The sequence below is a fragment of the Juglans regia genome, chromosome 16, assembly GCF_001411555.2.
Source record: "Juglans regia cultivar Chandler chromosome 16, Walnut 2.0, whole genome shotgun sequence".
NCBI classification, from domain to species: domain Eukaryota; kingdom Viridiplantae; phylum Streptophyta; class Magnoliopsida; order Fagales; family Juglandaceae; genus Juglans; species Juglans regia.
The window spans coordinates 8,558,335-8,678,377 of record NC_049916.1 but is presented as its reverse complement, the minus strand read 5'-3'; the positions used below and the strand labels follow the sequence as shown (position 1 = coordinate 8,678,377).

The 120,043-nt window shown below is 35.2% G+C and overlaps 4 protein-coding genes across 7 annotated transcripts; 2 read left to right on the top strand and 2 right to left on the bottom strand.

Moving 5' to 3' along the window:
- The first annotated feature begins 1,312 nt into the window (after positions 1-1,312).
- Positions 1,313-10,721, top strand: LOC108986475. The gene is made up of 8 exons (XM_035686146.1): positions 1,313-1,436; positions 1,554-1,682; positions 5,380-5,495; positions 6,162-6,243; positions 6,458-6,517; positions 6,600-6,707; positions 9,591-9,636; positions 10,159-10,721. Exons 1-8 carry the CDS (start codon positions 1,362-1,364, stop codon positions 10,362-10,364), a joined length of 822 nt encoding a protein of 273 aa, XP_035542039.1. The 5' UTR covers positions 1,313-1,361; the 3' UTR covers positions 10,365-10,721.
- Positions 10,722-28,731: 18,010 nt separating this feature from the next.
- LOC108986473 (adagio protein 3) lies at positions 28,732-33,394 on the top strand. Of its 2 annotated transcripts, XM_035686629.1 has the most exons (3): positions 28,784-29,102; positions 31,106-32,865; positions 33,094-33,394. In XM_035686629.1, exons 1-2 carry the CDS (start codon positions 28,813-28,815, stop codon positions 32,712-32,714), a joined length of 1,899 nt encoding a protein of 632 aa, XP_035542522.1. In that variant the 5' UTR covers positions 28,784-28,812; the 3' UTR covers positions 32,715-32,865; positions 33,094-33,394. The 2 variants fall into 2 exon arrangements, with proteins under 2 accessions (XP_018814644.2, XP_035542522.1); XM_018959099.2 differs by lacking the exon at positions 33,094-33,394 and having other exon boundaries at positions 28,732-29,102; positions 31,106-33,033.
- A 14,315-nt stretch (positions 33,395-47,709) lies between these two features.
- On the bottom strand, positions 47,710-73,282 carry LOC108986464 (dynamin-related protein 1C-like). The gene is made up of 16 exons (XM_018959087.2): positions 72,962-73,282; positions 72,742-72,805; positions 72,154-72,261; positions 69,812-69,913; positions 67,801-67,851; positions 67,607-67,668; positions 58,289-58,379; positions 58,112-58,176; positions 57,685-57,879; positions 57,432-57,551; positions 57,270-57,340; positions 55,597-55,822; positions 54,511-54,561; positions 49,044-49,272; positions 48,564-48,703; positions 47,710-48,033 (listed from the first exon to the last, which is right to left on the bottom strand). Exons 1-16 carry the CDS (start codon positions 73,091-73,093, stop codon positions 47,908-47,910), a joined length of 1,833 nt encoding a protein of 610 aa, XP_018814632.1. The 5' UTR covers positions 73,094-73,282; the 3' UTR covers positions 47,710-47,907.
- A 10,094-nt stretch (positions 73,283-83,376) lies between these two features.
- LOC108986472 (microtubule-associated protein 70-1-like) lies at positions 83,377-90,692 on the bottom strand. Of its 3 annotated transcripts, XM_018959098.2 has the most exons (12): positions 90,116-90,690; positions 89,938-90,023; positions 89,259-89,324; positions 89,000-89,170; positions 88,640-88,810; positions 88,365-88,520; positions 88,099-88,245; positions 87,914-87,985; positions 87,280-87,819; positions 87,011-87,198; positions 83,855-83,924; positions 83,686-83,782 (listed from the first exon to the last, which is right to left on the bottom strand). In XM_018959098.2, the coding sequence occupies exons 1-11, from the start codon at positions 90,381-90,383 to the stop codon at positions 83,885-83,887; spliced, it is 1,905 nt and encodes a 634-aa protein (XP_018814643.1). In that variant the 5' UTR covers positions 90,384-90,690; the 3' UTR covers positions 83,686-83,782; positions 83,855-83,884. The 3 variants fall into 3 exon arrangements, with proteins under 3 accessions (XP_018814640.1, XP_018814642.1, XP_018814643.1); XM_018959095.2 differs by lacking the exon at positions 83,855-83,924 and having other exon boundaries at positions 83,377-83,782; positions 90,116-90,692; XM_018959097.2 differs by having other exon boundaries at positions 83,377-83,924.
- Between the last annotated feature and the right edge of the window lie 29,351 nt (positions 90,693-120,043).

Genomic DNA, 120,043 nt, shown 5'->3' with positions numbered 1-120,043 from the left:
TATCGAGTTTCTATTAAAACTGACAGTTCTTATTAGGGGTATAAACTCAAACCGAAAAACCGGACCGGACCGGACCGAACCGGACCGGTTTTACCGGTTTTGAACCGGTCCGGTCCGGAACCGATTTTTAAAATGTAAAAACCGGCCGGTTCTGGTTCCGAGATTTTTTGGACCGGACTGAACCGGACCGGACCGGTTGATTAAAAAAAATAAAAAATAATATTTTTATATATAAGTTTTATACAAAATATTTTATATATATTAAATATTAATATATATAAATTTTATATATAATGTATAATTATAAATTTTATGTGAAATTTTATATATAACATATATATTCATATATGAAATAATTTCTTATTATAATTTATAAATTATTACATAAAATGTTAATACTAAATCACTAAAAGTTTATAACTAATACTAATATATAACGTATAACTATATTAATAGTCTAATATTAATATTATTATATAGTCTAATATATTAATAAAAGTATAAAATAATTTTTTTAAAGTCAATTTTTTTTTTTTTTTTTATAAACAAAATTTTAATGACAAATTGTGAAATTTACATTTTAAAAAAATCGAAAAACCGGACCGGACCGGACCAAAAACCGGTAAAACCGGAAGTACCGGTTTAGGAGGGTAACATGTGCGTAATTGGTTTTAAAAAATACAAAACCGGTACATACCGATTCGGTCCTAAATTTTATTTAAAACCAGACCGGACCGAACCAGTTACACCCATTGTTTTTAATTTCGTACCGTACCGGCCGGTACGGCCGAAATTTTTCGTTTCGGCCTTCCGGCCGGTACAGGTACTAGATATATATCCGCACCCCGTATCCTGGCAGACCGGCCTATATTTCGGCCGGTACCGGCCGATATTTCGGCCTGTGTTTTTTTTTTTTTTTTCGTTTTTTCAAACTACAAGTTTATTTTTTGATCCCCAATTTAGATTAGACTATTTATAATTTATATGTATGTATGTATTTATATATAATTTATTCATATATAAACTATTATTTTAGAATATAATTGTTATATATATTTATATATATAATTTATTCATATATCGACTATCCCGAAACGGTACACGAAACGGTGCCGGTACCGAAATATTTCGTTCCAGTGTCTTGACCGGTACGCCATCCGGTACGGTATTCAAAACATTGGTTACACCCCTATTTCTTATTGCAATTCATAAACTCATTCAAATGCAACACAAAACTAGGGAATTAATATTTAATATCATTTTATTTTAATTAAATAAATCGAATTAGAATTGAGTTGTAAACTTGTAATAATCGGATACTGGGCTGAGAACACCATCAGCAAATCATTGATTCAGAAAGGATGCTGAGACCGCTCTTCACGAATCCCACTTTGAAATGCTCCGCTCTTCCTCCTCCTCTTCGATTCAACCAACAGGTTCGTATTCTGGCTTTCCCTCGATAGTGATACTCTCTTTCATAAATCCGTTTTCCTTTTCGGTAATCTCCTTGGTGGTGATTTCGTCGTTGTTTTTTCCTCTCTTCTTCCATTTAGAGAGAGCTGCATAGTAGGAACAAGAAGGCCATGGAACTCATAGCCAAAGGGTGGAGTGCTCTCAAGGAAGTTGATAGAGTCATCGATTACAGCGATCTCAAAGATCATCGTCTCATCCCTCTCCTTAGGGTAATGGATACATGGTTTATATTTTTTTAGAAATATCCACGCTCGCATTAACATCTCTTTCGTTCATTTTCCTCTCAATCCATTTGGTCACTGAGAAATAAAGGAAATGAAACAGGGTTGCGTTAATATTCAGTCATCTGCGCAATGTTTGGGAGAGAATTTGAATGAAGTGTTACTTATAATATTTTTAGTGACATGTTCTTTTAATCTTACTTTTTTTAGTCAGGAATCTTATGTTCCTGACTAAGTTAACAATTTTGAACAAGAATAGTAACTAGACTTGGACAGTATCGTTTAGAGGTCTTCATTTCTTTGTATGCCAAGCAACATAGACTTACATAAGAGCACTAGCATTGGTTTAGACAAAGTTTTAGGCAAAGTTTGGCTAATACGTCACTTTTTGGCTTTTGACTAATCACTTAAAACTTTTTTTTTTTTTTTTTTTTCTCTCTATGACTAAGAAGATATTTTATTGATATAGAAATAGGCATAGCCCAAGTACACAGAAAGTATACATGTGACTACACCTAGTTAGGAACTAGAAACGGTTACAAGGAAATCATGAAAGTTGAGACCATTAAAGTCTATAACAATGGCCCACATAAATAAAGTCTTCTAGAAAAAACTAATCTCTTCCAAGGAGCGCTTTCAATCCTCAAAATTTTGGTCATTCGTTTCATTCCAAATGCACCAAAGTAGACAAATGAGAGCCATCTTCCACACAGCTGCAATCTGTGGAGTCCCTGTGATCCCTCTCCAATTAGCTAGTAGATCAACCACCCTCCCCGGCATAACCCATGCTAATTTCACTTTGCTGAAAAATTAATTCCACGAGGCCCTTGCAAACTCATAATGTAGAAGTAAATGATACATTGTTTCACTGCTATTTATGCACATATAGCACCAGTGAATGAGGATAAGCCCACGTTTGCTTAGACTATCAATGGTCAGAATCTTCCCTAAGGATGCACTCCAAACAAAAAAAGCAGCCTCTTTACTCTGCCAGAAAAGTGATTACTAGCTTGAGTAGGGAGAACCTCATAGAAAGAGCGAGCAAGAAATTTTCCTTTACTAGAAGGCGACCAAACCAAGTTATCCACCATTGTATCAATAGGTCCAATGGCGTATAACAAGTAAGGCCTCATTTGTTTTCAGAGATGAGTTGAGATTAAAATTAAAAAGTTAAATAAAATATTGTTAGAATATATTTTTTAATATTATTTGTGTTTTGGGATTTGAAAAAGTTGAATTGTTTATTTTATTTTGTATGAGAATTTGGGAAAATTGTAATGATGAGATGAGAGGTTTTCAAAGTTTTGGGTTTTAGTCTTGAAAACAAACCAGGCCTTAAAGAACTCAACAAGGACACCCACCTCCCAATAATGTGCCTCCCTAATGAAACTGACATTCCTCAAAACTTGAACTCCACATTGGATTAGCTATCTCACTATCTACAATAATAAAATGTTATTATTATTTTTTAACTTCTTATCTATTTTTTAATGCATTTTTTTAAAATACTTTTTTAATGCATCATCTCAAAGCTTAAAGCTTTAATGAGAGCTCCTCTCCACCAACACAATATCTTCTCCCTCTCTCTTGGCCTCACAAAGCACCTGATTGATCTCTAGAAATCTCTACCCAACTGCAACTAGAATCCCACAAAAGGGAACCAGCAAAAACACAATATACAGCAAAAACACAGCCACAGCAATGGACTTTACATTGCTATCACAATATAACCAGCAAAACATAAATGGAACCACAGCAAAACATCTGTCACAATATCTATCACAAGAGTTCCAACGGCAATACAACATGACATTGACAATTCCAGCAGCAAACTATTGAAGCTTTTTCCTATGCTTTTTAACATTCATAATTCAAGCAGCATACAATAGAGTTAATAATTGGAGGTACATAAGTTCACAACAAAGAATCTTATGAATATGCCAAGAAAAAAATGATTACAAATGGTAGTGTAAGATCTGTTTTTTTTAATGTTGAAAACACACATGTTTTTCTTTTATAAATGTTGAAAACACATGTAAGTCTAATTAAATATACTATCAACCCCCATATTTGGCCCTGCTTCATGTTACTTAAAAGCACCTTTAATGTTTTAGATTGATTGACTGTCCTTGATAAACTTTTTTTTTTTTATAAGAAAGATGAAGACTTTTTTAAGACATAAACAAAAGTGTTACCCCAGTATACAAGTATATAAGAGATTCAACTAACAAGGAAAAGGGAAAAGTGCTAGGAAATCTTGAAAAGAAGAACAGAAAACTTAGAGCCTTAAATGATGTGATTCTGTTGTTGCCTTGTCTGGTTTGAAAGGAAATGTGACAATTTCATGTCATAACCATTTGATTTTCCGTATCTAGCATGGATATGCTTTGTAGAGAAATGTAATGGCATCAACTGGAATTTCGCTCAACACAAAGTTCATCCTATCGACATGCTCAGGAGCCAAAACAAACTCCATCCCGTCGACATGCTCAAGAGCCATTTTCTTGCACAAAGCAAGAACATGAATTTCAAGAACACAGTAAGAGAATCATTCATAAGAATTTCACCAAACACAAATTTTCCAGTATTCTTGTATGAATTTCACCCAACACAAATTTTGCCCAAAAACACGAAACCGAAGAGAAAAGAGAGGGAGAGGAAACAAAACCTGTGAGCAGTGCTAAGGAAAGGGAGCTGGCGACGGAGAGGAGCTGGAGAGAAAAATGAGAAGGCTTGTTGTGTGGAAAAGAAATTGGCTGGACGAAGTAGGGTTTGAGGAAATATGATATAAAATTATATGACCTTACTACAGTAGCAAGTCATATTTGTTGAGTGGGATGGTGTTACTATAGCTCATGGGTTGGTGGCTTTAAGTTGGCTAATCCAATGTAGTTCAATGCTAGTGCTCTAAGACCTCCTAATTTCGAATCTTTAGTCTGCTTTGTCAACTTAGCTGCTTTGATGTTGTTTGATTGAGGTGTATTATAACGCCCCAATGAAAGGCCCAAACCACATGGCCTATATTCTAAAAGGACTAGTCAATGGTACAATTGAAGCCTTATTGAAACCTTATAAAGGGTAAAAACTTCTCATTCCCAAGCAATGTGAGATCTCATACACAACCCCACCTACCTTTATCCTTATAATCTATCCTTATCATATGGGGTATTACAATCTCCCTCCCTTAAATTCCCGACATCATTATTGGGCCAGTCCATCGTAAGTGGCACAGCTCAAGTTCCACATTTCTGGTTGAGATAGGTTTTGATACCATTTATAACACTCCAATGAAAGGCCCAAACCACATGACCTATACTCAAAAAAGACTATTCAATGATACAATTGGAGCCTCATTGGAACCTTATAAAGAGCAAAAACTTCTCATTCCCAAGTAATGTGGGATCCTATACACCACCTATATTTATCCTTATAATCTATCCTTATCATATAGGGTATCACATGTATACAGAACTTAATCATACAAATGAGTAATACAGGTGTAAGATTATTGCCTTTTTATTATATGCAGAAGTGCTGGTTGATCCTTTTCAAACTTATGTAATTCTGATTTTAACTATACCTGTTTTTTCTTCTTTCTATTTTACTTGTGGTTGACGTAAGGGATGCTTTCTAAGCTGGTCTGGCAATTGTGCTTATTTTCTATACCTTTCGAGTTCAATTTCAGGCTGCCAAGGAGAACTTTGAGCTGGCTCTAGAGGCTGACAACTCAAATACTCATGCCAGGTATTGGCTGTCCAAATTGCATTTGAAATACCATGTCCCAGGGGCATGCAAAGCTATGTAAGTGAACTGGCAATGTTTCCTAAGTCATATTTTTCTTCGTTCTTCTTGTCTACTTCCTGATGATGGTGTTCATAGCCAACATCATTCGTGCAATAATGTGTTGTAGGGCACCTACTTCTGCATAAAAGAGAAAAGAAGTTATGGTTATCTGCTTGGTTGTTGGGTACTTGTAGACCTAACCAAACAGACCAATTTCAGTTTTTGATTAATTTGTTTTGATTGCAACTCTGAAAATTTGAATCCTAACGGTTTGGTTCAGTTCTCGGGTTTGCAAACTGACTTCACTTGAACCAAATTTTGAGTAATTTCTTAAGAATATTCATGTCTTATGTTATTGAAAGCTGAAATTATAGTTAGCCCAAAGTGATTGTATGTATATTCTTGAATGCTTTTTTTTTTTTTTAAGTTTAAAAGAGAACTGGAAACCAACACAAAGATATTCAGGCTGCGCTGTCAAGCTGAGATGAGAGATTAATTAATTAATTTTTTTTCTTTACTTTAACTAATTCATTTTCTTAAGTTTTATTATCTGGATCAACTATATTTTTTTCCTTTTGTTTCTTTATCTATGTGGTGTGGTGTGGTGTGGTGCACTTTCTTTATGTGCTTGTTACCAATTACTATTTAAATATGCATCACTGATGCCATTTGATTTCATAACAGAGGGGCTGCTTTGTTAGTTGAAGCTGCAGATATGGGTGATCCAGATGCACAGTACGAATTGGGTTGTCGTCTGAGAGTTGAGGTTAGGCTGCCTGCACTTTGTACTGGACGTAATATATGTGAAGCAATTTTAATTTAGAGATGTGAACTGCAACAAGAGGGATATAGCTGAGCCTCTTGATGTTTTAATGAAAGTGATCATAGTTGCTCCTAATAAGTTGAGATTTGATGTTTGTTTGACTTAGTTGAGTTTCAAAATTCTTTTGCTGATGTTATTTGGCCTGTTTTTTCGATAGAACAATCATGTCCAATCCGATCAACAAGCATTCTATTATTTGGAAAAGGCGGTTGACCAGGTTTGTTTTCAGAAGGAAGATTCATTTTGTTGATGTTTTCGGATTTTGCTTCAAAAATTTAATACAGCTTGCTATGTTCTAGTTGCATCCAGGTGCTCTTTACCTTCTTGGTGCTGTATATTTAACAGGGGACTGTGTGAGAAAAGACATTGCCTCAGCATTATGGTGTTTTCATCGGGCATCAGAGAAGGTAATGGACTTTGTTCCTATAGATTGGTCACTTTTCAATAGACTATCGTAGAGGATATTTAAGTGAGTGAAAACCATCTATTTGGTGAGAAAATCTGATTATGGTAGCAAGGAAGTAGTTGAAATTTGAATAAGAGACAACTTGTTCTTGGACTTTGGACCGTTGAAATTAAAATTGTACAATTCTCTTATTACTTATAAAAAAAAAAATTGTACAAAGGTTTATATAAGATTTTGAAGTAGAAATTGGTTGGCAATTTAGTCATTCGGGTTGTTTCGTCAAAACTGGCATGCTTTGTTATGGAGCTAGATGAATTAGTTAAATCAGATGCTATTCAGCTATCTGAATTTTTTGGGAAGGTAAGTTTGCATTTGTTTCGCACGAACAGCCTTTCTTTGGTCTATACAGGATTTTGTGTATGAGTGATGATACACGTACAACCCTTTATACAACCATGTTTTAAATTTAGGGTATTTCTGTAAAACGATAGTACTTTTATAAGTTATTTTACAAAAATGCCCCTCATTTAAAACAGGGTTATGTAAAGGGTTGTGAAAAGGGTTGTATGTGTAGCATTTTCCTTTGTGTTATATATGAAACTAGTAGACTGAGTGATGCAGGATAAACAGTGTGATAACAAATCCGATGTCGATATTCTGGACAGCAGGTTGTGTTAGGATTTGGCATGATAGGGCCAGGATCATGATGGGAAAAGGGATGAAAAGTATGAGAGAGTTCAGGGCTTCTGATGATCTAAGGTAAGAGTTGGAGAGTAAACTAGAAGGAAAAGTTTGGGCTTAGGGGGCTCTTCCTACACTGCTAAAAACGACCTGATAATAATGTTTAGTATTTTGGGGTTGTTTGGGAGCTACAGCTACACAATGGATGGCTAGTTTGAGGGTTTTTTAGAATTGAGTTTAGGGAACTTATAAAAATAAAAAAGGGATCTCCGGATATAATGGAGAGGGTCGCAGCACACAATTTTGAAGAAAAAGAATGGTAATTGGTCAAACTTATTGAACAAACTTCTCATTGATGTTTTGTTTCATTGAAATTGAATACAAGTCACAATCACTTCACGCTATGCTGTTTGTTTAATTTTTAGGAAAAATATACTTTACCATCCCAACTACTGCTCATTTTGCAATAACAACTTCAAAGTAAAATTTTTAGCACTTTGCACCATAAATGGATGTCTTTGCTTCACTCTGTCTCCTTCTTTAGACTCTGGTGTTAAAAAGGGCAATTACGCTTTGCTTCCATGAACTATTATCACATTCTCACCTGCATAAATTTCAACTTGATGCTTCATGAAGCCCAAATTGATGTTTCTGTTTTAGTTTCTTCTATTGAAAATCTACATCAACTCAAATATAAGTATTTGTAGAAGGAAAAAAATTAACTTTCATGCTCCATAAAACGTATAGTTTAATGTTAAGAGCATTTATGTCTAAATTACTGATGTTTTTTTATGGAGGCAAACTGGTTTACTTATAAAAAAAAAAACTTCTAAATGGGTTTCTATTGCACAAGTAAAAGTTTATAGGCATGCATCAGAATGTGTGAGATTTTATGTAAGGAAAATATAATTAACCACATAGTAAAATGAACAAAAAATACTTCATGTGCCATACACCTGCATTTTACCGACTTAAATGACCAAATTTTCGTCTGAGTGATTTCCTTTTCTGTTTGTTGATTTATATGATTAAAAAAAATTCTTCCACATGGACTTGTCTTCTGTGCAACGGTCAAATTGATTTTATTCCCCTTCTTGGGTGGATGCCACCAGGTCCAGAAGAAAAAATAGCACTCTTCGCATCCCACAGTGCCAAATCTACCATTATAACTTGTAACAATTTGAGACCTTACTTACAAGAGCATTAACATGAGGGTTGTATGCACCTTTCTTTATTGCCTGCTGACAAATCTTTTTACGTACTTGTATCCTTATTTCTCCCCCTGCGTCCATCACGTTCCAAATCCAAAAACCTTTGCACAAGCCTTGCAGTTTCTTTTCTGGCACCAAATTTTCTGCATCCAAGTATTCTTCACACTCCACTCAATCTTATAATGTTCCACAATCAGCTTAACATTTGGGACTTGGTCCCTGCATGTTGGAGAGGTAAGCATTGGCAAGTAGACAGATATAGCTTGGATTGTTTTCGCAGATGAGCTAAGATGAGTTGAAATAAAAGTTTAAAGTTGAATAAAATATTATTAGAATATATTTTCTAATATTATTTTTGTTTTGGAATTTGAAAAAGTTGAATTGTTTATTTTATTTTGTGTGGAAATTTAGGAAAGTTGTAATGATTAGATCGGATGAGATGAGATGAGAATACTTGTGAAAACAAACAAGGCCGGTTTGAAGTGTAGTGCCAGCCACAATGTGACCAAAACCGAGCTAAAGTATGGTGGCAGAAGAACCTCAATGGATCAAACTAAGGAATCCCCAACTCCATCTCGTGGGTTAACACATATTTTGCATCTGAATTTGTGTAAAATTAATGAAAGGAGCAAACTGATGCCCAGAGTTTGATTTAGGGGGTTGTTGTGCCTAAATTTGTAGTTTGGAGATGTGCTTGCTAAAGGGTGCAGTAATTGGGGATGGCAGTATAATTTGTTTAGAAATTTATTAGAAGTCATAGAAAATATACAAAATTTCCAGAAGTTGTATGTATCTTTTTTCACCCAAAGGAGACTAGTATCTGTACGAGTGGATGCATAATATCCTTTCATTGTTTTATAAGCAAATAATAGAATATGCAAAACATTAAACCATATACATGAGATCTTGTTATTATAGAACCTATATGTATGGTTTAATACTCGAACAACAATGTTGAACTAGTCACAGTTTTATACTTCACATATGTGCAGGGACATTCTGGTGCTGCCATAGCATATGGATCCCTTTTACTTAGAGGTTAGCTCTTCCCACCCATGCTTCGCACATTATGTTAATCATGGCACTCTTAGGATTTCCGAAAATTTATCTTCAATGAATTCCATTATCTACAGATTTCTTTTAAGATTGGAATTATTGTTCATAGTTGATTTTTTGTTTGCATCTACTAGTGGCTGAAGATAAATTATGAGACCCTTTTGTTGTCGACAATTATTGGATTGTGGATGACACCTCATATGCGGACTTGTTGATTATTGAATACAGTTGACAATTGCGGGTGGGGGAGTTATTGGAAGACTATTCAGATTAAAAATGATAAATTTAGTTTCTTAGAAAAGAATAAGACATTGGTTTCTGTTTGATGCCTTCACAGTGCATGCCCTACTCCCCCTGAGTGGTGGCAGTGGCTGGGGCCTTCCTTTTTTTCCCCCTTTTGAGAAATCTTTCAGGCAGTCACAATGGTGGTTCGCTACCATCCAAAATAGATAATCTTCATCTCTCTGAAAATTTTAAGTTCAATGGCATGCTAACATGGATTAGGTGTTCAAGTCCCTGAATCTCTTATGAAATTCGGTTTGAGGAGGAGTTCCTATGCCAAAGCAAGGAAGAGCGCAGAGAGCCCTGTGATGGATCCTGTAGAGATGGCCAGAGAACAATTCCAGATTGCAGCAACAGCTGGATGTGATCTTGGCCTAAAATGGTTGAATAGACTTGAGGAGGAAGAGAAACGTCTACTTGCCGGATGATATATTGAACTGGACATTGCTCGGATATTTCTCTGACGTAGCTAAACTAATAGTGAGTTAAAGATATCTGCTGAAATTGAGTACCATGTTCAGGTGAGCTTCCGCGGGGATGCGGGGGGGGGGGGGGGGCTTTCAGCATAAGCTTCATCAATTTCTTACTAGAAAAGGAAAAAAGAAAGGAAGGAAAAGACAGCTTCACTATACACCCTGTTTGATCATTTATCCCATGAGCTTTTTTTTTTTTTTTTTTTTTTTTATTACTTTGTTAAGATGAATAAGATGCTGCCATGGAAATATGATAGGAAGACATTGCTTTTAGTGTAATCTCGTCTTGAAAGAAGAAAGGCATTGCTTTTATTGTGTTCGTCCGCGGGAATACTGAAGTGTTTGGTTTGGTAGTGGCTGTGAGGCCAATGACCTTTGAGGATCGAAGGTATGTATGATTTTCCGATGATTATTGACTCCCGGAGCATTAACAAGTTGCAGATTAGGAGGCAACTTTGTTTTTTGAAAAAAAAAAATATATAGAAGTGCATTAGAAATAAGGCATATGTAAAACATAAAAAGCCCAGTTTCGTACTTCAAAGATCTTTTTTTTTTTTTTTTTAAAGCTGAGCAAACGTTATATTATAAATATCAAGAAGATCCTCCACAATTACCCAATTAAAAAAAAAAAAAAAGATTAATCAGTTTTCACCCATGCCCACATTTCTTGATACAACCAAAAGTCACAACAGTCATGTTGTGCTGCTTAGAGTATCTTCATTGGTTTGGTCAAATGAGGAGATTAGTTAAAATTTAGATAATTTACACTAAAAAGACTTTACATTGGATTGGTCATCTCTAAAATAATTTAAATTTTTGTTACAATGATTAGTTAAATATAGAGAACTACAATTGATTCACTAAATATTAAAATAATAATTTCTCACTCTAATTAAGTTTAATCTCAATTCTTTTTATTAGCATTAAATGACATTTGAAAATATAATTTTTTTAATATTAATTTAATTAGAATATAATTATTATTAATATTAAATTGATAGAATTATAAAATACGATACAAATAAATTAAATAAAAAAATTATTAATTTAATAATATTTTATTATTATATAGAGAGTAGATGGTTAATTTAATGTGGAGATTAAATTTAAATGAAATAAATAAATATAAAATAATATGATATTAGTTAAATTTTAAAAATAAATTTAATCAATCTAATGAGGATGCTCTTATATTGACGTTGGAGCTTTCAGGAGATGGATAACGCTGTATTTTATTGGTTCTGAACTTGATTGAGATGTCTATTTCCTCTCTTTCTTGACCACCTTTAATTGGAAAAAGCAACCACGACATGTAGTCTCTTTTAATTAGAAAATAAAAACTACATTTAGAGGGAACAGAAACTGTAGACAAAAGATAAAAAAAAGGAAAATACTATTAACATAAAGGAATTTCATACACTAATGTGGTACGCTATCAGTGTACCACGTCTCCCTCTGCACCGAGTATGCATCGTGAGAAAAGTTATCGATTTTTTTTATTTAATTTTTAACAAAGTGTTTTTAAATAAATTTGTAAATTTTCTCTTCTTTTTTTTTAAATGTTTAAAGTGATTTAAAAAATGCTTAAAAAATATACAAAATAAAAAAATGTATTTTGTACTTGGTAGAAACTCTCAAGACCACCACTCGGTGACCCTAATAGGCCCCTTCTTTTTTAATTTTATCTCAAAAAAGATAAAATGGACTAAATATATCAGGTAACAAGATTGATGAATTGAATTGGCAGTATTGTCCATTGAAAGTAGGGCTGTCAATTTTTGACATGATTCATAAACTTGATACGAACTCAACACAAAATAATAGAGTTAGGGTCAAACATAATTTGACTCGACTCAATTTATGTAACTCGGGGTGTCTGATTCGTTTATGTAACACATTATTTCTATAATACACAATTTTGTTCAATATAGTCCATGATACCCATAACAGATCTTTAAAAAGTCTTATTGACACATAATAAATTATTAACAACTATTTGACTCTAAATATTAATAGAATGAAAAAAACTATCTTATGTATTTATTATAATAGCTGATTAAGTTCAATAAATTCATAATTGTTGAAAAGTGTAGACCTTTAAATTGTGAATAATCCTATGACTTTTGCATTTGCAAGAAATATTAGACTGAAGATATTTTAAAATTGAATCTCTAATAAATCGTAGAACCTCCATCTTGATGTTTTGTTATTGATTACTTCAAGATGATAGTCAAAACTTACTCTAGTCCATATCACCTCCATTATAAAGTAATTCTCTTATTTCTTGTTCCTAATGTATATTAAAATCCTTGAAAATTTGAATCTTTCCGAATTTAAAATATATTCTTAATCCTATCGATGACATCGACATATTGATCTTGTAGACAAGTGATAAAGCAAATAAAGAAATGATTGTTGAAAAACACATATAATAATTATATAATAAAAAAATATTCATTAGAAAATGTTACGACAAATGTACAATGACAAAAAATGAGTGAACCGTGACTCTAATCGAACTCGGCTGACACATTTTATTATTTGGGTTGGGTTATTGTTGAGTGATTGATGATGACTCGAATCTGAATAACTTGACATAAACTCAAATGATCCGATAGAATCGACACCCCTTATTATACTATAAATAAGTCACCCTATGCATTTGCAATACACATTGAATATATGGAGTTTTCTCCCATAGTTTTCTACATGGTATTACAAATAGCACTAGTGACATGGTGCCACTAGTCACTGTTGTCCGTGTCAAAACCTTTTTGTAATAGCCTTTGATGTCCACTTATTTTTTTCTTTGCAGTCTATCACGGTTACTACGTTGATTTTATTGCACTTGATAGTTGTCTCTTCAACAAACTTTTTGTTGAGAGGTGGTTTGAATTCTATTGAAAAAGAGCATCTAAGGATTGTTCGCTTAAGTGGTGTTTCTGCCGCTCGAGCAAAGACTCACCCAGTGAGTTCGCTCAATAGTTGCTTGATAGTGAGCTCGAGCTGGACATAAATAGAGAGTTCGCTCGACATCGCTCGACACTCAGCTCGATTGGGATGGCTTCCAGAGAGTTCGCTCGACACTCAGCTCGAGCGAGATGGCAACCCTAACGTTGGCTCGAGCCTAACTTGACACTTCGCTCAAGCAAATGCTTGTGAATTAGGGCACGTACTGCTACAGTATTTTCTGACTTTTGAACCTTTTAAGGTTGTCGACTTTTGTAGTTGAAAAGATAGGTACTCTTTGTGATATTCCCAAGTGTGTTTTGACACTTTAGAAGAGGATTTTACAATCAATCTTTTGTACTCCATTTTTATTGATAGTGAATTCATTGAGACTGATCTGCCAGTGGACGTAGACTTACATTGAGCTGAACCACTTAAATCTTTGTGTGCTTGTTGTTTCTTTTGTTTGCTTCCGCTTTTATTTATTTCAACTTAGTCTTTGATAACCAGTTTATTCCCAACACTTTCCACTTTGTTTCGGCCTATATTTTCAATCAACTAAGGCTACCATACGACTCTATAGGTTGTTGACAGGGATTCTATGTCAGATGTGCTCCTTAGATTACATGTACTCCCTTTTATTGTGACAATCACATTGCTATTTTGATTGTTCATAAGTATGCCTTCCATAAGAGTGCCAAGTATATTGAGATTGATTGTCATTTCATCCGACATCATTTTCAACAAGACACCTTACTTCGCTATTGCATCCTATCAGAAGATTAGATAAAATATACTTATAATATTCTAGCATGTGTGTTGTAATATGCCTTATTCATATTTAGCTTACTGTAATTAATATAAATCGATTAGTATCGTTGATTTATTTTTTATTTATTGCATTCTCATTCTTTATATGACCTCATTCATCTATATAGGACTTTTCATTGTATATTTTGATATATGGAAATGCAAGTTGTTCTCTCATTTCAACTTGTTATTTATCATATATGTTCATCATGCAACACATGTAGTATGAGGCCTACCAACCATCCATTACTTATGTCGCTAATAGGATAGTTGTATTCTTAAATAGGATATTAATATACCGAGTAATTTTAGAGCAAATTGTAAACGAAGTGTGTGAGAATTTTAACAATATATATTTTCTATATTAATCGAAGTAAATAATATTATTTACTACAAAACAATAATGGATATTTTGATCATATTAGAGAATTTTATATCCAAATTACCCTAGCAAAGTCTTTAAATTTTTTTTATCTTTATAAACGAAAGAAACATTAGGAGATATTTAAGATCAAAAGGAGTGTAGTGGAATTGGCCATTATATTATAAGGGTTGCTAGAGACACAAAGAGATTTTAAAAAAAGAATCCCACAAACTGACATAGCACAATGCCACGTAAGCTAAGTTTTCATTTATTTTTTCATTTTTTCTAACTCAAAAACTTGGGCTCATTCCCCGGGTCCTCAGCATTCGCCGAATTCTCGTCCCTAATGTCAACTGCTAAGGTATTTTTTTTTTTTTATCATTTTTGTTATTTTTCCGGTTCCCCTACATTCCCCCTGAGTCCCCCTTGCATTCCCAAACCTAGTCCCCTACGTACATTCATATCCTTGATGTCGGCTACTAAGATATTTGTTTTTATTTTTCTAGTGCCCCTGTATTCTTGTCCCAAACGTCGTTGCCGCCAGTTCCCATCCCTCACCGGCATGTACACATCTCTCTCTCTCTCTCTCTCTCTCTCTCTCTCTCTCTCCCTCCCCTCTCTCCCTTCGTGTTTGTGAATGTTGTTTATAGAGGAAATTCTACTTCTTCCTAATTGACGTGATTAAACCAAAATTTCTTTTTCTTTTGTTTTTAATGGCCCTCTGTTTGTGTTCATGTGTTTTGTCCCATGCCGTGTGTCTTATTTTTTAGTGTTATGTGAATAAAGCTATCTATATAAAACGAGTGTCCAATATATTGTTTTTTGTGTAAAACTATTATAGAGAACTTATAAATCAATTTCTTCAATTTGTAAAAAAAAAAAAAAAATTCTTCAATTTGTAAGTTATAACACAGTGAGAATTAGCATATGTATTATTTTTTTGGTTTTTTCATAACTATATTAGCATGGACAACCTTTGTATTCCTTATGTTAGAACTTAATTTCATGTATTTATTTTATGGTGTTATTCTGGTTGGACAGATTTATTTTGTTAAGAGATGTGAAGTAGTTCTTTGTAAAAGTTTGGTTAAAGGGGATTTTTATTTACGGAATGTGAGTTCTAGAATAGTATTGATTATTTGTAAGTTCTCAGGTGAGTTGATTTATTTACTACAATATTCCTCCATCATAAGTGATGGTTATTAATAATTTTGAGCCGGGGTCACTCTTGGACATGTGACCTTCATCTCTTAAAAAAAAAACAATTCAAAATGAGATCGAGTCCATTGATATTTTTCGAGGAAGCATACGGCAATGAAGTTTTTGACATTCTACAAGGTTAGACGTTAATTATCAAATTTTTAATGGCATTGTTTCGTTATATTATTGTATGATTTCTTTAAAGATTTCAACTATATCATGAACTCTTTTACGTTTTGGTTAATGTATGCCATCTAGAGCAAGTTGTATCTCAGTATACTGACTATCAAAAGGTTGAAAAACCCAAGGCTGATATGATATTTGAGACTTAAGAAGAGGTTGTTGAGTATTAAATGAAGTATGCCAAACAATAAGACTTTGGAGTATAAAAAAAACATTGACTACTGGGGATGATGGGGAGGTAAAATGCTTCACCATTGCAAGCAGTTGCTACCACAAACCAAGAAGCAATGCATCTAAAACCAACGAGTCAAAACTGGTAGGGGGACGAATTGAAAGGCTAAACTTAATGCAAAGCAAATAGTTGATGGAAGGTATAAGTTATCCATTGTCAAAAAAATATATTGATTGCCATAAAAATTACCAATTTGGTTGGGAGAAAGAATTGAGAAGATAAAAAAAGCTAGAATTCATCCGATTAAAAGTTAAAAACCATGGTTGTTGAAGTGGGTGGATACAAGAATCTCACTTTTGGAGAGAAAGTGTGCCGAAATTATATTAGCAAAGTTTGAAATGATTTACTTGAAGAAGGAGAAGCAAAGCTATTTCACAACTATTTGGTATGCCAGTAAGAAAAAAGTGATGATTTTTCTATGTGATGGACCTAGATGACGACTCAGGTTAAGAAATGTATTTCGGGTGGATGCCTAAAGTAGGACAGCACATAATTCGTTAGGAGATGTTATAACGTTTGACACAATATATTTGATGAATAAGTATAAAATTTCTTTCACCCCTTTTATGGGAGTCAACCACCATGGCCAGTCAATATTATTTAGATGTGGCCTCATATCGATTGAAAACATAGATACATTTGTGTTGTTGTTCAAATCATAGTTGATGTACATATCAGAATGGGCTCCTAATGCAATTATAATCGATCAAGATAGGGCAATACAAGCGGCAATTGCAAGAATGTTTTGAAGGACCAAGTATAGATTATGTTTAAGGCATATTTTATACAAATCACTTGACAAGTTTGGATCTTATTTACAATATGACAACTTTAAATGTCTTTTATTTAATTGTATATATGACTATTTGAGTTGTGAAGAACTCGAACAAAGGTGAAACAACATCATTCATACCAATGGTTTAACAGATGTTACTTGGTTGAGTAAATTGTACGAAGAGTAGCATCAATGGGTACTTGCATATCTGAAAGGTATGTTTTGTTAGGGGTGAACACCGACTTAGTCTAAGTCGAAGTCGGATTCCCCTAAATCTGACTCCAACTACAACTTTGTTGGAGTTCAAATCTAAACTTTGACTTCGACTTCAACTTGTGTAGGCTTCGATCCGACTTCGACTCCGAGTCGGAGTTAGAGTCGAAGCACAGTTGGAGCGAAGTCGGAGTCGGAGTTAGAGCGAAGTCAGATTTGGGCTTTCAGTTTTAGGTTTTTTTTTTTTTTTTAGTTTCATATTTAGCCTATTTTAAAAAAGAATTTTTTTAGACCTTTCAAGTTTCAATTTTTCCAAAAACTTTAAAACTAAAACTAAATCATTTACTGCTAATTTACTTCTATACTAATATTTAACTTATTTTTATACTAAACTTATATTATAGTGTCTAATTACATATTATCATACTACAATATTACATATTATTTTTAGTGTCTAATTACATGTTATTATACATTAATATTACATGTTATTATATTTTAGTAAATTAGTATATGTGTTATTAATTTATTATACTATACTTATTTAAATACTAATATTTGATTTATTTCTATACTTGATTGTGCTTGATAGTAATACTACGAAATTTACATTTACTAAACTATCATTACTCTATTTATATTATAGTATAAATATATTATTTTATAATAATTAGCTCATATTAGTATATTATTGAATTTAACTATATAAGTTATAGTTATATAACTAAACTAGTATATATGATAAATATATAGATAAATACATATCTTTATAACATATGTACAATATCGAAGTTGGATTCAAAGTCGGAGTTGGAGTCGGAGGATAAAGTTGGACTTGGAGTCGGAGTTGGTCCAGTGACACCTCCGACTCCGACTTCGCCTCCAATTGAAAAATTAAAAAAAAAATCCAACTCCGACACTGTTTTGTCGGTGTCGGAGTGGAGCCGGATTCGGAGTTAGATTTTCGAATTTTTTCTCAGCCCTATGTTTTGGGCTAGAATATGCACAACCTAGCATACCAAGAGTATGAACGCATTTTTTATGGCTATGTAAATGCTACTACACCATTGGAGGGGTTTGCTGGGGACTATGATATTCTATTAGTAAGGGTGGTTGAGAATGAGCGTATAGCTCATTTTGGATCATTCCAACAAAAAATTCATTGTATTACCATCAATGTAATTGAACAGAAACTTCAAGAGGTACACACGAATGCCAAGTTTAGAGAGGTCCAAGTACCTTTTAGGGGGATTATGAATTGTTTGTCTCACTAAAAGAAAATTGAAGGTGTAATATCGACATATGAAATTATTGACTATTTCAGCATTTATGATGATATTGTAAAAGAGAGGAAGTATTGTGTATACTTCAATAATGATAAATGTGAGGTTATGTGCACCTGTAGACTATTCGATTTCAGGAAAATTTTATTTGGACATGCAGTCATCGTCCTAACTAAGTGGGAGAAAGTAATGCGGTTGCTATCCATATATGTTCTTGATCACCATCATAAAGAGTAGTTATGATGACATCCATGACAATATTGAAGCACAAAGGTTTAATAATTTTTGTGACGATTACCAAGAAATAGCTTTACTTGCTTCGAAAGATCATGAGACCTACATGAAGTGGAAGAATCATATGCACAAGTTTAGGGAAGAGTTGAGTCAGAACATTATAAGGGGTTAGTATGTTGTATGTCATGACGGAACTAATGAAACCAAGCAAAAAAAAAAAAAAAAAATGAAAAGTTATGTAGCCCTACTAGTAGTAAAACTATAAAAGTAATGGAAGGTCTTCATCAAAACAATGAATCTCTATGGTGGAAAAGTAGTAAAAATGTTAAGAAAGTGACAAAAGAGAAACAGACTAGAAAATGTCCTAAAATTATGCAGCTATCAAATATTTTATTACATTGTCATGGCCATGTGAATACAACTCACTATTAACTTTGTCCTTTTTTTTTTTGTATCTTTCGCCATCCATAAGTAAAGGAAATACATAATGGAGTTGAGAGTCAAGATAATATACTTACCCAACCATGATTTCAATGTTGGAACATATTTCAATGTATTTTGGGGTCGAACATATTTGAAAATAATTTTGGTGTTGGCATTGGGTATTCAATATTGGCAACTTCCATTTTTTTGAGATGTAAAATAGTTTTATTGCTATATAAGGCTGCCAATGTTTTGTAGTAGTTCAGAAAATGCTATTATTCAGAGTCAAAATGTTGCATGTAAATATTGTTTCTATGTTGTTCACAAAACCAAGAAAGTATACTTCAGCAACAAGTAATTAGTCTTGCACAACTTACATAGTATAAGATTTCGTTTTTATTTCAGCAGTAAGAATTCTTATACAACTTGCAGAGTTCCACAGTCATATGTCAATATTTTACAAAGCAACAACCTAGTTGTGCAGAAGTTACAATATGTCAACAACCTCATTACAACTCAAAGTATAATGTGTGCAACTAATACACCAATAAATACTATCCACGATAGAAAAATTGCTTTCATATATTGTGTAACTTTGAACTGGTACCTAATTGTTCCGTTTTTCATGTCAATTTTGTGTTTCATCAATTTCTGCTAAGCTAGTATATCGATATAGCTGGCTATGGAAGCTAATTGATCATTCTTTTCTTGAAGACGCTCAATCAACATTTTTGCATAATCAGGCATCTTGAGATCAACCCATTTGAAAAATTTGCAAGAATTTTCAAATTATAAAATAATGCCACATGAATTTTTCAGACCACAACAATTTTAATGAATTTAATAAATACACCTCTTACAATATTCATGATGTATACCTGCAAGTTTTTATGGCTTAAGAAGCGAAGACCATAACTTTCATCCCTTCTCGAAGTCTTCAACTGTGCTTGAATCCCATAATGACAGTAATACTCAGTCTCTAACCATGACCTTGCTATGAAGGAGTTTTTTTTACTACTTGATGCTGGCATTGTGCTGCAAATTGATGAAAGTAACTTAACAAAACAAAAAACACAAAATATAAATAGCCAGTTACCAATAAATTATGCCAACCAATAACTCTCTTACAATATTATTAAATAGGTCAAAAATATTGTAAACTTTAGTCAATGGACATATATAAAGTATAAAATCCAATTTTAATGTGTTTCCTCAGCCGCAAGTGTGACCTATCAATAAATCTCCTTATTAGCAGGTACTAGGAAACACATTTGCAATACACAACTGTTGACTTACCAACATCACTACTAGTTACCATAGTTCATCTACTACAAAGACAAGAATAAAAATACAAAATCACATAAAGCCAACATAATTCATGAAAAGCATCAGGACTACTTCTGGAGAAAATACAGAAACATAATGAGCAACTAACAACTTCACGAAGTGCATAAAGTCAAGGAAGAGGTTCACTATCAGTGGATTAAACCACAAGGTTTCAACTTGGTTCAATGCATTAATTCCAAGAATTTCAGTGGCAACATCAATTCTTACAATCTAGAGTTTCAATTTTACATTCAATTAACAAAATAGAAACACATTTGGAATTTACTCGAATTTAGAAAAATTTGAACAAATATGCTTATGTACAACCTTGAGATGCAGAGTTAGGGCGTAACAACAGTAGTGGTACCTGAGTTTATAAAGAGAGGGAGAAAGGTTTATGTACTTGGTAGTGAGATGCCTTCGACGACGATATCCAAGGCTGGCCGGACGGAAGAATTTCAGTGGTTAGGGAAAGATCGAAGGTGGGGAGAGAGAGAGATACCTGGTGGTGTGAAAGAGGTCTGGCATTGTTGAAGGAAATTGGTGGTGAAGCTAGTGCGGGCTCGGGTCTGGTGGGTTTGGGAAAGGGAGGGGTAGTCCGGGTGCGAAAAATGAAAAGCGGAAAAAATGAAAAAAAAGACTTAGTTGGCATGGCACTGTGATACGTCAATTTGTGAGATCTCTTTCTGTCTCTATTGGTTTCTTACATTATACTTAATGGATGGGATACACATGTAAGTTGAACTTGTATTTATTATTTTTATTAAATATATTTTATAGAAAAGTAATAAAATTTTATTTCATTCATTACATACAACTTAATTTGTCGTTACTGTAAAATGGAATAAATCATAAGGTTAACAATTTTTTACACGACCTACTTAACATACAATAATAGAGTTAAGGTTGGGCATAATCAGGTTTGCGTCAACTCGAATTGACTCGAAACTAAGTTGATTAATAATTAAGTGACCTAATAAGAAGAAAAATAAAAAGAAAAAGAAAAATGTCACTCTATTCAACTTGTGACTCTTATGAGTTGCCACATTATTTTTGGTTGCAAATTGAGTTTTGGATTGAAAAATAAAGCACTTATTTAAAATATTTTCTTCAAATTTTTTTTTTATAGCTTTTGCTTTGTTAATCTCAACAAGCATTTTATTTATCTTCAATATTTTCTTTAAGTGTTTGTGAATATTTTTATTTTTCTCTTTGGAACTTCAGGAGATTCAACAACAAACACTACAACAAGTTAGTTTTTTGTTCTTCCTTTAAATGTTAGATTGCAACAATCTCCATTAAATAGATGCATAATAAAAAAACTATCATGTTACCCTCTCATATGGCCTTATTTGAGCCGTCCACTTGATCTAGCGACTAACAATTGTTATCACATGTTTGCCTCAGAAGTCCAAGTATTCTAGAATGTTCATGTTATTTTTAGTTCTTACTTTGACCGAGTCCTTAATCTAGTGGGTCATGTGGGGGCCAGTTGTTAGTTGGGTTATGTAATGGTTTAGTGATGTTCAGTTATTATGTAATGGCTCAGATCATGGTTCAACATGATCATCAACATGTTATTATTTGGGTTATATTTATAGTCCAGTTATTTAATTAATGGAGCATCGCATCATTTGGTTTTCATTGCATGTTTTGGAGGAATTGGTCCATTGAAGTACCAAGATATTATTCACTTACATTAGAGATACGTAACAATGATATGTAGAGCCAGGTCGATTCCATGGCAGAGGGGACTTGACTTTCACAACTTTCTAAAGTTATTACACAGCTGAAAAATGAGAATGCAGAAATGAAGGAGGCCCAAACTCGGCAGCAGACCTTGTTGGAAGAACTTATCCAGCAAGTAGGCAATCTTGCCAACAACTACACGACCATTTCCCATACCATAACCACCACACCCTACAGAAAGTTCCACCCCCACCATTCCGACCCAAGCAGTAGCCACAATCCTGAAATACCCAATGCTCATTTTAACCCAGATTTTGAAAACCATGATCCACAACAGAACCATGAGACTTGATTTTTTCAAGTTTGATGGATCTGACCCTAATGGGTGGGTCTTTAGAGCCCAACAATTTTTTAACTACCAGAACACACTTGATATACAGAAAATTCAGCTAGCCTCATTCCATATGGTAGGTAAGCCCTTACCTGGTACCAGTGGCTATTGGCTTCTCATCCAATAACCATTTGGCCTAAGTTTGTGCAGGCATTACAAGTCCGATTCGCACCCACACCTTTTAATGATCCAGTAGCAGAATTTACAAAGCTAAAATAAACCTCCACTGGGAGGAGTACCAAACTAATTTTGAGGTACTATCTAACCGTATCCCTGGACTTCCGGAAGATTTTTGAATTAGTACCTTTCTTAGTGGGCTACGAGATGATATTAGGATCATGGTCACTATGTTTAGACCAACTACCCTCCCCACAGCTTTTAGTCTAGCCCGACTATATGAGGAAGAAGTATGGTGCAGGTTCAAGAATTAGAAATCTGTTGGCACATTCCAGCTAGTTCCCATCAACCCAATTCCCCCTAAAAACAACTTCCCTAGACTACCAGCAGCTAACCCCCCTCGACTATTGGGACCCCCACCTCCTAATTACCCCCCTTGACCAAACAGAGACCATCCTAATAAATCCAACATTCTTATATAGCGTATTACCTCTACACAGATGAACGAAAGAAGGGACCGTGATCTTTGTTACTATTGTTATGACAAATGGACTCCGGGACACCAATGTAAAACTCCCAAGCTATTCCTTTTGGAAGGATTGGAGGCTAAAACTGAGGAGGAAGTTTTTGTGGATGTCCGTGAAGAACCTGTAATAAGAGAAGAACAGAAAACAGATGAGGAAGAAGCTTTACTTGGTATATCACCACATGCAATTTCAGGCACTCCCACTCCTCGAACCATTCGACTATGGGGTGTATTAGAATACCAATATGTGGTTGTTCTAATTGACTCCGGGAGTACTCATAGTTTTATCAACTCTAGTATGGCTAAGAAAACCAATCTAGGGGTTAGAAGAAGCCACAACTTAACTGTGATGGTAGCTAATGGGGATCGGCTACCTTGCCTGGTTGTTGTGAGGTAGTTCCATTCCATCTCCAAGGTAACTACTTTTTCGCTAATTTATATTTGCTACCCTTAGTGGGATGTGATTTGGTTCTTGGGGTGTATTGGCTTTCCTACGTAGGCCCTATTCTTTGGGATTTCACCCAACTTACTATGAAATTTACCTAGTGGGGGAAAATGATGCAGCTTCAAGGGCTTAGCCTTTCAGATCTAACTATGAAAGATGCAAAAAATTTTTATATGCAGAAAAATAGGACTCACAAAGGGTTAGTGCTACAATTAATGGAAGTTTCAAATGAAAACTCATCAACCACTGCTCCTGAGAAGTTACAACCATTGTTAAAGCAATTTCATTCAATTTTTAGGACCCAAAAGGGATCCCCCCACCAAAGTCATGATCATAAGATTCCACTCATGGATGGCACCAATCCAATTAGCATTCGGCCTTATCGCTATCCTTACTATCAAAAGGAAGAAATTGAGAGAATAGTTGATGATCTGTTAAAAAATGGAGTCATACGACCAAGCCAAAGCCCTTATCTTCCCCTGTATTATTGGTGCGCAAAGCGGATAGTAGTTGGCACATGTGTGTTGACTACCGGGCTCTCAATCAAGCTCCCATCAAAGATAAGTATCCAATTCCTATCATTGATGAACTCTTATATGAATTGGGAAGGGCCTCAATAGTTTCTAAATTGGATTTATGATCGAGGTACCATCAAAGTCGTGTAGAACCTCATGATATTCCAAAAACAGCCTTCAAACCTACCAAGGGCATTATGAATTTCTAGTAATATCTTTTGGCCTTACTAACGCCCCATCCACCTTTCAAGAGCTTGTGAATGAAATTTTTCACCCCTATTTGCTAAAATTCATTCTCATATTTTACATATATAAACAGTGCTGAAGTTACTCCAACAGCACCAATTGTATGCAAAAATGCCAAAATGTAGATTTAAATGCTCGGAAATAGAGTACTTGGGATATATCATCTCCTCAAGTGGGGTCCAAGCAAATCCCAACAAGATTTATAGTATATTGCAGTCGCCCTTACCTACTTCACTTAAGGCTCTTAAAGGGTTTTTGGGTCTCATGGGTTACTACAGCAAATTCATCAAGAATTACGGAAGCATAGCAGCCCCATTATTGCCCTACTACGGAAGGATGCATTTCAGTATAATTCAAAAGCCACAGAAGCTTTCCACCACCTCAAACAAGTTATGGCTACTCTCCTGGTTTTGGGATTCTCGAATTTCTCAAAAACATTCATTGTTGAATGTGATGTGTCAGGAGACGACATTGGCGCAATACTAATGCAAGAGGGAAGGCCTTTGGCCTATCTAAGTCAGAGCCTCAAGGGCAATAACCTACATTTATCTACATACGAAAAAGAGCTCATTGCTCTTGTGATGACAGTAAAAAAATGGAGGACATATTTACTGGGGCAAAGGTTTAAAATTCGCATAGACCAACCTGCACTTAAATATTTGGTCGAGCATCGAATTAGTACTCCAACATAGAAAAAATGGATCTCAAAGCTGATAGGATATGAGTTTACAGTAGAATACAAAGTTGGGTATGAGAACAAAGTTGCGGATGCCTTGTCCAGGATGGAAAATATGGAACCAATAGTCTATGCAGTAACTCTCACACAATTGGAAACACCTTGGATTGACAGAGTAAAGAAGGTTTACCCAGCAGATGAGCTTCTTCAAAGACTTCTTAGGTAGATACAGGATGTCACTCTCTCAGACCAAAGTTCTGACTATCGCAAGGCATAGTACTTTACAAAGACAGAATCCACTTAGGCATTAGTCGTGAGCTCCAGTAGTTGGCCCTACAAGAGATGCACAATCATCCATTAGAAGGACATTCAGGATATTACAAAACCTTAGCTTGGGTCATAAAAGAATTTTTACTAGCCTGGATTAAAGGTTGTCGTCAGGCATCATGTATGAGAATGTGAGAATTGTCAGAGAAGTAAAGTTGAACACATCCATCCTGCGAGACTACTTCAGCCACTACTCATTCCAGAAAGACCATGGATTGACATTAGCATGGACTTCATCGAAGGGTTACCCCAATCCCATAACAAAAATGTTATCATGGTAGTTGTCGACCGTTTGACTAAGTATGCTCACTTCATTGCACTCAGTCATCCCTACACCGCAACTACTATCACTGGGCTATTTCTTGACAACATCTTCAGATTATATGGTGTCCCTAAATCTATTGTAAGTGACAGACATCCCATCTTGATCTCTCATTTTTGGAAGGAGCTCTTTCGGCTACAGCAAACTCAACTCAACACTAGCATCGCTTACCACCCGCAAATGGATGGTTAGACAGAGATAGCCAACCATTGTTTAGAGGGATACTTTCGCAGATTCACTAGTGACAAACCCAAGGCATGGAGCAAATGGCTTTCTCTCGCATAATATTGGTATAAATATCAATGAGCATGCCTCGACCAAAACGACACCATTTGAAGCCGTTTATGGCTACCCTCCTCCTTGTCTACTACAGTACGCTCCGGGCATAGCTAAGGTTCAAGCTATTGAAGATTTGTTGAAGGGATACCACTTTCCAAATCATGAAAGGACATCCTACGGGAAGCACAAGAAAGGATGATGAAATTTTCAGATCTAAATCAAACAGAGAGGGAATTTGCAAACGGCGATTGGGTGTACCTAAGGCTAAAACCATACCGTCAACTCTCAGCTGCTGCTCGATGGAACTAAAAGCTTGCACCCCACTACTATGGACCTTTCTTGATTGAAGAAAAAGTTGGAAAGGTTGCCTATTGCTTGCGACTACCACTAGAATCCAAGATCTACCCTGTTTTCTATGTTTCTTCCTTGAAGAAACGACTGGGATCCTCCTCTACTCTGTAGCCGAAGCTTCCACCAGTCAACTCTCTCTTCCCTAAACCAGAAAAGATCCTTAATCGGAGACTTAAGAAGCAAGGACAATGAGCTACCATAGAGATTTTGGTAAAATGGATTGGCATGGGAGATGAGGAGGCGACTTGGGAGGACGTTAGGGTTTTTAGTGAAAATTTTGGGGCCCTTGCTGACAAGGTCCTTGAAGAGGGGAGGTTTATCACGTTACCCTCTCATATGGCCTTATCTGAGCCATCCACTTGATCTAACGGCTAACAATTGTCATTACGTGTTCACCTCATAAGTCCAAGTATTTCAGAATGTTCATATTATTTTTAGTTCTTACTTTGACCGAGTCCTTAGTCTAGTAGGCCATGTGGGGGCCAGTTATTAGTTGGGTTATGTAATGGTTTAGTGATGTTCAGTTATTATGTAATGGGTTAGATCATGGTTAAGCATGATCATCAACATATTATTATTTGGGTTGTATTTATAGTCCAGTTATTTAATCAATGAAGCATCACATCATTTGGCTTTCATTGCATGTTTTGGAGGAACTAATCCCTTGAAGTATCCGATATTATTCACTTATATTAGATATACGTAACAAAAACTCATAGGACATGACATTTTATATATAGCGTATTTTTTCAGGCTTTATCAATTGTCATGTCTTTCTACCCTTAATTTCTAAACAATTAGGCTGCTTTGCTACTCATTTTTTTATTTTAAGAAAAATATTTTTAAAAATTAATATGCTAAAAGCAACCTTTCATACTTAGATATTTTTATTTATTATGTTTCATTTGTAAACATATCATTTAATATTATATCATGATATGATGAGAGGATGATGCATATATTTTCTTTTAAATATATATTTTGTTATTTTTTTAGTTTTATTTTTCCTTTTGTATGATCAATAGGTGGCTATATCCGAATGATATATCGTTCTTGGTAGATATTTGTAAGCTTTTATGATCCATGCATTGTATAAAAAATATTGTAATTATATTATGAAATTTGTTTTTTATCATATTTATTTTGCATAATAGAATAAATTTCTAGTAAGTTTAACTTAAGCGAAAAGTTTAGAAGCACCACGTCTAGTCTAGAGGACACTATAATATATTCTTAGCCAACCCCATGACGTGGTAGCTACACATGGCCGGTGGGAGTTTCCGAGTGGGCATGTCTTTATATCTAGATATTTTCCTTTCCTCAAAATATCAATCAGTTACACACGACACGTGGTGCCCACTGCACCGACCAGGCCACTCATTGCCATGACTACCCCTCCCTTGTTTCTCAAATTACTACATTGCCATTCTCTGACCAATTTATTTATTTATTTTCTTTTAGGCAATCATTTCGTTAACAAAATCAAAGAGTTACATACAGTTCTTGTGATACCGAAATTGGGACATCTGTCTCCCACAACTCTATACCCTCCACATTCCAAGCATAACAGACAAGTCTACGAGCTGTTTTATTTCCTTGTCTATGGACATGCAGGACTTTACACATCGAAATTCATCTATACATAAATTTCATACAAAATGTAATTTATTAAATTTTAAAATTTTTTTATTATAAAATAAATCTAACGTACTACATTATTTCATATAACCGTGTAAAATTTGTTTAGATCTAATACTATACTTAAACTATTTTTACTAAAAATGTTATATATTATTCTTTTATACCATTTTTCGTACCATTTTATTATTGTAATTGCCCATGACTCTCAATAAATGTTTTATACTATATTTCAATCTTATTTTTAAAAACAGTAGATTTGAAAATAAATTTATAATATTTGAAACTGATACATGCAATTTTGTTTTTTAATTCTTTATGAATGCTTACTTTTTATTTTTTCTGGAAAAATTAAAATTTGATGAACTCATTGTCACTAGATAAAAGAAAAATATTAGGAGCAATCACTATTGAGAGTAGCCACTTTTATATATCTTACGTAGCATCATTTAAATTATACATTTCTCAAATTTAAAATTATTATTAGATTGAGAGAGACGATGAGAGAGAGATCGAGATGAGAGAGAGACGATGAGGGATGAGAGAGAGAGTCGAGGAGAGAGAAAGAGCTGGAGAGAGAGAGAGCCGCTGATAATAGAGAGAGATGAGGGAGAGAGTCACTTACGAGATAGTTAATGAGAGAGAGAAGTAGAAGTTAGAAGGTTTGGTATGTTTTGCAACAAATAAAAATAAATAAAATAAAATAAGACCAAATAACGTGTGCTGCGGATCGACCGTGAAAAATGACTGATCAGTAGCACAGCTCCTGAATAAATACTCAGGGGTATTTTCGTACTTAAATACTCAGATGGAGCCTTTTCATTTGACAACTTCAACCTATATTAATATCTCTGCGTGCGGGTGCGAAAATATCTCTGCAAAAATCTCAATGGCCATGGCTAAGGAGCAAGAAGAAAAGGAACAAGTTCGGAGCTCGGGAGGGAAGAGACTAAAATGTGCTAGGGGAGAAGAACGTGAATCTGTGGAAGAGCAAGAGCAAGAAGAAGTAGAAGAAGAGGAAAGCGAGCTCCCTTTGAAGCCGGGATTCTTTTACCCAATGACGCCCACCTCTTTCGTGGTATCCGATGCACTTGAATTCGATTTCCCAGTCATTTATGTCAACAAAGTCTTCGAGCTCTTCACCGGCTACCGTGCCGACGAGGTCCTCGGTCGGAACTGGTAATATATTTCCCCTGTTTCCCCCCTCTGCTTCGTTGCTATGATTTATCTACACATCATTTATAGGTGATAAAATTATTCGTTTCCGATCTCACACATATTTACTACGATTCGATTTGGTCATATTGGTATATAATTTGCACTTTAAGATGAAACTTTTATATCCTCGACAGCAAAACAAGGTGTTCCTTTACAGTGAGAAGAGTTCCCTATAGAATTGAATCACCTAATTCTTCAAGTAGTCTTCTTTTTTCTTTTTGATGATGAGGAATCCCGGAGACCGTGCGAATGAAACATGTCTTAACACGATTAAACCAAGTTCATGCAGTTTTCTTTTTGACAGCTACTGACATCAAGTAGGTCTTCAATCCATTCCTACGGGGGAAGCGGGGGTGGGGTGGGGGGCAGGTTCCATTTAAGCTATGTTTCATTAGCATGGAATCTTCCGAGTCTAATAGGTATCAGATCTGTTTAGTAAAATCCCTTGTTGAACTCAGATGAGTAACAGAAAGCTGTTAACCTGAAATTGACCTTGACTAACTTGTCAGATCGAGTGATTTCCCAATGCAAGTGTTCAGTCACTTATTTTGACATGTTGAAAGTGGTAATAGTGAGGCTTGAAGCTTTTCACTTGATTGGGATTTTTTTGACTATAATTTAAGTCTTGGTATTTCTGACTTGTGAGTGATGGATATGGACAAACTATTGGCGTTGCTGAAGTTTTAAAGGTGAGTGGGCAGAGAAAGTTGAACAAGCTTCCTTTTTATGTTTAAATAATCTCATTGACAAATATGTGATTTGTTGCTTCTGTTTATTCTTCTTCTTCTTATGGGTCCACCAATGGCTAAGCAATGGCTGAGCAACTCTTGTTTGAATGTCATGCAAAGCTTGCTGTGTCTCACTCTGGAAGGGAGTTAATTTGGTTATGTACAGGCTTTATCTCATAAGTTGCATTGCCAAAGAGGTTGCCATTGTTGCGTGGGTTAACCATCAAGCAAGGGAAAAATGGTTTTGATACTGATTTACCTAACGGAACTGATGGAGTAGAAAATAATAGTTTCACTCCTGAATCCTTTTAAGCACAAAGAAAAAGAACAAGAAAAAAAAAAAACTCTCGTTTTAGTAGTAACAAATCAATAATAAACTCAATTATTCTAATATGGTTCAATATGAATTCTTTTTTATTTTTTTATTTTTTTATCGGTAAACAAATTTTATTGATAATAAGGCTAGGCAATAACCCGAGTACATTGGACATATACAATATTAACTCTTATATAGGCCACAAATCTAGATCTTAAGAGAGCCTATAGTCGTTGGAGCCTAAAAAGGGAAATAACTAAAAGAGTTCAGAAGAATGAATAAAACATATACCAACGTTACTTTAAAAACCTGAAAATGTACTGATGTCCTAAACTAATAAAACACGAAAATGAATAAAATAAACCAAGACAGAGAAAAAAAAAACTAGCCACCTCTTGAAATATAGTGACAACTTGTGTTACATCAATCACTTTGCTCACTGGATGGTCAGCCCAGTTCAGTGATCTGGCATGTTGAGTTGTTCTAATGCTAGATTTTGAATCCATATTCAGTTAACGAAATTTGCAGCCTTCAACTTTCTTTATATCTTTATCGTCTGTGTTCAATTGATTTGCTGGGGTTAGGGAGACTGCAGTTATACCTATAGGATTATTGCATTTTGCAACTGCATGGTGTCTCTGAAGTTTTTCCGTCGATGCTGGTTAATTTTTGGATAATGTCACCAGTTTTCAAAAGTTAAAATACTAAACTTTCTGTAGAAACTCATACCCGGAATATTGTGGAAGTTTGTATTGTGAGGTTATCAACCAATTATTGGTTCTATGGGTTATTCTGATGTTCTCTACATTTACCATGAATATATATTTTTTATAGTTATAATTTTTTTAGAGTTCATTAACCTGTTATAGTCAGACAGATATTCAAGTGGCCCATTATAGATATTTTTTTTCTTTTTCCAGTCGGTTTTTACAATTTCGGGATCCCCATGCGCAAAGGCGGCACCCCTTGGTGAATCCTGTTGTTGTTTCTGAGATTAGAAGCCGTCTCGAGGTAGGTGTTGCATTTCAAGGCGAGCTCCTTAATTTCAGGAAGGATGGCACTCCCTTGGTAAACATGCTAAGACTTGTACCTATCCATGACGACGATGGAATTATCACACATATTATAGGTATTCAAGTTTTTTCTGAAGCGAAAATAGATCTGAACCACGAATCATATCCAGTTTTTAAAGAGACTTGTGATCAGCAGCTTGATCAGTCAGGAAAATATTCTGCAGTGAGTGCTGCTCAATCACCACTCCACCAGCATCAAGAAATATGTGGAATGCTACAGCTCTCAGATGAAGTCTTGGCTTACAACATTTTATCGCGCTTGACACCAAGGGATGTAGCATCCATTGGGTCTGTCTGCAGAAGGATCCGTCAGTTGACAAAGAATGAGCATGTGAGGAAGATGGTATGCCAAAATGCTTGGGGAAGAGAAGTAACGGGTACATTGGAACTGCTGACAAGGAAGTTAGGGTGGGGGCGTCTGGCCAGGGAACTGACTACTCTTGAGGCTGTTTGTTGGAGGAAACTGACAGTTGGAGGTGGAGTGGAACCTTCACGTTGCAATTTCAGTGCTTGTGCAGCAGGTAATAAGCTTGTATTGTTTGGAGGGGAAGGAGTTGATATGCAGCCAATGGATGACACATTTGTTCTCAATCTTGATACTGCAAATCCAGAGTGGCATCGCATGAGTGTGAAATCATCCCCCCCAGGGCGCTGGGGCCACACACTCTCATGTTTAAATGATTCTTGGTTGGTGGTTTTTGGAGGATGCGGTCGGCAGGGATTGCTCAATGATGTTTTCGTTCTAGACTTGGATGCCAAACAGCCAACGTGGAGAGAAGTCTTCTGTGGAACTCCCCCTCTCCCTAGATCTTGGCATAGCTCTTGCACAATAGAAGGTTCTAAATTAGTTGTCTCAGGTGGATGCACAGATTCAGGGGTACTGCTTAATGACACATTCTTGTTGGATCTCACAACCGAGAAACCAATGTGGAGTGAGATTCCAACTTCTTGGGCTCCTCCCTCCAGGTTAGGACATTCACTTTCAGTTTATGGTAAGACCAAAATTCTTATGTTTGGTGGACTTGCCAGGAGTGGGAACCTGCGGTTGCGATCAGGTGAGGCTTACACTATTGATTTAGCAGATGAAAAGCCTCAGTGGAGGCTACTGGAGTGTAGTGCATTCACTGGCACGGGTAGCCAGAGTGCCGTGGTTCCTCCACCTAGACTTGATCATGTTGCTGTCAGCATGCCTTGTGGCAGGATTATCATTTTTGGTGGTTCCGTTGCCGGGCTTCACTCCCCTTCACAGCTATTTCTTTTGGATCCTTCTGAGGAGAAACCATCGTGGAGGATCCTCAATGTTCCTGGGCAACCACCAAAATTTGCTTGGGGTCATAGCACTTGTGTGGTTGGGGGGACGAGGGTCCTAGTATTGGGTGGGCAAACAGGGGAGGAATGGATACTTAATGAATTGCATGAGTTGTGCTTGGCGAGCCGGCTGGACTCAGACCTGTAAATAATTTTCAAGAACATGGAGATCATTATAAATTCACCGATTAGAGATGCTGTGATATGCTCTTTCCAAGGTTGCCTGAATTGCAAAGGACCTGAATTTTGTACTAATCCCTCTGGACGGGGATTTTGCTTCATATGCTGTGCTAGTTGAGGTACTTTTTCCCATGTTTTTTCCCTTACATGCTGTAATTTTACGCCTTATTCGCCGTGTCATGTGCTTGTTCAGTTTTGTTCTGTACATTATAAATGTAATTTTTCTCGCTAGTGTTGACTGTGATACGAATCGAATGTGGAATATTAATGTATATGATTTGGTTGTCTATACAAACAGTATGCTTTTGAGTTCAAGCGACGTGTATTTAAAATCTCATGTTAAGCAGGACTGGGCATTCGTTTTAGGGCTCAACCCGACACCTTGCCTGATGAGGATCGTGATCTGACCGCGTAAGGAGTGAGTCTAGTGGAATTTTCAGTCATATGCTTCTTTGTTTGCCTCCTCCCTCCCTCCCTCACTCAGCCGCTGTGCGAGTTACTGGAGATATCTTTAGTCAAATGCGAAAGCCATGTTAAGTTCGGAACCAATGATGGACCGTATCTAACATGCTGGCATTAGTGAGTCTCCAAGCATTTCATCCGACCTTGTGAATTGATCATTAATCATTCAGAGCTCAGATTGAAATTTTACTTATATGTAGATAGCTTTAAAGTCCCGTTTGGATTGAGAAGTGATCTCATCTCATTTTATATCATGATTACAATTTTCTTAAAGTTTTACACAAAATATAATAAACAATTCAAAATTTTTAAGTCTCAAAATAATATTAATATTAAAAAAAATATTCTAATAATATTTTATTTAACTCATTTAAAATTATTTTATTTTATTTCATCTCTCAATTTAAAAGTTACTAAAATGTCTTCGTCTTCGTATAGCTGCCGGAGGATGAAGGAGGCTCGAGGATATAAATTGACGAGGAAAAATCAGAAAAAATGGAAATGTGGTCGTTTAGCTTTTAACATGGCTTTGGGACTGAGTAATATGGCATTTGAGAGTAGCTCAAGGATTCAAATTCTACTTTGACTATGTGAATGTTTAGCGCCTTCAAATGGGAGTTGGGCTTAGTATTTAATGATATACATATAACTTTTTTACGATTTTTTATTTATCTTACAACTCTAATTTAGACATGGTGGGTGGTAAAATCTCATACAGAAGGTTACTGTTGAATTTAAAATGCAAGTAAAAAAAATTAGTATTTTTAATGAAATGATGCTATCGCGTTGATTGGTTGTAAAATCTCATACAGAAGGTTACTGTTGAGAACAATCCAGGTTCTAAAAACGTGAGCTTAATTTGATTATTAAGCATAATATCAACGCCCATGGACGACGACCTATTCAAAGTTATCACATCCAGTGGTCCCAAATCACAAACTCTTAACCACATATGGGTTGGAAGATGGAAACCATTTCGCACAATTAAGACTCGGGGGATCTTGGTCTGGTCCGTCTTAGGCGGTTTTGTGGACCGGACTAGACTTATTCGGTCCAGGAATTTTTCACCCTGGATCGACCGAGTAATATATAGGACTGGACCGGTTCGGTCCATTTCGGTCCAGTCGCTCCATTTGGTTTCGACCATGCCCAAAATGGGCCATTCAGACCATCTAAATCTGGTTTTTTATTTTTGCCTAATTTTAATTATTTTCGACCCACTTCAAATTTTATATATTTTTTAACTAAAAATACTAAAAATAAACTTGATCTTGAAAAATACAATGATAAAATAAAACTAATCTATATAAAAAACTAGAAAAAATAATAATGCAGAAGTTATTACAAATTACAATCTAAAACTTAACAACTTAACATATAATGAGTATATGGCATGAAGATCATATTTTCCAACAATATGAAAACCATATTTTCCAGCAATATGAAGATGTTCATGCACAAAAAGAGAGAGAGAGTATAGAGGAATCAGTCGTAATGAAACTCCATGTTTATCCATTCATTTGTTTTCTTAAAAACCCAAGTCTTTTCATAATTATACCATCACACCATATCAAAATAAAATGAAAAAGAACTAAACATCAGGATTTGTTACGGTAGATAAACTCATTGAACTCGCCACTTCTATTGTAAAGATGATATGAACCCGTGAGAATGGAATGACTTGAACTCACAATCAATTTGAAAACTCCACAACAAAGCCAAAATCAAGTCAATAGATGGAGAATCTAGACCCGATGAGAACTTGTTTCAAGAACCTAGATTATATTAAAATCTAGACACGTTGAAGAACTTGTCTCAAGAACCCATATTACAAGGACGAACACCACAAATGTTGTGATTTACTTTTGATAAGTTTAAAAGTCCAATTAAGAACAAGAGGAGTAAAACTCAACTCACAATGAATAAATTCATCAAATTTCATAAATTAATTAAAATAAGGCTATAAAGAGTATTTAAAGCAAAACCTAATCAAACCCTAGCCAAAATAAATCTCCATCTTCCAAAAATGCCCCTGAGTGAATAGTATTGCAGCTACAGTAACTCGCTACAGTACATCTTTAAACCCTAGTTCCTAAAAAGTAACTTTCCAAATAAGCTATTGGCCAAAATACAATGTCTTCCCAAAAACCTTAGTTCATAAGAAATAAGACATATGTGGGCCAAGCATCCTCAAACCCAAATATTTTATACTAATTCCTATAACTAATAAAATAAGCCCCTTTAATGAAATAAACAAGTCTATGGCCTTCAATCACATAATCATAATAATATATCCTAATTTATGTTGCACTGTTCCATAGCTTGTATCACGTGGATAATCATTAGATCTCCTTCTCTCAAGCCCATATTGAATATTTGGCTCTTGCTAGACTCGTCCCAAGTGAATTACACCAATCATTGCATTGCATCCTTGATCTTCTTAGCTCTTGATCTTGTAATTGGCTTATCTGGAACTTACAAAGGATCTTTAAGTTTAGGCCCACTTTGATTCCCATCAAAAGATTCAAAGAATTTATAATAAAGGTATATCAAATTATATGTGTGTGTATATATATATATATATATTATAATGATATAGTGATACTAATACTATATATTAGATTATAATACATTAATACTATAGACTTGTAGTGATTAGTTATTATGAATCATGATTAGTATAACTATATAATAGTTTTAGTATTAGACTATTAGTAATATAGTATAGCTATATATTAGTAATATTAGTTATATTGATTTGGTATAAGTTATAACTATATTAGTATAAGTTTATAACTATAGTCTATATTAGACTATTAGTATTTTTCTTTTTTATACCATATTAGAGTCTAGAGTCTAGACTATTAATAGAATACTTGTATTAGTATAAATATTAATATTAGTTTAAAATTATAAATATTAGTATTAGTTAATAATTACTTAATGGTGAGTTAGTGATATGATTAGGTTAAATGAAAATTATATAATTAATATATATAAATTATAAAATATATATTTTTTAATTTTCATTCGGTCCGGTCCGGTCCGATCTGAAAAACCCTTGGACCGTGGACTAGACCGAATAAATTTGGTCCTATGAAATTCGGATTGAGACTGACTGGGACCATTCCCGGTTCGATCCGGATCGAATTGGCCGGTCCGGACCGCCTGATTCTCACCCCTAATTAAGAGTATAATAGAGGGAATTTTGATGGGGGCACTCCCTATATTTTGGCATATTTTATTGCATGGTTAGTACTCTGTATGAGTATTTTAGCAAGAGCAGTGTTACATCCATTGAGGATGTAGCACGAGACCGGTCCCGAGAAGAACAAAAATGTTTTTTTATTCATTTTTTTATATTCTTAATTTAAAAAAAAAAAAATCACAACATTACTATAAAAACACTTCCTTAATCACTAAGTAAAAAAAACCAAATATCGATGACTTTAGCATTTTTCTTTTTAGCAATAACCCTCTCTGCTACACGTTTGTTAGAAAGAAAACTAGAGATACGAATGATCCCATAAAATGGATTTCACAAACTAACGTGACAAATTAAAATTTTTTTTCCTCATCTTTTCTGTTTTCCATTTATTTTCATCCCTTCATCTTGAGTTCCCCTCCCCCCCTCCCTCCCTTTCCTTAATCCCCTAAACCCAAGCCCCCCAGCGTAGCCCTCTTTCACATCATTAGAGGGAGAAATCGTGAGAGACAAATGTGTACTAGTTGGTAAGGGGTGATGACATCAGCAAATGGTGGGGTGATAATGTCAAGGGATGGGACTGAGACTGGGGGGAGGCGGGGGAATGATGGGGAAATAGCAAAATGGAAAAAAATAGAAAAAATGAGGGAATTTTTTTTTTTTTTACTTTGTGATAACTTGACACATTGTTAGTTTGTAGGATCATTTTGTATATCTAGCAACCCTCTATTAGAAACTCAACATTTTGTCCATTTTTCTATCCATCACTATTAACGAAAAAGATGTGAACCAATCTTAAAGATTACATTGTTAATGTCTTAATTTCACACAAAAGACTGGAAGGGAGGAATGAATTATCTCCAGCTCACGATGATGATTCAGGCATTGATACAGTGCTCTTAGTGTTCATATATAAAATAAATAATAAATAAGTAAACAAAAATAAATAAAGAGAGACACATGAGTTTATGTGATTCGGCATAATGTCTACGTCCATGGGTTGTTTGGGGGGCGAAATCCACTATAATGGGTGATTTTACAAACTTTCATGGCCTCATATATCTCACAGTACAATGGAGAAATTTATTTAAGCATAGAGAAGTTGTGGTGAGTTTGTCAGATTTGTGGAGATCTTCTTCTTATATAAATGTTTATTTTCTTGGAGTAATTGAGTCCAACTTGCATTGTGAAGCATTCTTATTTCAGAAGTCTGAATCTCTTCCCTTTTAGGAGTCTAAGTCTTTTTCCTTTTTGGAGTCTGAGTGTATTTCCTTATCTCTTCTTAGCCTCATCTCTTAACTTAATTTTCGGCTTTATCTCAAGGAATTATAAGCAGCTGATTTGACCCCTACAAATGACTGCGATTCTTAAGGTTGATTTGCTCAACAAGAAGGTCTTGAGAATCTTCAACTCAATAATTTGCAGAATAGATTTTGAAAATTGGTTCCTAGTTTCCTGTTTGGTCCCTCATTGTCTGTTTATTTTGTGCTAAGCGGTGGAGAGCTCAGCTTGGAGAGTAGGCAGGAGATGTACTCGACCGTATTAGGTGTGAGTGTGGAGCTCTGCTTGGGCAGGAGATGTACTCGACCATGGTAGTGGCAAGCGTGGAGCTCCGTTGATCGTTTCGTGTGAAATCGTGAGAAGTTTTGTGAGGGAAGCCTCCAAAAACCAAATCACGGAAGACAATGACATCGACGTAAATGAGATAAATGCGGATGTATTTGATAATAGTGATGATAATAAAGAGGATATGGTGGAGATGTTAGGCGATCTTGGTTCTGAAATGTTTGGGGCGAGGGATGCAGAAGGGGTGCACTCGTCATCTGAGTCTAGCGCAAATGCTGGAAGATTGTGGGAAGATGTACAATGATAACTATACGATGGGTGTACTGGTCATTTGAGTCTAGCGCAAATGTTGGAAGATTGTGGGAAGACGCACAGTGACAACTATACGACGGGTGCAGTCATCATAGCAAGCTATCTTTCACAATGAGGTTGCTTCATATTAAGTCTATATGTTGTATTTCTGTGAAGGTTATTGACATGTTGTTCGATTTATTTAAAGAGGCTCTCCTATCGGATGACATATTATCCCATAATTTTTATGAATCGAAGCAATTGAAGCGAGAGATAAGATTCGTTTATAATATCACTCACCCATAAAAGAATGACTATGTTCTCTTCTAGCAACAGAATGTGATGAATGCCTAGTGTGTCATGAGTCAAGATGGACATCCGATAAGCATAATGTATCTCAAAAAGTGTTAAGAAATTTTTCATTGATTCTTAGACTTCAAAAATTTTTATGTACTGCTCGACTGCAAAATATATGTATTGGCATCACACAGAAAGAGTTAGAAATGAAAACTTTCTTTCGCTTCCTGCAGATTCTTTACAATGGAAACAAATTGTTACCGAGTACTAATGGTTTGCCGAAAAATCTCGCAATTTACGTCTTGGGTTAGCAACAAATGATTTTAATCCATTTGACAACATGAGCACTTCTCATAATACTTGACTAGTCATATTAATGTCCTATAATTTGCCACATTTGAAGTGTATGAATGATCTATATTTTATGATGAATTTACTTATACCAAGACCAAGATCACTAGGGAATGAAATAGACGTGTATCTTCAACCATTGATTGTAGAGTTGAAAGAGTTGTAGGATCATGGTGTTAGTACATATGATGCGGCCTCATCAATAGAGCTCAAGATGCATGATGCAGTGCTGTGGATAATAAATGATTTTCTAGCATACAGAAACTTGTCTGGGTTGAACACAAAAGGTAAAATGACTTGTCATTTTTGTAATAAAGATATTCAGTCTCAATGGTTGACAAATAATAGAAAATTATGTTTCATGGGACATAATTGATATTTACCCCATGATCATGGTAGAGTTGAATTGAACAAAAAAGAATATTCTTTGAGTTGTCATACTGGTATACCTTGACACTATGCCATAATTTAGATGTTATGCACATTGAGAAAAATATATACGAGAATATACTGGGCACTTTGATGTTAATAGAAGGGAAAAATAAAGATACAATTAACTCTTGTCAAGATTTAAAGGAGTTGGGAATAAAGAAGGAGTTGCATTTGTAAAATAATGGGTCGTCATCTTATATGCCTCTTCGTTGGTATATATGGTTAAATGATAAGAGAAAAAAATTCTGTGAGTGGTTCATAGTAATCAAATTACCTTATGGCTATGCTTTGAACATGTCAAGATGTGTGCGAACCCATGATTGGAAGATAACTGGTTTTAAAAGTCATGATTGTCATGTATTTTTACAGTGTTTGTTACCAGTTGGGGTGCGTGGAAAGTTTACTCGAGATGTTCGTGCAGTTCTGACAGAATTAGGAGGATTTTTCATGGACATTTGTAATAGAACGTTGAAAGTTGATGCATTAGTAAAGATGGAAACTGACATTGCAGTGATATTGTACAAATTAGAGAGTTTGTACCCACCATCATACTTTGATTTAATTGTTCACTTAGTTGTGCACCTGCCTCGTGAGACTTTAGTTGTTGGCCTGGTCTAGTATAGATGGATGTGTCTTATTGAATGGTTTTTGAAAAAACTTAAGCTATCTTTAGGGAATAAGACTCGTCCGGAAGGTTCGATTATAAAGTCATATATTGATAATAAATTATATACATTTTGTTCTTTGTATTTCAGTGGAGTTGTTACTAGATTCACACGATTGTACCGAAATTATGAAGGTGGACATTTGTGAGTTAATTCATCATTCTCTGTATTTTCTTAAATCATACGCCTCATAGGAGCGTAAGGGGCTATGACTTATATGGACAAGAGTTTGATAGAGCTTGCTGGTATGTATTGAATAACTGCACAGAGATTGACAACTATTTCAGGTTAGCGATCTGTGTGTGTCAAAACAAATTAAAAGTCACAGAATATAATATAACTGATTTGAATTAATTGTTAACTTGAACATGTGCATCGAATATATTCAATTACTTTGAATGGATGATGTAATTGGCAAAGAAAAAAAGCACAAAGAAGAGTTGGCCTAATGGTTTGAACATACAGTATTAGTAAATAATATCGTACTACTACGAATTTCTTACCGCTAAAATAGATTTTTTCCTATCTAATACTGATATAATTGGAATAAAATTTAATGATGTAGATTGTATCGAAATATGGTGATAATTCAGAAGAAATCTCAAATGAAATGTATGCTTTGGCATGTGGTTTGCGCAAGCGAGCCATTCAATACTTAACATGTTTGGTGCGTGGATATAGATTTCACATGACTGACGAAGAACGATATAGAAAACTCAAAATCATGAGGTCGTAGGCGAAGGAAGTCACGGGAGTGCGTAATTATGAATATTTTGTGAGTGTCAATATATCTCATACATGGCCTAGTTATTTAAATGTAATTAGTAGGATGCCTCAAATCTTAGGTTAGGAGTGTGTAATGATGAATATTTTGTGATTGTCAATACATCTCACACATGGTATGAGGATGATCATTTCATTCTCGGTTAACAAGTATATCAAGTTTTTCATTTAAATGATCTAGAGTATGAAAACCCTTGGCGAGTAGTACATAAGTTTTCATTAAGAAATGTATATAATTACATTTCAGAGGCAAATGGATAACATAAATAATTTTATGGTCTAACAAATAAAGAAGGATATCAAGAAAACGAATCAGACATCAATTTATTTGTTGAACCAGAAGTAATTGAGGGCGACTTGTCTAAAGAACATGAGTCAACTGAAGTGTCTAATGAGGATGAGAGCGACTGGTCCAGCAAAACTAATAGTGAATGATAGATTTTTCTATGTAAGTATCGTTGTTGTAAAAATAATAACATTTTTGTGAATAATAATTTATTACAGTTCAAAACATATATGTCTCCCAAACACAAAACAACTCGTGTGCCATTTCCATCCATTCCAATTGGTTCGTCTGCCACGAATTGTTGGCCAATATCACTAGACTCATAACAATGTATGCTATATAGAAACTTGATTTTATGTGATAATTTAAGTAAGAGTGTTTTAAAATAAAATAATTTTTTTGATATAATGTGCTTTAATTATCGTATAGTTGTTGTAAGCCATCACCAAGGTCGAGATGCTATTAGAGGTGTATGCAGAGAGAAAGTAAGGAAAATAGAAAAAATTAAAGTTGATATTCCTGATAATCACAGCGGTGGCTCTAGAGGTTCGACAGCTTGACTTACTTCCTATGTTGGTACCCTCACTCGCATATACGTACCGATGGCGACATTCTTTTGGGCTAAAGTTTCTCAAGGTGTGAAAGACCACATAAAAAATCGTTGCTTGGTCATAAGTAGGACTGTTCACCCGACCCGACCCGACCCGACGTTGAAAATTCAAATACCGACCGAACCTATTCAGATGTATTCCGATTAGTTGATTAACCGATTATCCGATCAAGAAATACATTTGGAATAATCGGGTGTTCTGAATCGATTTTATTTATTTATTTTTCTTTTTTACAGTCAGTGCAGTCAATATAATTTCTTAGAGATGAGGTTGAATACGTGGCTTAATAGACAACACTAGTACTTGAGTTTGCTTTAGAATAAGAAGTCACATCTTCGATTAATTTGCAATTATTTAATCTTCTCTTTTTTGTCGTGTTCTTCATTTTATATTTGTTTTCTCTTTCAAGAATGAGTGTGTTATCTGCAGAATTTTCAAGATAATCTCAACTTGGAAGAAAACTCACGTTTCTATGCGGAGGAGTCGCATCCTTCAATGTTGCATTGGTTGATAAATTCATCTTTGTACAACAGGGAAACAAGAACCGTTTTGGCAAGACGTTTCACTCGACTTGCTTCTCCGGTTCAATGGAGGACCACAAGATCAAAGAAAACATGGTTGAGAGCTTTGACACTCCTTTCTTAACCGCCTCATCTTCCTCAAACCCCTCTTATATTTCTTCTGCTCCCAACTCATCTAGACACTATTCAAACACCAAAACTTTGCAATACCCAAATACCCTGTTCATACATGAGCAATACTCCGTATGACAATGTTGTTAAAAAATAATGCTTTCCAGACATGAAGCAGAATGCAAATGGAGAGTTCTTGTCCTAAACCGGCTTTAGTACCAATATGTCTTCGGTGGTGTCAGACCACGATATGGCTCAAAGATCTTTTGAAGATAAAGATTATGAAGAAATCGAATAATGAAGATGGGAGAGAAGTCACGGAGACTGGATTCTGAAAAAATGAAGGCTAACTTTATGGGTATCGAGTAATTAATCGATCCCGAACCCGTTTCAAACGGAACAAATCGGAAGCGGAACACTTCACTCGTTTTCTATTTCGGGTCGACTAAATCGGGTCCTGTTCGTTCAACAGATCAAGTCAGGTACGGAACATGGGTTAAAAGTTCAGCCCTAGTAATAAGTTACTTAGAAAATAATTAAGTATAGCTTGTTACTTAATTTATAATTCGTTTTTATTTGAACTAATCGATTATAATTTTTTCAATGATGAGTTTGAACTCAATTTTGGCCAGCGAGAGGATCGATTAACTGTTGATGAGCTAATATCCAATGCATTCTAGAGATACAAAAGTAGATGTCATGCACACTATTAGAAGTTCAATAATGCCACAAAAGCGCATCAAAATCCATTCCAAGACATGCCACCAAACGAATGGGAAAAACTTTGTGATATGTTTGAAGATCCCACATATCAGGTAATTTCACTGCTATTTTTTTTATGGTATATGTTAGATGCTTTAAACAATTACAGTAATAATGTTGTTTCTTTTTGTAGCAATGGAGTACTATCAACAAAGCAAATAGAGAAAATTTAGTGATACACCATCATGCGGGTTTTAGATCTTTTCATCGACTATTAAAAAAATTGGTAACGTTATACTAGTCCCTGTTAAATATTAACATATCAAAATTTGTGATTAAAGTTATAATATAGATTTTCTTTTTACAGGAACAAGATAGTCCTATTGATATAATCTGACCTAATTGTATGTTAAATCACATACAAATCGTGATGGTATTTAAACCAGTCGCAAAATAGAAGAAAATTATGTAAGTTTAGTTTTTTTTTTATTTGTATTGTCTAATAATATAATAATATTTTTGTAATTTATACTATCTCTAATAATTTTTTTTTATAGGACAATATGGTCTTACTTCAAGAAAATGCTACGGCTCCATCTGATGAATAATCTGTGAACGATGTTCAGATCTTTTCTCAAGTTCTTGGACCACGTTTTAGATATTTGAGGGGCTTAGAATGTTGCATGAAGTCTTCCTCAACATCATCTTCTTCTCAGGTCAAGTCGAATAACAACTCTTGGGAATTAGAGAAAGCAAGACTTGAGATTAAACATTTGAGGTCCAAGCAACGAGAGTTGCAGACTCAATTAGATTAGGCAACGGATATAGAGAGGCGAAATTAGAATAAAACATGCAGAAGAAGCTGGAGATTCAATCCCAGAAAAATAATCGAACAATGACAATTAATGATGTCCCAAAACTCTATGCCACCACCATCTTAGAACTTATTTTCTTTAGTTATGTCTTTTGACTTATTCTGACTTGATGCAACATTTGAACAATTGTGATATTTTAATTATAATATTTAATATTAATTTCTTATTTTGAATTTACAGCTTACTATATCATGAGTACCATTTGAATGTAAAATACCCAGCTTAAACGTTAATTTACAATTTATTACCCTTTGAACGTATTTTAAATGTCGTTCAAACGACTAATCAAAAACCATTCGAATGAACTAAGAACCGTCAATCCTATTGGAATATATTAATTTATGTTCGAACAGACTGCATGTTTGAACATTTGAACTAAAATAATTTGTCATCATTTGAATGTACCATATAACGTTCAAACAAAAATATCGAACCATCCGTTCAAACAAATTCTTTCAATTCAAACATTTAACAATGGTGTTCAATCAAATTTTGTTTGTTCGATCATAAATAAAATGTTCAAACACTCACTCCTTTCGAACATGATCAAATAAATTTGTGTCGTTCGAATCAAATTTTGATAATGTTCGAATAGATACTTGTGTTCAAACAGTACTTGTGCCATTCGAACAGGTTTTTGGGACGAAAATGTTTCCTCCCCAAAAAATATTCTTGTTCGAACGCTTTCGATCGTTTCGGCCAGATTTCATCCCTAAAAGTGTTTTTGGGGACGAAAATCAAATTTCATCTTCAAAATCTTTTTTGACGAACCTTTGAGACAAAATAGAGACAATTTTTTCATCTCTAAAACTATTTTGGGATGAAAATGACATTTTTTGAAAAATGCATTCTCTTGTAATGATGGGTTGTTTGGAGGCGAAATTCACTATAGTAGGTGATTTTACAATCTCTCATGGCTTACATATCTCATAATGCAATAGAGAAATTTAATCTAAGCATAGAGAAATTGTGGTGAGTCTGTCAGATTTGTGGATATCTCCTCCTTATATAAAGGTCTATTTATTTTGAGTGATTGAGTCTAACTTGTCTTCTGAAACTTTTTCCTTTCAGAAGTCTAAGTGTCTTTCCTTCTAGAACTCTGAGTGTATTTCCTTATCTCTTAGCTTGATTTTCAGCTTTATCTCGAGACTAAATTATAGTCTGTTGATTTGACCCCTACACACATGGTAAGATAATTTTTTAAGAAAATAATATTTTGTGACTGCCATAAAGTGGCCAGGCCAGATTGGGCTGCCGGCCACCACTGTCGTGCGCCACCGGCTAACTCGTATAAAACACCTAGTAGAACAAAGCCACTGGCTCTTAAGACCTGCCAATCTGAACCGCCATCACAAATGCAGAAGATTCCATGATTTGGCTCCTTGATAAATTCACCAATCAAATGATCAGTACACGCACGTACACACTCACTCACTCAACAATTCATACTACATGCTAACTTCAGCAGGGCTTCTCAATTCGATCAACAAATTGGATGAAGCTCTGGTAGTGTCAAAACTCCCATAAAATCATAAAGTTATGAATTTGGAAAGTAGCCTGGAAGATCCTACAGCGTTATGCCATTCCAAATTCCAATTGATTTACACCACGTACATGTAACCTGAGCCTCGCTCTGAGATCAATTTCCACCTTTGTATGGCAACTCATCCTTCAAACATCTCCCCATACCCAAATGGATCTCCACAATTTTAAGAAACTTTATATTTATTTTGTATTACTAATTTCAAGTTTCCAAGAAAATTTACCAACAAATGGGGGGGCCTTTGAACGAACTCCCGCCCAGAGTGTGTTCATTCGAACAACATGCATGAGCTTCTATTTCGACCCCCCATAAACGTTCAAGAGAAGACATTATCGTTTGGAATCTGGTCTATCGCTTATCTCGAGCAAATTCGTCCCTGAAAATAGAAGAGATATCCCCCACATTGTCGCCACGATGGAGATGAAATATTGCTTGATGACAACGCTCCAATTTCCAAGGTATCACCCGCATTTATTCTTATAAGATTTCTGTTGCAATTTGTTTGGTATAGCCTTTCTATTCTTTAAAAAAGTCAAAGCATAGCTTATAGTTTTATTCCAAATAATCAATAAAATGTTCATTAAAAACTTTCTCACTCTACACTCAGAGCTAAGTATTTGACTAGGACATTCCTCAATCCATACTATCTCTTCCATCACAGTTGTAGCTAATTTAGCAAGTTTATGAGCAATAGAATATGCCTCTCTGTATGTAAAGTTGAGACTCCAGCTTTTCCTTTCTAGCAGCATCCTTCTTGCATCTTCTATCAGTACACCATAATCAGTGCAAATATCTTCATAACTTGTAGCTGCTTTAAAAATAAAACGGGCATCTCCTTCTAGGATCACATGGGACATGCAGCCCCAGCTCAATGCATAAAATCATAGCTCGTCTCAAGGCAAATGCTTCTGCAGTTGCTGGCCTCATGCATTGATCAATAGTTGAACACAAAGATGCCAAATATCACCATTTGAATTTATGATTATAACTCTAATTCCTACCTTTTTTTCTTCCATCTGACCTATTGTCACACTATAGCATTGTGTCGATGATCATCTTGCATTTGATACTGAGCTGAATGGAAATATTATTCTCATAAATCAGTGGGTTTCTCCTTAACCATATCCTCTTCATAACCCAGGCCACCAGTTCTACTTATTCTAGTTTCAACTTCTCAATAAATGTCTTCCAGAGATCCATAAAGTATACATCTACACTTGACAGCTTTTGAACTGGACTATCAGCTTCATGCCATACATCTGTTGCAGCAGGGCAGTTCCAAAGTGCATGGACTATAGTCTCTTCTTCTCTTTCACATATTGGGCATAAGTTTGTGTCAATAATCCTCTTCTTAAATATGTTACTTCTAGATGGGAGAATATCATGAGCAGCCTTCCATATAAAATGCCTAACAAAACCAAGCACCCTTAAATTCCATATAAACCACCAATTTGACTGTGCTTCATAGTAGCTTGAAGATTCCACTTTCAACATTCTCACTCTACTTTGCTCAACATGATAAGCATTTTTTACTGTAAAAATTCCTTTCGTACTAGTGCCCCATATTATTTTATCCTCAACACCAGTTATGCTCAGTGGTATATTCCTTATAACTTTAGCTTTCTTCCCTTCTGAATATTTCATTCACTGGTCCCTTCTTCAATCAATTCACATACTTTTGCTTCACTATTTAATACTTTAATGGGTGATTGGACTCTGGTGGAAGATTGTACTGGCAATCATTTATCATCCCATGTCTTAATTCTGCTACCATTCCCTACCCTCGATACCAGTCCTGTCTTGATTAGATCAAGTGATGAAAACATGCTAATTCTCCATATCAAGGATGGTCTTGACCCCAACTTAGCTTCTGTTAAATTCCCATTCTTGTAATACTTCTCTCCTTCATTATTACTGCAACCAGAGCTGAAGAATTTTGCATGAGAAACATCCTAACAAATATTGTACTTGGAATACCGGTTGTTGCTCAATCATGAACAAAAAGACACATCCAGAGAAGTTCTTACGGTTTTCCATATTGCATAGGTGGAATTATTAGGAAATATTATTTTTGAAAAATTTATTACCAATTGCCAAATTCCATGTACACACAAACTTCTTTGAATATTCTATGAATAGTGAGGTGATCTCAAATATTCTATGAATAGTAGTGAAAAAATAATGATAATATTGATTATGTGAAAAGTAATGATAAAATAATGAATAGTATTGGAGTATTATCAGAATACTCTAGTACCCAAATTGGCTCTAAAAGTATATATTGATAACGAATTTGTAAAATGAGTGTTCAGCAATTACAAAACAAGTTATAAAAATGTTGTTGAAAAAGGAAACGACAAATGTAGCTATTATTATTTCGAGAGTACAAAAATAAAACTTGCAATTGGTTTTCTAAAGGGATGTTCTGTCAAAAACTCTGGTATGCAAAGCGAGGCTCCCTTATTTCCATGCAACCGAGTCAATCTCATCCCTAGCTGACTTATACAGTTCAAGCCTCTTAGCTATGGCTGTTCTCCTTTCCATAAGTGCTGGGTCCTCATCCAGCATTGCTCCTAGTTGCTCCTTCTGCACACACCAAAGAACAATCATGTTAACTTCTTTTCATACGTCCAAAGAAGTCTTTTTTTATTTCTTTATTAGCACTAGGAAATGGCCATTGACGGTTGACCATCATGCCAACCCTTGAAATGCCCTACCCAAGCTTTGGTGAGTACTTGTATGGCAAGTATAAAAACTAGAATACTCCATAAACTAGAAGTAGAGGAAGCATAATGACATTTCGCGAGAAATTGGGATGCGCATAAACAAGACTTGGTAAAAGGGAGAAGAGCGGGAAGAAGAAAACGGCCTAGGATTTTCTTGGTCCATGTAAAGAGGTTGTCAAACTTTATTGTTCATTTTTTTTTTTTTTTTGTTTCTTATATGAAGAATAAACTATTAGAAATAAGTTGAAATAGAGTTCAAACTGTTCATATATAATCTTTTTGTTTATTCATCTATATATCTTATGTGAAAAATCATTCAACAAACTTTTCCTATGATAGGGGAGGATGGAGGATTGAAGAATAAGGCACACTAGGATTTGAAAATTTTACCTCCTTCCTTCCAACTTGAGCATAATAGCGGCTGAGCAATGACTTCTTGGCCTCTCGAACTTGACAATAGACCACAGCCTTGGGAATAGAATTCTTTAGCGTATCACAAACCATATTGATGTAAGCATTCACATTTGAGCCTACATCAAGTATATTTCAGCACTTAATAGCTTGCATATTGAGAATATGTTCTGGTACTTACAAGCCAGTGTTTAAACATACTACTTCCTATAATTTCCATTATAGCCATAGAAAAAGTCAAAACAAGAATACATTTCTATGCTAGTTGATGTGCGGGGCTTCTGCATGCATCAACGTACATGAGTGTGCGGGGTGTGTCAGTAAATGGGTTTGCAAATAGATTTTCTGCTTAAGCATGTATCAAGGTTTAGTTTCAGAACTAATGTATCTGAATTATAAGAAAACAACTTGCTTAAAAGAGGATCTTTATGTGCTGAAAAATAAGCACAAATAGCATACCGATCCTCCTGAAATGATTATCCGAATAACGATCCGTATTTGGGCCAGATGGGTTAGAGTTTTTCTCTGGCTCAAGATGAAGCTTCCGAAAAAATTCGACTGTCAGATAGCTAGACTCCATATCCACGAGCCGCAGAACTGTTTTCCGACTTGCGTCCCGAAATCTTTCCAACGCTTCTGTTGCAGCAGCTGCTATGTCAGACTGAAGTGTAGGGAATCGTCTTAATTCCTGCATTTACCATATGTAAAACTGCATCAAGTATGATAAATTATTTTCAAATAACACATCCTATGAGGCAAGTTATAGACAAACATGTATGCATATACATACATGTATATATTTATTTATATTTAAAAAAGGAATCTGAAAAAGGGAAACCGGTCCAGTTCTCTTTTAAGAGGTGTGAATACATTTCGTGGTACTATTCTGCGCTTGGACATGCCACTACAGTGCAATTTGTATTTTCTTTTCTTTTTATTTTAAATATTTTTAAAAAATATTAATACATTAATAATCATTTTTTTAATTATTAAAAAAATAAATAAATATATGAACACTCGAAATGAGAAAATAAAATAAAAAGATATTATTTCTCTTTCTAAAAAGTAAAAAGGGTAAAGAGTAAATTCAGGCTTTAAACTTAAGATTACTACCTTTGGAATTATTTACTAAGAAAAGAGAGTTCAGAATGGGTCTCTGCTCAAAGGGCATGGTGCAGAGAAGATGGCCTGGATAGTTTCAGAAACGAGTTAGATTTTAGACAGACGGTCAACGGATTAAGACAAAAGGCCCAAAGGGTAAACATGAGTATAGGTATTGGCTTGGACTTGGAGAAATACAGGTTAATGCCTGTTGTCAAAGAGCAGGCCGTGGGCTCGACTTAGGCCCCGGAGTAAATGGAAAAAGAATGAAGCACGGGTGGCGGATCTCACGGGTTGAGAAAGGGAAAATGAAAGCCCAATCAGGCTATCCAACCTGGAGATGGCGGGTCAAAAATGCTAGACTCACATCCTTTGAAATCAGGTCTTCATCCGGCGCTGTGAACAGTGAAAATGACATGGGAGCCGATGAGCCACTGGATAGAGACAACATATAAATCATCGATGGAAAATGGCGATATATTGGATGGCATCCCAGCCAGCGGTTTGGAGGCGATGGCGAGTGCGAAAACCAAGGAAGCTACACATGTCTCCGAGGCAGAAAATGATGCTTGGGTAGACGAAACCGAGGAGATGACGACGAGAACCCACTTCTGACACCTCAGAGAGTGTCGAAACTTACAGTAGAAGAAGTTTTGAGCTCGGGTAAGGCTCCAAATGAGGACGGGCACTCCGAAGTGGTTATAGCAGGGGAAGAAAACGATACAGAGTCGTGCATGACTTTGATGCATGGGGCTGAGAGACAGCATTGACAAGTGTTGAGTCCTGCTGAGATGGAGAAGGAAGATGGTCTACTATCGTTTCAGTGGAGCTCCATGGGCAATGATGAGGAATCCATGGCCACCCTTTGAATTCCTTACACCCTAGTGACAACAGCAGCATCCAGGTTTCAGAATGGGTTCGCAAAGAGAAGGAGAGCGGTGGAAAAGATGGAAGATGGTGTGGAGGATTTTACGGTGGCTTGCTTGTTCAAGATTACTGAGTATAGATATCATTGAGCCTTCACAGGTGTTTATGCTCCTAATCTAGATCAAGCAAGAAGATTCTTTTTTTTTTTTTTGAAAATAAGCAAGAAGATTCTTATGGGATGAGTTTGACAGGGCTATGCAGCATCTGAGAAATATATTGGTGTATTTGTGGTGATTTCAATGTCACTTGATTTTTGAATGAAATATCGGATGGTTCCAACTTCAATTCGACAACGGTGAACTTCTTTAACTTCGTAATTAAACAAGATATACTAGATATTCTTCCTGCAGGCGACACTTTCACTTGGACTCATTTGTTTTTATAATTTCTTTCTACTCATCTCATTTAATCATTATAATTTTTTCAAATTTTCATATAAAATAAAATAATCAATTCAATTTTTTCAAATTACAAAACAAAAATAATATTAAAAAAATATATTCTATCAACATTTTATTCAACTTTTAACTTTAATATCAATTCATCTTATCTCATCTACGAAAACAAATGAGACTATATGAGCAACCAAGAGCACACTTCTTGTTCTGAGAATTCATAGATTTTATATCTCCACTAATTGGGAAACATATTATTCGAATGTCATTCAATAATGACTTCCCAAACTATGTTTAGACCATTTCCTCATCATCCTTGATTGTGAAGGTATCCACGGAGGAGTAAAGATACTTCAAGCTCGAGAATATGTGGTTAAATCAGAGGGTTTCACTGAAATGTTAGGCAGTGGTGGCCTTCTTATTAATTCCAAGGAACCTAAGCTATATCATGGCAAGCAAATTGAAGGCGCTGAAGAAAGACTTGGAAGGCTTGGTATGAACAAGTGATTGGGAATGTGGAAGGCCAAAAGAACTCTTTCTTGGAGGAACTAAAGGGATTGTTGGGTGTGGAGGAGAGGGACCTTACTAAAGTGGAGAGGGACCGTAAAACTCATGTGACTGCAAAACTTGAGAACGTCTTTTTGTTAGAGGAGATATCTTGGAAACAAAAATCAAGAGCTCTATGGTTGAATGAGGGGGATAATATACCAGGTTCTTCCACCAGATGACTAAATCGCATGGGAAATAGAGACGTTGATGGTAGATGGGGTGTCGACCTGAAATCAACCTGAGATCACGAATCACAATGCCATAGAGACGTTGATCATGAAAATTGCTTTAAGAAAAATTCTCTTAGCGAGGGAATTTAGACATACTTATTTTGATGCTATCAATTCGCTATCAGTAGGTGGCTCTAGAGGCCTTTTGAAGACATGGAGGTCTGAAAAGTGTTAAAAAGTATGGTTGGTGACAAAGCTTCAAGTTTAGATGGCTTCTCTATGGGATTTTTTCAAACTTGTTTGGAAGTGATCAAAGATGGAGTTTTCCATGATTTTATGAAGATAGAAGGCTTGAAAAAAGCCTCAACGCAACCTTCATTATTCATTAAAAAAAAGGGTGTGGTAGAAGTAAAAGATTATCGTCCCATTGACTTGGGGAGTGGATGTACGAGATCATCTTGAAAGTCCTGGCAAATATATTGAGCATCATGGTGGAGAAGTTAAAATCAAAGCCCCAAAATGCCTTTGTTAGAGATAAACAAATTCTTGACTCAATGTTTATTGCCAATGAATGCTTGGAAAGTAGACTCAAGTTGGGAGAGTCGGGGCTTCTTTGCAAGCTAGATATGAAAAATTCCTATAACCAAATCAATTAGAGATTCTTGCTTTACATGCTCAAGGGATGTAGTTTTGGTATGAAATGGCGCTCATGGATCAGACATTACATTTCTACTGCATGCTTCTCTATCTTGGTGAATGCACATTGTTGGGTTTCTTTCAAAGCTCTTGGGGCTTGAGACAACGTGATTCTCTATCTAATTACTATTTTTTATTTTTGTAATAGAAGCTTTTAGCAAAATGATCGCAAGTGTCATGGAGGGTAGTTTCTTATTCGAATTCTCAGCAGGGGAGGCAGATAGTGGTCCTCTCATCATAACTCATCTCATCTTTGCTGATGACACCCTAATCTTTTGTAGTGCTAGCCATGACTATATTCAAGGTTTAAGGGCTCTCATTCTTTGCTTTGGAGCCGTTTCTGGATTGAAGACGAGCTTGGCCAAATCAGGAGTAGTTATAGTTGGGTATGTTAGAGAGTATGACTTCCATTTTGGATGGAAGACATCCTACTTGCCCATGACCTATCTTGGCCTCCCGTTGGGTGATCCCATTTAATTGATATCAATTTGGGATGATGGGCTAGGAAAAATGGAGTTGACAATGGCTAGTTGGAAAATGATGTACTTATCCTGAGGTGGCATCGTCACACTTATTAAACATACCCTATCCAACTTGTCGAACTATTTCCTACCACTATTTCCACTTCCCACCAAGGTGGCCCATTATATGAAGAAACTTCATCTGGATTTCTTATGGGAGATTAATGATGAGTTTAAATCTCATCCGATAAAATAGGCCACAATATGTTCCCTAATTTTATAAGGAAAGATTGTGTATCTGGATTTTGCAAATTTTTAACAAGGTTTTGCTATACAAATGACCATAGAGACACAATGGGGGCCTTTGTGGAGAACTATCATAGATTCAAAGAATGTTAGAACATGGGAAAGATGGTTCTTGAACAAGGTGAGTGGGCCACATGGGGCGAGGCTTTGGAAGTATATAAGAAGAGGATGAGATACATACTTTAGATATACTCGCTTTAAGGTAGGTGGTGATGGGTCCAAAATTAAATTCTGGCATGATATATGGTGTGGCAAGAGGGCTCTCAAGGAAGCTTATCCAGAACTCATGGTGTGGTTAGAATGAAGGAAGCCTTGATCTCGAACCTGTTAGATTTATCTAATGGCACTCCCCATTGAAATGTTACATTCTTTTAGAGCCGCCCAAGATTGGGAAGTTGATGCCTTCTCGGAGTTCTATAACCTTGTATGCTTTATTTTTATGAGGGGGGAGTTTATAAGATTTCTTGGCCCTAGCCTCTCTAAGAAATGGAAGTTCATCGTCCACTCCTACCAATCCATCTACCATGCATAATGCAAGTCTATTCCCGTGGAAGAGAATTTGGATGACAAAGGTCCCTAAAGGCAACCTTCTTTGTATGGAAGGCTTCCTTGGAAAAGATCCTCAAATTAGACAACTTGAGGAAATACCGAATCATTATCATTGATTAATGTTTTTTGCACAAAAAGAGTAGGGAGTCCATTTAAATCATTTTGAGATTGCCCTGACCTTGTGGAATGATTTCTTTGGTAGGGTGGGTTTAACTTGGGTGATGCCAAGAAGGGTGATTGATCTCCTAGCTTCTTGGAGAGGCCTTTAGGGCAATTCTCAGCGTGCAACAATCTGGGAGATGGTTCCAATTTGCCTGTGTTGGTGTCTTTGGAGGGCGAGAAACGAGAGAAGCTTTAAAGATTGTGAGCGGTCAATGGATGAGAGTAAAATTTTCTATATTAACACTTTGTTCTGTTGGTCAATTGTAATTGATTTTAATGGCATAAACACACGAGTTTCTTGTATCACTAGAACATCACACATAGGCCACACTATTGTATATGTCCCATGCACTTAAGCTCTTACCTATTCTTATGATCAATAAAATTTTGTTTACAGATAAAAAAAAATATTTATTCCGTCTTATATGATGTGGGAAAAGTTGGAGTATTAATAGTAAAACCAAGAATATTCTTTGGTAAAATATAAGGCCATATGAAAAAACCCGAGTAAATGTATTGGGAAACAAATTCATGGGGGAATTAGATTGATTGTACCGACAATAACAATACTGAAATCTTGCAAAGATTGATAAGTAAAAAAATTGCTTACCTCCGTTTCAGCAATTGACTTCCTTACTAGTTCTTTCAAAACAATGTGTACCTGAGGAAGAGAACAGCAAGAAAATCAACAATAAGAGACTAAGTGATTAGTGAAGTAAGAATTTTCCCTCGTGAAGAGAAGTACTACTCTCAAAGAAAACAAAAGCTTTCTTGGTAGAAATACATCTCTAGGTTATAAAACTGCAGCTAATCAATACCCATCTCCATTCAAATCCACCCTCTTGATAATCTTTGGCCATCCCATAATGGATTATAGTCTCTAGAGAAGCCACCATACACCAAAAAATATGGAGTGTAACACCTGGTGGTAAATGGATCACAGTACCAGGGCCAATTTTAACCTTGACTAGTTCTTTTGGAGTACAAGCCTAAATGTGACTTGGGCTTTCCTTGGATCATTACATGGAGGGCTGCTAGAAATTAATATGTTTAATTTTATAGATCTTAATCTTTAGTGCCCTAAGTTGGAGGCTTTCAAATATAGAATCGAATTATAATTGTTCCATGTACTAATCATTCATGGAGTGCAATATCATGACAAGTAACTGAAGCCTTTAACATATCATTAAATGTTGATAAGGTTCTAATATCGGCTTTCTTCCCACCAATGCACTAAGAGCAGTGAAGCCCAGCTTAATGTATGTCTTGAAACTCTTGTTGATATCTTGAGTCTTGATGTAACTCCCATTCACAGAAGCAAAACTTGACAGATCAAAATTAAGTTGAAGAACAAATTTTTCTACGCATTCAATGTATTCCTCATGAATGAAAGAACTAAGAAATTCAAAACATTTATTTTGTGATAAGTCATTTGACTATTTCTTCTTTCAAAATTCTTATACAAGAAACAGGCAAAGAACAAAGCCATGCAAACGAGACGAAAAAGACTTGAACTTGAATTTGTATGTCAAAGGGAGTAAATAACAGGGAAGGAAACACCACGTATATTAAATGCATATCATAGTATTCTCAAGGTTACTTATTATAATTCAAAAAAATAATATCTTTATCAGAATCATACATGCAAGAAAGCATAAAATCATCAGCTAGAATATGGCAGAATAGAAAACATTACAGCATCCACGGAGGCTTCAGCTGGGCCTTTAAAGTAGCTGATAGATCCATCAATGAGTCTTCTGTATCCTTGTTCGGGAGCTATCAAATGGGGCTGATAACCATCAGCCTCAGAAACAATCTTTTGGACATTTTGCAAAGAGAGATGACGGTCAAAGGGGAGCTTCTTTAGAGCAGCTGGTAGCTGATGGTCAAAAACGCCATATATCCGATCTCCACCAGGCCGCCTAAAGTAGGAAGTGAATTTTTTAATATACCATATTTTCCCAATAGAACACAAAAAAAACTTTAGCTTCAAGAGAAATATTCACCCAAAACAAAAGAAAGTTTAACTATAAATCCCAAATATTTTAGGGGGAAAGCAAAATTACACCTAATGAGAAACTGTGCATCTATTCGAGTTCAATACACATCCAATCTGCTGCAATGTTCAAACCATGTGATGCTACAAGAAGAGAATTTTATTGTAATTTTTGAATGAACAATTTTCTGTTATAATTATAGCTTCTGCTTCTTTGACCAATGCTCTTTAGCAAGGGACTTCTAGAATTGGTTAAACAGTTGGCAATGGCATTGGTGAACCAACATCCTTTCCCTTGTCTATTATTGACTTGAACAGATACAAAAGACATCAACTTTATTAAATAATAACAAGAAAAATAAAATGCAAGTGAACTACTGTGTCATGCTCCTCTTGTAAATAAACCAATTACTCTCTGAATCTCATGTCATATGTTATAAATTTGCATACATGCTATGTGACAGACGTGTTTGTATTAGGCATCCAATTAAGTAAAATTACAAGCTCAGTTCCACAGATTACAAACAAATGATAAGCTAGAACAGAAAAAGAACCAAATAATAATGTGTTGACCTGCTGACTGGTATATGAATTAGTGACCATAAAACGTCAGGGATGGTGACCAAAAGGGCAATTATTGCAATTGAAAAGTAGAACAACTTGAGAACGGTTCAATCCCTTTAAGCCCTTTTCTCACTGATTATCGGATGTATCAAAATCCTCTTGATCATCAGTGAACTTCTTAAACTTGCATGTTTCTCTTTGTGGAAGGCAATTAAAGATGACCATGCATATTAGGAAAAGAAAAATATAGCCTTCATATGCATATAAGATGTGGTCAACTTCAATCAAGACTTCTTACACCAAGTCTGTGTCCAATTTAAGCGAAAAAAAAAACTGTTTCTCCTGCAACTCTTGCAATAATTAGCATGCCAATGTACTCTATGGGCTTTGATTTTTCCCCTCAAAGAAAAGAACAAGTCCTTACAAAAGCTGGTCTGATGAAACACAATTCTAGCACTCAAGGATTTAAACCAACATCAAGGCCAGCAAAGAGTAATCCTAAAAATGAGAAAATAAGTTATCCGTGCTAATAGTGGACATATGGCTGTTTGCACCTTAAAACATCAAACACATCTAATCTTTAGGTAAGCTCTTCCAAAGTAGATTATATTCTTCAATACTAGAAAATCCGGTTCAAAAACCCAAACTAGAATCAGATATAATTTTTATAAGAAGAATCAAGTTTGTAATGTTTTAATCCTGACCAATCATATCAAATAACAATGTCAATCAGAATCTGTATAGACTTTTTTTTTTTTTGTAACTGAAACTGAAATAAATTCTGAAAAAAATAATATCTTAAAACTTACCCTCCATCCAGATGTTCCTTAAATACCCGGTCAAACGCGCGACACAACTCTAAAATAGTGTACAGCTGGGCCTATACACACAGGTGCAACTTCAAGTCAATTACTAAACAGATTCTGGTTCCTGTCCAAGAAAAATGATTTCCACACGAGTCCAATTTTTACCCCTGAGTCTACTGCAATAGGCCTTCCAATACGGTCCAACTCCGCATTAAGCTCATCAATGGTTTTATTTATCAAAGCAATGATACTTGGTATCCGTTGCCTGATAACAGTCTCCAAATGCTGACAAGATAAGAAAAAAGGTGAGAAAATGAGAGGGAATAGAGATTACACAATGATAAAAAGAGCTTACATAGTTGATAAATTTTCAATATATCATAGAAAATAACTGAAAGGAAATATGGATTAATAAGACCTTAGATAAAAGTTTTGCAAGAAACTCCGATCCCATTTTATGTGACAAGTGACCATACTCAGGACTTGTCTCAAAATATTCACACTCCTTTCGACGAGCTGAAATCATGTCAACATTTTTGTTGATATCAGCTTGTGAACGGTTCACAATTCCAACCCAGGGATGTTGCAGCCTGTACGACCTTCCTTCAAGAACCTTGAACATTTCAACAGAACAATTATCATCGACTAAAATTAAGCTGACAACTGGACTTAGTGTGCCTTTTCAAGAGACCAAACATTCCATAGTGCAACATAAAGAGGAAAAAATGAAAAGTACGAATAAATAAGCAAAACAAAAACATGGGTGAAGGTAAAGTTATAGCACTCATAAATCTAACGTGGATCGTCTAATTAATTTATGCTGTAAAGTATCACTGAATCCATACATCCAATGCATTTGTTCCTTTGTCCATTAGATCAAGTTTTGTGAGTACGCCAAATGTTCTTTCACCTGAAAATACAAAAAAATGACACAAAAAAATAAATATTTTTTCCACAAAACAAAAGTTTGATTGTTAATAAAGGACTCTGGCCTTAAAATTATGGAACCTACTTCATAGTACCTGAGGGATCAACTTCTTTAGCAAGTTTTATAGCATCCGACGTGGCAATATCTTGATTCGCTGGAGAAATAGCCAATATAATACAGTTGGGCTGCAAAATCAGAAACGTCTGTTTGATGAACTAGCACATGTCAAAACATGACTGCAGAGAAATAAGTTACTAAGCAAACTGTAATGAAGGGGTCGCCCATGGTGGGCATCCCTCCCTCTTCACATGCCAGGCATAAAGTCAGGCGTTATTCCTAGGCTAATAAATTGGCATAATGGCCACTTATGGTTTGGCTTAAATGCACAGGCGTAGATTACATACCGGTGGCTCTATATTTAGTCCCTCTCCATTTTTGTGTGATATATGCAACAAATAGTTCTCTTTCAAAATGTGTCTATTTAGTCACGACATTTAAGTTGTGGAATATGTGAGTAATGTTCTAATTTTTACCACGTGACACACTGCACTGCCGAGGAACATGATTCCAGACCAAAAAAATCCGTAGAACAATCTGTAACACTATTGACTGGATGTATTTAAATTTTTTTTCGGTAATGGATGTTCTGTAATTGATAGAGTTACTCACTTAGAGGGTGAGAACCTCCATGAGAGGAATAGAGAAGAAATAGAGAGAGACAGAGAGAGGAAGCAGGAAATGAATAACCGAATTGTCAATTATGATTTTGCATGCGTTTACAGGTGCGGACGTTCCACCCAAATAGTCCTGACACAGCAGGCATAACCGAAAACCCCTTACAGTCAATTACCATAAAACCGTAACTAAAAGCATAAAGATAACGTGATGAATAAAACGTAAGGCCTTCAGGCCGACACTTCCCACTACTAATGGGCCTTGCCCTTTTATTAAATTCAAGCCCAATGGCCTTCACAAGACTCACGGCCTGGTTCCGCTTCATCCTGATGAGGCCTTCTACTCAGCCCCTAGGGCACTTCACTCGAACAATCCTTCCTCTGCACTCCCGAATCTCCCCAATTCCCTTCTCCTTCGTGCTTTCCTCTAGCAGTGTGACAAAGCTTCCCCCATTAGAGCACCTTGCCCACAAGGTGCGGGTAAGATGCTTTTAACTCCTCATATGGTTCCCATGATGCGTCTTCCTCGTTTTGTCCCTTCCATTGCACCAAGCACTCGGTCAAGGGTCGATGGTGGTGTTTCCGAACTCGGCGATGGAGAATCTTCTCTGGTTCAGGCTTGAGGTTCCCGTCTGTTCCCATGGGTGGAAGGGTAGGTAAATACACATGTCTTTGTCCCAAATTTTTCTTCAACTGTGAGACATGAAACACGGGATGTATGGTCGAGGTGGGCGGGAGTTGCAGTTTGTAAGCTACGGCTCCTATCTTCTGAATGATGGGGAAAGGACCATAAAATCGTGGGGATAGCTTGAGGTTCCTGCGGTGGGCCACACTCATCTGTCTGTAGGGTTGTAGGCGCAGGTATACCACATCTCCGACTTCAAAAACTTGTTCTTTTCTTTTCATGTCATAATATTTTTTCATGCGGTTCTGGGCCCTCTGGATATTGTGTTTGAGTAAGCTGTTTATGTGTTCTCTTGTTTGTAGCTCTTCTTCAACTGTCTGCACTTTAGATAAACCCGGGATGTAACTGATTAGTTTAGGAGGCTCATACCCGTACAATGCTTGAAAAGGTGTTATCCGAATAGTTGCATGTTGGGTGGTACATTCGGCTAGAGGCACCCATTGGGACCAATCCCGAGGTCTATCTCCTGCATAGCACCTGAGAAAATTCTCCACACACTTGTTCACAGCCTCAGTCTGCCCATCTGACTGTGGATGGTATGCAGTGCTGAAAGCTAGTTGCACCCCTTGAGATTTAAACAGCTCTTGCCAAAAAATACTTGTAAAAGTACTGTCACGGTCAGAAACTATGGAGTTGGGCATTCCATGTAGCTTTAGAATGTGCTTAGTAAACAACTGAGCTATGGTTTTAGCGGTGTACGGGTGGGTTATAGGAATGAAATGGCTGTATTTGGTGAGCCTATCCACAACTACCCATAGGCTGTTAAAACCATGTGAGGGTGGTAAACCTTCTATGAAATCCATAGAAATTTGAGTCCAAGGTTGTGAAGGGATTGGTAAAGGTTGGAGTAGTCCACTGGGCTTTGTCTGATCCACTTTCACACACTGGCAGATTTCACAATCCCTAATGTACTCCTTCACATTTTTCTTCATACCCTCCCAATAAAAATCTCTTCTAAGTCTATGGAGGGTTTTGTCATACCCCGAATGTCCCCCCAAAGCACTAGAGTGCACCAGCTGCAACAGTTTCAGCTTGAAGGCTGCATCATCAGCCACTACTAGTCTCTGCTTGTAAAAAAGCAGTCCCTCTCTTACTGAATATTTTTGAGGTAATTCTCCTTTTTGAAATCTCTCCATTAGCTCTAGCACTTTAGGATCTTCCCTATACCCCTTTTTAATCTCTTCCATCCACTCCAAGGTTGGTAAGGCAATGACCGCCAAGGTGGCTTCCACTCTTGGCTCCTCGCCCTCACTTCTTCTAGATAAGGCATCTGCTGCCTTGTTTTCCAGCCCCTTTTTGTACTCCACCAATATATCATACCCTAGTAATTTTGAGGTCCACTTTTGCTGCATAGGAGTTCCTATTTTCTACTCTAAAAGGTATTTCAAGCTTTGGTGATCTGTCCTCACCACAAACGGGTGTCCCAACAAGTAGGGTCGCCATTTTTGCACTGCCATTACCAATGCATAGAGTTCTTTCTCATATGTGGACAGATTTAGGATCCTGCCCTTTAAAGCCTGACTGAAAAAAGCAATGGGTCTGTTCTTTTGCATCAAGACAGCCCCAATTGCCCCTCCCGATGCGTCACATTCTATTATAAAAGGAAGGGTAAAATCTGGAAGAACCAGTACCGGGGGTTGACTTACTGCTTGCTTTAGGAGCTGAAAAGCTTCCTTTGCCTCCTCATTCCAAGCAAACTGATTTTTTTTTAGCAACTGTGTTAACGGGGCAGCTATGCTTCCATACCCTTTTATAAAACGACGGTAATAGCCCGTCAACCCAAGAAATCCCCTTAAAGACTTCAAAGAAGTTGGAAAAGGCCAGTTTGTTACAGCGACCAGTTTTTCCGAATCTGCCCTTACCCCATCCGCTAAGATCACATGGCCTAAGTAAGACACTTCCGGGACAGCAAACTTGCATTTAGAAAGGCTTAGCCAACAAGCTATGTTGCTGTAACAACTCCAATGTTAATTGTAAATGCCTAAGATGATCATCCAAGTTAGCACTATAAACCAAAATATCATAAAAAAAAACCAGTATAAACTTCCTTAAGTGTGGTCTGAAAACCTCATTCATGAGGCTTTGGAAAGTGCTAGGAGCATTTGTTAACCCAAAAGGCATAACTAGGAACTCATAGTGCCCTTCATGAGTCCTAAAAGCCGTTTTTGGGACATCTTCTGGCTTGACCCTGATTTGGTGGTACCCGGAGCGCAAATCCAGCTTTGAAAACAGTTTAGACCCGCTTAATTCATCCAATAACTCTTCCACCACTGGTATAGGAAACTTGTCCTTAATTGTCACCTTGTTCAAGGACCTATAATCCACACACATGCGCCATGTCCCATCCGCCTTCCTTACTAACAACACCGGTGAGGAATATGGGCTTTGGCTTGGCCTTATAACTCCTGAGGACAGTAGCTCTTTTACAATTTTTTCTATTTCATCTTTTTGAAAATAAGGGTATCGGTAAGGTCGGACTGAGATGGGTTGAGTGTTTGGCTGTAGGGTAATATTGTGGTCGTGGGATCTTATAAGAGGTAGGCCTTTTGGTTCTCCAAAAACTACTTGGTATTGGTTTAGTAATTTTTGAACAGCTGGGTGTATTTCTTGCTTCAGCTTTTGGTTCTCCGTCACCTCTACTAGCTGTAACAGCACCCCTTTTTTCTCCAGTTTATTGTTTTTGTTCAAGCTGCCCTCTTCAATTAATTTGGCTGGATACAAGCCCTGCAACTCAATCACCTTGCTGTCATGATGAAATTTCATAGATAATTCTTTAAAGTTCCATATAATGGACCCCAACTCATGCAGCCATTGCACTCCCAACACCATGTCACAGCCCACTAATACCAACACAAATGCTTCAGTCACAAAAACATTCCCTTGTACCCTTACTCTCAATGAGGCACAACTACCTTCACTCATGATTGTCTCCCCATTGGCCACTCTCACCTTAATTATTCTGTCACTATTCACTGGAACTTTTGCTTTTTTAATCACAGAAGGGTCTATGAAATTATGGGTGCTCCCGGAGTCAATTAAAATAACTACCTCCTGGTTCCCCACTCTACCCTTTACCCTCATGGTTCTAGGGTTGACTGAACCAATCAAAGCATGTAATGATATTTCTGGTTGCACAGTATTTGTAACAAAATCCAGCATCTCTTCCCCTTCTACCACTTCCTCCTCCTTCAAGGTATCACTCAACTCTTCCTCAACCTCCTCAATGAGAAAAAGCTTTGGTTGTTGACATTTATGGCCCGGATTCCACTTGGAATCACAATAGTAACACAACCCCTTATCTCTCCGGTCTTTCATTTGTTGTGGTTTGATTTTATGAACTGGTACAATGGCTCTTTGTTGGTTATTTGTGTGGTTATGAAAGCTGGAACTAGGGTGCTGTTTAAGGTTATTGTGTAAGCTTAGGGAGGAGTGTGGTGGTGTTTTCAAGATTCCTGGATCATGGTTATAGCCGAGTCCCCTAACCCCCTTTTTCACCAACCCAACATGCTCTTCCTGAATTTTTGCTAAACTATAAGCTGTCAACAAGTTCTTAGGCCCAAACATACGTACCGGCAGCCTGATTTCGTCCTTCAATCCACTGAGAAAACAACTCAGTTTATAGTCCTCAGAAAGCTTCTTTAGTCTATTGGACAGCCCTTCAAAACTGGTTTTATAATCTTCCACTGAACCAGTTTGCTTGAGTCTTGTAAGAGACTCCATTGGATCATCATAGGCTGATGGTCCAAACCTGACCAGTAATGCCTTGGTGAATCCTTCCTAGTCTTGGATGGCCCCAGATTCTTCTAAATCTTGGAACCAAACAAGGGCTGGCCCTTCCATGTGGAAAGAGGCCAACCTTAGCTTGTGTTGAGGCATAGTATTGTAGAAAGTAAAGTAGTGCTTTGTTTTGTACAACCAACCACTAGGGTCATCCCCATGAAAGTAAGGGAAATCAATCCTTACCTGTCTAGGTTGCAGTTCCTGGTCGTTGTCACGATGGTGAGAGTTGTGTTGCTGATTCCCGGAGGAACTTCCCTCCCTTTGCTGGTCATTATTTCGTTTTTGGAGCTCCATAGTGATAGTAGCTAACTGTTGCATGACTGAATCAGATTGCCTTTTCAATGCTAACATTTCTGTTTCCAGATTTTGCAGCTGGGAATCGGTGGATGTTTTCAAGGACGTGAGGCCCTCTTGAAGCTGGTTGAGGCGGGTTCCTTCTGCCATGGTAAAGTCGAATAGAGTGAGAGCACTTGGGATCACTCTCTGATACCAACTGTAACACTATTGACTGGATGTATTTAAATTTTTTTTCGGTAATGGATGTTCTGTAATTGATAGAGTTACTCACTTAGAGGGTGAGAACCTCCATGAGAGGAATAGAGAAGAAATAGAGAGAGACAGAGAGAGGAAGCAAGAAATGAATAACCGAATTGTCAATTATGATTTTGCATGCGTTTACAGGTGCGGACGTTCCACCCAAATAGTCCTGACACAGCAGGCATAACCGAAAACCCCTTACAGTCAATTACCATAAAACCGTAACTAAAAGCATAAAGATAACGTGATGAATAAAACGTAAGGCCTTCAGGCCGACACTTCCCACTACTAATGGGCCTTGCCCTTTTATTAAATTCAAGCCCAATGGCCTTCACAAGACTCACGGCCTGGTTCCGCTTCATCCTGATGAGGCCTTCTACTCAGCCCCTAGGGCACTTCACTCGAACAATCCTTCCTCTGCACTCTCGAATCTCCCCAATTCCCTTCTCCTTCGTGCTTTCCTCTAGCAGTGTGACACAATCGCATGAGATCCCAGATTTGCTGCTAGAGGTAACATCGCTATGTACTCAGATCTAGAATTTCTAAAACAAATAATTTCCTGCATCATAAACCCTTACAATCCTAATAATAAATATGCTAAATAGGAAATATGTAGGTAATGCAAGCTAAACCAAAAGTAAAAATTACTCTTTTTTCTCCTACCAATTAAGATTATTCTTTAGTGAGAATTGAGGACTAGTCCCACCAAATCCATCTAACAGGATTTTCTCATAAATGCACCGGCACAATTGAAAGCAAAGACTCTCGGAAACAAAAGGTCAATCGAATGGGAGAATGTGAGACTGTTAGGTGTACAAGGTTCTAATCGGAGGTTTTTTTTATGCCCTTAGAGATTGATTTGACCATTGTGCAGAGCTTAGGGTGGCTTTAGGAGCTACCAACTACCCTAGAATAAGTTGGAGTTTCACATTTATTTCTCAGAACACTCCAACATTGTGGTTATCTCCTTTAAAACCAATACGATAATTTGCTAAGGGGGAAGACAATTCACAGAGAAAATATGTAAACATTAAAGCGTAGTTCTCATATGGGTAAAAGCGGGTTCAAATAAAAAAGTAAGGAAAAATTACATTTTACACCACCAGCCACTGCTTTTGGATTATGACCCTAAACTACCAAAGTTTGGCAATTCACACTCTTGTTAAGATTTGACCATTAAGACCATGCCACATGTCCTATTATTCATTAGTCTTAACGAAAGTATAAATTGCCAAAATCTGTTAGTTTCAGGTGTCAATAGCTACTTTTCTAGTTTGGAGTGCAAGTTGAAAAACAGTGATAGTTTTGGGGTGCAAAATATTTTTCCGACAAGTACATATGGATATGATTCTGGAAGGTCATCATCGAAAGTTTGATCACCTACATATCAAAGATTTGGTTGTTAAAGTGCAATTTTGGAAGGAAGTTGAGTTTTCAATAAATTTCCAGCATCAAATGTTTAACTTCTAACATCTAGACCCAAACTTTATAGGCTTTATAAGTTTGGACAACAAGCCTAATTTTGTTACAGCTAGAAGGAAGATTATTTTATTGGGTCATTAGCCCGTACCTATTAATTGAGGATCTAGTATTGAGGAGATAGGATTGGATATGAAATTATGGACCTAAATTTAAAATGGAGTAGGTTCAGCCCATTAGGCCCAGATATGGATGTATAAGCCCAAGAATTTTCTAGCCAAAGCCCATTTGATTTTTGGCTGTTAAATTCGTGATAATTGGAAACTAGTCCTTAACCCTAAATAATAGCTGCAATTTCTGGAGATTGAAAAAAAAAAAAATGCCTCAATCCTATCCAGTCCAACCCTTTTCCAGCAACTTCAAGTGGGTGGACGCATTTGTTATCAATAGAAGCAAAGAGGTAAGTAGCATGATCATACCCTTGCATGTATGATAAACAATGGTTTTTTAAGTATTATGTATGTATGGCCCTTTATTGAAACCTCGTTTCTACGTACCCAATTATGATATTATGAAAGTGAGTTTCAATGTTATGTTATTCTATGTTTTACATGCATCATGGTATGTTTTCATTTATGATTACAATAAGCTATATGATTGTGTTCTACAAGCATCATGGTAAGAAAGACAAAAGGCAAGTTATGAAAGAAGCTTTAAGAATGGCCATAAAAGATGCATGGTACTAATGCAGTTATGGGGACCTAAGCATGGTCCACCATTGTATGTTATGATAAGTATGGTACTAATGGCCACATGCAGTGGAACCAGTGCACAACCCTACACACATGGGTTAAGGTATGCTGGTCATTAAAGAAAGGGAAAGACAAGTTTAATGAGTTATGCATAGTACATGTTACATGTTTATGTTAGCCACTAAAACATCACTACTAGGCGTTGCTCTTGTATATGACCCATGTACTTGGGCTTTTGCCTCTTCTTATGATCAAAAAAATCTTATTTACCGATCAAAAAAAAATGTTACATGTTTAAGTTACTATAAGTATTAAGTACGCATACTTTTCAAGAAAATTCTATATTTATTATGTTTTCTGTATGATGTATTATTTATTGAGTATTCGACTCATTTTGATTGTTTGTTTTGTTATTTTAAGTGTTTAATGTCTAGGCAAAAGAGATAGTGTAGATGAGCTAATGGCTAGGCATAGATCATGTGTTAAGGGATTTTCAAACTTAGTTAATAAGTGTCTTTTTTCAACAGAAAGATCACTTTTAAATTTTTTTTCTATGAGATTATATTTTTATGTATTTTTTTTTTTTTGGAATTTATTTTTTATAAATTAGGTAGTTTTATTTTGTTGGGTCTCTTTACCGGACACCGTTACAAAAGTACGTAACACTTCTAACCTACGGGAAGGGGGTGTTACATAATTCAAGGAAGTATTTTTGGGCTTATTTCTCATTGAGGTAGTGCCTATTTGGGATTGCAGTAGGAAATAGGACTTTTCATAGTGGTACTTTCAACTGTAGAGCTCTACTAAAAATCTCTATAATTGAAAAGTTATCTACAGTTGGGTAAACATGCATCTAAAGTACTTTTAAAGTTAGTTATGATAGTTTTTAAAAATGTAGAAAACAGTTTTCTGCAGGAGCTTTTCAATAAAAGCTTCAATTTGATGTTTTTTTAAAAAAGTGGACTTTCAGCGATTTTTAGGTGCTTAAAGCACTTTTTATAAATTTACCAAACACCGTTTTTTCTTTAAGAGCCTTTATGTTGTTAAAAGCACTTTTTAAACTTCCAAACTCGAAATTAAACAGACTCGTAGGGTCCTCCAAAAAGTAGAATAGTTGCTTCTGACCTTTGATGGAATTATTACTTATGTCCATGGGAGAATAATATTTTAACCTGGGCCATTTGATTACTTAGAATCAATCCTGATAACTGTGTAAGGTGGAATTTGAACAGTTTCCTTCATTATCTAGTGGATCATGCTCTGTGCATACTGAAGCACAAGGTTAACTGAAGCATGCTCCAAATTTCACTTTTATGGTGCATTTTGAAGGAGTCAAGTATACAGAATTCTTATGAACTGAAATTACAAACCTCAGGGCAACATTATTTCTTTCAAGGAGATGATATGGGAATGGAGTTGGATCTTGTTTTGTTAATTTACCAAATTCGACCTAGCTTGGCTAATCTTTCTTCCCTAAATTTATTATGTAGATATCCATCTCTGAACATGCCTGTCTTCCTCAATAAATTTATGTCTTTCATCAAGATAATGTAAAGCATCCTCACCTTCTCTACATAAGAGTGAACCATGTTTTCGATATCTTCAACAATACTTTCTGATTGTCCCTCTGCAAAAGCCAAACTTTTGTTACTGCATATCCAAATGTGTAGATAATGAGTAGATCAAATTACTCCTAGAAAAGAAAACTAATGGCTCAATTGCTTTGTATAAGAACAAAAAAGTTAAATACAGAAATTACCTACAGCAACCTTTGTCAAGCCAGGAAGATCAATGAGGGTTAAGTTTACAACTGCCAGACACAAATATAGGCTTGATCATCATAAAATCAAAAAAAAGGGACTCAAAAAAAATTAAAAAATCAGTTTATCTAAAAGGAAAATATGCCATATACCATATAATCAATGAAGAAAACTAAAATGTCTCCGAAAAAAGAATAAAGCAAAGAACTTAAATAATATTGTTCTTACTCGTGACGTCAACAAAGTTTTTGAGTCTAGTCACCTAGGACATGACATAGGTTCATCCATATGCCATGTGACAGTTGGAACATGTGACAGGGTTTGTGGGTGTGGGAGATGAGCAATTCACATGGTGTAGTTGGATTCGGCCCTACTTAATCATGGATCTTAACTCGTGGAAGTTGAAATGCCCTGGAGATTGCTCTTGGACATGGAGAGAGATTTTGAAGATGTGAGGTTTTTGAAGCAACATAAAGTTAAATCAGCAGTGACAAATGGCCTGTTGAGTTTACAATGGTTTGATAACTGGCACCCTGTTGGATCACTTGCCCACAGGTTGGGGAGGCAATTCATCCATGAATCCAGGTCCAGCCTTGGTTTAAAACGGTTGTTATATTTTATATAGTTATAACACCAAGTGCTTATCAATGAGTTCCAAGAAAGCTTCCGTTTGCATCAAGAATAGAGGATTTTGATGTAGTTTCTTGTAGTTTTCTTTTATTTAGTGTACCTTGGTACAAGATTGAAAAGAATGCTTTGCATTCCAAGTGAGATGCCCAACAAGTCCCATGTCTTTCTTGGTCAGACCATGCTAGAATATTCCTCAGAGTGGAAATGGGCCCCACAGAATTGTTTGGAGTGGCTATGATTGAGATGTGATAAACTCCATCTAATTTATAAGCGAAATGTCTATAAGGATGGCAAGTTTACTTGGACCAAGTATCCTAATAGAACTTTCATGGTAAAGAGTGCCCGAGAGAACCTTGGGCTTTGGAGAACTGCGGTGAGTTGGAGCAAAGTTGTATGGTTTCATGGGTTCTTCCCTCAGATGCTATGTTTCTTTGACTTTCCATCCATAGGAGGTTAACATGCAGGATAAGCTTAAGCTACTTGCCATGGAATTATCCAACAAATGAGGTGCAATGTGACAAAAAGTCAGACAATCTTGATCATTTATTATTTCCTTTTCCTCTGCTGAAAGGCTTTGGATCCTTTAGTGATAGATGTATGCTGCCATGTGCCAACCATACCCGGGAAGAGAAAAACAAGTGGATGTCTGATAATTTCAAAGGCATGCCCCTAAAATTCGTGTTAGTGAAGCTTAGGTTTGCTGCCACAGTTGAATTGTTTTTGGTGGAAAGAGAGGAATTTTAGAATGTACAAGACTTGCTCCAATAATATTGCCAATGTGTTTTAGAATATTTTGATTGCTGTTAAAGTAAGGGAAGACTTTCTATGGTGCTTCAAATATTCCCAAGAGAATTGCAGCCTCTAGGAGTCTTGGAAGACTCGATGAGAATATCCTTGGACAAGGCTCATGATATTAATGGCTATAGAGAGAGATGCATTTTCTGCACTCTACATGGTGGTGGGTGGTCTCTTGATGTGAAATACTGCTGCTTTCTTCACCTTGTTGCTGGACATGTGGCTTGTGTGTGCTGTCCTGATAGGTTTTATGGCCTATGATGTGCAGTAGTCTGGATAAGTCCTCCCTGTTGGGTTATGCAGATATAGTTCAGGTTGCTGTAATGCTTCCTTGTTGTATCTGTGAAATATCTGCTAGTGTTAGCTCCAGCAGTGGGATGTAGTCACCTTAAGTGGGTGCCACACAAGGGGGTATCCCCCAGTCATGGTATATCTCTTAATTCACCCAAAAAAAATTGTAAATCGGATGGAAAATGTCAACACAAATAAGAACGAGTTCTGGTGCTGAGTTAATGAATGAGTGAAAAAAACAATTCATTTGTATAGCTTGTCAAGATGATGTTAAGAAAAAGTGTAAATACAAACCATTTGGAGAATATATGCTCAGATGAATTGGAATGTTAGATATCTGCTTTGACTTCCCAGTAATACGATCTGTTTCATCTTGGATCTCCCTACGCACCGCAGCTGTTTAAGCAAACAGGGGACACGTCATTTGGCATGGAATGTTGTAATGTTAGTGTTCTCATAAAACATTATATATAGCAAGACAAAGTAACTGATTGATGAATAGCTCAGCAAAAAAAAAAAAGAGCAATGCTATGTAAAGTCCATGCCAATTTTTATGATGGGTCCCACATTTTTTCAAATGTCTTGCACAGGACTTGCACACCCTATGCTTACACAAATCATTTCCCGAAAAAAAAAATAAAGAAAACTGATTGATGAATAGACCTCATAAATGTCAAACCTCTTATCTTGGGAAAAAGAGAAAAAGTACAGGTAGGTTTGGGAGGTGAGATGAGAATTTTGTGTTTTGTTTTGAAGTTTAAAATATTAAGTTTTAATATTATTATTATTTTAGGATTTAAAAAATGTGTATTGGGATTTAAAAAAGTTGAATTGTTTATTATATTTTATATGGGGATTTGAAAAAGGTGTAATGATGAGATGAGATAAGATGAGAATTTTATGTTTTATTTGATGTCCCAAACCTGCCCTGAATATTGCCAAGTACACCCTCACATCCATATAATCAAATGATTTAGCTGTTGATACCTGCTACATAATCACAATTACTGAATGATTTAAAGATTTAGCGGGTCATATCAACATATCCCTGTCAATTACCATTCTGTTAAGATTCTACATTGATATTAACCTTAATAAAACTATAATTAGCAAATATGGTATTTAATAGAAGAAAAGTGTTTTTTTCTCAATGCATAAGCAATTATGTTACGTAAAAACAAGTAAAAGAAACAAGTATTTGAATCCTGCAAGGTAAGTTTGACTACATAATAACCAAAAGAACCTATATGTCTCCAATGCCCTGAACCAACACTTGTAGCACCTTCTCACTTAAATGATGCTCGGGAGTAGATTGATAAAAATTTCTCTTGTATTTTAACAAGGTTAAGATAGAACGATGAGGGTAGGAGAAGGGGAAAAGGCAGTCTCAAGGATAAGGTCACCAAGGACTTTATTGTGACCATTTCACTAGAAAATTTAAATGGATCTAAATGTGAGAATCTGATCTTGCAGCCAAACCCAAGTGATTGGAACTGAACATATATCACGTTAAGTATAAGCAGAATTAAAACATGGCATACGAGGGAAATTGACTTGTTATACCACTTCATTCTCAGTTATATATGTTGACTTGTTAAAACTCAGACCCTAGTTTAAACTTTCAGCAGCGGTTGCCCTACTCTGTCAAAAATTGTTTTTAACTGAGAATGGAATCAAAAATTGTTTTCAACGGTTGCCCCACTTCGCCCCACTCTGTCAAATAGGGACACATTAAAATATGAAATTACCTTCAATGCACAGTTAAAAGACTTGATTTTAATGTTAAGGGTATTGTTTTCTCTTTTTGTATATTTCCGTCCAAAATAATGGTGCATTTTTACTGGGGGCGCCAACTACTACTGAAACCTCAAGATGGAATCAAAATTTGGGCTAATGGATTCTAATCTGCACTAGTTCAAAGTTCATAGGTGTAAGTGAGAATGAGGTAGTAGCTAAGAAAAAAGAACGTAAGGAACCCCTACTTTTAAGTTTTTTTTTTTTTTTTTTTTTAAACATTTACGGCAGCTATAATGACAGAATTAGATAGTTTTTATATAAGCATACATCTCATATCTGTTAAGATATAAAATAATAAAATCTACATCTTTCCATTAGCTTAAGCTTTTAGGACAAGTGGTGATTTCACATGGTATCAGAGCAGAGGTCTTGAGTTCGAACCCTGACTCTACACTCTATCCCATTTAATTAAATATTCCACTTGTTGGGCCTACTCATTGAGGAAAAGTCTGGCCCACAAGTGAGGGGGATTGTTAAGATATAAAATAATAAAATCTACATCTTTCCATTAGCTTAAGCTTTTGGGACAAGTGGTGATTTCACAATATCAGCATACCAAAAGAAGTCTCAAAAGACCCAACCTAATCTTCAATGCATATCTTCCTTGTCTCTAGACAGAACTTCACCTAGGAATTTGGTAATACAAGCATCTTCATAAACGCTACCATATGAAAGAATACTATTGTTAAAATTTGGTAATGCAAACATCTTGTTCTCTATTTCTTGTTTTTTTTTTATAAGTAGAAATGTACGCAAAAATTTCATCATCACATTAGCACATAAAATGTTGAAATTACAATCCAAGAGAAAATTGCAGCTTTTGTTGAGAGTAACCATACCGAAATCGGTCAACCTTTTCTTTGGTGCGTGAAGAAACTCTGCATATTCAGATTGCCCCTTATCTGTCTTATGAAGTTGCAACACTAATGGCCTCCGTGTTACAATACCTTACAATCAAAGAACCCAAACTAAGAACAAAATATTCTGTGCTTTTCCAAAGAGAACACGTCATTTTACCATATCATACTACCATATAACATTGGAAGGGGACTGGTACATTAGTGGCATACTTAAAAACCAATAAGATGGAGAGCAATATGACTTGAAACAGGTCACTAGAATCATTGATTCGCAGCATTAATTGTTCGAAAGCTCCACTGAAACACCTTGAAAAGTGGACGAAAAGAGAACAAACTCAAAACGTTTCTGGTTTTTTTTTCATTATTTGGGACCCGATAAACGATTGCCCCACTCTCAGTACAGAGCTTGATGCAATGTTCTATGCCTCGCTCACCTTATATGAGCTTTGGTGACAAGGATACTACGAATAACTAGATCGTAAGTTAAAAATAAAAGAGAATAAGGCAAGGAACGAAATAAACTAAATGTATGATTAAAAAGATCAGAGCACAGCATTGAAGAATTACCGGATCCACGAGGCAGGAAGTCCCTTCCAACCACGCTTTCCAAAACCGAAGATTTCCCTGAACTCTGATCTCCACAAACAAAACAAGCATTTTGATTAAAACCGACAAGAGGGGGAAAATAAGACCAAAATGCAAGAGGGTAGAAACAGACAAAGGACAAACGCACAATGGCCGACCGAAAAAACTTTAAATGAAGAAAAGGAAGTGGAAAGATGGAAACCTGGCCTCCGACGACAGCGACGGAAGGAAGAGCTTCCCATAGGGACATTCCCTCGCCGCCGTGATCGCCTAAGACGGTGCAGGCTCGCTGGATGCGGTTTACGAGGCCGATCAAGCTCTCCATTGTTGCCATTTTTGGATTTTGAAAGCGATCGAGGATCCAACCAGAAAAATCTTAGCAAAAGCTAGCGCTAGCGGGAGAAATGTAGGTGGGCTTTTGGTGGGAGAATGTATGTGGGATTTTGGTGGATGGGATGATTTGGGATCGAGAAATGAGAGTTTAGATCCAATCAAGGAATCGAAAATTGGGTTAGATATGCGCAACGTGAATCGGAGAGGGAGAGAGAATAAACCGAAAAAACGGTCATGGGAATAATATAGTCAAGCATGCATGAACATTTTTGTAATATTTCCATTTTCGAAGCTAACGTGAAATATTATTTATTTTTTCTCTTGGCTCCTCATTTTTTTTAATTAACCAACCTGGTTAATGATTAGCCAAAGTAAATAATCATTAGATAATTGCAAAATATAAAGAACAATACTAGTCTTCCCACTTGGTGGCTCTCGCTGGGATATTTTTTTTTAAATATTTAATGAAAATAAAAAAATATATGTAATAAAAAACAAAAAGAATATATAAAATACACTAATAGGAGCCCCAACTAGGGGTGTGCAAAATTCTGAAAATTCCGACTTCGACCGACTTCCGCTCCGACGGAGTTGGAGTTGGAGTTATCAGAATTCGGAGTAGCTCCGAATAACTATTCGGAGTCGGAGTCGGAATCGGAGCTACAAGGAGCTCCGACTCCGACTCCGAAATTTTTTTTATAAAACCCAGCTGTATCGTTTTACAGCTGGGTTTTTTAAAAAAATATTGAACGACACCGTTCCACTTAATATGGAACGGCGTCGTTTCATATTAAAAAGGCCCTCCAAAACGCCCGACTCGCCCAAGTCCCCCCTTCTTCTTCCTTCTTCCTTCTTCCTTCTCCCTTCTCTCTCGCATCTCACTGAACCAGTGAAGCTGTCTCGCGCCTCACGTCTCACGTCTCATGTCTTTCTTGCCAGCGTGCCGTCGTTCGTCGTTGCGACTCCGTGCCGCCGTTCCTCCTCTGTTCAGCTTCCACCTACGGTGAGAGTAAGGTTATGAGCCCTAAATTTAATTCAAGCACGTCTCTTATGAATTGGAGCCAGCAGTTGTGATTCTTGTGTATTGGTTGTATTGAATATAGTCCCAACAAATCACGGCGCTCAAAATCCTGAATTTTACATTGTATTGAACACTTGCGCTCGAGCGAGGTGTCGAGCACAAGTCGAGCGCACGTTGTATTGAGCATTGGCTAGAGCGATATGTCGAGCGGAAGTCGAGCGAACCTCTCTGGACTTCGAGCGCACGTCGAGCGAACCTCTCTGGATGGGTTCCGCTCGAGCGCCACTTCGAGCGCACGTCGAGCGAACCTCTCTGGATGCCTGATGGGTTCTGCTGAGTCGAGCGCACGTCAACCGAAGCTCGATGTAATAATACATCGATACAATAATACATTATAATACAATAATACATGTCCTATACAATAATACAATAGCCTAGTTTATTTTTAAACTAATTTTTTACTTCTAATTTAATTTTTTCAGCTTCATTGATTGTGATATGGATCCTAGACATAGTGGAGATGATCGTCCACAAGGGGATGTGGCGGATGTCAATGCTACAACTCCTACACCGGTGGGTACTTCCACCCCTAGAGCCACATCTAGGGCAGCTACATCTAGAGCAGCTACATCTTGTACGAGTAGTTGACTCCCACTCCCAGTTGATATAGAGGATGAGGATATGTTCAACGAAGAGGAGGAGATGCCCATTGAGCAAGATCAACCACCACGGCCTTCTAAAAAGAGGTCGTGGACATGGGAGCATTTCACCAAAATTCCTGGTGATATTGCGAACCAGGTAGCATGATGTCATTACTGTGGATCACTTTATGGATGCCATTCGAAGAAGCAAGGTACCAGTGTGTTAATAGCACATCTAAATGGTTGTCAACGATATAAGATAGCGAAGGGATTGCAAGCCACTGATCAGACCAACCTCAGTTACCAAACTTCTACAGCCACTGATGGTACACAAACTAAGAAATTGGTCATCCCTCAATACAGTGAGAAGATGTTGAGGGACATGCTTGCAGAGATGATAATTACTGATGAAATGCCATTTACCACAGTCGAGAAAAGAGGCTTTCGAAAGTTTCTAAATTTTGTTGAGCCACGATTTATCATTCCATCACGGTATACAGTGATGCGAGATTGTATGAAGAGGCATGCGAAGGATAAGGAGGAGATGAGGAAGATGTTTATTACCACTGGCCAGAGAGTGTCGTTTACGACTGACACATGAACTTCCATACAGAACGTCTGCTACATGTGTATTACAGCACACTACATTGACAGTGAGTGGATTTTGCATAAAAAGTTATTGGTTTTAAAGAAATTGTGGATCATAAAGGTGCATCCATTGGGGCGAAGATGGATGATTGTTTAAAGGACTGGGGAATTCGAAAAGTGCTGTGTATTACAATTGACAATGCCAGTGCGAATGAAACAGCAATTGATTGGTTTAAGCGGAACACGACGGTGATAGATGATGTCATTCGGGCTCACGAGTTTATTCACGTTCGATGCTGTGCTCATATCATTAACCTCATAGTTGTTGAGGGATTAAAAGAGGTTGATGATTCCATAACCCGAGTCCACAACATTGTACGATATGTGAGGGGTTCCCCTCAAAGGCTTGCCAAGTTTACGGCAATAGCAGAAGATCTGAAGATTGAATGTTCTAGTATGCTGTGCTTGGACGTTCCGACTCGATGGAATTCTACATACATGATGTTGGATGTGGCACAGAAGTACCAAAAAGCATTCGAGCGGATGGAGATCAAGGATGGGGGCCTGAGGTATGCTTTGTTGGAGCCAGCAGGACAGGGGCTCAGTGCGCCGGACGCACATGATTGGACCAGTGTGAGTTATTTTGTTGAATTTTTAAGAACTTTTTATGAGATAACCATGCGGCTATCTGGATCCAAATATACGACTGTGAACTCATTTTTCAGTGAGCTCTCGGAGCTTCACTTCTAGTTGGAAAATAGTTGTACTAACTCTGCTGGATTGTTATCTGCTATGGCTACGAGGATGAAGATCAAATATGATAAATATTGGGGGAATATTGAGAAGATAAATAGATTGCTATTTGTGGCTGTGATCCTTGACCCCCGAGTTAAGTTGGCTGTTCTAGAATTTTGGGTAAATTTCATCCTCGGGACAATGAAGGCTGTAGAGTTTATTAGATTGCTAAGAAGTGGTGTTGATGACTTATATAATCACTACAGTACTAGTGCTCAGCCTTCATCCGCAGCTGGTAGCTCCTCACATTCGAGGCCGACAGGATCGACAGTTTCCTTAGGTGATACTGACCCATCTATAGGGGTTAGAGGCCATCGTATTATACGGCAGTATCATCAACTCATGTCAACAAGGAATATTATGCATTGTACATCTGAGGTTGAACGATATTTTATGGAAGCTGTCGAGACACCTAGTGATGTATTTCAGTTATTAACTTGGTGGAAAGTTAATTCCACCAACTATCCAGTCTTTTCCCGTATGGCCCGAGATGTGCTAGCCATTCCTGTCACTACGGTTGCCTCAGAGTCGGCATTTAGCACTGGAGGTCGCGTGTTGGATGCTTATCGGAGTTCATTGTCACCGTCAACCGTGGAGGCCCTCGTTTGCACACAGAATTGGATAAGTGAAACGTCCATTGGACTAGATATCGTTGGCGTTGATGGCGAGAGCTATAGGCTTGAATCGGGTAAGTTTATATGCTTTTAAATGATGATTTAATTATTTTTAATATTTCTAACTTCTACTTTTTATGATTTTATAGATCTAATTGTGAACCCTAACATAATTACCGATGATTGAGAGTCTGGAACGGATGCCACTTGAGAGTTGGGATAGAGTTGAGAGAACCCCCTTTCTTGGTAAGAATCAAATTATTCTTTTACCGTGTTCAATTTTTTATTATCAATTTTTTTTATCTATTTATTGTAACTTTCTATCTTCATTTCAGGCATGACCAATGGAACAAAAAGCATTTGAGTGAAATCCATGTTTAATTTTTATGTAGTTATATTTCAAGGCTGAGTCATATTATTATTACGTTATAAATAGGACTGTTATAACTTATGGCTACATCATACATGTTATTTACTTTTTAAACTATTTATATAGTTATATTTATGTAGTTATATCCCGAGCAAAGACGTGGGATAAGTACTTTTTATTCTATAATTTCTAATATTCTATTAGTACTTATCCATCCTCTCTCAAACGTTTATAATTTATTATCCAACTGAAATTAATCAAATTATACAAATTCGTACCATCATTCTTCTCTATAAAATTTTAAATTTGTGTAATTTTTGACTCATGAGTCATGAGCACTTTTAATGCTAAATTTCAGGCAGACATAAAACAAATTAAAGATATAATCAAAATTCAGTAACAAAATCAGAAAATATATTTAAATTATTGAAAACTCTTGAATAAACCAAATATTTGTAGATGGTTCACTTTTAAAAAAATATATATGTTGCTCACTATCTGAAACAAAATTGAACAACAAAATTTAAATAATAAAAAAAAAAGAACAGAAAACAACAACTAGAAATTTATTTCTGAACGGAGTTCGAAAATTTAATTCGGAGTCGGAGCTCCGACATCCGTTCGGAACTCCCTCCGACCACCGTTCGGAGTTTCGATCGAATGTCGGAGCTTCAACCTCCGTTCGGAGTTTCGATCGGACGTCAGAGCTCCGAACTCCGATCGGAATCTGACTCCGACTGAGTCGGAGTCTGAGTCGGAGGGGCAATTCGGCTCAAACTTTTGTCGGAGTCGGAGGTCGGAAACGACAACTCCGACTTCGTCGGAGTCGGAGCCCACCCCTAGCCCCAACGGTGGCTCTAGTGTTACTCAAATTTAAAATCGTCGTTCTCTCCTAATATATAAATCTATGATTATGTGAACAACTCTAATAGTTTATAGAGTTTTAAAAAGTAATTAGATCCATTATAAAAACTAGGTTCGGATGTGAAAATTTTGTATGAGTTTTGATCAATGATATAATAGATATTTTAAAATATATATTTAAATTATTAAAAAAAAAGATTGAGAAACACTCACGACCACCTCATATTATAGCCACAACAATGTCCTCCAGCCGCACTAGGCATCCAGAGTAGCCACTAGGGCAACCCAATTTAACCCATGGTTGGTTATGTCCAAAGAATCTGACAACCATTATATATGGGTGAAAAATTAAACCAAAAATAGTTTATATAGGTCATGTGCAAATTCTATGCACTTTTTTTTTTTTTCAAAAAGGAAAACCCAAATGAAAAATCTAAGGTTGGCCACCCCGCCCCACCCCATTTGGCATCCGCCTCCATAAACGAGGGGCGTGCAGGCAGATGCCTGTACACAACTGAGAGCCAAGGGCGAGGCCCGGGCTAAGCCCAAGCCCACCCAGGGTTTACTCCGTCTGTCCGGCCTAGCCTATATATACATATATATTAAAAAGATTTCTTTAATAAAACGACGTTATTTTAGGGTTAGATTTAACTTAAACCTAATCCTCCCCCTCCCGTCGCTATCTCTCTCTCTCCCTCTTGCCAGTGCAGGGCACCCATCATCTTCTTCTACTCCTCCTCAACTCCTACTCTACTTTTTCTTCTCTTCTTTTTTGAAGCACAAATGACCGTGAATTTGCAAAGAGAACCATAACAGCAAGTGGCTGTATTTCATTTTTCAAAATCTTAGATATGACATGTTTTGGTTATTTTAAATTTTTTTTTTTTTCCAATATGTTTTGGATAGATGTAGATTTGGAATTTTTATATTTTCCAATTGTTTTTCACTATGAGTGGGTAGGTGGGGCAGACAATCGTGGCCGAATGGAGGCACTAGCCCTTTGGGAGCGATGCCAGGATACAGGGCCCAAACTATACCCTGCCCTTGCTGAGGCACCCCTTGTCCAAGAAGTGTGAATAGCACACCTACAAAAATCTTCCTTTTATGACAAGTCTCACTTTTTTTTTTAAAATATAGTAATAGGGTTATTATCATTTTAGTACTCATTTACTATTTATGTATTTATTATTTTATTATTTTTTTAAGTATTTTTTTTAACATCCTTATTATTAAGAAAAATTAAAAAAATATATAATTTTATTAATAATCACTTCTTTAATCATTAAGTAAAATAAAAAAATTAAATACAAAAAAAAATAGTAAATGAATAGTAAGTGTTAGTTTTTTTAATAATAATTTTTATTTCCGTTGGTTTTAGTAGCCATTGATTAACGGGCTTGTTTAATTGAACCGTTTTTATGGCCTTTAGTTTACTTTACTGTTTTTTGAGTTTATTCTTTTTATATTATTTCAAATTTTTTATTCATTATTCATATAATAAATATTTAATAAAAGAAAAAAAATAATAAAAATTAAAAATAATGTGGAGTGTGGAGTGTTAGGAGGTTGTGAAGATTTTTTGTTTTCTTTATTGTATTTGATCGTTAAGACCTCATTAAATCCTAGATGTTGGCTCTAGTATTTTTTCTTCCCGTTATGTCCATTACGTCTAGAGTCTCTCTTTGTCCGGTTTATATATTTGTTTGGCCTTTTGATATGGGGTGGCATTTTACTTGAAAAAAGTGAGATAAAGAAAAATAAACTTAGACAGTACATATTTTTTAGAGTATTTCTAAATAAAAGAAATGTGTTCTTTTGATGGAGTTTTGAGCTCAACCTCTTGTGCAGAGTTGGTTCAAGCTATACAACAATCAGTTTGGCTGTAGTATTCTGGAGGAGTCAAGTCAAAAAGAGTTACCGATTAATTTGAGACTTTGTACACTGCAGAGGGCTTGAATCTTCTTAAAGAGAGCGATATTTTCGTGCCTCAGTCCAAACTGATTTCGTTTGAATGTTAATTTCATTGTAATTTTTATTACATTATTGTATATTTCACTAATAATTTTAAGGAGAGTTCAGATGGAGTCTACAATTGAAAAGTGCACGGAAAGCGGTAGATGTCTCAATAAGCCATTTCAATTTGTTGAAGGGTGGTGGTGGGTAGATTCTGGTGCCAATAGGCATATTTGCTATGATAAAGGTTTGTTTAAAAATTATATTCCTTTTAAAATAGAGAAAGATATTACACTTGGTGATTCTAGTAAAACTAATATTGTTGGGAGTGGTGAGATTGAACTGAAATTTACCTCTGGGTGTATTTTGACGCTTAAAGATATGCTTTATACACCATATATGAGGAATAATTTGATGTCAAGTTTTTTACTCAACAAAACGGGTTTCAAACAAACTATTAAATCCGATAATTTTGTTATAATGAAAATGGAGTTTTTGTGGGCAATTGTTATGTTGGAGATATTTTAAAATTTGGGGTTGTTTGGCTTTTGTAAGGCTATCTGATCTTAAAAGGCCCAAATTAGGTGTTAGAACTACCAATTGTGTCTTTATTGGATATGCAAGAAATAGCACAGCCTATAGATTTTTTGATATTGGAAATAAAGCTATTTTTTAATCCGATGCAATTTTTCATGAAAAAAAGTTTCATTTCAAATCAAAAAATAGTGGGGGTCAAGTATTTAGAAAAAATAATTTTTCTAAAGCTAGTTATTCTACTCATTTAAAAAGTGAAGAAATTTTTGAGTTAATGAGTAAGAGAGTTAGAATTGAAAAAGATTTTGGTCCCAACTATTATATTTACAATATTGAAGAAAATTCAAAGAATTTACAAGAAGCTTTAGCATCACCTAATTTTGTATTTTGGAAAGAGGCTATGGATGATGAGATAGATTCACTAATTTCTAATAAAACTTGAAAATTAGTTGAATTATTACGGGACTGCAAATCCATAGGGTGTAAATAGGTCCTTAGAAAAAAGTTTAGACCATATGGAACAGTTGTAAAATTCAAGGCCAGGCTAGTTGCAAAATGTTTTAAACAAAAAGCCGACCTTGATTTTTTCGACACTATTTCTCCAGTTACAAGAATAACATCCATTAGATTATTGATTGTCATTACAGTAATTTTTAATTTAAGGATTCATCAAATGGATGTTAAAACAACTTTTTTAAATGGGGGGACCTAGATGAAGAAATTTATATGGATCAACCCGAAAGCTTTGTAGAATCTGGCCAAGAAATCAAAGTGTGTAAGTTGACAAAATCTCTATATGGCTTAAAACAAATCCCTTAACAATGGCATGAGAAATTTGACTATTGCATGATTGAAAACGGCTATAAGTCAAATGAAAATGATAAATGTATTTATCATAAATCTTGAAAAAATTCATGTTATTATTAGCATATATGTTGATGATTTATTGATATTTGATTCTAATTTGCATGTCATAAATGAAACAGAAAACATGCTTAGTAATCATTTTGATATGAAAGATCTTGGTAAGGCTAATTTTATTTTGGGTATGAAAATCACCAAAACATGTGATGGTATTTTTCTTGATCAATCGCATTATGTAGAAAAATTATTGAAGAAATATAATTATGTTGGATGCAAGCATCTTGTTACTCCTTTTGATTCTAGTGTTCATTTATTTTCTGTTGAAAATGATGATGATGTGATTAATCAAGAGAAATATGCTAGCATGATTGAGGGTTTACGTTATGCCATTGATTGTACTAGACCTGACATTGGTTATGCGGTGGGAGTACTTAGTAAATTTACTATCAAGTCTGGAAGAGACCATTGGTTTGCAATAGATTGGATAATGAAATAGTTATCCGATACAAAATATTATGGCTTGTTTTATAAAAGGTATCCTACTATACTTGAAGGTTTTAGTGATGTTGATTGGAATACCTTGTCAAGTGATTCACTTTCAATTACTGGTTATATTTTTACCTTGGGTGGTGGTGCTATATGTTAAAAGTCTAAAAAACAAACGATTATTGCTAACTCAACCATGGAAGCTGAGCTTATAACTTTAGCTTCAGCAAGTGAGGAAGCAAACTGGTTTGAGAGATTTATTACATGAGATTCCCTTATGGGAAAAATTAGTTCTACCAATTTTAATTCATTGTAATAGTACTGCTACTATTGGTAGAGTGCAAAATCGTTACTATAATGGTAAATCTAGATTTATAAGAAAAAAAATACAATACTGTAAGATCAAGTTGGAATCTTAGAAGAGTCAAGTCAAGAAGAGTTTTACTACACCGGTTAATTTGAGATTTTGTAAAGTGCAAAAGGCTTGAATTAGGGGTGATAAAAGGTCCTGTCGGACCGAACAGACCGACCGTTTCGGTCTAGACCAGATTGAGACTTAGACCGGTCCGGTCCGGTCCACATTTTAGAGAATCGAAAATTTTCGATCCGGTCCATGGTCTCAGTGTTTTCCCTGACCGGACCGAATGAAAAATAAAAAATATATTTTTTTTATATATTTTATATATAATAATTGTACAATTATCAATATAAATTTTTAAATATATTATTAACTTGTTAATATTCTATAAATTAACAATATTTTATATATATCTTCATCTAACCTATCACTATTAACAATATAAAAATTTAAATATGTTATTAACATTTGTTAATATTCTATGAATTAACTAATACATAATATCAATTAGTTAATTATTTAGTAATTATATAAATTAATAATATAATTTTCATCTAATTTATTATCATTGACCATATAAAATATTTTTTTATTGAGTTTGTTACATAATCCACATTAATAAGTCACTTAATTTAATTTAGTATTTTAAATAATTTTTAGACCAGACCGATAGTGGTCTGGTTCCTTTGGGTGTTCAGTCCGGTTTGGTCTTGAAAAATAATAGATCTTAAATATTCAATCCATTGCCGAACCGAACCCGACCGGACCATTTGCAACCCTAGCTTAAATCTCCTTAAAGCGTGCCTCAATCCAAACTGATTTCGTTTGAATGTTAATTTCATTATAATTTTTATTACATTATTGTATATTTCACTAACAAGAATAGTAACTCTATCATTTTCCTTTTAAATACCTACACGTAACACATGCACCCTATGTTACTGTTTTAACTCTTTTTAATTTACTTTTTAAATAATCTAGTTTGGAGACGGTATTTTTTTTTCTCTTTGATTCTTTCTTTAGAGACGGTTTTAGCATCCAAACATGACCTAGTCAGAATATCGGGGATTGAGACAAAAGGGGAAAAATATGAAAACTTAAAAAAGAGAACAAAGGCAGGCAGAAGAAATACATCGGCCAGATCCTATAGAGCCCCAAGTAAATATTGCTCGGGCACTTAAAATTAGACATGCACAAACGTCAAACCTAGTTTCATTATTTAGTATTCATATAATATTGCAAATATATTAACAAACATGAACCAGCAACTGGTAGAGGACTCTATAGGCTCTGGCACATAATACAAATATAAACTCAAAAGGAGAAAGGAACCAAAAAAAAAAAAAAAAATTATATAAAAGCCAATAAGATACCTATACAACCACACGTACTGGCCACTCGAAGAAAACCTGACAAAATGTTAGCCCCAAACGTGAATTTATCTTTCCTCCTTTTCTTTTCCTGATCCCTAAGCAGAGGAATTACAGTCTAACAGTCAGAAGTACGCCATTTTCTTCCTCGGATTCTGTTTCCTTTCTGGAGTTTCTTGTCTTAGCTAATCCAGTGAATATAGTAGAGACATCTGACTCGTCGGATGGCGTGCTGGAAGAGAGAATTACAAATTACAAATAAAAAATAAAAATAAAAATGAAGAGTAAGAAGGCTTATGCAGACTTGCTGCAGCAACCGCAATCAGGATTCCTGTCATTGGGTACTGCGTGTCAACCCAGCTCGTGTCACATTTCTGCACAAAGTAGGACTCAAGTCAACTTTTAATATGTTCCATTAATAATCGTAAGTCTCTGTCCTTATGGTTCTTTTTTTTTTGGGTTAATCCCTCTTTGTATAGAACTTTTGTGGATGAATGCAATATATACTTGCAATGTACTATGAGTATAATGGAAAACAAATTGGACAAAAAAGGGCCTAGGTTATTCTTTTTAAACTATCAAACCAAACTTTCGGTAATCAAACCATTCTGAACTATGTATTTCAAAAAGCTATAACTTCATACATGTTAAATAAAGTCATGCCAACCCCATCAAGCCCTTGCCTGAAACCTTCTGCACAGCCTTTATCTAGGTCAGAGACAATTCATAGGCAAGGTTGTTTTTTTTTATTATTGGCACCGAATGTCCAAGAACAGCATCCTGACTAATTCCGGGGATGCACAATAAGTAATCCAATAATTCATTATCATTGTGGATGCATAATTAATTTCAGTGTCAGAATATGTTGCACACATCATAACAAGTCGTTGTAGCATAGTGGTAAGTATTCCGAACTTATCAAAACAAAAATGTTGCAGACATCAGCTAATAAAAATAAGTATTTTGCTATGTTATAATCACTTCGAATCTCTCATTTATTCATTGAGAAAATAAATTTACAAGCCTGCTAATTGGCACAAGGCAAACACGCTACTTATGTGGGAACTTGTCATATCAACTAGCATAAAAAAGTATTTGAATGCTGACATTTTTTTTTAACTGTAATGAGTCAGGTAGTAATTGGCGTGTTTACACACCAAACTTGTAAGTAGCAAAATTATGAAGAGTCATCATAGACTCGAAGTATGGTGAAACCATGGAGAGGATGGTGTTTGAATGAGGGTAAGTGGGCCATATGAGGTGGGACTACGGAAACACATAAGAAGAGGATAGGACACATTCAAGAAAGATCAGCTTTGAGGTGGGTTATGGGTCCAAAATCAAATTTTGGCACGATCTATGGTGTGGCAATGGAGCATTCAAAGAAGCTTATCCAAAATTCTATGGCATAGCAAGAATGAAAGAAGCCTCAATTGCAGACCTCTTAATCCTATCCAATGGACCTCTTACATTCTTCAGAGATGCACAAGATTGGGAAGTTTATGCTTTTTCAAAGTTCTATGATCTAGTATACCCTAACCGTATGATTGGGGGGGAGCCGAAGATGATCTTTTGGCGCCCTTCTAAGAAAGGGAAGTTTGCAGTCCGCTCTTATTATCAAGCCATGACCACAAATAATAAAAATTCATTCCCATGAAAGAGTATTATGAAGACAAAGGCACCTCAAAAGGCAATTTCTTTTGTATGGACGGCTTCCTAAGGGAAGATCCTCATAATTGACAACCTACCGAAACACCACATCATAGTCATGGATTGGTGTTGTATGTGCAAAAAGAGAGAGAGATCATCTATTACTTCTTTGTGAGATTGCTACGACTTTGTGGAATGACTTCTTTGCTCTGATGAAATTAGCTTGGGTGACACCGAAAAGGGTAATCAACCTCCTAGCTTCTTGGCAACACATTCAGGACAACTCTCATATTGCAACAGTATGGAAGATGGTTCCAATTTGTCAATGGAGGTGTATTTGGAGGGAGAGGAATGAAAGAAGCTTTGAAGATTGGCCTCGTTTGCATTCAAAACCCACCTCAACTTATCTCAACTCATTTCATCTCATCATTACAACTTTCTTAAATTATCACACAAAATATAATAAACAATTCAACCTTTTCAAATCTCAAAACAGCTTTTTCAAATTCCCACACAAAATATAATAAATAATTCATCTTTTATTCTACTATTCACAAATCATTTAACCCATCTCAACTCATCTCTGAATCCAAACCACTCCTGAGAGTGGTCAATGGATGAGCTTAGAAGTCTATTTTTCAATACTTTACTTCATTGGTCAATTGTAATTGATTTTAATGGCATGACTTTTCATGAATTAAATTACTAAGCCAACCTAAATGTAAGGCTCATTTTTTTACAATTAAAAATAATTAATATCAATAAATGAATAGGCGAAGCCCAAGTACATGGGCCATACAAAAGACAGCACCTAGCCAGGAAGAAGAAATAGATAAGAGGAAGTCATGAACATTGTGCCACTAAAACTTTATTAAGGCTCATTTACAAGACTATACTGCTAAATTTCAGGGAAGAAGACACAACTTCATAAATTTCAGGAACCAAAATCGAACATAGGATAAAAACTAAGGCTAAATCCACCTCTATTCCACAAGCTTGCTTGTTCTTTATATCGTTGTTATCTAATTTACACGGTAAGTTTGTTAAGATTCAGAGTACAAAATGGAAAGTGGATTTGAAAGACTAAATGAAAGTCCTCAGCACCTTAGTGGCAATTTGCGGGGGGACTGCCTATGAATATTTTCCGTACTTTATTCCTTTGGGCTATAGCTGTAGACTTTAATGGCCTAAATTTGCATGACTTTCTTGTTTCCAATATTACGAACTAGATAGGTTCTATCTCTTGTATACCATCTTGTGTACTTGGGTTTTGCCTATCCTTATTAATACTACCGTTTACTTATAAAAAAAAATATTTTCCTAGGAGTAAATTTAATTCAATATGTTGAGATAACAGTTGGACATATCAACAGGTCATTGGAAAGGGCTTCTCTACAAAACAAAAATTACTTCTAACGAGTAAAAGGTAAATGGGGTCCTATATTGCTTGAGGGAGAAGTTTTTGCTCTTTATAATGATTCCAATGGGGGCTCCAATTGTACCACTGAATAGTCATTTTAGAGGATAGGCGCAGATGTGGTTTGGGCCTCCCTTCGAGCATTACATTACATGAACAAAGAACAATGAAATATGAATATCTGGCTTAAAAAAAAAAAAAAAAAACCAAGATCAACTAGCATTATTGTTATTATTTTTTTTGGTATGGTGGAAACATGTAAGTCATATATTGACTGCTAATCTAACAATTAGCAAACAGCAGAAGCATGACACAGCAATGCATTGTGTAAATTATTCAATTAATTTAGCTGAAGGCATGACTTGAGGTAAAAATAAAATATTGCGAAAGTACCTGGCAGAAAGCAGCTGAGCACTAGTGACAGGACCCTTTGCATTGCCAAACCTTTTTGCCCTATTCTCGTGTTCTTTCTCTACACGCATGGCAGCTACCTCCTTTTCCATGGCAGCTACTTCTCTTCTCATCTTCTTTGCTTCAACTTCCATTGCCTTAGTCAATGTCTCTACCTTCTTTGCTAACATCTGAAAAGCACCAATCAAAACCATATATTAACTAGAGGCGTAATTATAGAATAAATATATCAGTTGGGACAAGAAATAAACCTCAATGGCGTCATCCTTGTCTTTCAGGCTTTGATCTTTCTCATGGCCTGCTTTCCTCAAAGCTATGACCTCTTTTTGCAGTAACTCATACATAACCCCTGGGACGCTATCCTCTGTATCCACCATCTGGAACTCATTTGGCTTATCATCCGAATTTTCGTTCCAGTTATTATTCCCCTCGCCATCCTTTGTTCCCTCACAAGATTGGTTGAATGAATAGCTGGGGCTTGTTCCATTTAAGAGAATCTTACTCCTTTCCAAAGACCTTGTGCCACCATCAAATGATTTTGAGGTACCTTTAGCATGCTTCAGTACTGCACTGGTGCTCGAGGACAAAGAAGAGGGCCTAAATTGAGAGGTTGGTGTTCTCTTTGATAAAAAGCCATTTGAGGTTAATCTTGAGATGTTATCAGCTCCACCAATGGACTGACGACGAGAAGGCCCATTGCTTGTGCTTCGTCCCTCTGGTGTACTGCGAGCATTACCAGAAGATCCTCTCAAACTCTCCTCTAGCACTTTTAGTCGTAAATGATATTTTTCCTACAAAAAATAAAGAATGTTCAACATTCACTAAAAGAAGAAAACATATGGCAAAGTTACTAAAGAACAAGCCCCATAAAAGCCATATGATTACTTTTAACTGTGCTTCAGACTTTGCAGTTCGCTCGGCTATAGCAAGCTTGTCTCGAAGTTGCTGCATATCTCCCTGTAACAACATAGTTTGGTAAAAATTAGATAGAAACTAGAAAATGTTGTCTCAAAGAACAAATCAATAGAAGCTCAGTATTGAAGCGGAAGGAAATGAAAGTCAACAGTTACCTGCAAAAATCTCCGTTCTTCAAGCCATCGCTTCACAGGCATCACTTTGTCATTAGCATCCTTCCACTCATTTGCAACCACTACAGCCACTCTGTTTGCAGATACCTTTGCACGGGCCAGCTCCCGGTCAAGTGTTTTCCTTTCCTCCTGATGAACAAAAATGTAAAACGCTACCAGGTTTAAGGAAACTGTCTGCTAGACGAAAACTATAGGTCAACATAAGGCAACTTCCAACATTGAGCATTCAAATATGTCAGGCACATTACATTCATCTCCTGAAATTTTCGCTGATAATCCCTCACGGCATTTGCAGCCGCACCACCAGCAAGAACAGCCTCTTCCAACTCCCGAACAGTTTGAGTAAGCTTTTCAACCTCTGCAACCTTTTGTCTATGCATTTTGTCCAAAATTTTATTTTCTTCCTAGCACCCACAAGGAGTAGACATATAAGTCCATTTTAAATGTGCATAGTAAGAAAAAAGATTTCACATCCCAAGGTCCAATAAGCTTGGGAAAAAAGAACATACAAGATTTGGTTTACCTGGCATATTTCTATCTGCTTCATTAATTCCTGGTTTTTATTTTGGAGATCATCCACCAAAGAGGCCTTTGCCAACGCAACCTGAACAGTCCTCTCAGCTTCAATTAAGGCTGCTTCTTTTGATTTCGTAAGACGATCCAAGGCTTTGTTATCATCTTGAAGCTTTGCAATCTGTAACAAATCAAGGTGAAGAATCAACGACTGAACTAATTTTCCCTCTAATAGATTCTTTTTTTTTCTTCTTCTTATGGTGACAGCAAGGAGATGAGAAAGAAGAGAGAAGAAAATTATGACTAAAATCTTTTCTGATTACAAGTCAGGATATCATAAGAAGAAGAAGAAGAAGAAGACAAGACATACCTCTTGCTTAGCCAGCTTGAGCTCAGCCTCCAGAGGTGCAAGAATGGCTTCAATTGGAGGCATATCATCATCCTTTTGAGCAGCATGAACCCTTCGAAGAGTGGCTTCAGCAGCAAACTGAGCTGCCATGGAAGCTTTCTTCTCATCGTTGATTTTCTTTATCTCAAGATTCTGCAAGACATTTTTTTGTCGAATAAATAGAATCTTACAATAGGCACCAAATGACAAAAGCACTATTTAGAGAGGCTTTGAGCAATACTTTGCTTTCAAGAAGAGATTCTGTTAACTTCAGCTTCTCCTCAACCTTTGACAGCTCTTCAGTGAGCTGCAGTGTGATGAAAATACATAGAGAAACAAGGTAAGTATCAATTTCAATGGGAAAGGAAATAAAGAAAAGAATGACTGATCAAGTATATGAAATTCGTGAAAACTATAAGAGTCGAATACTTCAGAAACGAAAATTTTAAATACTTTCATTTCTGGATAATGGCCAATGCAATTCAAGCCCAAAACATTCAACTGTCTAGAATATCAAGCAATCTAGAGTCATTAATGCCATAAAGCACGCCAAAGAATTCAGGGAAAGTAAGTGAGATATTTATGCTGTTAGAAACAACTAGCATTGAGACAGTAAGATAAGCAAAGGCAGTAAGGGCAGAACTGTACAACCCATTTTCCAAAAATTAGGAGAAACTGGAAATTTCTTTTGCAATTTTTTTAATCAAACAAGAAATCGCGATCCTCCATGGGGGCTTCGAACCACTATCATAGCTGTTCCATATAATTACAAATCTCTGTAAATTGGAGATAAGTGAAGTAATGTTTAATGTGCATAGCAAATAGAACAACCACAAATGATTAAAATATGCAACTAACTAATCTGTCAACGAGAAGGAAGAGGGGGATAAAGCACCAAAATTGAGGAAAATAGAAATGACCTCTTCAACAGCCTTTTCTCTAAGTCGTTCGGAGAACCTCAAGGCCTTTATCTCCGCCTGGGCCTCCCCCAACTCACGGTCCTTATCTGCAAAACCACAACCAAAAGAAGACGACTTATCAAACACGCATCCCAGCCAAATCAGCTCGAAACGCAGCAGATCGAACCGCATTCCGCACCTCGGACTTCGTTCTCGAGCCGATTGAGCTCGACCTTGACCGGATCCGACCCGTGAAGCAGGTTAAGGAACTCATCAGCGTCGAGGCTGGGCCTCACCGACGCTCTCCTACGCAACGAGCTCCTCCCTTCCTTAAACGATCCCGACACCATCAACGGCCCCGGCGACGCGTGAGTGTACGTCGGCTCAGCACTGCCATTGCTGGCGTACGTCGTCGTCGCCGCCGCCGTCTCAGGAGACAACACCCCTACTTCGGACACCTCCGCCATTATAGCCGATCTGACCGACTCCACGATTCCAGCAACTACGTATCTCACATCCAAATGCACCTCGTCCGCGGGATCGAAAGGCTAGGGTTTCAGATCAGATGTACACATAATATGACACAAATGTACAGATATGTAGAGAGAGAGAGCGAGAGAGAGAGAGAGAGGGAAGTGCTTTTTGTGAATACTTTCTGTGTGTCTCGCTAAAGAGTAAAGAAAAGAGACTGGTTTAAATCCAACAATACAAGTGGTTAGTGTTGCTAATCTCGTTCTTGGAGTGTGTCAGTCAGTGTGAGAGAGACTGTGAGTGTGTGATTGAATCTTTTTCGATTAAAGAAATATGGGGATGGCGTTCACGCTTTTGCTATAAAGCAGAGCAGTGCGCTGCTTTTAGTTTACTCATTAGTAAATGGTTTTTCTAATTTACAGTTGTCGTCTAATTTTTTTAACAAAAAAACAATATATAACATTCAAATAAAAAAATTAATATTAATTTATTAATAATTCTAACATTTCTTAAAAAAAAAAACTTGGAATTAGATTCAAAAACTCACAAGAAAGTTATTTAGGTTCGGTTGGGGTAGAGAAAGTGTTTCATTTTATTTTATCTCAACTTATTATTATAATTTTTTTAAATTTTTACATAAAATATAATAAAAAATTCAATATTTTCAAATTTCAAAACAATAATAATATTTTATTTAACTTTTAACTTTTATCTAAAACTATATCATCTCATTTCATTATCCAAACCGCACCTACAGCTGTATTTGGAAGATGAACATAACTCAACTCATTTCAAATTAATTATTGATGGGATGTATTACTTTTTTAATTTCTTGTAAAAAAATTAAATTCATCTCAACCTATTTTATATATTTTAATCTAAAAAGTTAAATCTATCACAACTTAAAAAAATTAAACTCATCTCAACAAAATTTATAAAATATTATTATCCATAATTTAACTCAATTCATCTCAACGTCCAATTACATTCTAAAGGGCGTAACAAAGAGAAACCAATCTTCGGTGCAAATAATTCTTCTGCAAAGTTATTAGCACCTAAACCTAGAAGAGTGAAGAAACCAACAATAATAGAATAAGTAGACGAGTGTAAAATACCTCCACAACCAGCTGAACCGAAATTACTTTTGGATGAATTGTTAATAAATGGTTGGAATTGAATTTGAACTTATATTTATTTAACAAAATTCTTAAATAGTTCCGGAACATGATTGATGAGTACTTCCAACCTATCATAATATGCTATAGCTTTAAAATTGCTTACATAACTATTAACTTTTAAGGAAAATGCTGGAGCTCTCGGTAGAGCTAAGTGTATTTTGTTACGTGTATTTTTTAATTTTTTTTATATATAATTTTAAATATTTTTAAAAAATAAAAAAATTCATAATATTATTAAATAATACTTTTTTAATCACGAAGTAAAATATAAAATATTTTTTTATGATTTTTTATTTTACTTTGTGATTAAGGAAGTATTTTTTAATAATTTTTTTTTTTACTTCTTGATTAAGAAAGTGTTTTTAATGATGTTCTAAATTTATTTTATTTTTAAAAAATATTAAAAAAATTTATATAAAAAACAACTTAAAAAAAACACATACAAATACATGTTACAGTCCCAGTGAGAGCCCCCAGCGGGAGCTGTAACACCATCCAACTTTTAATGATATGGCATTCTATTTTAGATTAATGAAACTATCTAATAATTGAATCTAGTTATTCAAATTATTTATTAAAGGTATTTCAATTTGAGAAAAAAATATTTATAATCGTGAATTGTATAACCACCGCATAATCATTTTGAAAAAAATGAATAAAATATGGGACTCACATAAAAAAATTAATTTTTTAATAATGGACCTTACTCTTTTTTAAAGCGATTATGCAGTGTTTGTACACTTCACGATTGCATGTAGAATTATTGTTTCAATTTTACTAAAAAATTATATAAACCCAATTAATTTGGATAAAATTTGATTTTCCGCCTTGAATAAGTTAATCTTTCAAGATTGGGAATTATAGAAGATTAACCTAAAACAAGTATTTATGGGAATTATATTTCCTGCCAACATTTTTTTGATGCATTTATTTAGTTTTTTTTTCTTTTTGTTATATAGTGTTATAGATCCAAAATAAAGGTAAATTTAATCTATTATTTGGTTTTCCTTTTCGGTTTGATACTATTATAGTTGTGATACTACTTTTTTCACAGGGAAAACGAAAAATAAATTAGTTTTAGTTTTTTTGTCTTTTTTAAGGAAAATTGTCATCATTCATTCATAAAAAAAAATTTACATCCATGACTGAATATATGCAGGGATATCTACATATCAACCATTACCTCATAAACTAATTAGTGAATTTGAAGCTTCACGAGTACATTATTTCATTTTGTGACTAGTCTGGTTGTCACTGCTGATACTCTCTACAAATAAACATTTAAGAGACAATATTTTACTTAAATAGAGACTCAACATCACCCTTCATAGAAAAAAAAGACTCAACATCTACAGACAAACATCCAAGAGACGAATTCCTTTTTTTATTTTTACTAAACGATAAGGAAAGCAGTAAGATATATGCGAAAAAGGACAAATTACAGTTTGGACCAACTCTGCTAGACTTCAGAATATGTGACAACACGTGAAGGTAACATGATTGTCTATTTTCAGCCACAAAAATCAGATCTAAAAGATCTGATGCTAGTGATTTTGGTGATCCTGCGTGTGGCAAGAAAAGCTTCCGAAAGGGATGGCACATGTGGACCACGCGCAGTTGTGAGCGGCGGGTGAGGACCACGCACGGTGATTTTAAAAAAACCGCCACTATCCTCTGAATAAGTTGCACCCTAGGAGTTGTAGATCTATCTTTTTCAACCTTAAAAATACATATTAAAGAATATATTTTAAAAAAACATCCAAGCTTTATACTTTGGGAAATAAAATAATACTCATATTTTTTTCAGCTCGTTATTTCTTAATTTTATAAAAATAATGGTTATTGTTATAGTATTTTTTAAACATCAACAAAACATAAGAATCTCATATTCACGAGAATCCTACCAAATTTAATTACATTTACTAGAATATGAATTTTCATGCATCACATTTTTTGCAACGTGGAGGTTGAAATGTTTGTTAGATTCCCTGATTAAATCTTATTATCTTTTAAATGTTTGTTAAATTTTCATATTTTAAATGCATTTTTCATTTAAGTAGATGACTTATTAAACTACTTAAACTGTATTACAATATCAGTCAATGTGAGTGGAATGATTAAGTCCAGAATCAAGAGTAACATTACACATTTGGATAGTGAGATGAGATGAGATAGTTTTAGATAAAAGTTGAAAGTTGAATCAAATATTATTAGAATATTATTTTTTAATATTATTATTGTTTTGAGATTTGAAAAAATTGAATTGTTTATTATATTTTATATGGAAATTTAAGAAAGTTGTAATAATGAGATGAGATGAAATCGTTTATGTATCTAAACGAGGCCTAAAGCAAGCAATAAGTCATACTTTTAAGCTTTACATTTTTTTAATTACCATTATAAGGATGAAAAAGTTAATTCATATTCAATTATCAATATTTTATCAAAGGAGAAAAGACAATAGAAAAAAAATCTTAAATTTGAAATACAATCCAAAAAAACAAACACACTACTTTTGCATTGGACGATTTAAATGATTCTACACCTAAACCGGATAGTGCATTGAAGTTATTTTTCTCAAGTTAATCTAATATTATAGTTATTCCATTTTCGGTAATGTAACCTAAGCTACTAAGTGGGTGATTAGTGCTTCAAACACTACACATCAAGAGTGAATTCATGCTTCTAGTCAGTACTTTAGAGTAGGACATGTGTTAATTAAATTCTAGGATGATTGAAGGAGGTGGAAACATTGGTTTTGTTTTCGAATTTTGTCATTTGTGTGTACCTTGGGACTCTTGATCGGAGGGTTGTAATCGATCCAAGCTGAGTCGATCTATTGGATTATTGAGTCGAGTTTGACTCAAATAACTCAAGCTCGAATTGGGAGCTCACGAACCAAGTCTGAGTTGAGTTACTTTTCGATCTTTACTCATGATCTTTAACGAGCTTGAGCCAAGTCAAGTTATTTATCAAGCTTTGCTCATACTACTTCATGAGGTATAGAAATTTCACTCATTCGGAAGAGTTAGACTCAAGGGATAATGGGGAGTGTTCGTTTCGAGTGTGGTAGTAAACATGACTGGTTGAAAAAAGAGGTTGGATGGAAGATAAAGAGTGGTATTGTTTCAAAAGATATAGTTTAATGGTAGGGAAAGGGTATACTCTAAATTCTAGTATTAAATTCAATGAGATTTTCTTCACTTTCTTCCCAATTATTCATTTGTTCATTATTTGTGTAATGTTGAGTTTAGCAGTAGTATTTTTAGTTGGAGTTAAAGTGGTAAGATATAAGGACAAAATAATATTTTAAGAAAATTTTTATAGCTTTTGAGATATAATCCAAAAATATATTGTAATACAAAACTAGGCTATTAGGCCATATCATTAGCATATGTTAATAAGTTACATATATCAAGATGATAAAGAAAATAAGTAATGATAGGGTTACTATCATTACACAACTATAGCACAATTATCATTAAAAAATAATTTTTTTCACTTTAATTCAATCACATCATCTTAAATTAATAGCTTAAAAGTATAGAATAAATTTAATTTTTTAATCATAATTTTGTTAAAGATTTCTACAAATTATAACCCTATTATTTTTCTTAGAGAATTTATAACTAATATTAAATGATGTATACCAATTATTTTAAAGAAAAAAAAAAGAAAAAAAGAAAATCTCACATGTGTGCATTGCATGATCGAATGACTACCGAGACCTTGCCTTGTCTAACCAAATCTTGATAATTTCGACTACAAATTCAAGAAATTATTTTGTAAATAATATTTTAAAAATTAAAAAAAAAAAAAAACAATAACAACAACAACAACCACCACCTCGTGGTGGCTAACACTAGGGGTAGCCAGACACTGCCTGGCAGCCAAGGGCTGGGCATGTCATAGTGTCTAGAATATTTGGTGTCTATGGTGACTAGACAGAAGGCAACCATGAGTGGGTTGCAATTTCTTACTTTGTTATTTTCTTTCATTAAGTTTTTTAAGGTTATTTATAATGAACTAAAAATATTTTTTACTATTTCTCAAACATATTAAAGCTTCATTTCAAAAAAATTTTACCATTCACAAATATTTTTTTTACAAATCTTGATCTTATCTTACATCCAAACGTATGTTGTCCATAGTACAATGAAATTATGATAATTTATTGTTTGAGTAATGACTTGTATTTTGAGCTATGATCTGTATGTTTATATTTGTTAATGGTCATATGTATCCTTTTCGTCTTAAGCAAGAAGGGGACCAACTCAATATTGTAAATTAAGGACGGTCCAACCAAGGTACCAAAGGTGAAGGAGTGGTCCTATAAGATATCAAAGAAGTATGTGTGCAAGTGTCACCCCAAGATCATTGAGGAACTTGATGGTGAGGTGTATCTAATTTTTAGGCCAATTGTAAAATGATTTGGAACACACAACCTAACTCAAGAGGGTAAAAGATCAAGTGTTTGAAACTTTGGGTTATGGGTGCAACAACCCAAGTAAACCTTAAGGATACATCTAAGTTTATACCACAATATCTCAAGATCATTAGAAATAGCAAAAATTGCTTGTAAGCAATGTAACATCTCAATCACTACCCTTTCATACTTACTCTGAGACATTACAATCCCTTAAGTGATGTCCTCATTAGAACATTATGTTATAGGTGATATGACTCAAACACTACACTTCTAGTTAGATTATCTCTGGTACCATTTATAACTATCCAAGAAAAAATAAAAACACGTCCAAATTTGTACTCCAAAATAGCTAGTTAATGTTACAATTTGAGTCTCTTTAATCATTAAAATACTGGTTAGACTAAAACACATTTTCAATAAGGATATATGAACATTCACACAAGGTCTTTTATATTAGTTGACTAAAACATTGTTGATCAACATATATAACCTTAGGGCAGTGGGACTAAAGTTACATTTTAGTTCTGTATATAATTGATATTTTGAATGTATAATTGGCAACTTGAAGTATGCAATAGTCTGGATTAGAAATCGTCAAAATAACAATAATAGTATTGGTTCAATCAATACCAGATGGGGTATTCTCATTAAGTATTTATAGAACTTTACATAAATTGTTATATATACAACATTAGTTGATATACACTAGAGGGGATACTGGTATCCCCAGAAATACTAGGCTACAAGGATTGTGTTGTAGAAGTTTGAGTTTAGGTTGAGGTTTGAGGTGAGATGAGTTTTAGTCCCTACAATCACCATCACTTTCTATGTTCTCAGGTAAGTTATCATCATATTCAGCAGCTTGGGTTTGAGTATGAATGGTATGTTAACATCCCCTGCAAGGTGATGGAGTGGGGACGGACCATTACTTTGTCATTGAGTAGATGAAATTGAGAGCTAGTGAGGAATTTGGTGAATATATCTGAGAGTTGTGAAGCAATAGATATGTAAAGAGCTAGAATGTCATAATTGAAGATATTTTCATAGATGAATTGATAGTCCACTTCTATATGTTTTGTTCTAGTGTAAGAAAATGGATTGGGAGATAGTGATAGAGCACCAAGATTGTCCACCCACAGGCAAGGTGGTGACAAGAGCAAAAGCTTGAGTTCTTTGTGTAGCATTCGAAACCCATAGAGTTAAGTCTTAGTTAGAGCCATGGATTGGCATTCTGCTTCAATACTAGAACATGCAAACACAAGTTGCTTTTTAGTTGCCCAAGAGGTGAGACACGAGCCAAGGTAAATGCAATAGCCTACTGTTGATTTGCTATCATCGGGGCTTGTAGCTCAGTCACTATCACAAAAATCATGAAGAGCAAGACACCTTCGTGTGTAGTGCAAGCCATTTTCAATTATGCCCTTAAGGTAGCGCAATACGCGTTTGGTAGCTGAGAGATTAATTGTTGTTGGGCAATGGAGGAATTGAAGGAGCTTATTCACACTATAGGAAATTCTTGTTCGTGTCAAGGTGTAATACTGGAGGGCACCTACAATGTGTTTGTACTTACCTAGGTCTTGTAAAGCACCTCCTAAGTGCTTGGAGAGTTTAGTGCCAAAGGTGAAGGGAGTAGGAGTTGGCTTAGCTTCAACCATCTTAGTCTGATGAAGAAGATCAAGAACATACTTGCCTTAGTGAAGATGCAATGACTCATTGTTCCGATGAGCTTGAATACCCAAAAAAAATAGGAGATAGGACTTAAATCCTTGACTACTAAGTCGCTTTTGAGCCTTTTAAGAAGCCATGAGATGACTGATGAAGAGTCACTAATAACCAAGATGTCATCAACATTTCCTAGTGTGATAGAGCTAATTCACACTATAGGAAATGCTTGTTCATGTCAAGGTGCAATATCAGAGGGTACCAACAATGTGTTTGTGCTCGGCAAGATCTTGAAAAGCACCTATTAATGCTTGGAGAGTTTAGTGCCAAAGGTGAAGGGAGTCGGAGTTGGCTTAGCTTCAACCATCTTAGTCCAATGAAGAAGATCAAGAACATACTTGCCTTGGTGAAGATGCAATGACTCATTATTCCGATGAGCTTGAATACCCAAAAAAAATAGGAGATAGGACTTAAATCCTTGACTACTAAGTCGCTTTTGAGCCTTTTAAGAAGCAATGAGATGACTGATGAAGAGTCACTAATAACCAAGATGTCATCCACATATATGAGAATGAAGATGCAAAAGGAGGACCCGGGAAGATAAACGAGTGATGTGTTGACTTGAGAGCCCATGAATCCAAGCTCTATTAGAGATTGAGAAAGGTGCATAAATCAGGCCCTAAGGGTCTGCTTAAGGCCATAAAGAGACTTATGGAGATTGCAAACAAAATCTAGACAATAGGGATCGTCAAAACCTCAAGGTTGTTCCAGAAACACATTTTCTTCAAGGTGACTATGTAGAAATTCATTGGAGCTGTCAAGTTGTTGTATACACCAATTGTGATGCATTGCAAGGGCCAACATGAGTTGGATTGTGGCAGTTTTGATGACGAGGCTGAATGTCTCTGTAAATTCAACACCATCCTCTTGTTCAAAATCTTTTTCCACTAGCCTCGCCATGTAACGATCAATGGATCCATCAGCCTTTTGCTTTAGTTTGGATACTCATTTGGTGTGAAAAACATGTTTAAGAGGTGGTTGAGAACATATGGACAAAGTTTGATTGTCCGTGAGGGCTTTGTATTCTACTTCCATTGCGGCAACCCAGTTGTGATCTTTCGCAATCTAATTATAAGTGCACGGTTCTACAGAGTGGGTGATGGAGGAAAGGTTCTTGATAGGATATTTAGAGGAGTAATAAATGTGAAAGTCATGAAATTGTTCTGGTCTTAGGGAGTTGGTCTGTGATCTAGTAACCGTATGTGATGGAGGACAAGTTGTAAGTTAGGAATCTGCAGAAGAGGGTTATAGGGGATGAATTTAGAAGTGGTCGGTTTGAGATGAAGGTAGAGGGTGCATTTGTATATAGGTCTGAGGGTGCAAGTGAAGAGGGAGAGGGATGGTTGGTAGCAGGGCTAGCAGCAGGAGTAACATTAGTAGGCCCTGAAAAGTTTGAAGGAAAAGGATTGGAGAAAGAGAACTAACCATTACCTGTTGGTGCAAGAGTTACTGGATCCAAGGATGCCACCTCTAAAGAGAGAGATTGAGCAAGGCAAGAAGAGGATGGAAAATTTTTCTCATAAAAAATGACATGTTTAGAAACTATTGGTTTAAGAATTTAAACACCTATACACTTTTTGGTTTGCACTATAACCCAAAAAAATGTATTTTTTGCTATGGTAGGCAAGCTCGTGGGTTGTATATGGACGAGGCTAAGGGAAGCATGCACAATCTAGGGTCATGAGACTTGAGTAATCTAAGTGCTTGTGGAACAACACAAAGTAATGAGAGCAGTTGTTCAAAACAGGAGTAGTCATACAATTGATAAGATACACAACTATGAAAAAGGCATCTACCTAATATTTGGAGGTTAAATGAGATTGAGCAAGCAATGCTAGGCCAGTTTCTATTATGTGTCTGTATTTTCATTCAGATATACCATTTTTTTATGAGATATAGGGACAAGTTAATCAGTGGAGTTTCCCGTGTGTGTATAGGTAATGTTTATAAGAGGCAGAGAAATTCACCACCATTATCAGTTTCTAGTTGCTTAATTTTAGTAGATAACAAATTTTCAACGAGACATTTAAACTTCATAAAGCATAAAGCTACATTTGATTTTTGTTTAAGAGGGATGAGTAAAGAAAAACGAGAGAAATCATCAATAAAAACTTCATAAAATTTACAACCACTAACTGATATTACAGGGAATTTCTAGAAAAGCATTGATAAAATTTATAATGAATGAACTCAAGAGGTTGTTTAGACTTATGGTGGGACTAAAAAATTGAAGTTTATAGCTCATGACAAACTAATATGACTCACAAACACTATTCAGTTTATCAGGACCGGATGCAGCAGGGATGAATGAACTAAACTTCGAAGAATAGACTCTAATGGATGATGAAGTCTTGAGTGCCAGACTTGAAGAGTTGCAATGACGCCTAAGAATGCAGTAAAAGAAGAGCTAATGGCAGGTTATGGCATGACTTTATTTGACTGAAACTGCTATAGGTAGAGAGGATACAACCCAACCTCACTCAGCTCTTGGATGAGGATGTCCTTGGTCTGTAGATCCTTGACAACAAAGTAAGAGGTGGTTAGAATAAAGTAGCATTGGTTATCTTTGCAAAACCATTGGATGGAAAGAAGATTAGAAGATCCAGTGGAGGTAATGCAAGTCATTATTCAATTGAAAAGTGTTTTTAGGTGTAGTGAGAAGTGTGGAACTAGTGTTTTGATATTCTAACATCCTCCATTGCTAATGGTAACTTGATTAGGACCATGATATGGATGATGTTGGATTGTGAGATTCTTAAGTGCTAAGGTAACATGATTGTTTACCCCACTATCAAGGTGCAAATGGTGAGCTTCTTGCTATTTTCCATAAGCATGAGCTGCCATAGTAACCAATTACGTTGAGGGTGGCAACCTTAATAGGAAAAATCTATTCAATGATAGGAATTGAGAGTTTGATGACTTGTTCTTCCACAAATCTAACAAGAAGACCGATTGTTAGGAAAGTAATGACCGTTGGAAGGTGAGTCTTTATCATGTGAGGGAGGTGCAGATGATGCTGGTTGCTATTGTGTAGGCCTTTGGGCATTAATGGGTTTTCCTTGAGAAGGGGAACATTGTTTCTTGTTGCACTGAGGCTTAGATCTGTTAGTGAAGAAAGTAGTTTGACCACTTTTTGGCGGAATAGTCTTGTTTTATGCTTCAATAAATTGTTCGTAATTTAGTAACTCAGCTTGAAAGTCATCAAATATGATGGATGCATCTCTTGTGGCGAAGTTGAGGGAAGTGATAAAGGGGTGGTAGGAAGGACTAAGGCCTCCAACCACATAAGAGATAAGGCCTTCCTCATCAATAGCCTTGCTAATTGCAACTAGTTGATCAAACCAACTTTTGGCAGCAAGTAGGTTGGCTGTGCAACTCTGGTTGCCTTGATTTAGAGTTTGGAGTTGCCTTTTGAGGTGAGTGATCCTAGAATGAGAATGTGGGGCACATCAATTTGCCAAGGTAGTCCAAAGTTGGCAAGAGGTAATAGGGGTGGCAATATGTGACACGACCCGTTAACCCAACACGACACGATAAAAGCGGGTTAGGGTTTAGCCTTAACGAGTTTGGGTTAAAACGGGTTGACCCGTAAGACACGATTGCTTAACTGGTCACTAACGGGTCAACCTGTTATAACCCGTTAAGAAAATTAAATTTACCTTTATACCCTTGGCCTAAAATTCAAAAAAACCCTAAACCTGTTACCTAACCCAAGCTGCCCCCCTCACTTTTCTAACTTTTCTTTTTCTCACACCGCGCCCCCCTCTTCGACTTCAACCTAGTAGCCCATTGCCCACGGCTCCAACACACTTAGGGCTGAGCAAAAATCCGACAATCCGACTCCGAATCCGACTCCGCTCCGGCTCCGCTCCGACTTCGCTCCGACTCCGACTTGTCGGAGTCGGAGTCGGAGTTTTTTTCCTCTTGAAAGTCGGAGTTAGAGTCGGAGTCGGAGTCATTGATTAACCGACTCCGGCTCCACTCCGATCCGACTCCGACCCTCCGCCTCCGCCTCCGACGTGACCCTCCGACTCCGCCTCCACCTCCGCCTCCGATTTTATACATATTTTATAAAAATATGTGTTTTTCTATATATTAATTATTTAAATTTTATACAACTATATCTTATATAGTTAGTTAAACTCAATAATATACTAGTTCAATAATATATTTATACTATAATATATAGACTAAATTTACTAATAATAGTTTAGTATATGACTATATGTAAATATCATACTATTAAAAATTTACAATATTACTACCATGTTGTTCTAAATTACTAATGTATAAATATAATAGCATGTAATACTAATGTATATATAATATACTATAAACACTAAGATGCATAATAACATCAACATGTAATATTGTAATACATATACTAATGGATAAACACTAATCTATAAATTTATAATAACATATAATACTAATGTATAATAACTAAAGTATTATTCATATAAATTTTATATAACAATATCTTGTATTAATTATATTTTTTGACCTAATAAATTCTCAACATATTCATTTTGATAAATATATTAGTAATTCTAATATACATTAGTATAATAATTAGATTTATGGCCTAATACTAATACTATTAGTAAACCACTTTAAGCCTATATATAAATTACTATATAAATCACTATAGTATTAATTACTAATACTATATTACTATATGATACTATTAACTATAGTGATATATTAGTATTAGACATTAGTATACTAATACTATCAGTGATATAGTTAGTGTAATATAATAATATTTATACTAATACTATTATATAGTTATACTAAATTAAAGTCATTATAGCAAATATTAATATATAGTTATGCTAATCACTATAACTAATACTAATATATTATATAGTTATACTAAATCACTATAACTAATATTAATATAAGTATTATTATAACTAATATTTATATATATTCATATATATATATATATCAAGTATATTAGTTTATTACTACTATTTCATATACGGTGCCTTTTTTTTAATATTCATATATAATAATATATATCATATATTTTTTTATAAATTTTCATATATATATATATATATATAATATATAAAATAGATTCATATTAGTTAGTATACTACTATACAATACGGCGCCGTTTCTATTGCAATAAGACTTTCTTTTTAATTTTTGAATGCATGTTAGTATTTTACTTGTTTTATTTAGTTGTATTTTTTGTTATAATCAAAAGTTTAATTAGTTTAAATTGTAATGTTGAGAAAATTGAAATTTGAAAGCTCACAATTTTTTTTTTTTAAAAAAAGTGGGTCAAATATGAAGTTAAAAAAGATAAAAAAAAATAATAAAAAAATCCGACTCCACTCCGACAAGTCGGAGTCGGAGTCGAAGCGGATTTTGTATGTCTCGGAGTCGGAGTCGGAGTCGGAGGTCGGATTCGACCTCCGACAAGGTCGGATTAGCGTCGGTGCTCAGCCCTAAACACACTCACTACGCCACTCTTGGCCTCTTCAACTCGCCCATCGCCCAAGCAGACTCAGAGTCTATCGCCCACTATAAGTCAATCTAGCCGATATTTCTACTCTACCTTTACCTTGTGTTTGGTTGGTGAGAAAAAAGAAAAAAATATGGGATCCTAATGCGATTTCTTCTCTGGTTGTGTAAATTAGATGTGTAAATTAGTTTGTCTGTATTAGAGTACCCTAATCATCTGGATTCGTAACTCGGTGGCTAGTCTTTGATTTTGGATTTGTGTAAATTTGATTCTAGTAAATTAGTTTGCTTGTGTTAGATACTTAGATCCCTCTGTTTATTTCTTTTTGTCTTTATAAATTTTAACAAATTTTTACCTCTACTCTAAACCTGAGTATTTATGATTCAGATTTGTTGGACTACAAATTTCTCCTAAAATTTTGTTTGTTTTTTTTTTTATTTTACTCTTTTTGTTATTGTTGGTCATATAGTTCTTCTTCTCTATTTATTTCTTTCCTCAAAAAATTTAGCAGGTTTTCATAGATTATGCGACGAGTTATAGACAGTTGACTATAAATTTGAGAATTTTTTGCTTCAAATCTGTTGTACTATATATTTTGAATTTTTTTTTTCTGATCTATTTTTTTTGTTTATATTTCTGAACGTGGCAGATGTAGATATTTCATTTTAGATCAGTGTACTTTAGCTTTAGTTGCGGCCTTTTTTTGTTGCTTATCTTTATAAACTCTGACATACGCGGACATTTTATTGTAGAATTGAGAAATTTTGATTCACGTATTATTGTATAAAATTTGATTCTTTCTTTTTTTTTTTTTTTTGTGCAGATCAGAATTTAAATTGGACGAGTTAACCAAAGATGTAATGAAGTTGGAGAACAACAAAGGCAAGGAGGATGCTCCACTTCCTTCTTCAAGTTCTAAATTTTTTTAGATCTGTGTTTTTATTATATTTGGGATTGTAACATTAATATATTTACAACGTGTGTTTTGTTTATTATATTTGGGATGTAATTTTAATATATTATTACAATGTGTGTGGTTCATATTTGTTTTGATTGTAATTTTAGACTTGTAGTTAATTTTTTATTTTTTATAGATATTATTTATATTTATATAAAATTAATCAGGTCAAAAGGATCGTGTCGTATCGTATCGTGTCTGTTCAACCCATTAACGTAAACAGATTAAAAAGGGTCAGATCGGGTCGTGTCAATTTCTTTTGTATTCACTAACGGGTCGTGTTGTGTCGTATCAACCCGTTGTTTATTGTGTCGTGTTAGGATTTGGAATTTTGACACGAAATCCTTAACGGATCATGTTCATGTTGACCCATTAAGTGTAATGTACATGTCTTGACACGATACGAACACGGCCCATTAACACGATATGGCACCCCTGGTAAGTCCATAAATGGTAGACAATGTTTTTCAGTCAGCGTGGCATTCAACTACGACAAAATAGACTGGTCCTTTTTTTGTCGATAGAGTTAAGAAGGATTGATGATAGAGGCAGGTTTGCCCTCTTCATCTGGAACAAACTGGAAGGGACATGGTTCTAAGCCATCAACAATGCTCTTCAAGTCATGGTTATGCAACATGAGAACAAATTGAGTAATTCAATTGAGGTAATTAGTTCCATCGAGTTTGACAGAAACTGATGGCGTAATATATGGCATAAAAAAGGTAACATGTACAACATCATGGTGAGAGGTCATAACAGATCGATAGAGGTGTGAGCCAATTAGAGCTCTGATACTAAGTCAAAACAACAATAATGCTACGGGTTCAATCGATACCAAATGGGGTATTCTCATTAAGAATTTATAAAACTTTGCATAAGTTGTTATCTACACGACATTAGTTGATATATACTAGATGAGATATTGTTATCCCGAGAAATAATAAATGATTGTGCTGCAGGAGTTTGAGTTTAGGTTTAGGATGAAGTCTAAGGTGAGATGAGTTTTAGTCCCTGCAATCATCATGAATTCCTACGTTCTCGGGTAAGTTATCATCAGACTGAACTGTTAGAATAATTTCAAATATGGGCTTCATCTGATTGCATGTTTTATAAAACGTGTTAGATATATATATATATATATATATATATATATATAGCTCACAATGGTACTTTGGTTTAACCCACTAAGTTGAGTGATCATTTGGGGTTTATTGCACCTTAGTAATATAAGATTATATCCTATCTAAATTGTAGTAAAATTACGTATGTAGGCCTGGAAACTTAAGGATCTTTATTCTGAAATTTTTCTAGACCCATTGGAATTTGAGTCCTTAATGGGAGGACTCCATAAGTTTTCTATTTATAAGAGGCTAGGTCCCCTCTCCTCTCCATACGTCCATTGGCTTTCCCCATTGATAGCTGATATTTTGTGAGGAGCAAGGAGGGAAAGATCGGTCTATTTGCATTCTCCAATCATGACTTCCGTAGGTACATTCTCTACATTCCATACTCTGTATTCGTTCATTGAGATTATGTTTTCTAGCATGTTTTTCGTATTTTTACATTTGGTATCAGAGCCACCATGCTAGGATTAGAATCTTTCGTAAGAATAAGATGATGTTTTGTTTTCGGTTTTTTTTTCTCTATACAAACCGATCACTCAAAGTCAAATTCGTGGAATTTATTTATTGTAAATAAACGACTGATCAAATTCATATCAAAATCGTTTTCTGGAATGTTATTTACTTGTTTTAGATGTCTTTAATTTGATGCATTGTTTCGGTTTTGAGTTTTATAAAACTAGGGTTCATACCCATTTCAAAGTTTGATTAATCTACACTAAATATGGATACTCATTATTTTAAAACATCATATATGTATTTTTCGGGTATTCAATATTGTTTTTCCTAAATTAATTTTGTTTCTGGACCTAAGAATTGCAAGAAATTGAGAAAAATCTATTTTTAAAACCCGTAAACCCGGACTATTGACCCGCGACCAGGTTTCAGACCCTGCTGGAGGATGAAGATGAATTCTCCTCCAGTTACCCACGCGCATTAGGTGGCGCGTGCAACGTGTGTAGCTCCACGAACAATGTGTTTTGTCATTTTCTTTTTCCAGTATTTATTTACTCGCCCTATTAATTCTTTATATATTTTTTGAAAAATTTTAGTACAATCATAAGACACTGTTTTATAATTTTGAATATTATTTACACATTTTTCTAAGGGCTACAGTGTACTGTATATTATGATAAATTTTCTGGTGAATAGTCAGTATCTTATATGATCTGTGCATATATGTACTCTCTCTCTTTGCATGTTTTGGATGCATATTATTTTTGCAACTTGTTATAAGTATTTTTGTATGTATATGCTTTCCAAGTTCATATTTAATTTTAGACATATCTGTTGTTTTATATACTTAATCTATTCATACTGTTTTTGCACAATCACATTTTAACTATTATCATTGTTTTTCCATTAAGTAAAATTTTTGAAATATTAGTGGGTGGTAGCCGCCAAAGTAGTACACTCATTGATATTTTTAAAAAATTTGATATCTATGTTTTCTAATTTATTGCACATAATATCTTGCCCAAAGGTGTCATTGTGTGACATTTTAGAAAATGATGTAACTAGTTAATGAGATTGCATTAGTCTAGAAATTTCCTTCTGCCTAAAGGTGATGGTATTTCGAAACTGGTGTGATTTTATTAATTAGCTTTGTGATATGTTTTAAGAGTACCTTATAGCATGTTTTTTAGTCAGCCCAAATGTGACTTTACAATGATGCACCAAGGCTCTTACCGTAATGAAGCTCATATGGTTCCGAGCTGACTGTCTAATTAATAGCCCATATTAATTAGAAAGATTTGATTTCATCCATTATGATTGTATGATAATTAAATAAAATGTACTATTTCATGTTTCCATAGTTTTGAATGCCTCCTCTATTTCAAGTCAATTATCTGCTATTGAAACCTTGACTGTGAATAATTATGTGAGATGGAAACGAGACGTAGAAATTACTCTTGGTCTTTTGGGATTGGATTTTGCCCTGGAGGAGCAGCCTTCAAAACCTACTGATAAAAGCACTGCTGAATATGTGGCTGAATATCAAAAGTGGGATAGAGCAAACAGGCTTTGTTTAAAGATCATCAAACGTTCTATATCAGATTCAATTATGGGAGCTATTCTTGAAAAGTCAATTATCTGATATCATCAGTCTATCCAAAGGTTTGTTGAATCTGATAAAGCTGAAACTAGAGACTTGATGGATAGACTGATGAGTATGAAATATGAAGGTTCTAGTGGAGTTAGAGAGTACATTATGAAAATGATACATATATCCTCTAAGCTAGAAGCCCTCAAAATTTCTGTTGCTGAGCCTTTTCTGGTTTATCATGTTCTTAACAGTCTTCCTAGCTAGTTTAATCAGCTAAAGGTTGCTTATAATACTCAGCGAGATAAATGATATTTAAATGACTTAATAGTAGTATGTGCTCAAGAGGAGTATAGGATGCGTCGTGAGACTGTTGAAACTGTGCAATTGGCTTTTCAGCCACAACAGAACAAGGGGTCTTTTCATATTCATAAGTCTAAGTTCCACAAGGGAAATAAGTCACACCGAAATCAGCAAAGTAAAAGGTTTGAAGGTCAGACTTCTGGAGGTCCTAAAGAAACTATAAAGAAAAATGATCAATGTAAGTTTTGTAAAAGGAATGGTCATTGGCAAAAAGATTGTTTCAAGTTTAAAGCTTGGTTGGAGAAGAAAAAGAAGAACTCGGCAGGTACCTCATTGGCCTTAGTTTGTTTTGAGTCTTCTTTAGTAAATCTACCTTTAAATTCTTGGTGGATAGGCTCAAGTGCAAGTATTCATATTGCAAATTCCTTGCAGGGGTTCGTAAGCAAATGGAGGCCAAGTGAGAATGAAGTGAGTTTGTGCGTTGGGAATGAAGTTCAAGTGAAGGTCGAGTTTATAGAAGTAGTAAAGTTATCTTTGGAGTCTTGTTTTTCTCTTGTTTTGGAGAACACAGTTTTTGAACCGACAATGAGACGAAATTTGATTTCTATATCAAAACTTGATGATTCTAATTTTTCTTTTAAGTTTGGTAGTAGAAAAGTTAAATTGTTTTATAATTTCCGTTTGGTTGGAAATGGTTTTTGATGTGATGGTTTATATAGAATGTCTTTAGCTTCTTTTGGTGAAGTCTCTTGTGTTACCAATGTAGCGAAGAAACGGTCCTTAATTTGTGAATCATCTTCTATGTTGTGGCACAAGAGGTTAAGACACATTTCAAATGAAATAATGGAGAAATTGGTAAAAGTTGTGATACTTCCCTCTCTAGATTTTCAGATTTTAACACATGCATAGACTGTATAAGAGGAAAGCTGACTAAATCTACAATAAATGGTTCTACTAGGAGCGACGGTATTTTGGACTTAATACATATCAATATTAGTGGACCTTTACCTTCTACCATATGTGAAAATAAGTACTTCATAACTTTTATTGATGATTTCTCACGCTATGAATATGTTTACTTGATTAATGATAAATCCTTAACTCTTGAGAAATTTAAGATATTCAAAATGGAAGCAGAAAATCAATGTGGGAAAATTATTAAAGTTGTAAGATCTGACCGTGGTGGTGAGTATTATGGGAAGTATAATGAGTCTGGTCAAAACATGGGCGATTTTGCAAAATGTTTACAAGGGTGTGGAATAGTGCCTCAATACACCATGCCATGGACACCCGAGCAGAATGGTGGTTCTGAAAAATGAAATCGGACTCGGACATGGTTAGGAGTATGATGAGTAGAACAAATTTGCCAGAATATCTATGGGGTAAAACTTTGAAAACTGCTATGTACATTTTATACAGAGTTCCCAATAAAGTTGTTTCCAAAACTCTTTTTGAATTGTGGACAAGCCATAAGCCAAGTTTGACTCATTTTAGAGTTTGGGGATGTCCAGCTGAGGTTAGGATTTATAATCCTCTTGAAAAAAAACAAGACCCAAAATCTACTCCTGGTTATTTTATTGGTTACCTAGATAGATTGAAAGGATATAAGTTCTATTGTCCTAATCGTGGCACCAGAATTGTTGAGTCCATTACTGCAAAATTTTTGGAAAATGATGTTGGTGTCAGTGGGAGTTCTGTATTGAACGAATTTTTTGTTGAACCTAATCAAGTTGTTGTTCCAATTCTTGTTGTACAGGAAAGAGTAGTTTCTCCGCCAATTGAAATTGTTAGTGAAGAACCTGGACAACAAGAAGAAATTTCCACAGTGGTTGAGTCAGTTTTTAAGCCACAAGTCAGAAGATCACAAAGAGAAAGAAGGTCTGCATTGCCTAATGATTATATTGTCTATTTGTTAGAGAGTAATTTTAATATTGGGCATATAGTTGATCCTGTTACTTTTAAGAAAGTCTTGACATGTCCTGAGTCAGATAAGTGGTTAAGTGCTATGGAAGATGAAATGAATTCTATGGAAAAGAATAGAGTCTGAGAACTTGTTGAACTTCCTCCAGATGCTAAGGCCATAGACAACAAATGAATTTTCAAAAGTAAATTAGACTCAAAAAGGAATGTTGAACGAAAGAAGGCAAGCTTAGTTACAAAAGAGTTCACTCAGCGGGAATACATTGACTATAATGAAACCTTTTCACCAGTTTCGTCTAAGGATTCTTTTAGAATTATCATGGCACTCGTGGCACACTACGATTTGGAGTTTTATCAGATGGATGTAAAGAGAACATTTTTGAATGGAGATCTTTATGAAGAGGTTTATATGAGACAGCATGAAGATTTTGTTGTGAAGGGAAAAGAAAACTTAGTATGTAAGTTAAATAAATCCTTATATGGCCTGAAGCAAGCATCTTGACAGTGGTGTTTGAAGTTTGATGAGGTTGTAACTTCACTTGGTTTTGTTGAAAATGTAGTTAACCAGTGTATATATCGCAAGACTAGTGGGAGAAACTTTATTTTTCTTATTCTGTATTTAGATGACATTTTGCTTGCCAGCAGTGACTTAGGATTACTTCATGAAACAAAGAAAATATTATCTGCTAATTTTGTGATGAAAGATCTAGGAGAAACTTCTTTTGTGCTAGGCATTGAAATATGTCTTGATAGAGCTCGTGGTTTGTTGGGACTTTCTCAAAAAGCTTATATACGACGTGTACTACAAAGATTTGAAATGCAAAACTGTGCACCTGGCGATGTACCCATCATAAAAGGAGGTAAGTTTAACAAAACTCAATGTTCTAGGAATGAGCTCGAAAGGGAATCTGTAAAGAACATACCATATGCTAGTGTTGTGGGGAGTTTGATGTATGCTCAAGTTTGCACTAGACCAGATATTGCCTATGCAGTTAGTGTTCTTAGTAGTTTCAGTCGAATCCAGAGCAAGAGCATTGAAAAGCAGCTAAGAAAGTTATGAGATACTTGAAGAAAACTAAAGGTTACATGCTCACTTTCCAGCGTTCAAATCACCTTGAGGTGGTAGGCTACTCAGATTCTGATTTTGCTGGATGTCAAGATGATTTGAAATCGACCTCAGGTTATGTTTTTATGCTAGCTAAGGGTGTTATTTCTTGGAAGAGTGTTAAGCAAACTCTGCATGCTGAATTTGTGGCGTGTTATGGAGCTACTATCCAAGTTGTTTGGTTAAGAAACTTTATTTCTGAATTGAAAGTTGTTGATTCCATCTCGAGGCCAATTACTATTTATTGTGATAATAGTGCAAAAATAAATCTCTCATATTCATAAACTATGTTTTTAAGCATGCATTTGGCTTATGTCTTTTATTATAATATCATTATGATCTCGAGATATATGAATAAAATACATAAGATGAGTCTCTTTTAGAGACATGTGGCTTCATTTTGAAGCATTATGAAGACTGATATGAATTAGCATAGCTTTTGATCACATTGGTGTTAAATTCATACTACATACTACCATTTGTGTGGCCACCTATGTAGTCTAACTCGAGAGTCATTTTCAAAACAAGTTTTTATTTTATAGCAATCAATGTTTGTCCAAGTAGGAGAATGTTAGAATAATTTCAAATATGAGCTTCATTTGATTGCATGTTTTATAAAACGAGTTAGATATATATATATTTATATATATAGCTCACAATGGTACTTTAGTTTAACCCACTAAGTTGAGTGATCATTTGGGATTTATTGCACCTTAGTAATATATGATTATATCTTATCTAAATTGTGGTAAAATTACGTATGTAGGCCTGGAAACTTAAGGGTCTTTATTCTAGATTTTTTCTAGACCCATTGGAATTTGAGTCCTTAATGGGAGGACTCCATAAGTTTTCTCTTTATAAGAGGCTATGTCCCCTCTCCTCTCCATACGTCCATTGGCTTGCCCTATTGTTAGCTGATATTTTGTGAGGAGCAAGGAGGGGAAGATCGGTCTATCTGCATTCTCCAATCATGACTTCTGCAGGTACATTCTCTACATTCCATACTCTGTATTTGTTCATTGAGATTATGTTTTCTAGCATGTTTTTCGTATTTTTACATGAACAACATGAGTTTGAGTACGAATGGTATAGTTAACAGAAATGACATTAGTTTGGTAGTAGAACCATTAGTTTCTTTAAGGAACCAAGGGTTAAAATTTGATTAAACAATTAATTAACCATTTGATGATAGTTATATGGATAGTGAAATTATGTTGTAGGTGTGGACAACAGATAGTATAGTTGCTTGTCTACCATAGAGAAAATGTTATAGTACGCTATGAAGATCTTACACATGAGGCATTACAGAGAACAATAATACCAAGATTATCTATTGTGGGATAAGTCTATAAAAAATCAGGATAAAGAATATTGATATCAAGTGTCTCAATGTCATAGAAAATCTTAAAAGAGATAAAGTTGTATCTGTTAGAGAATAGAGATTAGTTTGTGCCAAGTATTGAGTGTTCACTTAAAATAATAATCATACAATGTATTACATGGAAATGAATACTCGCTATGTAAAATTAAGTAGCATTATTGCAATGTTTCTTGTATTATGATTTTTGCGTGAGTGAGACCGAATTAAATGAGTAAAATTATGATAATTTACATTTTTTTTATGACCAATAGTGAATTTATGGTATTTGCGGCCAAGTTCGCATATGTAAGAAATTTCTATTGTATTAATAAACTTAATGAGATCCACATGTTATAAAATATGTATTGAATATAAAAATATATGGATGACTTATATATCAGAAATTGTTGCATCTCGTTGTGTTAAAAGGGTGCTAAGGGTGTAAATTTAGATGTGGATCTAGGTATTTGGTTATATCTAGATCCACATCCAGGTTTATAAAACAATATAAGTACCCACTCGGATTTATCTAATTAGAATCTGAGTGGGTGCCTGGTTATGAAAATCTGGATATTCGATTGTAATTAGATATTCGAATTTGTTAAAATACCGTTTTAAAGTTGATGGATACAAATACAAAACAGTCTTTTTGAAGACTAAAACGACGCCATTTTATTTATAAGGCAATTTTTTTAATGTAAAACTCGGTTCCGTATACTGGATATTAACTTGGTACCCGAATTATATAACCGTACGTGCATCTAGATAAGGACGAATACATATTAATCCAGATATTCAGACAAATATCTAGACGAAGAACTCAATTTTCAAAACTTCAGATTGGAGCCAAAAAAAAAAAAATTGATCCGAAAAAAAAGGTCCCGAATGCACAACCCTAAAGGGTCCGAACAAAGGAAGCTAAGTTACTGAGCCCCCGTTTTTACATTAAGGTATCGTTTGGATAGTGAGTTGAGATGAAAATTAAAAGTTGAATAAAATACTGTTAAAATATTATTTTATAATATTATTATTGTTTTGAAATTTGAAAAAGTTGAATTATTTATTATATTTTGTGTGAAAATTTAAGAAATTTGTAATTATGAGATAAGATAAAACACTTTTACTATCTGAACAGGGCCTAAATAGAACTTTTATTTGTTAGTCTGTGAAGTGTGAAGCTGGGAGCATGGTGGATTTGCATGTATTGAAACCAATGCCATAGTTGACCTTCACAAGTCGTATTAAAAAAATTATATTCTAATAATATTTTATTTAATTTTTAATTTTTATCTAATTTTATCTTATCTATCTAAATAAACGAGATCAATATTTATGCACTTAGGAGGATAAGATAACAAATTAATAAAAGCAAGAGAGAAAAGCTGCTGCCCTTACGGTCTTTTGATAAATATCGTTGCTATCCCTTGAAGAATCAGAATGGAGAGATCAGAAAGCTAGCTAGCTTTAAATTAGCTTTTTATTTTATATTAATTAATAAAAGCTTTTAACTGTCATTGGTATGGAATTTAGTATACTTTACATGCAACTGGTTTTTTAAGGAGATAATGCTGCATGGGTATTTTTTTTTTTTGTTCCCTCAACAACCTCAACTATGTTTTGTTGCTTTTAGACTAAAACCCTTTAATAGTACATATTCAAACATGAAAGGTCCCTTTGCTGCTCTGGGTCTCAACGGCACACCACTGATGCTGACACTATACCAACAACTATTAATCTCTATCTCTGCGGCCCGGATATATATATATATATATATATATAGAGAGAGAGAGAGAGAGAGAGAGAGAGAGAGAGAGGACACAATTTGAGGTTGTTCATGTAGTTTCTGTCTAAAGCGTCATAAGATAGTATTCTACTTGTATATTTAGATCTAGTCTGAAATTTGAATTGAATTGAGTTTGGTCTAATTTTAAACTGAATCTAATATTAAAATACCTAACTTTCAAATTACTAAATTTATCTCGGCTCAAAATATCTTTACACATGAGACCTATAACTTTTTTCAACTCAACACTTTTTTACACGTGAGATCTGTAATCTTTTTCAACTTTTCATAAATACATCTAAATTTATTTTAACATCCAAATACATCTAAACTCATTTCAGGTGGACCCTACAAAACTTTCTTCATCATCTCAACTCACTACTATTTATAAAGAACTTAACTCAGTTCAACATCCAAATAGAATTTTATTATATGACTTAATAGCTAGCAGGAACAAGATGGCCATATGCATATATATATAGCAATTTACATGCCATAAGTCATTTTGACTATTTTTTAATTGAAAAATTATACTCATCATCCTCACACATCATATATCATATTTATTTTTATTTTTTTATTTTATTAAATATATGGTGTATGGATAATGAATAGAAAAATTCAATTATTTTAAGAAAAATAAAATAAACTTAATAGCTAGCAGGAACAAGATGGCCATATGCATATATATATATATATATATAGCAATTTACATGCCATAAGTCATTTTGACTAATTTTTAATTGAAAAATTATACTCATTATCTTCACACTTCATATATCATATTTTTTTTATTTTTTTATTTTATTAAATATGTGGTGTATGGATAATGAATAGAAAAATTCAATTATTTTAAAAAGAATAAAATAAACTAAAAATAAACGTAATGAGTAAAGATTATGAGTAACAAAATTCTTTATAATTAAGTCTGTCATAATAAAATTTGAAACTTGCTAGGATGTCTCGAATAAGTTGATCTTGTTTTTCTTATTGTGAATCTTTTCCGTGCAATATATAGGTTTTGTCTGATGAATACGGATCGAACAATGATTCCCTTCCGACTAGTTAACAACCACTTTACAACTAAAACAATAAAGTTATTTTGCAAAAGGAAAACTCTGTACGCAGAAGAGTTGGTGCAGGATGCGCACGAACAAACACGGGAGTTTACATTTTCCTAAACGGTGCGTTCCATTCCAGTTTCCCAGTATCTGAAACCCATCTCATGCTCCCCTTCTAGTTTCCTCCCTCTCCCTCCTCCATCTTCACCTTCCTTCAAGAGGCTCCGTTGCTCCTCTTCTTCTCCGATTTTATTTTCTGCACCGTCGCTTCTTGATCAGCTCCGCTCCATCTTTCCTCATATGGAACTCCACGTACCCATCTCCCTCTCTCCAACTAATTTTTTAGTTAATTTTTGTGTAATTTATTGTGGGAATTTGTTTTTGGTGGAATGGTTAGGATGATTCGTGTCTAATATTTATAAAAATCCCTCAAGGTTGTTTAAACATTTAATCTGAAATTGCAAGACGAGTTTTAGAATTTTTTGGCCGAGAAGTCCGAGGGATTTTTCATAAATATGTTTAATTTGAGTAATCTCTGACTCAACCATGTCATCAAGGTCGTTCTATATAACGCTAGAGGTCATTTTTTGCCTTGGAATGCACGAGTTATAGCAATGGATTTTTCCTTTCAGATTCTTGAGAGAGCATTGCAAGAATGTGATAGTGATTAGACCTAGACCTTAGTCACGATGTCCATATATATATATATATATTAAACGCAAGTTTAAGATTAATTCAAATCTATATACCGACAATGCTTTTGATTTTTATTTATTTATTTAATAATGAATTAAAGCAAGAAGGTGGGGGTGGGGGGCTTGATTTTGTATGGGAAGGGAGAAAGGGATAATTATATTAAAGTAATGGAAAATATTACTATTATCGCTAATTTTTATTGTTGAGTTTTTTATTTTTTTATTAATATTTTTTTTACTTAATAATTAAGTAAATATTTTTAAAATAATAATAATAATTATTACCTATTAATACAAAATCTGTTAAAAAATTGACCATATAATCCATGTGTCATGACTAGCAAATCCTGAGCTAGAACCACTTTATCCCCTACCCTTAAAGGTTGGAATCTCAAGAAAATAGGAGATGAAATAGTGAGCAAATTAGAACCAACATCATTGTCAGTTTAGTTGGGATTGTAAAAGCATTAGGAAACTCAGATGATTAGTTTTTACTGTAGACAGTGAGAAAAAAATCCATAGAGTCTAGCAGGCTAGGGCTTTGATTTGGCTGGAGAGTTAGGTTTGATATCATTACCTACTTTGGTTTATCTTTAGGTTTAATGGATATCCAAAGAGGTTTTCAAACATTAAAAAACAATAAAATTGATAAATATATCAAACTACCCTTAATATAAATCATTAACCTCATTACATTTCATCATTGAAGAAGTTAAAAGCTGCAATGTGCGTTTATTGTTAAATTATGAATATTAAGATTGAACTGCATCATGTATTTATTTTTTATTCATCTTAATGACTCGAGTTTCTCGTTAATGCTATAATTATGTAGAGATTTTATAAAATTAAATTTATAAATTAATGTATTACATCAAATTATATTAATTTAAAATTTTATTTTTATAAAATTATTTTATGATTAAAGTATTTCTATGTAAAGAAAAAAAAAGTAGCAAGGTTCACTTTGGATTTCTCTCAAGCTTCGTTTAGATGTTAAATTGAGTTTAGATGAATTAAGTTATTTATGAATAGTAATAAGTTGAGATGGTGGAGTGAGTTTTATGAGACTCACCTAAGATGAGTTTAGATTTGTTTAAATATTATTAAGATGAGTTTAGATATATTTATGAGAAGTTGAAAAAGGTTGTAGGTTCTGCATATAAAGAAGTATTGAGTTGAAAAAGATTGTGGGTTCTACGTGTAAAGAGATTTTGAGTTTAGATGAATTTAATAATTTGCGAATTAAGTATATGAATGTTAGATTCAACTTAAAATTAAATTAAATTGAACTGAACTGATCTCAATTTAATCCAAATTTCAAACGATACCTCAATATCTTATTATCTAATTGCCTGCCTTCTACTTGAAGATAATAAGAGTCACTTCACAACCTTGACTAGAACCTTTTTTTAATCTTAAAAGAAAGTTTGGTACTCCTGAGTTTTCTTAAATTCAAAAGAGAATTAAAAGGGTTCCTTTTTGTAAAGGAAGATTATATAGCCTAATTCATTCTAACTGCTTTCGCTTGTTTTGATAGAGGTTGCAAGTAGATTTTGAAACTCAACCATCAAGTGGTCGGACCCACAATATTGGTTTGAAGAGGAAAAAGAAAAAGTCCAAAATATCCCAGATTGCAAGCACAAATAAAAAGAAATTAATCTAGGGCCCCATGGCCCCATTTGTATATATTTTAGCATACTCAAGATGTCGGCACCTTCTTTCTTTTATAACAAAATTATATTAGCTTGATGGTTTTCATGTATAAGGTCAGTAGTTTTAGGGAAGATCAGTCTTATTATTTTTCATGGTTTTGAAGACCCACACGTGAAAATGATTGAAGGAGACCCTAATCAATCATGATTAACATTAAGTCGTGCTAGTATTTAATTACGAAGATATGGCCTAGGACCATTTATTTTGCTTTGGCTTATTATCTACGACTTTTTGATCATTAAGCTTTTGACAAAATGGATTATAATTTTTTATTTTTTATTTGAATTCGCAGGTCTAATGTGGTGTGTATATATATATATATAATGAGTCATTCATTAATAATTATTATTATTATTCATGTCATGATCAATAAATAATATAAGATCTACTTCATGTGTTTAGGTATTCATGAAGATCCTAGAATTCTAAACAAAATTCTTAAAGATCTTAGATCTAGCAAATGATCACATCATGTGATCAAAAAACTGAAGTTGAGATAAAAGTTTTATACATTTTTGTGCATGAAAGCATGGGTCCTAACTTAAAATTAATAATGTAGAAGTGTGAGATGAAAGTGTACGTGGGCCTCACAATTTAATGAAATGAAAGTAGAAGTGCTTAATTAAGAGCGGTGCTACTCTGCCGCCTGAAGAGCACCGCTTCATTTGATCGTTAGGTCATTTTGATTTTTTTTTCTTATTTTTTTCATATTTTTTTAACATAATTAAATATTTTTAAAAAATAAAAAAATATACTAATTCATTAAAATTTATTTTTTTAATTATTAATTAAAAAAAATTAAATACACAAACGGTCAAAATGAAAGAATAAACTAACATTTTCTCTTAATTAAATATGAAATAAGTTTGAGAAGAGTTTTGTATTTTTGGAGAAACGTTTTTACTGTAGATGAAAACTACTCGTCATGATAACATTCATGCATGTGAGCTTAATGTTTGAAATCTATATATGTATCTAAATAGGAGATAATGCTCTCCCAGCTTACAGTGATCATGAACATTGAATATGCATGAACGGGATTATGACGGCTTGTTAGTAAAACTTCCTAGCATCTGGATCGATCGAGGTCTGTCTATACTTGCTGCAGTACTACTTGTGATAAGAACACATCTTAGATTATTATTTCTCCCACAAAGCATGTGCCAAAGGACCCCATGCATGCTTCTTATTCTTTTTATTATATCTCACTAAAGCTGGCATGGTGCAATTAAAAGTCATTAATTATATGTTTACTTTTCTAGCTTCTTTTTTTTTTTTCTTCTTCTTCTTCTTCTTCTTTGGACAGGTAAGAATTAACATTTCTGTCCAAATTCAAGGGACTCAAGTAGTGTGAGAGACAAATAGACACGTTATAAAGTGTATTAATCTAAAATATTTATTATTACCAGTGTGATATTTTATGATGTATTAAGTGTTCAATAAATTATATTGTAGAATTCAATTCATGTTTCGATCTTTTTATCAGTTGAAACTCTCGAATTCGGATAAAAAGTACTTTGAGAGGATCTCAAACCCATCAACAGTGGGTCTTTGGCCTACCGAAATGCCTTGTACGTAATATAATGTTGCCTTGGTGTGCAAGATTGGAATGTGCTAGAAAGATGGGGTTCTAAAGTAGTAATTGGGCATGGCCATTTCACATTGCATCTTAATTTGGAATTGGCAGATAAGAGGTTTTATGAGGTAAGAAATGGCTTAAATTAAGATCCCAACATAACGTTGCGTTGCATTACTTGACATGCATGAATTGCATTCCACGTTCTTCATAAATATTCAGTATTTTTGTTTCCTTTTCCTCTCCGGGTAGGGGTCTCTCTCATGTCTCTCGTACAGATTTTTTGATGTCTTCGATGGCAGAAAATCTATATGTTCTGTGTCAACATTTGTCCTTATCAGAGAAAGAGAAAAATGTTGTTCCCGCAGGAACGTTGTTTGATTATGTCTTCAGTAACTGATTAATATTTTAACAGAGAGGCACTCAAGAATACAATGAAGCGGGTATGGTAGCCTTCTCATAAGATTGTTTTCAAGGAGTTGGGTGCAAAAATGTTGCTGGTAGAATTTGATGATGTTAGAGATAAACGAGATAGCAGCTCTCGAGTAGTACCTCTAGATTGGATCTTCTCTTGAATGCGTTTGGGATTAGAGACCCCAGTCCTCGACCTCTTGGGGCATACGGCTTGTCTTCGCATCTGCACGATAACTTCTTGGAAGAAGGGGTACTTGCTTAGGAGGCATTAACGGGTCTCATTTTCAGCACCTTACGTGCTATGGGTGATAGCCTTTTCTTGTGTAGATGCCAAACCTCTGAAACTTTTTCTCGGGAATAGCCAGCCCGCCTACGAAGGACAGACATGACACAGGAGTTGGACCAGGGGGCCCATGGTCCTTTGATCGTAATTTGGTTTTGTTAAAACAACTGGAGGTAGCAAAGATTTGTTTATTTGAAGCTTCGTTCTAGATAAGGGTGTATAATATGCCCTTCAATGCGATGAATGAAAATGTAGGAAGGCTTGTAGGGGAACAAATTGGCATAGTAGAGGAGGTGCAGGGTGTTCCAGATGGGGTAGTTTGGGGGGAGTTTTTGCGTATTAGGGTGAAGATAGATATTACGCAACCTTTGATGAGGGGTACTCATGTAGATCTTGGTCCATTGGGAGTGTTTTGGTGTTTTGGGTTCGATTTGTGTATGAACGGCTATCCAATTTCTATTATGAGTGTGGAAAGGTGGGTCATCAGTACAAGGATTGTGTCACTATGAATAATC

Coding starts and splice junctions, on each gene's coding strand:
- LOC108986473 (XM_018959099.2), top strand. CDS start 28,732: ATGGAGCCTTTTCATTTGACAACTTCAACCTATATTAATATCTCTGCG. Junction 29,103..31,105: donor GAGGTCCTCGGTCGGAACTG/GTAATATATTTC, acceptor TTCTTTTTCCAG/TCGGTTTTTACAATTTCGGG.
- LOC108986472 (XM_018959095.2), bottom strand. CDS start 90,383: ATGGCGGAGGTGTCCGAAGTAGGGGTGTTGTCTCCTGAGACGGCGGCG. Junction 90,024..90,115: donor GCTCGAGAACGAAGTCCGAG/GTGCGGAATGCG, acceptor GTGGTTTTGCAG/ATAAGGACCGTGAGTTGGGG. Junction 89,171..89,258: donor AATCTCTTCTTGAAAGCAAA/GTATTGCTCAAA, acceptor AATGTCTTGCAG/AATCTTGAGATAAAGAAAAT.
- LOC108986475 (XM_035686146.1), top strand. CDS start 1,362: ATGCTGAGACCGCTCTTCACGAATCCCACTTTGAAATGCTCCGCTCTT. Junction 5,496..6,161: donor CCAGGGGCATGCAAAGCTAT/GTAAGTGAACTG, acceptor ATTTCATAACAG/AGGGGCTGCTTTGTTAGTTG. Junction 6,518..6,599: donor TGGAAAAGGCGGTTGACCAG/GTTTGTTTTCAG, acceptor GCTATGTTCTAG/TTGCATCCAGGTGCTCTTTA.
- LOC108986464 (XM_018959087.2), bottom strand. CDS start 73,093: ATGGCAACAATGGAGAGCTTGATCGGCCTCGTAAACCGCATCCAGCGA. Junction 58,380..67,606: donor TTCACTCTTATGTAGAGAAG/GTGAGGATGCTT, acceptor CTGATTTTGCAG/CCCAACTGTATTATATTGGC. Junction 49,273..54,510: donor AGTCAATTGCTGAAACGGAG/GTAAGCAATTTT, acceptor TGGTAAATGCAG/GAATTAAGACGATTCCCTAC.